This window comes from Phyllobates terribilis, unplaced genomic scaffold, assembly GCF_046119375.1.
Source record: "Phyllobates terribilis strain yellow unplaced genomic scaffold, ASM4611937v1 Scaffold_1__5_contigs__length_1240528914, whole genome shotgun sequence".
Taxonomy (NCBI): Eukaryota; Metazoa; Chordata; class Amphibia; order Anura; family Dendrobatidae; genus Phyllobates; species Phyllobates terribilis.
The window spans coordinates 1,056,560,028-1,056,704,206 of record NW_027362761.1 but is presented as its reverse complement, the minus strand read 5'-3'; the positions used below and the strand labels follow the sequence as shown (position 1 = coordinate 1,056,704,206).

General features: G+C 44.5%; 4 protein-coding genes across 17 annotated transcripts in view; 1 reads left to right on the top strand and 3 right to left on the bottom strand.

Moving 5' to 3' along the window:
• Positions 1 to 16,090, top strand: part of PCM1 (pericentriolar material 1) — a 138,342-nt gene extending 122,252 nt beyond the window's left edge. For 7 of the 12 annotated variants that reach the window (XM_073645381.1, XM_073645380.1, XM_073645386.1 and 4 more), the window contains 8 exons: positions 6,401 to 6,463; positions 9,309 to 9,435; positions 10,695 to 10,852; positions 10,933 to 10,999; positions 12,675 to 12,874; positions 13,249 to 13,341; positions 13,423 to 13,552; positions 15,774 to 16,090. In XM_073645381.1, coding sequence (XP_073501482.1) covers positions 6,401 to 6,463; positions 9,309 to 9,435; positions 10,695 to 10,852; positions 10,933 to 10,999; positions 12,675 to 12,874; positions 13,249 to 13,341; positions 13,423 to 13,552; positions 15,774 to 15,799 — 864 coding nt within the window. In that variant the 3' untranslated portion in view covers positions 15,800 to 16,090. The remainder of the gene's footprint in view (positions 1 to 6,400; positions 6,464 to 9,308; positions 9,436 to 10,694; positions 10,853 to 10,932; positions 11,000 to 12,674; positions 12,875 to 13,248; positions 13,342 to 13,422; positions 13,553 to 15,773) is intronic. The other 5 variants (XM_073645385.1, XM_073645391.1, XM_073645390.1 and 2 more) reach the window with 2 other exon arrangements.
• A 21,808-nt stretch (positions 16,091 to 37,898) lies between these two features.
• On the bottom strand, positions 37,899 to 52,518 carry LOC141172429 (general transcription factor IIE subunit 1-like). Its single transcript, XM_073656644.1, has 4 exons — positions 52,052 to 52,518; positions 50,944 to 51,145; positions 38,666 to 38,898; positions 37,899 to 38,287 (listed from the first exon to the last, which is right to left on the bottom strand). Exons 1-4 carry the CDS (start codon positions 52,497 to 52,499, stop codon positions 37,899 to 37,901), a joined length of 1,272 nt encoding a protein of 423 aa, XP_073512745.1. The 5' UTR covers positions 52,500 to 52,518.
• Positions 52,519 to 63,769: 11,251 nt separating this feature from the next.
• ASAH1 (N-acylsphingosine amidohydrolase 1) lies at positions 63,770 to 101,083 on the bottom strand. Its single transcript, XM_073645379.1, has 14 exons — positions 100,908 to 101,083; positions 99,576 to 99,622; positions 96,329 to 96,419; positions 94,095 to 94,181; positions 92,550 to 92,628; positions 91,830 to 91,904; positions 91,699 to 91,744; positions 90,900 to 91,044; positions 87,450 to 87,504; positions 86,658 to 86,739; positions 75,937 to 76,068; positions 75,738 to 75,861; positions 69,036 to 69,092; positions 63,770 to 67,871 (listed from the first exon to the last, which is right to left on the bottom strand). The coding sequence occupies exons 1-14, from the start codon at positions 101,031 to 101,033 to the stop codon at positions 67,782 to 67,784; spliced, it is 1,236 nt and encodes a 411-aa protein (XP_073501480.1). The 5' UTR covers positions 101,034 to 101,083; the 3' UTR covers positions 63,770 to 67,781.
• Positions 101,084 to 112,146: 11,063 nt separating this feature from the next.
• On the bottom strand, positions 112,147 to 143,806 carry FRG1 (FSHD region gene 1). Of its 3 annotated transcripts, none has more exons than XM_073645375.1 (11): positions 143,661 to 143,806; positions 139,767 to 139,885; positions 138,724 to 138,819; positions 128,050 to 128,117; positions 126,055 to 126,177; positions 120,614 to 120,671; positions 120,399 to 120,513; positions 118,310 to 118,414; positions 116,775 to 116,866; positions 114,253 to 114,363; positions 112,147 to 112,298 (listed from the first exon to the last, which is right to left on the bottom strand). In XM_073645375.1, the coding sequence occupies exons 3-11, from the start codon at positions 138,783 to 138,785 to the stop codon at positions 112,262 to 112,264; spliced, it is 771 nt and encodes a 256-aa protein (XP_073501476.1). In that variant the 5' UTR covers positions 138,786 to 138,819; positions 139,767 to 139,885; positions 143,661 to 143,806; the 3' UTR covers positions 112,147 to 112,261. The 3 variants fall into 3 exon arrangements, with proteins under 3 accessions (XP_073501476.1, XP_073501477.1, XP_073501479.1); XM_073645376.1 differs by lacking the exon at positions 143,661 to 143,806 and adding an exon at positions 143,629 to 143,651; XM_073645378.1 differs by lacking the exon at positions 139,767 to 139,885 and having other exon boundaries at positions 143,661 to 143,784.
• Positions 143,807 to 144,179: the final 373 nt, after the last annotated feature.

The following is a 144,179-nucleotide window of genomic DNA, read 5'->3' as shown; positions in this document are numbered from 1 at the left end:
CCTCTCCTCCTCAGGGCGCTGCTCCTGTGTCCTCCGGATTCGGGACCCCCTCCGGCAGTCCGAGCTCTCGGGCAAGGTCTGCAGGATCTTCTGACCGGAGGCCTCTCTGAGCTCTCCGGTCTATCTCCTTCTCTCCCCCTCTGGATGCATTTACAATGTCGGCTCCCAGATGTGGAGCGCACGCCGCGGCTCCGGAAGTGATGTCGGACGCCGGGCAATGGATGATGATGTTACTTTCGGCAGTTGCGTTCCACTGTGAACCGCATCAAAAAACTATGGGGGAAGAAGAGCGGAATGCCGCCGGTGATCAGAAATATTCACCTGGACACCGGGAAAGGAGCCCTCTAAATAGAGGGAGGCGCTGGTCCAGTCGCCCATAAAAGGAGCCCTGGACAGGAAGACATCTACAGGTAGGACAAAACCATGTCTGTTGAAGCTTCTCGCTCTGCATCTGTAGAGCCCAGCCCCGATCCGGTCCCAGTAAGTATTGCACTGGTAGTCCGTCTCCCAGATGCAGGAAATAGTGATTATAGCTCCCCTCCCCTTCTCCCCTCTCTTGTAGGGGGACAAGGAACCTGCATCTGGAGAAGAAGTTAAACCGTCACGCAGATGTCCCATCTGTACAAAAAAACTATCGTCCTCCCATAGAAAGCCCCTATGCAAGGACTGTACGGAGAAGATTAGCAGGCAGGAACAACCTTCCTTAATGGAGGAGATAAAGGTGATTGTACGCCAGGAGATCAAATCCTCCTTGGCCTCGGTCACTCTCCCTACACCCTCACCTAGTCAGGGTTCTACATCTACTCCCTCAGCAGCCAAAAAGAGGAAGATTAGCCCGCCAGAGGGAGGGGAGGAAGACTCTCAAGAGGAGATATATATCTCGGAAGATCTTCCTGAGGAAGGTGAACTAAGTCCAACCCTTGATAACTCCCAACGAGAGAGATATTATTTTCCATCAGATAGTTTGGAGGAACTCCTCATGGCAGTAAGGAGAACTATGGAGGTCGAGGAAGAAAAAGTGGCCCAAACAGTACAGGATCAGATGTTTGGGGGGCTACGTTCCAGGAAAAAATTGGTGTTCCCTGTACACCAGAGTATTAGGGACTTAGTCTTAGAGGAGTGGGAATCTCCAGAAAAGAAACTAAATACCCCTACAGAGTTAAGGGATAGATTTCCTGTGGACGATGAGACTGCAGTATGCTTGTCTGAAGTCCCAAGAGTGGATATCCAAATTGCACGAGTAGCAAAGAAAACCACACTGCCCTTTGAAGATTCCTCTCAATTAAAAGACCCCTTGGAACGCAAAATGGAGGGACTACTCAGGAAATCCTGGGAGACCTCAGCAACACTATTAAGCACCAACGCAGTCTCTACGGGCGTAGCTCGATCAATGGCTCGTTGGCTAGATCAACTGGAGGGACACCTAGTTTCAGGCACCCCCAGAGAAGACATCGTGGCATCCCTACCACTTCTACAGAAGGCTACGGGGTTTTTAGCAGACGCCTCTGCAGAACCCGTGAGGGTGGCGGCAAGAGCATCTGGGCTATCAAACTCTGTAAGAAGGGCCCTATGGTTGAAATCCTGGAACGGCGACATGGCATCAAAAATGAAATTGTGTTCAATCCCCTTTAAGGGGAAATACATGTTCGGGCCAGCCCTAAATGATCTTCTAGAGAAGGCCTCAGACAATAAGAAGGCCCTCCCAGAACCTAGGAATGTGAGGAAGAGGCCTTTTCGTCCCTCCCAAGAGCAGACCCCTCAATATAGGGGTAAAGGCAAAACAGGACGATGGAGCTACCCAAAAGGTAGAGGAGGCAAAAATATTTTTCTCTCCCAAAACCAAGGTCAGAACAGACCATGACGTCAGGACGGTCGGGGGCCGCATCTTGAATTTTCTCCCTCAGTGGAAAGAAATCTGCTCAGACCCATGGGTCCTGAGGGTTGTCGAGTTCGGAGTAAAAAATAAATTTCTCCTTCTATCCTCCAGAGAGGATAAGGTTAATACCGCTCTCCTCTCAGTCGTCAGGCCACCCTGATATCCGGTCTTACAGACCTATTGTCCTCAGGGGTGATATCCCTGGTTCCTACAAGGGAGATAGGCACAGGACATTATTCCAGGCTCTTCCTAATAAAAAAAAAAACCAAATGTGGCTCACACCGAGTTATAATCAATCTAAGGCCACTGAATCGGTATATCCACTACCAACAATTCAAGATGGAATCCATCAGGTCGACAGTCCTTCTGATATGACAGGACCATGTTATGGCCACAATCGACCTCCAGGATGCATATTACCACATCCCCATACATCCACTTCACAGGAGGTTCCTAAGATTTGCAGTGGCTCAAGGGGATCAAATAGTCCACTATCAATTCAGTGTTCTCCCATTTGGAATTTCATCAGCCCCGTGAATATTTACAAAAGTCATGGCTCAGAACATTTCAATAGTACCATACCTCGACGACCTGTTATTAATCGGGCCCTCAGTACCAGTACTCCGAGAACATCTACAGTTGACCACTCAGATCTTATCGTCTCTGGGCTAGTTAGTGAACCAGGAAAAATCAGAGATGGTTCCCTCCATGACAAAAACATTTCTAGGAGTACCATTGGATTCCCACAGCCAGATGTCATTCCTGCCCAAACAAAAACAGGTCATAATAAAAGCAATAATCAATGTCCTGAGGAGCAGAAGATCAGTATCATTAAGAAACGCCATGTCTGTCCTCGGGTCTATGACTTCCTGTATTCAGATGGTGGCCTGGGCTCAGGCGCACACCCAAACATTACAGACCCACATCCTTACGAATTAGGACGGATCTCCACGGTCTCTGAACAGGAGAATCCCTATACCACCAAGACTAAGGACTTCTCTATTCTGGTATCTGAACGAAAAAAATCTGAACAGAGGAGTACCATGGATCCAGAATCCGCTGGTAACCATAAAGGTGGATGCCAGCGAAAAGAGATGGGGAGCCATGGTCTCCCAAGAGGTATTCCAGGGTATATGGACCAAAGAGGTGAGCCAACGCTCATCGAATTTCAGAGAACTAAAGGCCGTAGAGGAAGTCCTCAGAGTAGCAAAGCCTCTGGTCCAAAAATCTCACATTCAGATATTTTCAGACAATATCACCACGGTAGCCCACCTTCATCATCAAGGGGGCACAAGATATGAAAGCTTAAAAGCAATCTCAGCAAGAATATTCTCCTGGGCCGAAGAACATCTTCTATCCTTGTCGGCTCTTCATATCAAAGGTTCAGTCAATATCCAGGCCGACTTCTTAAGCAGAACAAAGATTCATCCAGGAGAGTGGAGCCTAAACCCAGACGTCTTCCAGATGTTAGTCGAGAGATGGGGCTATCCAGAGGTAGATCTCTTCTCCGGACACCAGAACGCGAAAGTACCTCTATATTTCTCCCTGGATCCAAACGGCCCTTGCCTGGGCGTGGACGAATTCGCTTACAAATGGGAGTTCAAACTAGCATATGCCTTTCCCCCCACTACCTATCCTTTCAAAAACCTTACAGAAGATAAGGACCGAAGGGACCAGAGTAATCCTAGTGGCCCCTCGCTGGCCAAAAAGAAGTTGGTTCGGAACGTTAACCAGTCTGAGTGTGGAGAGCCCTCTAATCCTTCCTCCCATCAAGGATCTCCTCCAGGGACCGATTCACCATCCGGATCCCGAGAGACTACACCTAACTGCCTGGCTTCTGAATTCCTAATATTAAAGACAAGAGGCCTCTCAGAGAAAGTCATCAAAACTTTCCAGAAGAGCAGGAAACCTGTAATGAACACCATTTACCATAAGATCTGGAAAACCTTCTTAAGGTTGTGTGAACCCACTCGCCCAGACCCTCATAGGGCTGATGTGGCTCAGATTCTAGACTTTTTACCAGAAGGCCTGGACAAAGGTCTCAGACCTAGTAGTCTTAAGGTCCAGGTAGCGGAGTTAAGTTCTTACTTCGATCAAAGACTAGCTGAACATCAGTGGGTGAGAAGATTTATGACAGCAGCCACCCGCATCCACCCTGGAGAAACAGACCTGGTTCCCCCCTGGGACCTTAACATTGTTCTGAAAGGGTTAACCCTTCCACCCTTTGAGCCCTTATCAACCATAAGACCGGACAGGCTGACCTGGAAAACGGCTTTCCTGGTGGCAATAACTACAGCCAGAAGAGTGTGTGAACTACAGGCCCTTTCGATCAACGAACCCTACGTGAGAATCCTGGAAGATAGCCTAATTTTCCAACTTGACCCTTCATTTCTACCTAAGGTGGTCTCAAATTCCCACAGATCTCAGGAGATAATCCTTCCATCTTTTTGTGATAACTCAAAAGACAAAAAAGAGATGGAATTCCACACTCTGGACGTTCGGAGAATAGTACTGCACTATCTTCAGGAAACAGAAGGAGGAAGGAAAGACAAGAACCTATTTGTCCATACACAAGGTCCAAACAGAGGAAAGAAAGCAGCAAAATCCACAATAGCCAACTGGATTAAGAGGGCGATTACGGAGGCTTACCAGATCCAGGATCTACCTCCTCCAGCAAAGCTCAAGGTCCATTCTACAAGGGCGATATCTGTCTCCTGGGCTGAAAAAGCCAGCTCATCCATCGAACAGATTTGCAGAGGTGCCACATGGTCCTCAATTCATACTTTCTCCAAAGACTACAGACTAGACCTAATGTCTGTTGGAGATTTAGCCTTCGGAAGGAAGTTGTCCCTCCCTAGTACATCTTTGGTATACCTCCTGTGTGCTGTCGTGGGGGGTTATTAGAGAAAATAGAATTAGACTTGCCGGTAATTCGGTTTCTAATAACCCAGTACGGGTAATCCCCCCCCCCCTCGCTTATTGTTTCTATGACAGCTTGATCAGTAGAAATAAAAATTAATTTGAAGCATCTGTACTCTTGTGGTCCTTTGTAATAACACTGGAGGGAGGATGTGGGAGGGGCTATTTAAACCTCTTCCTATTTCCTGTCCCTATTAGGGTGGAGTTACATCCTCCTGTGTGCTGTCGTGGTGGGTTATTAGAAACCAAATTACCGGTAAGTCTAATTCTATTTTTTGCATGCAGACAATCGGTCTGTGTAAAATGTTCATCTGAGCTACACCATTAATAATCTTTATAATAATCTTTTTATTTATATAGCGCCAACATATTCCGCAGCGCTTTACAATTAAGACAATTTACAGACATTATCGTCACTGTCCACATAGGGAATATAGATTGTGAGCCCCAATTAGTATGTCTCTGGAGTGTAGGAGGAAACCGGAGAACCCGGTGGAAACCCGCACAAACTCAGCGAGAACATACAAACTCCTTGCAGATGTTGTCCTTGGTGGGATTTGAACCCAGGACCCCAGCGCTGCAGTGCTAACCACTGAGCCACCGTGCTGCCCATTGACTTGGATTGCACCTTGTGCTGTTCGTATACTATAACTTTTGCATACAGACAGCACACAAACGTTTAATACATTCGTCTGACTGAGCCCTTATAATGGGGTCCGAAGTGCTCCATTTTTTTTTTCTTTTGCTTTTCTGACCGAAACCTTTGGCTGCAGCGTAAATGTGACACCAGCCTTAGATATAATACTGCTTGCTCAGGTAGTTTTTTTTTTGCATATGAGTAAAACAGACCATTTGTTATCTGTGCTAATCATATATATATAGATTTTTTTTTTTTCATGATCATTTTTGGTATCCATTTATTCTTGTATGTAAAGAAAACAATTACAACCTTCGTCCACCCATTAACCAATAAAAAAAAGACAAAAATGGATTTTGCAGCACAAATCAAGATCCGACGAAATAATTAAAGTAATTGAACGATTGCAGATTCAAGTTCTCTAGGGGAAGGGGGGTCTAAAAAATAAAGTGAAAGAAAAAAACTTTTTAAAATATGGAAAAAAAAATTCAGGTTGCCTCTCTCCATTCCCTTCTTTCATTAGTGTCAGTGCATCTGTAAATGTCCCATCTATCAAAATATAAATAGTTAACCTGATCAGTAAAATGCTAAAAGGAGAAAATAAAAATTTGTCACAGCGACACCACAAAAAGTGCCATAAGAAGTGATGAAATCGTCATATTTACCCCAAAATAGTATCAATGTGAACAGGAGTTCGCCATGCAAAAAAAAAACCCGCTATGGCTATGTCAATAGAAGAAGATTATAAAAAAGCTCTACCTCTTGGAAAAGGGGAGGAAAATACTAACTTGCAAAGACAAAAAAAAAAAAGTCTGGTCATGGAGAGGTTAATGGGCCGTATACTGAAGAAGAGGAAATGATGGGAAAACATTCACATAAATTAGAAAGCAGCATAATAATTTACCCACCTCACCACGCAGTGCCCATTAGTGTTCAGTACCCAATTTCATCTGCATATTCTCTCCTAGGCTAAGAAAATGTTTGTGGGTGAAGAAAGTCCAGAAACTGGAGCGATTGATGATGAAGATAAGGTATGTGTATGAGTTATTAACCCCTCTCATACATAGTGGATGTAGGTGGGGGAGAATCCCAAACCTCTAGATTTGTCTGTCTGTACACCTATTTCTGTGGTTGACTTATTGCACACACTGAGGACTCTTAATTTCAGCCATGAGGGACTTCACATTTTTTGAGATTGCTGAATGTTTCAATTACCATTTATTATTCAGTGTACATATGAAACAAATCTGTGATAATTCCATGCTCCCCATGCTTACCAGGGTGATGTCTGTCCTATGGCCAGTACTCATCAGGACAGTACCCTCAATGCTGCAGCTTTCTAGGCTTAACACTCCCAGCATCTATTTCTAGGCCTTCTGGAAAATAGGCATAAATATTTTTATAAAGTGTTCATTTATTTAATATATGAAGCTAAAAGTGTGCCAGAAATATGAAGGAGCGTTCAGAGGATAGCCTGATGGCAGCTGTCCATGTGTCTAAATAGGGAGTATATAAACTGCTCAAAAAAATAAAGGGAACACTTAAACAACAGAATATAACTCCAAGTAAATCAAACTGTCCACTTAGGAAGCAACACCGATTGACAATCAATTTCACATGCTGTTGTGCAAATGGAATAGACAATAGATGGAAATTATTGGCAATTATCAAGACACCCTCAATAAAGGAGTGGTTCTGCAGGTGGAGACCACAGACCACATCTCAGTACCAATGCTTTCTGGCTGATGTTTTGGTCACTTTTGAATGTTGGTTGTGCTTTCACACTCGTAGCATGAGACTGACTCTACAACCCACAGAAGTTGCTCAGGTAGTGCAGCTCATCCAGGATGGCACATCAATGCGAGCTGTGGCAAGAAGGTTTGCGGTGTCTGTCAGCATAGTGTCCAGAGGCTGGAGGTGCTACCAGGAGACAGGCCAGTACACCAGGAGACGTGGAGGGGGCCTTAGGAGGGCAACAACCCAGCAGCAGGACTGCTACCTCCGCCTTTGTGCAAGGAGAAACAGGAGGAGCACTGACAGAGTCCTGCAAAATGACCTCCAGCTGGCCACAAATGTGCATGTGTCTGCACAAACTGTTAGAAACCGACTCCATGAGGGTGGTATGAGGGCCAGACGTCCACAGATGGGGGTTGTGCTCACAGCCCAACACCGTGCAGGATGCTTGGCATTTGCCACAGAACACCAGGATTGGCAAAGTCACCACTGGTGCCCTGTGCTCTTCACAGATGAAAGCAGGTTCACACTCAGCACATGTGACAGACATGACAGAGTCTGGAGACGCCGTGTAGAGTGATCTGCTGCTGCAACATCCTTCAGCATGACCGGTTTGGCAGTGGGTCAGTAACGGTGTGGGGTGGCATTTCTTTGGAGGGCCGTACAGCCCTCCATGTGCTCGCCAGAGGTAGCCTGACTGCCATTAGGTACCGAGATGAGATCCTCAGACCCCTTGTGAGACCATATGCTGGTGCGGTTGGCCCTGGGTTCCTCCTAATGCAGGACAATGCCAGACCTCATGTGGCTGGAGCGTGTCAGCAGTTCCTGCAAGATGAAGGCAATGAAGCTATGGACTGGCCCGCCCGTTCCCCAGACCTGAATCCGATTGAGCACTTCTGGGACATCATGTCTCGCTCCATCCACCAACGTCACATTGCACCACAGACTGTCCAGGAGTTGGCGGATGCTTTGGTCCTGGTCTGGGAGGAGATCGCACAGGAGACCATCCGCAACCTCATCAGGAGCATGCCCAGGCATTGTAGGGAGGTCATACAGGCACGTGGAGGCCACACACAATACTGAGCCTCATTTTGACTTGTTTTAAGGACATTACATCAAAGTTGGATCAGCCTGTAGTGTGTTTTTCCACTTTAATTGTGGGGGTGACTCCAAATCCAGGCCTCCATTGGTTAATAAATTTGATTTCCATTGATGATTTTTGTGTGATTTTGTTGTCAGCACATTCAACTTTGTACAGAACAAAGTATTCAATGAGAAGATTTCATTCATTCAGATCTAGGATGTGTTATTTGAATGTTCCCTTTATTTTTTTGAGCAGTGTATGTATTAGAGAAGGGGTCCCTGCTCCGTGGCTGTAAGTGCGCTTCTCCGGCTCATGCATTACATGGATGGGCCCTCATTTTAGCCATCTCTGTGCAGTGCTTAAATTTTTTTTTTTTTCTGGTTTTGGAAAACCTCTATTTACAGGCTGCCGTTTGAATAGAAAAAAAACAAAACTTTGCTTTACCCACTCTCCTCGGGTCCAGCACGTAGTCTCCGCTGCTGCTCCTGCTGTCTATTATTGTCTGCAGTGCTGACATCACAACAATAGTGTTGCAGGCTCTGCCGGTGTTAATGTCACAAGTCGCTTAGGGTGCTTTCACATTGCATTCTGTGTCCCCATCGGGGCATACGTCCTAAAATTCCCCGCAAAACGGGGTCTGGACGTATGCTGTGACGGGGGCCATAGACTGCAATGGTGCACTTTTTCAGGAGTGTACACCCATAGGAGGCGGACACTCAGATCCAGCAGCCTATGTCTGAGTGTCCGCCTCCTATGGGTGTACACTCCCGAAAAAAGTGCACCATTAAAGTCTATGGCCCCCGTCACAGCATATGTCCAGAGCCCATTTTGCGGGGAATTTTAGGACGTTTGCCCTCAACGGGGACACAGGATGCAATGTGAAAGCACCCTAACTGGAGTCTACTCAAACTGGAAAACACCTTTAACTTATGTTATCAAAGACTGTCAGCTGCCACTAGTGATATCCGCTCATCAGGGTACCTGTCACACCACATAGGGTCATCCTGTACTACCTAGTACTCAAGTTGTTGCTCTGTATAAATGTCTTTTCTTTTTAGGACAAAGATGAAACCGAGACCTTGGCAAAAACACAGTCAAAAAATATTGATGTATCTGAAGCTCTCAGTGGAAGATCTGACATTTCAGACGATGAAGATGGAAATGAAAACTTACCCGTATCCATCAGTATGTATTTTATTTATTTTACCTTTATTCACTTAATGATCACTAAGGTTTTGTGTACACTTATTGTAAGGAATTGGGGAATTTTGCCCAAAGACAATGATATATTATCTAAAGTTAGCGTATGTATTGGGTGTTATAGAAGAAGACTAACATATTTAAATGAAGCTTACAATTGTAATTGGTTTTAAGATGTTTTAATAAAACCGAGTGCCTTGAATGCATCTCTTGTGCTTGCTGTTATCTGCGGTTGTAGTGCAGTACTACTCCAGTAGGTGGCATCTTTTAGGGACATAAACTGTTAGATATCAGAATCCAAATGTATTTTTTTCTGCAGCCATGGGTTACTTTTAATACAACGGATCCTGTTGACTTCTGATGGATTTTTCTGGTTTCTGTTTAATATTTACTCAACATAATTGTGCTGGGGGCAATAGAAACCTGACAGATCATGCCACTAGTGTGAACAGGTTTTCACAGACCAATGGTAAAGATGCTGATTTACTATGGTTGTAGTGTTTCTATTTTTGTAAATGTTGGCTTTTAGCGCTATACTGAAAGCAGTAAGGAATAGCTGGAAAACTGGAGTCACTAGGCATTGTTCATCTATGGGCTGAGAGTAAAGGGGTACACCAGCTGTAAATGTATATTCTCTATATTTATTCTCTGTAAGTAATAAATGTTACATAGATTGGGGTCCAATCATTGGAAACTCTACAGATCAGTAGAAAAGGGAAAATTGCATGACCAAGGAGGAGTTGATTCGACCGCCCAGCAAGCGCTGTCTCCATACAAGCTCAGACTAGCTTGGTAATTGGCTTTCTATGCGATGGCTTCATTGTGGGCTGAAAGAGAATTAAATTAACAGTATTAATATTTTAAAAGTAAAAGTAGGTCAACTTTAATGTTAAAAAAAAGGCTTCCACCTAATTTGATATTAATTCTGATGCATATGTGTTTAAAACAGTACTTTGTGCACATTAATATTGCTAGTGAGGTTTGCAGAAGTTTGCAAGAAGTTGACAATACTTAAGTGCATATAATTGGGGCCAAAAATCATATTTTCTGTTGGGTTTCATTAAAAATGTTGCACTATTTTCCTTCTGTAGCCTTTATGTTGCACTCTTGCTGACTGTAAAATGAGTTAATTGTGAGTCAGTGAGCTTTTTAGTATCAAGTACATGCATTAAAAGAAAAAAAAAATAGTCTTTAAAGTCGGACAACCCCTTTAAATCATTGTACTTATTGTGTTTATGCATTAGGCTTATCCAAAGCCGAAACACAGGCTTTAACAAATTATGGCAGCGGTGAAGATGAAAATGAAGAGGAGGAGAATTATGAGTTTGATGCCGGACCTGTAGATGTAAAGACCTCACTAGAAGCCAGCACTGACAATGCAGAGGAACGTGAAGCCGAGCCAGTGAGTTTTCTGTAGATGTTGGTCACAGTTTTCTGATCATTACAGAAGAATGTTCAATGACTTGTTCTATTTAATTACAGGTTTTAAACAACAGTCCAAAGGAAACGGCAAAAAGTGAAAATCCTGAGCTGCCGAGACCGGAAACAGGTAACTTATCTCCAAATTGTAAGCAGCTTGTTTTATGATATTCTATGTACTAATGAACCATATTTGGATATTTGCAATGAAGAAAATTTGTAACTTGAGAAAGTTTGAATTCTGTTCGGTGCATTAACGTTTGTTTTCACGAATGGCACAAATATCAAACGTATCAATAGGTGTTAATTAACCGATAGAGGCCAAAAGATTGCCCTTCTGACCTCTCTTGGGCCGGTGTACTTTGATCTGCAGTACATCATTCAAAAGATCCAGCACAAAAAAATGCTACACTTTTTCTCATTACATTTGAGCCTCTTTGTGATGACTACCACTGGTAAGGTATGTGCACACCTCGTCGTTTTCAGGCAGATTCCGCTCTTAAAACAAATGGAAAAAGCTCTGAGAAAACCGTCAAAAGAATGAACATATGCATTTTTATGTAAAAACTGCTTGCTGTGCAAATGTTCAGTCTTTTGAGCATCTTTTAACTACTTGAGGTTTCGAAAGACGCCAAGTAATACAAAGGAGCGAGCTGACCGTTCTTTAGGCATCTTACTCCCCGCAGACGCTTTATACTCTACTATAAACGTCAATGGGAAAGCTCCAAACACAACTGGGAGTCTTTTTGAGCGTTTTGACAGTGTTTCTCCTTCGTTTTATTAATTGTTGAATGGAATAATAAAAAAAAAAAGCCAGGAAAACGCATTAAAAATTGCTGAAAACCGGCTTTAAAAAAACAAAAACCACAGGTGGTTGAAATCATCAAAAAGGCACTCAGAAAATGACCCCCCTCTAAAAAAAAAAAAAAAAAAAAAAAGCTAAAGCTACATTCAAGCGATTAAAGTACTCTTGTTCTGTGGATTCTCCTGCCTGAAAAAGAATGAATGTTCCCATATACTTATACTGTGGCATCCATCAGAGGTGTACATCAGAAGCCCCTGCCGTGTTTCTAGATGCGATGGCTTCAGCAGTTCATATCCTGTTACCTGGGAGGAAAAGAAGCCGTGCATCATTCCTACACCATTAATTGCCTGGTTTAAGTAGTGTGTTAACGTTATTGTGTGGGTTGTCATGATTATGGCAGTGTTTTTTTTTTTGTTTTTTTTTATCTAATTGCTTTTCTGAAACGCTGTTGTATAAAAAGTTGCTGAAGAGATAATCTAAATTCGTTAAGCAGTCCCGAAGTGGGAGACTTCTTAGTAGCTGTACTCTAGTTACCTTCACAACTGACCTGTTATGGAAAATATCCTGAGTATGGGGAAAAAAGTCTTAAATCCAGGTTCACATCATGTTTTCCCACACGTTCATGACTTCGTCAGGTGCTTACATTGGAAGATGCAAAAACTGTCATTTGAAGCAGAAGCATTTGCAGAGCCATTCACTATAATGAGGCAGATGGGGTCACCTTGTGCTTCATCTGGCCTCTGGTCTGGGAGTATCTGTTTTTTTAGGCAAGGGGGGCAGACAATGCTCAAAAACACTGACGCTCTCAGAACGGAGGCCAGATGAAGCACAAAGTAACTGTGTCATTATAGGGAATGATTCCATGGGGGTTCTGTCCAGATCCCATTTTTTGGGACTTTAGATAGAAGCCCCTGACGGAATCTCAAACTTGGGGGTCAAGCGTGATGTGAACTGTCTTGAAAAAGTATGTATCCGCTTATGTCCTGTGATCTTGACTTAGCAGGAGACCAGACCTCAGAGGAAGACCAGAAGGGTTCACCAGCAAACACCACAGCAGACAGTGTAGCCCCACTGCTGCTAAGTAAAGAGGCCGATACATTGTCATCTGTAGATGTTGACACCAAGTCATCGCTGGCATCCGCAGAAAGCTCAGGACCTGGCAGCCCAGCAACTGATTCCCCCGTGATAGTTAATGAATACGTAAGTAGTTCGTTTATGGTTTTTATCTCAAATAAATGAAAAGAAAATCGTACAAGGCGTCTCCGAACGTCAGACCTGCAGTGGGGCGAATACTTTCCCACTGATCCCTGAACTTTTTTACAACTGGACTCATGGCTACCTGCATAAATTTTGGGAGATCGGTTACAGTACGGACTGGTAGCTTTGTGACCAAGTGCAGACTGTAGAGATGAAATGTCAGTGATGATTAATATAACACCATACATCATCGTAAGCACAAAGCATAGCAGTGCATCCAGTTTGTGATAGTCAGTTTCGCTTTAAATGAATGAATCTCTGCTCCGTGCCGAATTAATTACTTTTATTTAGAAGGTTTTTTTTGTTTTTTTCCATAGCAGGAAACTGGTTCTGGCAATCTAAGTCAGAAATCTGATGAAGATGACTTTGTGAAAGTTGAGGATTTGCCTCTTAAACTAACCTTACCCAAGGTACTTGTGTGTTAAGTTACAAAATTAATAAGATGGAATGACTTTACTGTTCCACTTACAATTTTTATTTCTTGTTTCCAGAGCGAGCTAATGGCTGAGATGGAGAAGGATGAACTGAAAAACAATTTATGTGATGAGATACTGAGTTTGAATGGGCAAGGAAATGGTGCCGAGGAGTTGGCAGGAGATGCATGGTCACTGAAAGAGCCAGGTGAGTTCTTTGCTGTCTCCTGTACAGGTATCACCATGCACTTCGCACTGTATCTTCTCACTGGATCACACACCCTTTTACTGGTTTTAAAATAAGCATATTTGGTATCGCCATGTCAGTAAAAGTTTCATTTGATAACAAGTTTTTGGCCTCCTTCTCCCTAATAAAACCTTAATAAAAAGCCAGTCAAAATGTATGTATCCTAAAATACTATTAATAAAATCATCGGTTTGCCACTCAACAAATAACCCCCTACACAGCTGCATCAACGGAAAAATTAGTTAACTGTCTTGGAAAATGCCAACACAAACCAAATTGTGTTTTTTGTTTATACAAATTTCTGATTTTTTTTTTACCATTTTTTTTTTAAATAATGTAATAATTCCCCAAAAAACAATTGCTGACTGTGTATTAAGTGTCAAAATAAATGGTGTCATTCAAAACTACAACCTGTCCCACAATATAACAGCCCACATATGGTTATGTTGACAAAAAAAGCAACTCTTGGGGGAGGGGGAAGGCAAATGCAAAAATTGGCCACCAACAATTGGAAAACCACAATATCACTATAAAGAGGTTTTACAGAAGTTTTCCAGATTTTTGTTATCTGCAATCTGCCTGAGAAAGTTTGTTGTATGGTAGCCCCACCAGCCAGAGGAGAACCACTGATGAGCTGGGCTGGTTCAGGGTAGTGCATTATATTGTATGCTAGCCCAACCAGCCAGAGGAGAACCACTGATGAGCTGGGCTGGTTCAGGGTAGTGCATTATATTGTATGCTAGCCCCACCAGCCAGAGGAGAACCACTGATGAGCTGGGCTGGTTCAGGGTAGTGCATTATATTGTATGCTAGCCCCACCAGCCAGAGGAGAACCACTGATGAGCTGGGCTGGTTCAGGGTAGTGCATTATATTGTATGCTAGCCCAACCAGCCAGAGGAGAACCACTGATGAGCTGGGCTGGTTCAGGGTAGTGCATTATATTGTATGCTAGCCCAACCAGCCAGAGGAGAACCACTGATGAGCTGGGCTGGTTCAGGGTAGTGCATTATATTGTATGCTAGCCCAACCAGCCAGAGAAGAACCACTGATGAGCTGGGCTGGTTCAGGGTAGTGCATTATATTGTATGCTAGCCCCACCAGCCAGAAGAGAACCACTGATGAGCTGGGCTGGTTCTGGGTAGTGCATTATATTGTATGCTAACCCCACCAGCCAGAAGAGAACCACTGATGAGCTGGGCTGGTTCAGGGTAGTGCATTATATTGTATGCTAGCCCCACCAGCCAGAGGAGAACCACTGATGAGCTGGACTGGTTCAGGGTAGTGCATTATATTGTATGCTAGCCCCACCAGCCAGAAGAGAACCACTGATGAGCTGGGCTGGTTCAGGGTAGTGCATTATATTGTATGCTAGCCCAACCAGCCAGAGGAGAACCACTGATGAGCTGGGCTGGTTCAGGGTAGTGCATTATATTGTATGCTAGCCCCACCAGCCAGAAGAGAACCACTGATGAGCTGGGCTGGTTCTGGGTAGTGCATTATATTGTATGCTAACCCCACCAGCCAGAGGAGAACCACTGATGAGCTGGGCTGGTTCAGGGTAGTGCATTATATTGTATGCTAGCCCCACCAGCCAGAGGAGAACCACTGATGAGCTGGGCTGGTTCAGGGTAGTGCATTATATTGTATGCTAGCCCCACCAGCCAGAAGAGAACCACTGATGAGCTGGGCTGGTTCTGAGTAGTGCATTATATTGTATGCTAGCCCCACCAGCCAGAAGAGAACCACTGATGAGCTGGGCTGGTTCTGGGTAGTGCATTATATTGTATGCTAGCCCCACCAGCCAGAGGAGAACCACTGATGAGCTGGGCTGGTTCTGGGTAGTGCATTATATTGTATGCTAACCCCACCAGCCAGAGGAGAACCACTGATGAGCTGGGCTGGTTCAGGGTAGTGCATTATATTGTATGCTAGCCCCACCAGCCAGAGGAGAACCACTGATGGGCTGGGCTGGTTCAGGGTAGTGCATTATATTGTATGCTAGCCCCACCAGCCAGAGGAGAACCACTGATGAGCTGGGCTGGTTCAGGGTAGTGCATTATATTGTATGCTAGCCCCACCAGCCAGAGGAGAACCACTGATGAGCTGGGCTGGTTCAGGGTAGTGCACCGCTGGCACTCAACAGGTTTACATTTTCATGTATTTTTTGCTTTATTCTTGCAGAAAGTTTTGGATCCCATCCTGCCTGAAATCCGCTGATCGTCAATCAATCCAGACCTGAAGCAAATGAAAAATCTGGACTATACCTTCCAAGTTTGAAAGTTTAAATAAAAAAATAGGTGATGTCTTAGGACGCAGCCATTTGGGATCAGTTGAGTTAAGGATAAACCTGTCAGTTCTGGTTATGTAAGGAATCCTTTGTGGATCTTAAAGTCCGAGCACTGTTCATTTTCCATGTCCTAATCTATTTCTTTGGTTTTCTTTTTGTAAATTTGGAATTGTTACAATGAAGTTCTAAATAAAGTTTTGGTTTATCTGTACTCGTGTTTTACTCTCTGTAAAGTTAATGTGTCTGAAGCCTTAGTGGCTGAAAATTACACCCGTGGGTCATGCATGATCTCCTAACAGATGAGCAGTTCCTGCCTATCCTTTGTAAAATTGCACATATTGCTTGATCATATATTTTTGAGAATATAAGTCGATCACTTTCACCTATGAAATGCTCTGCTCACCAATCTACGTGTTTATGAAGGAACTACTTTTTTTTTTAAGGTGGGGTTAGGACTTGAATTGTCAGTGGTGCTAAAATAACCAGCAGAAATTCTGCAGCTAAGTATATTTTAAAGGGGAGCTGTCATGTGAAATGAGCTCTATTGACCTTCAGATATTGGGTTAATATGCAGATTGATAGGATTTTGAAGCCATGCAACTGCTGCGCTGAGAGCCCTGCTGCCAGGAGGAAATTAACTTTATTCTTCCCAGCAGCTTCAGGCTTTCAGTCATAGAGGTGCGGCCCGGGACGGCTTCATTCACTTGTCAGTACATACTGAGCAATGTCTGTAACCAGGCCCGACTCTGATAGCCGTTTCTGTGCGGATGCACTGCTGAGCTGGCGGTCAGTCCGTGCCAGGGTGTGCTTAATGCCACCGCTCACTATGCACTGAGCCATGACTGAAACTGCACCGGCCGCACCTCTGACTGTAAGACGGAGGCTGCCGGGAGGAATAAAGTTAATTTCCTCCTGGCAGCTGGGCCTTCAGTGTGGCGGTTCTGCAGCTGGTTGCACAGCTGCAGAACGCTATTAACCTGAAGATTAACCCCATATCTGCAGGTTAAGTGTTTTTTCACATTACAGGTTCCCTTTAACTGACCCTATTCCTTCACAGCATAAAAAAAATCCACATACAGCATGCTGATGTATATTCAGATGTGCATAGCAGTAACTATCAGAGAATGGCCACAGAAGCTATGTATGACAGCACTCATATTTCCTTGAGGAATCCAAAGGTATGACCGTTTCGCCTGGCCCCCCATCCCACCACCATATTTTCTCTAATAACCCCCCACGACAGCACACAGGAGGATGTAACCCCACCGTAATAGGGACAGAAAATACGAAGAGGTTTAAATAGCCCCTCCCACATCCTCCCTCCAGTGTTATTTCCTGTCCCTATCAGGGATGAAGAGCTCATCCCCGGTGTGCTGGGCCGGCTACAGGCACTGGGGGAAAGCTACTAGCCGGGCAGCGGAGGATCGAGCGGTCTTTACCTCTCCTCCTCAGGGCGCTGCTCTCGTCTCCTCCAGATTCGGGAGCCCCTCCTGCAGTCCGCGCTTTCAGGCAAAGTCTGCAGGATCTTCTGAGCTCTCCGGTCCATCTCCTCCTCCTCTCCCCCTCTGGCGCGGGCGATGCCGGCTCCCGGATGTGGAGCTCACGCCGCGGCGCCGGAAGTGACCGCCCGGCGGTGGATGGTGACGTCACTTCTGGCAGTTGCGTTTCACTGTGAACCGCATCACAAAACTATGGGGGAAGAAGAGCGGAATGCCACCGGTGATCAGAAATCTTCACCTGGACACCGGGGGAGGAGCCCTCTAAACAGAGGGAGGTGCTTGTCCGGTCGCCCATAAAAGGAGCCCTGGACAGGAAGACATCTACAGGTAGGACAAAACCATGTCTGTTGAAGCTTCTCGCTCTGTATCTGTAGAGCCCAGCGCCGGTCCGGTGCCAGTAAGTACGGCATTGGTAGTCCATCTCCCAGATGCAGGAAATAGTGATTTTAGCTCCCCTCCTCCCCTTCTCCCCTCTCTTGTAGGGGGACAAGGAACCTGCATCTGGAGAAGAAGTTAAACCGTCACGCCGATGTCCCATCTGTACAAAAAAACTATCGTCCTCCCATAGAAAGCCCCTATGCAAGGACTGTACGGAGAAGATTAGCAGGCAGGAACAACCTTCCTTAATGGAGGAGATAAAGGTGATTGTACGCCAGGAGATCAAATCCTCCTTGGCCTCGGTCACTCTCCCTACGCCCTCACCTAGTCAGGGTTCTACATCTACTCCATCAGCAGCCAAAAAGAGGAAGATTAGCCCGCCAGAGGGAGGGGAGGAAGACTCTCAAGAGGAGATATATATCTCGGAAGATCTTCCTGAGGAAGGTGAACTAAGTCCAACCCTTGATAACTCCCAACGAGAGAGATATTATTTTCCATCAGATAGTTTGGAGGAACTCCTCATGGCAGTAAGGAGAACTATGGAGGTCAAGGAAGAAAAAGTGCCCCAAACAGTACAGGATCAGATGTTTGGGGGGCTACGTTCCAGGAAAAAATTGGTGTTCCCTATACACCAGAGTATTAGGGACTTAGTCTTAGAGGAGTGGGAATCTCCAGAAAAGAAATTAAATACCCCTACAGAGTTAAGGGATAGATTTTCTGTGGAGGATGAGACGGCAGAATGCTGGTCTGAAGTCCCAAGAGTGGATATCCAAATTGCACGAGTAGCAAAGAAAACCACACTGCCCTTTGAAGATTCCTCTCAATTAAAAGACCCCTTGGAACGCAAAATGGAGGGGACTACTCAGGAAATCCTGGGAGACCTCGGCAACACTATTAAACACCAACGCAGTCTCTACAGGTGTAGCTCGATCAATGGCTCGTTGACTAGATCAAGTGGAGGAACACCTAGTTTCAGGCACCCCCCAGAGAAGACATCTTGGCATCCCTACCACTTCTACAGAATGCTACGGGGTTTTTAGCAGACGCCTCTGCAGAATCCGTGAGAGTGGCGGCAAGAGCATCTGGGCTATCAAACTCTGTAAGAAGGGGCCCTATGGTTGAAATCCTGGAAAAAAATGAAGTTGTGTTCCATCCCCTTTAAGGGGAAGTACATGTTCAGGCCAGCTGTAGATGATCTTCTAGAGAAGGCCTCAGACAAGAAGGCCCTCCCGGAACCTAGGAATGTGAGGAAGAGGCCTTTTCGTCCCTCCTAAGAGCAGACCCCTCAATATAGGGGTAGAATCATAGAATCATAGAATGGTAGAGTTGGAAGGGACCTCCTGGGTCATCTGGTCCAACCCCCTGCTCAAAGCAGGATTCACTAGATCATCTCAGACAGATGTCTGTCCAGCCTCTGTTTGAAGACGTCCATTGAAGGGGAACTCACCACCTCTCGTGGCAGCCTGTTCCACTGATTAATCACCCTAACTGTCAAAAAGTTTTTTCTAATATCTAATCTGTGTCTCCTCCCATTTAGTTTCATCCCATTGCTTCTAGTCTTTCCTTGTGCAAATGAGAATAAAGATGATCCTTCTACAATGTGACAGCCCTTGACATATTTGTAGACAGCTATTAAGTCTCCTCTCAGTCTTCTTTTTTGCAAGCTAAACATTCCCAAATCCTGCAACCGTTTCTCATAGGACATGGTTTGCAGACCAGTCACCATTCTGGTCGCTCTTCTCTGAACTTGCTCCAGTTTGTCTATGTCTTTTTTAAAATGTGGTGCCCAAAACTGTACACAGTATTCCAGATGAGGTCTGACCAAAGAGGAGTAAAGACCGATAATGACTTCACGTGATCTAGACTGTATGCTTCTGTTAATACATCCCAGAATTGTATTTGCCTTTTTTGCTGCTGCATCACACTGTTGACTCATGTTCAGTCTATGATCTATTAGTATACCTAAGTCTTTTTCACATGTACTGTTGCTTAGCTCTATTCCTCCCATTCTGTATATGTTTTTTTCATTTTTATTGCCCAGATGTAGTACTTTGCATTTTTCCCTGTTAAAAACCATTCTGTTGGTTGCTGCCCACTGCTCCAGTTTATTTAGGTCTTTTTGAATCCTCTCTCTCTCTTCTCTAGTATTAGCTATCCCTCCTAGCTTTTTGTCATCAGCAAATTTAATCAGTTTACCCTCAATTCCTTCATCTAAATCATTGATAAAGATGTTGAACAATACAGGTCCCAGGACGGAGCCCTGTGGTACCCCACTTGAGACATTCATCCAGCTGGATGTGAAGCCATTTACAACCACCCTTTGAGTCCGATCACTAAGCCAGTTATGAATCCACCTAACAGTTGCCTGGTCCATTGCATACTTGGTCATTTTTTCAATAAGGATGGTGTGAGATACTTTGTCAAATGCTTTGCTGAAGTCAAGATATACTATATCTACAGCATTTCCCTGATCCACCCAGTCAGTGATTCTGTCATAGAAGGAAATTAAGTTAGTCTGACATGACTTGTTAGTTACAAACCCATGCTGACTCTGGTTAATCACTTCATTCTTATCCATGTACTTACATACATGTTGTTTAATAATTTGTTCAAAGATCTTTCCTGGTATAGAAGTCAGACTCACCGGCCTATAGTTCCCTGGGTCCACCTTCTTCCCCTTTTTGAAGATAGGAACAACATTTGCTCTTCTCCAGTCTTCTGGGACTTCTCCTGTTCTCCAAGAATTTTCAAAGATTATGGAGAGTGGTTCTAAAATTTCTTCTACGATCTCCTTCAGTACTCTGGGGTGTAATTCATCTGGACCTGGAGACTTGAACTCATTTATGTTAGCTAAATATTCCCTCACAATCTTTCTGTTTACAGATAACTTGGATTCCTCTATTCCTTTAAAAGGACAGTGAAGATCAGTTGATGTTACATTTTCTTTCTGAGAGAAAACAGATGCAAAATAGGAATTAAAAAGTTCGGCCTTCTCAACATCCTCTCTTACCATTTCTCCATTTTCATCCTGTAAAAATCCTATAGCATCTTTGACTTTTCTTTTACTTTTGACATACCCCCAAAATCCTTTTTTATTGCTTTTGACATCTCTTGCAAGCCTTAATTCATTGTCAGCTTTAGCTAACCTGATACGTGCCCTGCAGGATCTGCAGACTGCATTATAATCTTCTTTAGATATGCCTCCCTCTTTCCATTTAATAAACATTTCTTTCTTTCTTTTTAGCATGTGTTTAAGTTCTGTGTTCATCCATCCTGGTTTCCTTAAATGCTTCCCATTCTTCCTACTTTTCGGGATTGTTAACGATTGTGCTTTGAGAATCTCATTTTTAAAAATTTCCCATCCTTCCTGGACATTTTTGTCCTTAAGGACATCCAGCCATTGGATCCCTCCTATTCTCTTTCTGAGTCTCTTAAAATCTGCCTTTCTAAAATCTAACCTTGAAGTTTGAGTCTTCACATGTCTTCCTCCTCTAGTTATCCAAAATTCTATAATAGCATGATCGCTGCCTCCTAGGGTCCCAGCCACCTTTACCTCCTCAACCATTTCCTCCCTGTTTATAAGGATTAGATCCAAAGTAGCAGATCCCCTTGTTTTCTCCCCTACCTTTTGGAAGATAAAGTTGTCAGCAAGAGAGGATAAGAATTTGCTTGACCTGTTAGTTTTACTTGAGAGAGATTCCCAACAAATGTCTGGATAGTTGAAATCTCCCATGACCACTACGTCATATTTTTTGGAGAACTTGGTCATTTGATACATAGAGTTCATCCATATCTTCAGCTTGCCCAGGTGGCCTGTAGTAAATGCCTACAATGGTGTCCTTTCCGTTGTTCTCTCCTTGTATTCTTACCCAAACAGTTTCCACAGAATTCCCAGTCTCTGAAGCTTCAATCTCTGTGCAGATATACACTTTTCTAACATACAATGCAACACCTCCTCCTCGTTTATCAAGTCTGTTTCTTGCAAATAAGTTGTATCCTTTTAGCCTTTTATTCCAATCATGTGTATCGTCCCACCAAGTTTCAGTGATTCCAATGACATCATATTCCTTTTCCTGCATTAGTAGTTCCAATTCTCCTTGTTTGTTGCCCATGCTTTGTGCATTTGTATAAAAACATTTTAGTTTGTGATTGGTTTCTCTTCCTCCCATATTTTTATTATTTAAATTGTTTTGTCTTTGTTCTTCCTTTCCACTTCCAGTAGCAGAGATCTCAATAGTATTTGTCAGCTGTATGGCTTTTTCTGGCCTTTTGCTTCCCTTCCCACATTGTTCTAGTTTAAAGCTTTTCTGATGAGTGTAGCAAGGCGACTTCCAAATACATGTTTTCCAGTCTTCGCAAGGTGCACCCCATCTCTAGCAAGTAGTCCATCGTATAGGTAATTCATTCCGTGATCCAGAAATCCAAATCCTTGTTGACGGCACCATCGACGTAGCCAGTTGTTCACCTGTAGAATCTTATTCCACCTCATTGTTCCATGGCCATCCACTGGGAGGATGGATGAGAAGACCACCTGCGCTCCCAATTCTTTCACTTTCTTGCCTAAGTCTTCAAAGTCACTGCAGATGGTTTCCAGGTCCTTTCTTGCGGTGTCATTTGTCCCCACATGTATTAGCAGGAATGGGTAGTGATCTGTAGGTCTGAAGAGTCTTGATATCCTGTCAGACACATCTTTAATTTTTGCTCCTGGAAGACAGCACATTTCTCTTGAGGTTATGTCTGGTCTGCAGATAGCGGCCTCTGTTCCTCTTAACAGGGAATCCCCCATGACCACCACTCTCCGTTTTTTCTTCACAACATTCTTCTTTCTCCATCCAGGAGGATTCTGAGGGCTTACAAGGTTATTCATTGCTGGCAAAGTCTTATTTTGCTGTATTTCTTCATGGTTCTCCTGCGTGAGAGCCTGGTACTGGTTCCTGAGCAGTATGGGTGCTGACTGCCTCTCGATCCTCCTGCTTCTGTGGGTCACATGCTTTCATTCCTCTGTTTCGTCAGGTGCAGTTCGAATTTCTTCTCTTTCTGAATCATGAAGAGATAATTCTGCTCTGTCTAAGAACTCTTCACCTTCCTTAATGATTTTCAAGGTAGTTAACCTCTCTTCTAGATTTCGCAACTTTTCCTCCAACAGGGACACAAGCTTGCATTTCTGGCATGTGAAGTTTGGCTTTTCCACTGGCAAGTCTGTGAACATGTAGCAGGATATGCAGCTCACCAAATGGCTCCTGGACTCTTCCATGTTCTTATTGTTAATGTTCTGAAAACGGTGAAAAAGCTTAAAAAAAAAAGCTTCAAAATGCCGGCGCGCGGTTTACCGATGTCCTCTTTTCAGCTCCAACAGCCAAAATCCAGTGTTCTTTGAGCTCGCGGAGACTCTTCACTTACCCCAAAATGCAGTGGGAATATGCTAATTATCTCCTCAGGACTCCTCCCCTGGTTTACCGATGTCCTCTTTTCAGCTCCAACAGCCAAAATCCAGTGTTCTTTGAGCTCGCGGAGACTCTTCACTTACCCCAAAATGTAGTGGGAATATGCAAATTATCTCCTCAGGACTCCTCCCCTGGTTTACCGATGTCCTCTTTTCAGCTCCAACAGCCAAAATCCAGTGTTCTTTGAGCTCGCGGAGACTCTTCACTTACCCCAAAATGCAGTGGGAATATGCTAATTATCTCCTCAGGACTCCTCCCCTGGTTTACCGATGTCCTCTTTTCAGCTCCAACAGCCAAAATCCAGTGTTCTTTGAGCTCGCGGAGACTCTTCACTTACCCCAAAATGTAGTGGGAATATGCAAATTATCTCCTCAGGACTCCTCCCCTGGTTTACCGATGTCCTCTTTTCAGCTCCAACAGCCAAAATCCAGTGTTCTTTGAGCTCGCGGAGACTCTTCACTTACCCCAAAATGCAGTGGGAATATGCTAATTATCTCCTCAGGACTCCTCCCCTGGTTTACCGATGTCCTCTTTTCAGCTCCAACAGCCAAAATCCAGTGTTCTTTGAGCTCGCGGAGACTCTTCACTTACCCCAAAATGCAGTGGGAATATGCAAATTATCTCCTCAGGACTCCTCCCCTGGTTTACCGATGTCCTCTTTTCAGCTCCAACAGCCAAAATCCAGTGTTCTTTGAGCTCGCGGAGACTCTTCACTTACCCCAAAATGCAGTGGGAATATGCAAATTATCTCCTCAGGACTCCTCCCCTGGTTTACCGATGTCCTCTTTTCAGCTCCAACAGCCAAAATCCAGTGTTCTTTGAGCTCGCGGAGACTCTTCACTTACCCCAAAATGCAGTGGGAATATGCAAATTATCTCCTCAGGACTCCTCCCCTGGTTTACCGATGTCCTCTTTTCAGCTCCAACAGCCAAAATCCAGTGTTCTTTGAGCTCGCGGAGACTCTTCACTTACCCCAAAATGCAGTGGGAATATGCAAATTATCTCCTCAGGACTCCTCCCCTGGTTTACCGATGTCCTCTTTTCAGCTCCAACAGCCAAAATCCAGTGTTCTTTGAGCTCGCGGAGACTCTTCACTTACCCCAAAATGCAGTGGGAATATGCTAATTATCTCCTCAGGACTCCTCCCCTGGTTTACCGATGTCCTCTTTTCAGCTCCAACAGCCAAAATCCAGTGTTCTTTGAGCTCGCGGAGACTCTTCACTTACCCCAAAATGCAGTGGGAATATGCAAATTATCTCCTCAGGACTCCTCCCCTGGTTTACCGATGTCCTCTTTTCAGCTCCAACAGCCAAAATCCAGTGTTCTTTGAGCTCGCGGAGACTCTTCACTTACCCCAAAATGCAGTGGGAATATGCAAATTATCTCCTCAGGACTCCTCCCCTGGTTTCCCCTGGGTAAAGGCAAAACAGGACGATGGAGCTACCCAAAAGGTAGAGGAGGCAAAAATCTTTTTCTCTCCCAAAACCAACGTCCGAACAGACCATGACGTCAGGACGGTCGGGGGCTGCATCTCGAATTTTCTCCCTCAGTGGAAAGAAATCTGCTCAGACCCATGGGTCCTGAGGGTTGTCGAGTTCGGAGTAAAAATAAATTTCTCCTCCTATCCTCCAGAGAGGATAAGGTTAACACCGCTCTCCTCTCAGTCGTCAGGCCACCCTGATATCCGGTCTTACAGACCTATTGTCCTCAGGGGTGATATCCCTGGTTCCTACAAGAGAGAGATGCACAGGACATTATTCCAGGCTCTTCCTAATAAAAAAAAAAATGTCTCACACCGAGTTATAATCAATGTGAGGCCACTGAATCAGTATATCCACTACGATTCAAGATGGAATCCATCAGGTCAACGGTCCCTCTGATATGACAGGACCATGTCATAGCCACAATCGACCTCCAGGATGCATATTACCACATCCCCATACATCCACTTCACAGGAGGTTCCTAAGATTCGCAGTGGCTCAAGGGGATCAAATAGTCCACTATCAATTCAATGTTCTACCATTTGGAATTTCATCAGCCCCGCGAATATTTACAAAAGTCATGGCAGAAGTCATGGCTTATATCAGGGGTCTGAACATTTCAATAGTACTATACCTCGACGACCTGTTATTAATCGAGCCCTTAGTACCAGTACTCCGAGAACATCTACAGTTGACCACTCAGATACTATCGTCTCTGGGCTGGTTAGTGAACCAGGAAAAATCAGAGATGGTTCCCTCCATGACAAAAACATTTCTAGGAGTACTATTGGATTCCCACAGCGAGATGTCATTCCTGCCAAAACAAAAACAGGTCACGATAAAAGCAAAAATCAATGTCCTGAGGAACAGAAGATCAGTATCATTAAGAAACGCCATGTCGGTCCTCGGGTCTATGACTTCCTGTATTCAGATGGTGGCCTGGGCTCAGGCGCACACATGAACATTACAGACCCACATCCTTACGAATTGGGACGGATCTCCATGGTCTCTGAACAGAAGAATCCCTATACCACCACGAGTAAGGACTTCTCTATTCTGGTGGCTGAACGGAAAAAATCTGAGCAGAGGAGTACCATGGATGCAGAATCCGCTGGTAACCATAAAGGTGGATGTCAGCGAAAAGAGATGGGGAGCCATGGTCTCCCAAGAGGTATTCCAGGGTATATGGACCAAAGAGGTGAGCCAATGCTCATCGAATTTCAGAGAACTAAAGGCTGTAGAGAGAGTCCTCAGAGGAGCAGCTTAGCCTCTGGTCCAGAAATCTCACATTCAGATGTTTTCAGACAATATCACCACGGTAGCCCACCTCCGTCATCAAGGGGGCACAAGATACGAAAGCTTAAAAAGCAATCTCAGCAAGAATATTCTCCTGGGCCGAAGAACATCTTCTATCCTTGTCGTCTCTTCATATCAAAGGTTCAGTCAATATCCAGGCCGACTTCTTAAGCAGAACAAAGATTCATCCAGGAGAGTGGAGCCTAAACCCAGACGTCTTCCAGATGTTAGTCGAGAGATGGGGCTATCCAGAGGTAGATCTCTTCGCCGGACACCAGAACGCGAAAGTACCTCAATATTTCTCCCTGGATCCAAACGGCCCTTACCTGGGCGTGGACGCATTTGCTTACAAATGGGAGTTCAAACTAGCATATGCCTTTCCCCCACTACCTATCCTTTCAAAAACCTTACAGAAGATAAGGACCGAAGGGACCAGAGTAATCCTAGTGGCCCCTCGCTGGCCAAAAAGAAGTTGGTTCGGAACGTTAACCAGTCTGAGTGTGGAGAGCCCTCTAATCCTTCCTCCCATCAAGGATCTCCTTCTCCAGGGACCGATTCACCATCCGGATCCCGAGAGTACACCTAACTGCCTGGCTTCTGAATTCCTGATATTAAAGACAAGAGGCCTCTCAGAGAAAGTCATCAAAACTCTCCAGAAGAGCAGGAAACCTGTAACGAACACCATTTGCCATAAGATCTGGAAAACCTTCTTAAGGTGGTGTGCACCCACTCGCCCAGACCCTCATAGGGCTGATGTGGCTCAGATTCTAGACTTTTTACAAGAAGGCCTGGACAAAGGTCTCAGACCTAGTAGTCTTAAGGTCCAGGTAGCGGAGTTAAGTTCTTACTTCGATGAAAGACTAGCTGAACATCAGTGGGTGAGAAGATTTATGACAGCAGCCACCCGCATCCATCCTAGAGTAACAGACCTGGTTCCCCCCTGGGACCTTAACATTGTTCTGAAAGGGTTAACTCTTCCACCCTTTCAGCCCTTATCAACCATAAGACCGGACAGGCTGACCTGGAAAACGGCTTTCCTGGTGGCAATAACTACAGCCAGAAGAGTGTGTGAACTACTGGCCCTTTCGTTCAATGAACCCTATCTGAGAATCCTGGAAGATAGTCTAATTTTCCAACTTGACCATTCATTTCTACCTAAGGTGGTCTCAAATTTCCACAGATCTCAGGAGACAATCCTTCCATCTTTTTGTGATAACTCAAAAGACAAAAAAGAGATGGAATTCCACACTCTGGACGTTCGGAGAATAGTACTGCACTATCTTCAGGAAACAGAAGGAGGAAGGAAAGACAAGAACCTATTTGTCCATACACAAGGTCCAGACAGAGGAAAGAAAGCAGCAAAATCCACAATAGCCAACTGGATTAAGAGGGCGATTACGGAGGCTTATCAGATCCAGGATCTACCTCCTCCAGCAAAGCTCAAGGCCCATTCTACAAGGGCGATATCTGTCTCCTGGGCTGAAAAAGCCAGCGCATCCATTGAACAGATTTGCAGAGCTGCCACATGGTCCTCAATTCATACTTTCTCCAAAGACTACAGACTAGACCTAATGTCTGTTGGAGATTTAGCCTTCGGAAGGAAGTTCCTTCAGGCTATTTTCCCTCCCTAGTATATCTTTGGTATACCTCCTGTGTGCTGTCGTGGGGGGTTATTAGAGAAAATCGAATTAGTCTTACCGGTAATTCGGTTTCTAATAACCCACCACGATAGCACGGGTAATTCTCTCCCCCTCGCTTATTCTTTCTATGACCGCTTGATCAGTAGAAATAAAAATTAATTTGAAGCATCTATACTCTTGTGGTCCTTTGTAATAACACTGGAGGGAGGATGTGGGAGGGGCTATTTAAACCTCTTCCTATTTCCTGTCCCTATTAGGGTGGAGTTACATCCTCCTGTGTGCTGTCGTGGTGGGTTATTAGAAACCAAATTACCGGTAAGTCTAATTCTATTCTCATTGATTCCTTTTCAGGGCTGTGGAGTCGGTAAGCCAAACCTCCGACTCCTCAATTTCCATGACCACGACTCCGACTCCCTTATACATGGCTCATGTTTAAGTGATAAATTTACTGTAGCACAGATTCATCTCAGCTAAAAGTCTAGACCCTTAGATCAGGACTAGGACAGACATTTATAGGACATTTCAAAACATTTTCCAAATTCTTATGAAAAAATATTCCCCACAAACTGCATTGAATTACTGTACCCAATTTATTATATATTTTAGAAGTTGTAGTCGGTCCATTTTATACCGACTCCACCAAAATGGACCACGACTCCGACTCCACAGCCCTGATTCCTTTATATCCTTCCTAACACGCCTATTTTTTGTCTTATGAATCAGATTTTCCAGTATGTCCCTCTGGACAGCATACCTGGAGGTAGTCCTTCCTTGACCTATGATGGGACAGGATCACAGAGAGGTTAAAAGGCCCCTCTACCCTCCAGTGTTTATCCTGTCCCTACAGGGGATACTCGCATAAGAGGTGCTCCTAGCTTGAAGATATCCTGTTTAGCTTAATTGTACGGACTCATGAGCATTGAGGGGTCTCTGCCTTCCCTTCCCTTCCAAGCAGTCCGAGGCAGACACATCTTTGAGTAGAGGTCGCACAGCCATCAGTCGATGCATCAGAGTACAAACTCTGGGTGATATGGGTTCTCTGCCTTCCCTTCCCCCTGTGAAGCGGTCTGGGACGGACACCTCTCTGGGTAGAGGTCCTTCAGCCAACAGCCAGCTAGTGCACCTTCAACAGCAATGCAGTATTCCTGGTTGTGACACTGCTTCCCTCCATTCGGGGACTCTCGGCATTACCAGCTCCCCTTATTCTTCTATTTGTATCTGGAGGTTATGAGGAAGGAAGGGGTGAAGCTACTGGATGGTGTGGAGGCAGCATAGGTCAGTGCACTCTGTAAATTTTGTCATGAAGGGCTAGGCCTCTGGGGTGATACTAGCCACATCCCTTTATGCCGAAGCTGGGCCTCGGGCCACATGTGCAGAGGTTTGGCATCAGGAACGGAAGCTAGGCCTTGGACTTCTTGGCTAAAGTTAGGCCTCATGTCTGGGCTGCGTCTCATGGTTTGAATTAAATTTGCCGTATGTCATTGCCGCACAGGGTCTCATGATTGGGCTTCAGAGTTTAACTGATTCTGAGGCCTCCTGTTTGTCCTCATTTTGGGGTTGAATAACACTCAGATGTTTCCACTGTTGTCCTGCCAGACCAGTATCAGTCTTAAGGGTAAGTGCACACACATTGTGTTTTTTCTGCACATAACTTTTCTCTGGCAAGAGATTAGCTGCGTCAAAAACGCAGGTTCAGCTGCGTTTTTTGCTGCGTATTTGCAGCGTTTTTTTCACTGTCCTTCTGTCTCTATTTAGTAATGCTCATAAAGTTCTGTGAAAAAAGACTCCCATTCTATTTTGCCATGAAAACGCTGCAAATACGCAGCAAAATACGCAGGTGCATTTTTGCTGCGTATTTGAAGTGTTTTTTTATCCCCCCCATTACTTCCTATGGGTGAAAAACGCTGAAAGAAGAGACATGTCACTACTTTCAGCCTTTTTCTAATCACTGAAAATACGCAGCAAACAAAAAGCAACATGTGGGAACAGTGAATTCTGGTTTCTCATACACTTTGCTTGGTACTGCCAGACGCAGCTGAAAATTTACATAAAAATCTGCTGCAAATACGCAGCAAAACACAATGTGTGTGCACATACCCCAACTACTCCATCCGTAGGATGACCGTGTAAATACAGGGCATTATCTCTATGAAGACTGCTCTCCAGCTGTGCCTGCGGGGGGTGCTAGTCTGACAATTGAGATGTACCACTCAAAGTGAAGGTTTATCCTGAATTTACAGATGGATTACTCGCTCTTAAATGTAAGTCTGAGTCTGGTCTCATGACTCCCACCTTCAAGTGCGGCCCTAGCCTGCTCCTCCGGGCCTGTTCCCCGTATTGCCTCTGGGCTTGTACCTCATATTGCCTCTAGGCTCGTTCCTCGGATTGCCTCTGTGCCCCTCCTGGTCTGGTGCCTTGTGCATCATGCCTCTGGGCTGACACTTCACACCTTGTGTCTCTAGCCTTGACTCTGGACCCATATCCAGCTTACTTTGCCTCATTCTTTTGGAACTTTGCTTGGAAAAATGAGCAACTGTTCTCGCATTGGCCTAGTATTTCTTCTATTTCAGAACAGAAGTCTCAATTCAGCTAATGTCCATGCTCTGTCTAGTCAGAAGTATTCAGACTTGGCCCTTACTAAAGTCAGGACCCTCTTTCATAGTAATGGTTGAAGGGAGACATATGTCTATAGAGTTCACGACAATGGGAGTTTAAAAAAATAATAAATTAAATTCCATGAGGTAAATGCAAATTTTCTGATTGGGGGGGGGGGGGATCCTTTCTCATTCTTCCCTTGATCGACATCTTGTCAACTGATTCGAGTACCATAATCTGTAAGAAAGGCATCCAGGCCCTCATTGTGCTTTTTGTCATGAATCAACAGTACAGCATCATGTGGCAGAGAGTCCCATACGCTCACTACTCTTACAGTGGAGAACATAGTCTCAAGGCTCTTTCACTGCCCTCAAGGTAGATGCTCACCCTCTGTGATTGGAAGAAACCTTCTTTCCTCTAGATATAAAGGATGGTCCCTGTCACCGTTGCAGCCCTGGTGTTTTCAATTATATTTTTACATCTCGTGCTGTCCCCTTATTTATTTGCACATGGTAGCGGGATCGCCTTTTAGGCCTTTATTTTCTCCAGGCTGAATGAGCCCAAGTTTGATAGCTTCTCCTGGCTGCCAAAAAAATATTTTTTTGACATAGTAGGTCTACACTAGAGACTTGTATAGAGGTTCTTCCTATCAGCCCCTGAGTTTTACCAAGATCCTGTATTAGGAGCCATCCATGGATATAACCAATTAGTTCATGATTTTCTTTATATATATATATATATATATATATATATATATATATATAATATATAATCTCCAGACTCCCTGTGCCATTAACATTGGCACCATAGGAGTGATGATCCACGCTTCCCTGTCAGGTGGCCTGCTGATGAACCCAGTGTTGGTAATGGCAGGATATGATACCTACCAGACTACATATTTCCTAAGTTTCCATAGCATCCAGCCCCTTACTTAAGGCCTAGAGATTTAAGGATTCAGAATAGACATTCGTGGGCTTCTGGGTGTGTAAGGTATAAGCATCCCACTGCTCTGCCCATTTATCCATATACAGTAGTGTTCAAAATAATAGCAGTCCAAAATGACCAGATTAATCACTGTTTTTGGTATAAATTATATTACCACAAGTCCGAATTTACTGCAACAACTGGTAAATCGTTTAAGAAAACCAACAGACTCAGTATTCATGATCTGCCTGTTTTTGAGTCTGAATATTTGAATAATTATTTGAAAGGGGGTTTGAAATAATTCAGGCGCCTGTGTGGAGCTAATCTCTTAGCAAGAAGTCCCTGCAAAGTCCCACTGTTTAAAAAAAAAAAAAAAAAAAAAAAAAAAGGCATGTATTGAAGCGAATACAATTTGCCAAAGAACACATCAACTGGTCTAAAGTGAAATGGAGAAACGTTTTGTGGACTGAGGAAAGTAAAATTGTTCTTTTTGGGTCCAAGGGCAGCAGACAGTTCGTCAGACGACCCCCAAGCTCTGCACTCAAGCCACAGTACACTCTGAAGACAGTGAAGCCTGGTGGTGCAAGCATCATATGGGCATGTTTCTCTTACTATGGTGCCGGACCTATTTACCGCATACCAGGGATCATGGACCAGTTTGCATATATTAAAATTCTTGGAGAGGTCATGTTGCCTTATGCTGAAGAGGATATGCCCTTGAAATGGGTGTTTCAACAAGACAACAGCCCTAAACACACCAGTAAATGAGCAAAATCTTGGTTCCAGTCCAAAAATAGAGGTTATGGAGTGGCCAGCCTAATCCAGCCCAGTCCTTAATCCGATAGAACACTTTTGGGGTGACATCAAAAATGTTGTTTCTGAGGAAAAGCCAACAAATGACAAAAGATTGTGGGATGTAGTCAAAGCATCCTGGGCTGGATTAACAGTTGACTGGTGCCAGAAGTTGGACGACTCTATGCAACATAGATGTGAAGCAGTTCTAAAAAAACTGTGGGTACACAACTAAATATTAGGTTAGTGATTCACAGGAATGCTAAATCCTCAAAAAAATGCATATTGTGAGTTTGTAAAGACAAATGCAGACACTGCTATTTTTTAGAACACCCCAATGCTCATTTTTTATTTTCTGTAAAGTAGTTAAAAATTATATACATTCCTCTTCATGTTTTGAATTAGAAAACAGTGTGCAATGTTCCCAATGCATGGAAATAATAACTAGTATAAAGATTTTGTGCTTAACTCATGTTTTTAACACACTATTATTTTGAACAGTATTGTACTAAAGGTGATTGGTTTGATCTTTCGGCAAGCCAGGGCATCTGTCCTGCAGGACTGCTTCTGCTGTAGTAAGATGGTCTGTAACCAAGGATTGGTCTGAGTCCCGAGGACCGGTGAATAAACTGTCCTGTGTTTATTAAGCACATGCGAGTTTATTATTGGTCTGCAACAGTCCTCATTGGGTTTGTGGCGGTGGCTATCCTCATACTTTAGCTGTGCAATAAGAGGCGTTTGAGATCTAGTCTGTGCCTGCGGTGTTTATAGTACAATTCATCTTACAGTCACTCCAGTTTATTGGTGTTGGGGTACAACAGGGGAGCGTCTCACTCTGACTTTCTGCTATATAACTTATCACATTTATACTGAATATTTGGCATTCTAGACATTTATCTGACTCACTACGGTGATTTGTATTTGCAGATTTCTATAGTTATCTATATTTTCTTCTGATCTTACAGATCGGTTACTATATCTAGCCTGGTTCTTGCCCAGCCATTTATAGCTTATGTAGCCAACCGGGTACTATTCCTGGTGTGCTGTCCGGAGGGACGTACTAGAAAAGGGAAATTAGACCTACCAGTAATTCAATTTTCAGAAGTCCCTCAGTACAGCACCCTTATTTCCCCTCGCTTATGTTTATCTTTAGGCTTGCACAAGATCGATCCTCCTGCAGATCAATCATTCATCAAGTCGCCATGGCTCGAAATCAAGCTGAGGGCGATTAGTGTTTATCTTGCGTATGAGTTTATAGTGGCTCGTATAGACCATTTGCATCCATCCTTTTGTGGTACTTTGGAAAACACTGGAGGGTGGAGGTGAAGGGGCCTTCTGGTGTGCTGTCCTGAAGGACTACCTGGAAATCGAATTACCGGTAGGTCTAATTCCCCTTTTTGTTGCATCTGAAGAAATCCATAAGTCTATGTGCCCACGTTGCAGAAATGAAGCAGAAAATTTCTGCTTCATTTCCGCATGTCCTCACCCGGAAAAACGCATGCGGAATTCCGCACGCGTTTATTGTGCGTTTATCGCGCGCTTATCGCGCGTTTTCCACATGCGGAATTGCCTTGCGTTTTTAATGCATTGCTCAAGGCAATTCCGCATGCGGAAACGCAAAATTAATGGACATGCTGTGGAATTTTGAACGCAGCATAAACGCTGCGGAAAAATCCGCAGCATGGGCATAGAACTTGCGGATTCTCATTGGGGACAATGGGATGCGGATTACCAAGCGTTTTACAAGCGTTTCCGCTGCGGAAAATCCGCAGCAAAAACGCTTGTAATCCGCAACGTGGGCACGCAGCCTAAGACAATAAAATTGGCTTGTTAGGAGGTGTATAAAGGTAGCAATAAATACATTGTCTCGGTTTTTGGGTCCTGGGGAAGCTGCCAGGTTACCTTCAATGTGGCCAGATTTTGCTCTTATTTACTTTCTGCTGCCCCCCATTAGGTAGCCTGCTTTTTATTTATATATCTATCTATCATGAGCAACAAAGCCTATTAGTGTCCCGTTGCCCTCATCAGGGAAGCGTAATACTTAAGGAGATACCTGGGCATCCAACAAGAAAATGGTCCTGTTAGGGTGTTTTTCTCATCTCCACGTCATTTTTTTTCCATACCTCGATCGCCACTTCGTGCCACATTATATGCCCTTGGCCTTAGGTAGCAACCACCCACATTCAAGACTAATGTACAAGGTGGTTACGACTAGTGGCTTTTCCCAATACTGAAGAGCTTAATTGGCCATGAAAAAGTAGGTAGGTCAAATATATGGCAACCCAAAATAGAAGAAAACAATCCTCAAATACAAAAATGAAAATCTTTATTGAATTTGTACAGAACAATACCTTAACAATAAAACACATTTGAGGATTATGAACCATGAAAGAACAGTACACTGGATGAACAATAACATATAGATTCAGTCTGGCTAAAAATTCAAAGTCATGTCTGAATGATTATATACACAATCATAGTTAATGAGCCATAAAATAAAGGCTTACAAATTTATCAAGTAACATAATGCAAGGATTCCTATAAACCAGGTATTCATGTGCCACCTAGTGGTTAAAAAAAGCCTTTATTAAATCAAAGATAATAAATCACAAACGCACATGCGGTATAAGGGAATCAGTGCAAAATAATTCAGGACATCATTCATGGTGGTTGGAACTATACGGCTGCCTATGTGAGCACGAAGGGGTCAGTGGAGCACACCAGATTAAGATTAAAGTGCTATGCAATATTAGTGTGCATGTCAATTAGCAGATCAATCACCTATGACTGAATGGGAATCAAATAATAGCTAAATAGAACAGATGCAATAGACTGACAAATCCTACTTATTGCCTGTCAGTCACTACCTTGCTCCTCCAGGACCCAATAGAAAGTATAACAGACCCAAGCATGCAGACCCGTTTCGCATCAAGCTTCTTGTGTTCGGACCGACTACGTCCGAGGAAAAAGATCAGACATGCACGGCTCAATAGAATGTTTTGGCAGATCACACTTGGACCGAAAATACGGTCATGTGCACGAGCCCTTATATTCATAGATGAGTATCCTGACTGGTTGTAGTTTCCAAAATGGGTTCACATCTCTGAGGTTCCTCCTGCAGGTGCTCAGCAAAAGCGACATGGAGCCCAAAATCAATTCGGCAAAATACGAGCTTCAAATGGCAGTCCTTGTGTTCTGAGCCCAGCAGTGTGCCCAAACAGAACTTTACATCTATGTATATGGCGGGAGAATTCTCTTGAATATAGGGGTGTGTATCTTTTGTGGCACAAGCTGGGCACTAATATGGCATATCTTTGGAAATTTCACCTTGCACAATTATGTTATCAAAATGACCAATACACCTCGATAAATGCCAACTGTAGTTTCCAAAATTAGGTACCTTCTCGGACACCAGTGGAAACTCAGGGTGCCAACCTCTGTGTCTTAAGTGCGGAATATTTAGACCTATGGCCCTAAAGGGATATTGTATGTGTTGGCCTTTGCTCCCGTTACTGCATAGGGAGTATTCTCATCATCTACATATATTTTGTGTGTTTGTTCCATAAGGTGTTTTTAACAGTATTTTCAATAAAAGTAATTTTAATATCTTTCTTTGTTTAAGCCTCTGATACCGCAAATCCTCTACAGTTTTTTTTTCTGTGATACTTCTAACATCGTAAGAAAATGAGACCACCATTGAACGATACGGACGTAAAGTAGATATAGGGTCCATAAATGTTGTGACAATCTGGTTTGAGGACATAAAAATTCAAAGTTTGAAAATTATTAATTTTACAAAAGGTTCTGCATATTTCAGATATTTTCAGAAATAAACCCAAATCTATTGACCTAAATTTACCACTAACATTAAGTCCAATGTGTCACAAACAAAAATCCAAGAATTACGGTGGCTCAGTGGTTAGCACTGTTGCTTAGCAGATCTGGGGTCCTGGGTTCAAATCCCACCAAGGACAACATCTGCAAGGAGTTTGTATGCTCTCCCGTGTTTCCGTGGGTTTCCTCCCACACTCCAACAGACACACTGATAGAGAATTTAGATTGTGAGCCCCAGCGCCGACCACATATGTAATGCGCTGTGGAATGATGGCACTATATAAGTACGAATGATAAACAAGGATCAGAAGGAGCATCCCAAAGGTATTACATAATAACGTGACAGGTCAGATTTTAAAAATGGGGTTTAGTCACAACTAGCCAAGGAGGGAAGATTTTCCGCATCCTTCAAATGCCACTTTTTGTCATGTCTAAGCAGGGCTTGCATTGAAAAGCTATGGCAAGTTAGTTGCATGCGACTTACAACTAAGTAAAAAACAGTCGCAGTAGCGATGTCAATGTGTCACATGTCACAGTGTAGTCCTAGCCTTATTTATAGTCACAGGCCACCTACTGCAGTGCTGCCCAAGGCGTTTAACTAAAGTTTAACCCTAAATGTATGTAAATGAACAATTTTTTATTTCTAGAACGCCATCATATTCTGCAGCAGTTTACAATTCAGAAGGTGCAAATATGCTAGTATCACTTATGAACTCCAGCCCTGATTCATCAAAACCGGCGTTCACGCCAGTCATGATGAGGGGGCGTGGTGGAGGCAGAGGCGCCTGATGCATTAAGTAAGATTTCTCGTGTAAAGTATGCTACTCATGAATAAGACAAGTGGGCGTTGTTCTGTCCTGCCCAAACTCCTCCCACTTTGATGAATTGGGGCCTTTATGTTTCTTGTAGCATAACTGGGTTAGGCTGTGTGCCCACTGCGCTTTTTAAGCATTTCCGCAGCGGCAATTCCGCTGCAGAAACGCTTAAAAAACGCTTGGTAGAAGGTCTGCCATGTTCCCCAATGATAATCCACATGTGCTGTGCACATGCTGCGGAAATTTCCGCTGCGGATTATCATTGCGTAAAAAAAACGCAGCACTACCAATTATTTTGCGGAAGTGCTGCGTTTTCGCCGCCATTGAGTTGCATTGGAACTCATGGAATCCGCATCACTGGATATGTACATGCGGAAGGAATCCACGCGTTTCAATGTGCGGATGGTACCCGGGTCTGGAGAAGAGGAGACTCTCCTCCGGACCCGGGTACCATAGAATCTGTAAAAGAAAGAATAAAATAAAAAACAAATATTATATTTACCTTCTGATGGCCCCCAGTGTCCTTGTCTTCGCTTGCCGGCAGATCGCGGTGGACTGAAGGACCTGCGCTGACGTCATTTAGTCATGTGACGGCAGGTCCTTCAGTGTACCGGGAGCCGTCGGCAAGCCAGGACGGATGGAATAATGACTCCGGGGGCCATCGGAAGGCAAGTATAGATTTATTTTTTACCATCCTATACAGTCACAGTATATAAATCCATGCTGTTTGCATGGATTTATATAGTGTGACCAAGTTGTCAAGCACTTTCCAAGTGATGCTAAAATCGCTTGGAAAAGCGCTTGTCAACCCGCATGCGGAAATGCAAGTGAAGAACGCTTCACATCTGCATCTCCCTGGCAGGAAAACGCATGTACAATCCGCATACGTTTTTTTCTGCCAGGGAGATGCTGAAACGCTCAGGAAAAAATCCTGAGCATTTCTGCATCGTGGGCACATAGCCTTAGTCTGCTTTCAAAATATGTGGGCAACCTTTGATTCTAGAAAATCAAAGATGTACAGATACATTCAGGCTCCTGAAACCTGCAATAATGCAATATTTTTGGACTGATCATGTCACTAGAAATGTTTGCAAAATAGGGAGCACATCTTGTCCTTAAAAACATCAAACTGGAAAGCTGGTATTGAACATAAGCAAAACTAAGACTTTATGCTGCAAGAGTTTATTTACTCATCATCACTGCACAATACCCAACTATCCGTCGTATGTGCAACAAAACATAACAAAAGCAGGATCATGCTTTAAAAAACAAACAAATAAAAAACAATTATTTCTGGTTCATTTTAGTACAGAAGATAAATCACTCAAACGCGGACTGGAACATTTGTTGTCCTATTTTGATGTACACTTCTCTCTCCTCCTCAGTCATGAACGACACAAGACTAGGGTTCTGACTGACCTCACTATACACATGGGACTGGCCACCAACCATGACCACCGGGTCATCAGCTTCAGCCTCTTCATCCTGCTCTACGCTGCTCATGGGTTTCGCCCCTTCTGGCTTTGCGCGTTTTTTCTCTTCATCGGACTCGCTGGTGTCGCTTTCTGAATCACTTTTGGTTATTTGAGTGACACTTGGGCCAGATCCAGATTTCATTTCGTGGATTAGGAGAGTCCTTAGCACTTCATTGTCAGCACCATCGTCCTTTTTATTGGCATTTTCGTCCACATTTTCTTGTTCTTCAGGTACTTTGGGAACAGATGAAAGAATTGTGTGTAAGTTAAAGAAAAGAAAGAGACCGCGTTTGTGCAGAGAAAACGAACCCAACCTCTGATTTTATATTGTTACACTACCAAGACAATAAAGTCGTCTTTCTAATGGGCCGACATGGAGATTAGAGACACGGACCTGAGGTTGGATTGTTTGATCCGGCACACGCATTGCATAAGTGATAGATGCACCAAACGTCCTAAATTTAATGTGACATCCAGAAACAAGGTCAAGTAGTGTTTGTTTTACTGCCCTTCAGAAAAACAGTACTAAGGCTACAGTGTTCCAAGCACCAATCCCAGTGACCATCACAGCATTTACATAGAGGGTGACTTGGCACCTCACTCAATACTCACAGAGATCAGTCTTTATTTCTTCTGGAAGCACCTCAGGCACAGACACCGTGCTTTCCTTCATCCACACCGGCTGCTCCTTCCCTTTCTTCTCTTTCACCTTTTTAAGCTCAGGCTCGTGGACATTAATGGTCACACTTTGGACATACATATTGTCCATAGATGAAGTTTTGTTCGCCCATCGCCCCTGGTTCCCTTGCATATCAACAGCCATCATGTCAAAGCTCTGTTCACAGCTGAAGTAAATAGGCTGGAGTTATGAGGGACCGCCGCCAGAATTTATATACTTCACATTCCTAAATATTCCAATAGTCAACTCTCAAGCGTTTACCACCTAACCCCTTACTGACCAGCCTATTGTGGGAGTTCACAAACAAGCACATTTTTTTTTCCTTTTCATCAATGCCTTCCGATAACTTTATATTTTTACATTAAAGAAGCACAGCCATCAAATTTTTTCTCCTTAATACATTGCAATCCTCATATTATATAGCACTGTGTACTTACAATTGCTCATTTTACCTTTCTACCCAGTAAATTCTTATTCATTAGGTCTATGACATCACGTGATTAAAAACTGACTAGCTGAATCCTTCTAAGCTCTATGTAGAAACAGGAGGTCAATTTTCTCTCTATGAGTTATCACTGCAGAAGTCGCTGACAGGGGGAGGAGGAGGGAGCGGCTGGGTCAGGAATTGAACAGGGGAATGATAAATGCAGGAACAAGAGACTTCCTGTTTCTACATAGAGCAGAGAAGAATTAGCTGGGTAGAAAGGCAAAATGAGCAACTGTATGTACTGTGTGACTGGCGTCTTATGCAAGCTTCATCTGTGTGCATTTGTAATACTACAGGGTGGGCCATTTATATGGATACACCTAAATTAAATGGGAATGGTTGGTGATATCAACTTCCTGTTCGTGGCACATTAGTGTATGGGAGGGGGAAAACTTTTCCAGATGGGTGGTGACCATGGCAACCATTTTGAAGTCGGCCATTTTGGATCCAACTGTATTTTTTTCAATGGGAAGAGGGTCATGTGACACATCAAACTTATTGAGAATTTCATAAGAAAAGCAGTTATGCGCTTGGTTTTAACGTAACTTTACTCTTTCATGAGTTTTTACAAGTTTATGACCACTTATAAAATGTGATCAAAGTGCTGCCCATTGTGTTGGATTGTCAATGCAACCCTCTTCTCCCACTCTTGACACACTGATAGCAACACCGCTGAAAAAATGCTAGCACAGGCTTCCAGTATCCGTTGTTTCAGATGCTGCACATCTCGTATCTTCACAGCATAGACAATTGCCTTCAGATGACCCCAAAGATAAAAGTCTAAGGGGGTCAGATCGGGAAACCTTGGTGGTTATTTAACTGGCCCACGACGACCAATCCACTTTCCAGGAAACTGTTCATGTAGGAATGCTCGGACCTGACACCCATAATGTGGTAGTGCACCATCTTGTTGGTAAAACTCAATGAACGTGCCATCTTCAGTGCATAAAGAGGGCAACACATCATCATGTAGCAATTTCAGATATCCAGTGGCATTGAGGTTTCCATTGATGAAGAATGGCCCCACTATCTTTGTACCCCATATACCACATCATACCATCAAGATACGAGATGTGCAGCATCTGAAACAGCGGATACTGGAAGCCTGTGCTAGCATTTCTTCTGCGGTGTGGCTATCAGTGTGTCAAGAGTGGGAGAAGAGGGTTGCATTGACAATCCAACACAATGGGCAGCACTTTGAACACATTTTATAAGTGGTCATAAACTTGTAAAAAACTCATGAAAGAATAAAGTTACGTTGAAGCCAAGCACACCATTGTTTTTCTTATGAAATTCTCAATAAGTTTGATGTGTCACATGACCCTCTTCCCATTGAAAAAAATAAAGTTGGATCCAAAATGGCCGCCATGGTCACCACCCATCTGGAAAAGTTTTCCCCCTCCCATATACTAATGTGCCACAAACAGGAAGTTGATATCACCAACCATTCCCATTTAATTTAGGTGTATCCATATAAATGGCCCACCCTGTACACAGCCACTCACATATCTGCCAATTCATGGAGGGGGTGGCTGTCGCATCAGTATTCTGCACCTGTGCTCCCCCCGCCTTTATCATGGAGGTCTGCTGCATCCTGCTTGTGCTTTGGTAATCTGACCTTGTGTTGGTAAAGCCGGTTTCTTTTCTGTGATGTTTTATACTCATACTAACCATAGTCAAATTTAATAAACACACAGACAGAGTAAAGTCCTTTATTTGAAATAAACACTTCCTCCCTCAATGTATCTTCTGGATGCCAGGCTGAATGGTCACATCATGCCACCATTCAGTAAGGCATCTAGATGTAGCAGATGTGAACTTGTCGCGGGACAAATGGATTATCACCGGATAGGTAAGGAATAAGGCGTTTTATTATTTTGCATTTTACAATAAGAAATTGGTAAAAGGGCAGAGAGGGAGGGATAGGGAGGGGGGAAGGGGAGCTTTGTTTTTTTTTGTTTTTTTTCAAATAAAGGACTTCACTCTGTCTGTTTATTAAATTTGACTATGGGGTTAGTAATAGGGGCATCTTATAGACGTCTCTCCATTACTAACGCCTGAGCTTGAAGTCAGCTGCCAATACAAGGCTGACATCAACCCCAAAAACTTTTGCCCCACTTGCCACTGCACCAGGGCAAGTGGGAAGAGCAGAGGCTAAGCACCAGAATTGGTGCATCTGATGGATGTGCCATTTCTGGGGCGGCTGAGGGATGATGTTCTTAGTTTGGGAGGGGGCCAGTATCCATGGCCCCTTCATAGCCTATTGATATCAGCCTGCAACTGTCTGCCTAGACTTTGCTGGTTATTAAAAATATGGGGGACCCCACATCATTTTTTTTGTGGAGTCCACCCTTATTAATAACCAGTAAAGGCTAAGTACACAGCTGTGAGCTGATATTAATAGCCTGGAAGATCCATGTTTATTACCCCCTTCTCACACTATAAACATAAGCCCCCAGCTGTCGGCTTTCCCTTAGCTGTTTAATAAAAATTATGGTGACAAGGCCATTTTTTTCATCAATTTATTACTTAAATATATGTACACTAAGCTACACATGCAAACCACTGATTCTATATCTCACTCACATATTTCTATCTATCCATCTATCTACCTACCTGTCTGTCTATATATGTATTGAAGAATATTTACATAGAAAACTATCTTTAAATGACCGAGAATTACTCTATGTAAAAGCTAATGCTAAAATCGCATTATCATACAGATGTCATACTGCTTTTTAATAATCACGTTCCACTTGCATGACACTTGTCCGACTTTTCAGGAACAACCTCACTGAGTATATACAATTATCATAGAATGTTACGTAAGACTGCTTGTTTTTCTTGCGGGATAAGTTGTGTTTTTTAATGCCACCAGTTATGTAGTGTTTCTGTTTAGGGTATGTGGCACCCCAGGGGTCTGGTTTCCACAGTAACGGCAATGTTATGTCTGAGAGCAGGTGGGAGGTCTCTTGGTCAGGGATCCTGTGCATGCCACACCTCCTGCCCAGTCCTGGGAGGGGAAGAACTTCCCCTATATAAACCTAGGGCTGAGGCAGGGTTAGTGAGTAGAGAAGAAGTAGAGACAGAGAAGAGAAGCAGATATAGGAAAGAACATCAGGAGCTCTGTGGGAGCAGTGCTACAAGGAGTCAGGGGCTGGCAGCTGCAGAGCTCGCCCTGACTGAGAAGTTATCACCGGACCCGGAGTCCGAGGCTGTGGGGACTAACTCCTATCCAGCAGCAGAAACCGACCGGCAGGGGATTGCAGGTCCTCTGGCCCAGAAACCCGAAGGCACGGTCACACGCGTGGGACCAGCACTGCCGTCGTGGAGCGGAAGCTACTAGAAGGCCCCGAGTCACCGGCCATACGGGTGAGCACCACACGGTACACTCAGGGACGTGGGCTACTTATACCCGCTTCTAGCAAGGTAGCCAGAAGAGTATCGTTAGTTTGGGAGGCCTACAACTCCGCCTGGCCAGGGGAGATCCCATCTGCTCAAGGACTGACCAGGCCCCAATCGCTAGCCAGTACTCCGGGAGGGTCTATCGTTGTCACCAGTAAAGACCCTGAACTACACCGTACCGTCTGAGTGGTTCCTGCTACCCCCATCATCCACGTCGGCTGCCCTGAGGCCATACCCCTCCCGTTGGGGGGTTATACTATCACGCTGCACAATCCTACCACCGGCCTCAGCGGTCTGCCCTGCAGCAGCAGCTCCTTAGCTGTACTCAACGGGTGGCGTAGTCGTCCAACATCTACCGCTAATACAGCGCCACTTATTCTGACTCCCTGGGCACGGACCGGGTCACCGCCACGAGACTACAACCCTCAACAGATCCGGCTCCGGGTAAGCTCCCGCGTGCGCAACGCTGCGCGACACAGGCCCAGTGGGTGCGTCAACTTTTGGCGTAGTCAGCAGGATTTCGTGCCCGCAACCACCGGGTACTGCGTGCCTGAAAAAGACTGTTCAAACTTACCTGTGGTGAAGATTCCCGCCATCCGACGCCATCTTCCGCTTCCTTCCCGCCATCGGTGGAGTTTTCCTGCCATCCGGCGCCATCTTCTGCCTTCTTCCCGCCATCCGTGGAGTTTTCCCGCCGTTGGACGCCATCTTGAAGACGCCGCGCGGGAAGAAGAGGGGCGTGGACTCCGAAAGCGTGCGAGAACTGAAGCCCCGCCTCACGTCCGGACGTTGCGTAAGGTCCTGGAAGGAGCCCAGCAGACGCCGACATCACAGGAGCGCGACGGAAGGTCCTCAACCCTGACGATCCACTGCGGAGCCGCGGCCTACGGAAGAGGATCATCGCAAGGTAGGCCACGGTCCACTAGGGGGGAGAAGGATGTCGGATACGGAGGAGAGCTTCACCGCTTCAATCCCCGCCAGCGCCACCGCTGTTGCGGTCATGCCTTTCACCATGCCCTATATCCCGGGGGCAGCCTGGCTACCCCAGTACTCAGGGGAGTCACATACCCTGCATGACTTTAGAGAAAAGCTGGATAGCCTCTTCCAGGTGTACCCCCTCACAGAGGAGCAAAAAGTGAGCATCCTGGTGGCCCAATTAACCGGAGCAGCCCAAAGGGAGGTAAAGTCCTGGCCACCTGGGGGGAGGACTGTCGCAGGGATACTAACCCGGCTGAGGGACACCTTTGATACCCGCACCTCAGCCGAGATCAAGCTTAGATTCTACGGGTGCAAACAGCGGGCACATGAGAGTATAAGGGACTATGCCCTGAACCTACAAGAGGCCCTGAGAGCCATTAAGCAGACCGACCCTGACGGCGTGGGAGACGAGGACAGGCTGTTGACTGAACAATTTATAGAGGGATGATATTGCAATGCCCACCGAACCCAGTTGCGGGCAATGGCCTTACAGGACCCTCATCTGGGATTTGCACAGTTCAAGGACAGAGCCATCCGGGTGCTTCGAGAACCGGCACCAGGTGGCGTTGTGACCCCCAGACGCCCCACTACCACTTAACACCAGGAGGCGGCGCCCTTGTCGGCAGGGCCTGTGGGAGCTGATGCGCAGGCTTTGAACAATGACCCGGCTCCAGACCTGCACCATCAGGTCCAAGAGCTAGCTAAAAGCGTTGCTGCGCTAACCCGAACTGTGCAGTCTTTACAGGTTTCCACTCCAAGGAAGATCCAGCTGGCATCCGGACCGGAGGACATCCCGTGGCGTCGACCAAGGAGGACCCCACCGGCCAGAGGAAGACCCAGCGACCGATACAACGAGGACGGACGACCCATCTGCCGCCGCTGCAATCAACCCGGACATATGGCAAGGTACTGTCCTTTAAACGGGCACAACCTGGGGTAGAGGGCCAACCCCCAGGAAAAAGATCACCAGGCCCATCGAACTGGCGCGACAAATATGTGGGAGGACGTCCAGTCTTACCCGTGGTACTGGATGGCATTCCTATGAGTGCCCTACTGGACACCGGGTCACAGGTCACCACCATCCCGTACGTGCTCTTCAAGCAGTACTGGAATGACTCGGATATCACCCGCTACCCTGACGACGACTTGAGTATCATCGCCAGCAATGGTCAGCCCGTGCCACAGATTGGATTTAAAGAGGTGACCATTAAAATCGGTAGAGTCGAACTGGCAGCACAGGGACTGATCATTGTAGACATTGACAAACACGAGAGTCACCCAAAGATAACTCTAGGAACTAATGTAATTGAAAATTGTCTTGCAGAGGTGATTTTCCTTTTACAGCAGGTTGCCAAGAACGCCAGCTCCGGCCAGCAGCGAGTGCTCCAGAAAGAGATCCGGGCACTGATGCGACGGCAACAGCTAGAACTCTCCGGTGGTGAGATTGGTAGCGTGCGAATGTGTGACCCTTTCCCTATTGCCATGCCCCGAAAAGTGAAATGATGATTTGGTGCCGGGCAGCTATTGGTCTAAGAGGTAGAGATTACCAGGCAATGGTAGAACCAGTTTACTCAGACAGTAGGCCCACCATTTTGACAGCACGGGGGGTGGTCAATGTACGCCATGGGAGGGTGCCCGTTCGCATAATAAATATCGGGAAGAGGGAAGTGTACCTGCCCCGGTATGCCACGCTAGCCAAATTGTATACCATCAATCAAGATTCCATACAGTCCGTAGAACCCTTGCCTCCATCTTCCCCGGAGGAAGGTAACGGCTCTCAGAAAACAATGGAGGACTGGTGTCAGCAACTACATTTGGGTACTGACTCCACTCCCTCACACCAGAAACAGGGAGTCTATCGGGTGGTGCAAGAGTACGAGAGAGTGTTTAGTAAACACCCGTTAGACTTCGGGCGAGTCAAGGGGGTAGAACACCACATCCCCACAGGAGACCATCCTCCCATAAAAGAGAGGTATCGACCCGTACCCCCTGCACACTACCAACACGCCAAGGGGATGCTTAGAGACATGAAGGAGGCTGGGGTGATCAGGGATAGCTGTAGCCCCTGGGCAGCTCCACTAGTCTTAGTCAAAAAGAAAGACAACACCATGAGGATGTGTGTAGATTACCGGAAAATCAACCGTATCACACACAAGGATGCGTACCCCTTACCAAGGATAGAGGAGTCTTTGGCTGCTTTAAGATCTGCTAACTTCTTCTCTACCTTGGATCTCACTAGCGGGTACTGGCAGGTTCCTGTAGCAGAGGCGGACCGGGAGAAGACCGCATTCACCACCCCGATGGGACTTAGCGAGTTTACCTGCATGCCGTTCGGACTCTGCAATGCACCAGGAACCTTCCAACGATTAATGGAGTGTTGTCTGGGCCACAGAAACTTTGAGACGGTCCTGTTGTACCTGGACGATGTCATCGTATATTCCAAGACATATGAGGACCACCTGAAACACCTGGCGGAAGTGTTCGAAGCTCTGGCAAGCTACGGCCCAAAGGTGAAACCCTCCAAGTGTCACCTCCTGAAACCAAAGGTGCAGTACCTGGGACACGTGGTGAGCGCTGATGGAGTGGCTCCCGACCCTGATAAGATCACCGCAATTAAGGAATGGCCAAGTCCCTCCAGTGTAAAGGAAGTGCGGCAGTTCCTCGGGTTGGTAGGCTATTACCGCAGATTCATCCCCGGTTTCACCAAAAAGGCAGCTCCTATGCAGGACCTCCTGATAGGTTAGTCCGGAAGGCCAAGAACCAGAAGCCACCCTTCAGCTGGGAGAAGTTAGAAGAAGAGTCCTTCCGCCAGCTGAAGATGGCCCTCACGGGGGATGAAATCCTGGCGTACCCTGATTACAGCCAGCCCTTTATCCTCTACACCGACGCAAGTAACATCGGGCTAGGAGCCGTGCTGTCCCAGATCCAGCAGGGGAAAGAACGAGTAATCGCTTACGCCAGCCGAAAACTGCGACCCACCGAAAGAAACCCTGAGAATTATAGCTCATTTAAGCTAGAGTTCCTGGCAGTGGTGTGGGCAGTCACCGAACGCTTTAAGCACTACCTCGCTTCTTCCCGGTTCACCGTGTACACGGATAACAACCCGTTGACACACCTGGACACTGCAAGACTCGGTGCCCTAGAGCAGAGATGGATGGCCCGTCTGTCCAACTACGAGTTCACAATCAAATACCGGGCAGGACGCTCCAATACCAACGCGGACGCCCTGTCCAGGATGCCAAACCTACCGGACGTAGGAGAAGATCCAGAGGGACTGGAAGAAGTCGAACTCCCCGCGTTCCACCGTCATGGGACTATCCAGTATTCCCATCGGGTAAGGAGTAAGCAAGCTGCTACTTTTAACCCCTTGCCTCACTACAACTGGGAGGAAACGCAAGACAGTGACCCTGCCGTCCGGCTGGTGAAGGAGATGCTGACTCGGCCAGAGGTTCGCCTTGACCCAGACGCTCCGGAGGAAGCCAAGCAACTGTGGGCTGAGAAGAGTCGACTGTTCCTTTACAAGCGGAAGTTGTGCCGCAGAATGGTTAACTCCCGGACGCATGAACTAATCTGGCAAGTAGTGGTGCCACGGAGAGACGCAGCCATGGTGATGGAAGCATACCACGACGGGGCTGGACACTTCGGATGGAAGAAGCTGGAGTTCCTGCTGCGTGGGCGGTTCCACTGGGTAGGCATGAGGGGAACCATCGAGAGGTGGTGCAGAGACTGTGGCCCGTGCAACCTAAGAAGGAAGGACCGTGCCAGCCAGAAGACTCCCCTGCAGTCCATCGTCACCCGGCAGCCGTTGGAACTGGTAGCCTTGGATCATGTAAAACTGACCCCAAGCAGAAGTGGCTACGTCTACGCGTTAACCATTGTGGATCATTACTCCCGGTTCTTGGTTGTCGTCCCCGTTAAGGACTTAACGGCTCAAACAGCAGCTAGAGCCTTCCAGCAGCACTTCTGCCGTCCACACGGGTACCCGGACCAAGTGCTGACGGACCAGGGACCTGCCTTTGAAGCGGAGGTGTTCCGGGAATTCTGCAATCTGTATGGCTGCCGGAAGATAAGGACGACACCCTATCATCCGCAAACTAATGGACTCTGTGAGAAAATGAACCAGGTGGTAATGGATCTCCTGAAAACGTTGCCCCTGGAAGAACGCAGTCTGTGGCCTGAGAAGCTGCCCGATCTAGTGGACCTATACAACCACATCCCGGTAGGTTCCACCAACTGTACCCCGGCTTACCTAATGAGGGCGAGACCTGGTAAGTTACCTGTTGACCTGGAAATGGGAGTCCTGACACCCGAGGACACTTCACCAGAAGCAGACTGGGACACAGAGAGGCAGCAGCAGTACCGGAAAGTACAGGAGAGCGTGGAGCGAAGTCTCTGTCAGGCTAGGGAAAGACAAGAGAAAACTTACAACCAGTATGCTCCCGCTGTTCCCCTGGTACCCGGAGAGCAGGTCTTGAAGAGGAAAAGACGGCTCCACAAGTTGGACGACCAGTGGGAGAAGGACCCGTACACCGTACTGCCCTCAAGCCACGAGAACCCGAAAGTCTGTACCATCAGTAAAGACGGAGGGGAGACCATAGCCATTGTATCCCGGGATCACCTGAAGAAGTGTCCTGAACAGCTACGGAACCCTGAAGAGGAACAAGAATACCATCGACCCGTAGAGGAAAGGGAAGATATGGTTAGTACTGTGCTCGGAGACTTCCCTCGGTCCTGAACTCAAGTCAATGGTGCAGTTGTGGTACCCGTCCTCACGTTCCTCCAACCAGCATCCCAAGGGCCTACGGAGCAACAGGTAGAGCTGGAAGAGCAGCCGGTCCAGGAGGCAGAAGACTCCACACAAGCAGAACAGGAGGATCAACCCTCTGCTTATAGTGAGCCTGCCGTACCCCTAGTGAGTCAAAGAGCCGGTAGACAGCTGCCCAGTTTACCCTTGACAGCTCCTACACCCTGTAGTTCAGGGCTAGACAGTCAGTTCCGTAGGTCCACTAGGGCCACTAGAGGCCAGTTACCCGCACGTTGGAGGATTTGAAGTGTATAAATTGTTTTATTTGTGGTTACCTGTTTTTCTTGTTGCTTGTGTATAATTATGTGTTTCTAGTTATTTATAGGAGTCCTTGGTGGATTTACCGGGAATCCTTTGTGTATAGTTGGAGCGTAACCCAGGACGGACTAAAGACTGTTAAGGACTCGGGGCAGGACAGACCCCTACCTGGTTACGTCTCCCTGTTTTGGTGAAATGGACACCTTGCTTTTCTTCAAAGACTGCACCCGGTTGCGGACACGCCGTAACCATCTTTATGTGTTTTTCTTATTGTATTATTATTGTTTATACCTTGTTATGTTTTTCTAAAAATATGTTTAGTCCCGGAGTACTAAATTTCACTAGGGGGGAATGTGGCACCCCAGGGGTCTGGTTTCCACAGTAACGGCAATGTTATGTCTGAGAGCAGGTGGGAGGTCTCTTGGTCAGGGATCCTGTGCATGCCACACCTCCTGCCCAGTCCTGGGAGGGGAAGAACTTCCCCTATATAAACCTAGGGCTGAGGCAGGGTTAGTGAGTAGAGAAGAAGTAGAGACAGAGAAGAGAAGCAGATATAGGAAAGAACATCAGGAGCTCTGTGGGAGCAGTGCTACAAGGAGTCAGGGGCTGGCAGCTGCAGAGCTCGCCCTGACTGAGAAGTTATCACCGGACCCGGAGTCCGAGGCTGTGGGGACTAACTCCTATCCAGCAGCAGAAACCGACCAGCAGGGGATTGCAGGTCCTCTGGCCCAGAAACCCGAAGGCACGGTCACACGCGTGGGACCAGCACTGCCGTCGTGGAGCGGAAGCTACTAGAAGGCCCCGAGTCACCGGCCATACGGGTGAGCACCACACGGTACACTCAGGGACGTGGGCTACTTATACCCGCTTCTAGCAAGGTAGCCAGAAGAGTATCGTTAGTTTGGGAGGCCTACAACTCCGCCTGGCCAGGGGAGATCCCATCTGCTCAAGGACTGACCAGGCCCCAATCGCTAGCCAGTACTCCAGGAGGGTCTATCGTTGTCACCAGTAAAGACCCTGAACTACACCGTACCATCTCTGAGTGGTTCCTGCTACCCCCATCATCCACGTCGGCTGCCCTGAGGCCATGCCCCTCCCGTTGGGGGTTATACTATCACGCTGCACAATCCTACCACCGGCCTCAGCGGTCTGCCCTGCAGCAGCAGCTCCTTAGCTGTACTCAACGGGTGGCGTAGTCGTCCAACATCTACCGCTAATACAGCGCCACTTAGTCTGACTCCCTGGGCACGGACCGGGTCACCGCCACGAGACTACAACCCTCAACAGATCCGGCTCCGGGTAAGCTCCTGCGTGCGCAACGCTGCGCGACACAGGCCCAGGGGTGCGTCAGGTACATTTTATTATTTTATTTTGCTATGGATTTGGTGTTTTTTTTTCTTTTACTGTGTTCACCATGCAGAATAATAACTTTAATCACTGGGTCAATATAACTATTCTGATACCAAATTCATAGGTGTTTTAACTTTTACTTTTGTAGACAGTGGCCCAAGTTTATTAAGTTATTTCAGCTAATCATACAGAAACTTTAGGCAGTGGAAGCAATAAGTAAACAGCACTATGGCAGGCGCTATGATCCACATTGGCTCTAGGTGCCAGGACTCTGCAGATGTACATATTATGGCTAGCCTAAGGCAGGCGCTACTGAACACCTTGGCCAGGACACGTCAAGTGTTCGCTGCTACATTGCAGCTCAATATAAGTGAATGGAGGTTGAATTGCAACTCCAAGGACACTGCGACCATGACCAGCAAGGCACAAAAAAATCTGATGCAGTTGGACTTTTTGCAATGTCCTTCTCGCAGGACCCTTTGGGGTCACAATATGACCTTACTTGTATTGCGCTGCGATGTAGCAGCGAAACATGGCAAACTTTGGTTGTGTGATGTATGAAAGCCAAAATTGCCATGTAGCCTCAGCTTTATAGGGCATTATGTATGAAATCATGATGTACTAGTAGGATAGGACTCAAGGCTGATGTTATAAAGCAGGATTGCTGGGAACACTATGGCTTTTATTATAGGGTAACTACACATCACAGTTTTAGGCTTTCATTATAGTTACATAAAATCATATGGACACTGTTACTGGAAAACTAACGTCAGTACATTACAGCTGATGCCATTATATTTTCAGTAAATGTTGATAGAATAGTATTGTAGCTAACAGTGTTATAAATGTATTACAGGTAACTTTGCAGGGGTCACTATGGCAGGGGTGATGGCTAGTAAAATTTGCTGCAGTTGACATCGGGCACTTACCTGTTTGCAAGCTCTGGGATATACGTTGGCTGCGGCTCCAGCAACTCACACGGGAGCACAATGTCTTCTGTCTCTCGGAGAAGCAGAAAGATTGGTTCAATCTGCTCATTGAATTTCGCAAGTAACGTCCTGGCATCTCTTTTCGGCACTGATGAAAAGTCTTCTTCTACTTCAGCATTGCAGTAAGTGCAACGAAAGAGCTCTGCAGGAGAAACAGGAGACATTACCTGCAAGTACCTTTAACTACTTGGATGCCCCCGTCATTTGCTGACTGCAGCATGTAAGTGGTGGGGGAGAACAGTTAAGATGACATCCTATTTTTCGGTTAGAGGAAGTTTCGCCCCCATCAGTTTGCCCCCAGGTACATTTCGCCCCCGGACCAGGGCGAACTGGGCGCGATATGTGCGGGGGCGAAACATCCAATTCCCCTGTTTGTCAGTACATTATATAGAAAAGTGAATGGTGTCATTGAAAACTGCAGCTAGTCCCACACACAAAATGTCCTCACATGCTTAGGTCAATGGGAAAAAAAAAGTTATGGCTCTGGAAAAAGGGAAGGAAAAAACAAAAGTGCGAAAACAAAAAGATTGGCTTCAATGTTAAATGGGCAAATTAAGACATCAGCTAATACACATTATCCAAATTGCTCTCCTATATGGACAAACTGTTGATTAATGTTGGCACTATAAGGCAGGTTTCACACATCTGTGTTTCGTGGTCTGAACACAATGCACAGTCTGGCTATGGGTGTATGGATCCAAACTTTGCAGCGTGATCGATGTCTATGAGGCTGCCACGTTTGTGTCGGGAGAGCTGCAGCTAGACTGTATTTTTTGTTCTGGACTTAGGCTGTGTTCACATGTATAAAATAAAACGCAGCAAAAACGTTGTGATTCTTCCACGATAGAAAAAAAAAAAAAAAAAAAAAAAAGCACCGCAACAGCATTATGTGATCACAGCTCAATGATCTAGTTAATATGGAAATACAACTTGCTGTTTCTGGCTGGTCATTGGGCATCATGGCAGACAGCGTTTCGGATGTGTGCAGCTACATGTGGTATCACCCTTATAAGAAAAAAAAAAAAAGAGTAAGAAATAAAATAAATACCTGTAAATGGATCAAACAGCTGGTTCACCTCCAGGTCAGAGTAGGTGCTGTGACACCCAGGACACTTAAAGGAAGCCCTTATGGTGGATTCTCTCTCATCTGACTCAATCTTGCGGCGAACATGATCCAGTTTATATTTGACCACATCTACCAGCACTTTGTAATTGATGTAATAATAGTTGTGTTTGGTGCTCTTCCCATCGGAGCCAGTTTCTACACGCATGCGACACTTGATGAATTTATCAGCCTTTAAGGTGTTGAGGATTGCTCGGAGCTGCTTCTTCTCAAACTTGAGGAGCAGAGCAATGTCATCCTCTTTCACGCAAGGATATCTGATGAGAACATCGAGGGTCAGCGAATGTTCCAACCCATAAAATCCACGGACCATGTACTTGGCCAGTCGTTTCAGTGCTGCAGGGACCTCGGTCATGGTGTCTTGGTCTCCCATTGTGAATGGACAAACCTCAACCTCCTATAGCAAGAAAATAGAAGACTCAGGATTATACGCTGGGATCATGAAGAATGGCCGTGAGGTAGAGGTTTCTCTATGCATCATTAATTAATTACCATGGGAAATGGCATCAGGCAGGATGTACTTGGTGACTTTTCTGATTTCACCTGTGAGCAATGGAACATTAGCCGGCCTGCTGTGTATCACCTTCATGATGAATTCTCTGGTGGTTCTTCTGCCAAAAGCTAGCAGCAAACACCTGAAAGGGACTCTGGAGTGTACACGGCATTTATGATTACAGGCCTTTGCATCATTCACTAAAGTCTGTTATGTCAGATCTAAAGTTCGGGGGTGTAGGCGGATTAGATTACTGCTGTGAAGCAAGAGTCATGAAGGAACAATGGTGATAAAAAAAACTGCATGGAGCATCCCGCAACTGGAGGTACACAAAGGTACAGTGTCATTGCTCCTCCTGAATATTGCCACGTGTTCACATGTGGCTCATGTCTTGGGATTTTTTTATAATTTGTATCCATGTACAATATGAAGATTTTGAAAATATTCAATAGCAGCACAGATAGACTTTAGGTGCAAAAAGCCCCCCAGGCATATACCAAACCTCAAAACATCAAAAAAACGGAGGCAGCACTCAATTGGAAAGTGAAAACTCTTTGCTTGAGAAAGGTCCTCAACCGAAACGTTGCCACAGCCACATGGGCTATTAAACCATCATCTTTTTTTCACTTTCCAATTGAGTGCTGCCTCCATTTTTTGCATGTACAGCATGAGAGATATTGAGGTTTTACAAATCCCCATTCAGATGCTGTAGACAAAAATGATGGGTATTGGAGCTTTATGGCTTTTCAGTTCTAGGTCACATACACACTATCAGTATTTGGTCAGTATTTTATCTCCGTATTTGTAAGCCACAACTAGGAGAAAAACAATCAGAGGAAAAGTATAAAAGAAACACGTCACCACTTCTGTATTTTTTACCCACTACTGGTTTTGGCTTACAAATACTGAACGTGTGAATGTGGCCTAAGGCTGGGACTATACTCAAACTTTGGCAATGACACATTTTGCAAGTGAGCGCAGTCACATTTTGACCCTCAAGGTGAAGCGGCAAGCAAATTGCAGAGCATAGGAACCAGTAGGATTTTTTGCGACTGGCTTGTTGGAATACCTGGTTGCTCATTATGTGATCCCTTTCACTTACATTATGCTGCGATGTAGCGCAATGCAGCAAACTTTGCCCGGGTGACCTGTGTCATGGCTAAAGTAGTCCTGGAGCCATACACTTAGACTGCGTGCCCACTATGCGTTTTTCAAGCGTTTTTGCTGCGGAATTTCCGCAGCGAAAACGCTTAAAAACCACTTGGTAATATGTGCCCCATGGTCCCCAATTATAATCCGCATGTGCTGTGCACATGCTGCGGAAATTTCCTATGCGGATTATCATTGCGGAAAAATACACAGCATGTCCATTAATTTTGCGGATACGCAGCGTAATTGCCGCCATTGACTTGCATTGAAATATTTGATATCTGCATCACTACATCTGCACACGCGGATATGAAGCGATTCAATGTGCGGATGGTACCCAGGCCTGGAGAAGAGGAGACTCTCATCCAGACCTGGGTACCATGGTACCTGTAAAAAAAAGAATTTAAAATAAAAAATAAAGATTATACTTACCTTCCGATGGCCCCCTGTCTCCTCAGCGATGCGTGCGGTGTGTTGGGCGGCCCGCGATGGTGTGAGGACCTGACATGCCGTCATTGAGTCATGTGACAGGTCATGCAACCACTGATGTCGGCGGTCGCGTGACCTGTCACATGACTCATTGACGTCATCGCAGGTCCTTCACACCACCGTGAGACACCGGGGAGACCGGACGGAGCGAAGAAGGAGACCGGGGGCTATCGGAAGGTAAGTATAATCTTTTTTTATTTTTCACCATTCTTATTCTTTTTTTTCTTAACTATTACTTGGTCACACTATATAAATCCATGCCGGTTGCATGGATTTATATTGTGTGACCAAGTTTTCAAGCACTTTTCCAAGTAATGCTAAAATCGCTTGGAAAAGCGCTTGATAACCCGCATGCAGAAATGCATGCAAAAACGCTTGACAAACGCTTCTACCTGGCGGGAAAAATGCATGTAAAATCCGCATGCGTTTTTCCTGCCAGGGAGAAGCGGAAAAAATATGCAGCATTTCTGCATCGTGGGCACATAGCCTTAGGCCTCATTCACACGTCCATATTTAAACACATACGTGAAAAAAAAATGGTACCGATGTCATCAGTATTTTCATGGACAAAGAAATAAAATTACAAAACTTTTCCTATACTTTGCAATGTTAATCTCGGACAGCACAATGATGTAATCTGTGTGCTGCACGTGTTTTACATGGACCCACAGACTTGTATTGGCCCTTTTCATCTGTGCTGCCGGACAGAAAAAATGGTCCTGAGATTATAATGGGTACGTGCTCTATTAATGAAAAAGCGGATAAAACAAGTATCTGCAGCAGGGACATCTGAATGAGGCCTTAGGCTGGTTTCATGCATCCGGATATTTCCAGTACCGGAAAAAACGGTACTGGAGATATCCGTGTCCCGTGTGTCCGTGTGTTGCATCAGGATCACACGGACGGGCGCCTGGAAATCAGCGCTACAGTTAGCACTGTTCCCAAGTGCCGGGTGCTGAACGCTGCCCTCATGGTTCCTGCCGGCGCTGTGATCAGCACCAGCAGGGACAATGATGAGGGTAGTGCTAGTCTGCTCCCGGTTTCCCCACCTGTAAAAATAAGAATAAAATAATAAAATCCATGTACTCACCTCTCCAAAGTGTCCCCCGCTGTAATTCATGCGACCGATGAAGCCGGGGAGAATGAGCGGCTCCGGAGCTGCAGCTCAGGAGGGGTGTCCTGTCACTCACTGAGCGCAGCTCCAGAGCCGCTCATTCTCCCCGTGAGTGCATGGATTTTATTTTTATTTTTACAGGTGGGGACACCGGGAGCAGACTACCACTACCCTCATCATTGTCCCTGCTGGTGTTGATCACAGTGCCGACAGGGAACCATGATGAGGGCAGCGTTAAGCACCCGGAATTGGGAACAGCACCATTCCCAGGCGCTGGTACGTGTCACACGGATGACACACCAATATCATCCGTGTGGTACGTATTGCGGACAGTGTATCCGCAAAAAAACTGACTTGTCTTGTTTGGAGCATACGGACACACGGTCCATGAAAACACACTGAGATGTGCACAGACCCATTGATTTTAATGGGTCTGCGTGTGTCAGTATCTCCGGTACGTGTGGAAACTGTCACCACTCGTACCAGAGATACTGACGTGTGAAAGAGACCTTAGTGTGTATAACGTTATCCACTGACTTGACAGTGTCCGCTGCCATTTAGATCTTTACTTCTGATGTGTGTAATGTTCTATAGCAGCTGCTTATAAAATCAGGCATTAGCGGCCTTTAGCACTACAGCTGTTCTGTCCCCATATGTCCTCACGGTCCGGTGCAGACCTTCTATGGAAATTGTCAAACTGTTATAGTCATGATAATAAATGTAAAAACAAGCAAGTTTGCAATTTACTTCTTATGGCTCATTGTAACTGGCCGGGCCTACAAAATATCTATTGTGGCCAATCTCCTAGGTAAGGAGCACAGCACTTATAAACCCTTAACTGTAGAGCTTGTAAGTCCTGATCCAATGGTGCAGAGGCAAATCTACTTCCTATAGCAACATTGTAGAGTGCACAGCTATAGATCAGTGGTGCCACCGTGACGCTGGTCCAAGTTTTCAATCAGTCACAATTGCACAGCCTTAGCGCTCATTCAGACATCTGTGCATATCAATCCGAGCACGGAGCGTAATACACGGATGGCAGTAGCTCTCCTTATCTGAGCGTGACATCCTCATATTTCCATTATCCATCCATATATCCATTCTCCGGTTGGGAGAGCAGCGGCCAGCCTGTGCTCGGACCGATTTGCACGGTTATATGAGCCCATACGGGCCGGCAAGAAATTGTGAGGCATGGGAGAGGTGCACTCCTGAAGATCAATTTTAAGAATAACCCTGTAAGGTGAGATATAGGAATCTGTGTATGGATTAGTGGTACAACAGCAGGGTAGCTTCAGTTTCATCTTACGTAAAATCAAAAAGTCTAAAAAAAATTTTGCAATATTTTTGCACAAAAATCTATTATTTTTGGGGAATTTTATGCTGACCTTGCCACTTTTGAACCACGGATAGGAATGTGAGCAGGGTTAACCAGAAAAATCCACATCTACATCACATTTATGAATGCTTTAAAAAGATGTAGTTAAGTCACAATTCTCAGTGAAATACAGGGATAGCATAAAAACTAGCAAAACATCTGCACAGGCATGTTAGGTCTGAGGACTAATTGATAAAATATTGTGCCAATACTAAAATTTGGCGCAAATAACATCAACACAGTATCTAGAAAAACTGACTTAAAACAATTCCCCTTGTGATAAATCTCACCTCCTATGTTGCTGATCTTTCTGCTGCCAAATGTCACTTACCTTACTGCTTTTTTTTTTTTTTAATCAACTTGTTCCAGTCTCTCCAGCTTGGCTCAGTGGTTAATGAAACCTCCCTGCACCTTCAGCTGTGATCATTCAGACATCAGACAATGTTCCCATCTGAAAATGTTCTCTGTTCTCCACTGTGGTTTTTATGCAGGTATCTGCACAACACAGCAATTTGCCCTGATTATTGCATTTTTGTGGTGTTTTAAAGCTGTATTTTCCCCTTTTTATGCATTTGGGTGCAGATTTGACACATTTTTTAGGTAAGGACTATGCTCTGGTCTTACCTGATTTGCTAACCCGACTAGTTCATGTAAATAGTTGGCATCCGTTTCGCCGCTATGGAGAGGAATACAGGGAGTCAGTCATGTCCGTAAAGTTGAACATTTATCTAAACTTAGGCTAGGCTCAAACTTGTTTTAAAGCCCATTTTTTAGTGCAGGAATGCTGAGACTCTGCACTTAAAAACGCCACTGTATTTATTTACATGCATTTTCCTGTAAGGAAAAAACACAGTTCAACAGCTCACATTGGGCATGAGTTTCTAATGGAATCACATCAAGTTTTCTTGAATTGTTAAAAGCAGCAGATTTCCTGCAGAAAATAAAATCTCTGGCGAAACCACAGCATTTACATTGCCTTAGGGTGAAGCAACAGAGCGGCACTACCGTGGTTTGGTGATTGTTTAATTAGAGGTCACTTAAACTGTGCGGCAATTTCAATCGTCTGTGCAGTATAATGGGAGAAACAATTGTTCTCTTTTAAATTCAAGTGATTGCTGATAAAGTGGTTAATTTCCACTTAGAACTTTAGGCCACGTAGAGGTTGACCACGGCCGTGACTTGGATGCTGTGTCTGGCCTTACGTGGGCAGCACAATGGCTCAGTGGTTGGCACTGTAGTTTTGCAGCGCTGGGGTCATCATCTGTAAGCCGTTTGTATGTTCTCCCTGAATTTGTATGGTTTTTCCAGGTACTCTGGTTCACTCTCACACTCAAAATACATACTGATAGGAAATTTAGATTGTGAGCCACAATGGGGACAGGGATGATAAAGTGCTGTGGAATATGATGGTGCTATGTAAAATAAACAAACTATGTAAGCAGTGACGGCAGACCACGCGGCTGCTATGGGGCCCGCGAGCTGCGGGGGGGGTCCGGTGCTGTCATCGCACGTTCCTGGATGTCAATACAGTTGAAAGTAATGAGAGAGGGAGCGTCAGCCGATGCTTCCTCCTCCAGCATTCTCCCTTGGCGTCTGACGTCTCAATGCAGAGGGCGCGATGACATTACTACATGGACCCACTGCGCAGAGATGTGCGGTCGCTGCAGAGACCGGAGCAGCAGGGGAATGAGGAGGAGAGGGGAGTATTGTATTTTTTTTTATTTTTTTAAATCAGTCAGTACATTGTGGTGGCCATAATACTGTATGGAGGACTATGGGAAGTGCATTATACTATTTGGAGGACTATTGGGAGTGCATTATACTATATAGAGAAATATGGGGGGCTTTATATTATTTGGAGGACTATGAGGAGTGCCTTATACTGTATGGAGGACTATGGGGGTGCATTATACTATTTGGAGAACTATGGGGAGTGCATTATACTATATGGGGGTCTATGGGGAGAGCATTGTACACTGCTCAAAAAAATAAAGGGAACACTTAAACAACACAATGTAACTCCAAGTCAATAACACTTCTGTGAAATCTACCTGTCCAGTTATGAAGCAACATTGATTGTGAATCATTTTCTCCTGCTGTTGTGCAGATGGAACAGACAACTGGTAGAAATGATAGGCAATTAGCAAGATACCCCCTATAAAGGAGTGGTTCTGCAGGTGGTGACCACAGACCATTTCTCTGTTCTCATCCTTTTTTTGGCTGTTGTTTTGGTCACTTTTTCATTTTGCCATTGCTCGCACCCCTAGAGGTACAGTAGTATGAGGTGGTGTCTACAGTACAACCCACAGAAGTAGCTCAGGTAGTGCAGTTCATCCAGGATGGCACATCAATACGAGCTGTGGCAAGAAGGGTAGCTGTGTCTGTCAACAGTGTCCAGACCATGGAGCAGATACCAGGAGATGTGGAGGGAGCCATAGGAGGGCAACAACCCAGCAGCAGAAGCGTTACCTCCTCCTCCGTTACCTCCTCCTTTGTGCAAGGAGGAACAGGAGGCGTACAGCCAGAGCCCTGCAAAATGACCTCCAGCAGGCCACAAATGTGCATGTGTCTGCACGAACGGTTAGAAACCAACTCCATGAGGGTGGTATGAGGGCCCGACATCCACAGTTGGGAGTTGTGCTCACAGCCCAACACCGTGCAGGACGCTTGGCATTTGCCACAGAACACCAGGATTGGCAAAGTCGACACTGGCGCCCTGTGCTCTTCACAGATGAAAGCAGGTTCACACTGAGCACATGTGACAGATGTTACAGAGTCTGGAGATGCCGTGGAGAGCGATCTGCTGCCTGCAACATCCTTCAGCATGACCGGTTTGGCAATGGGTCAGTAATGGTGTGGGGTGGCATCTCTTTGGAGGGCCGCACAGCCCTCCATGTGCTCGCCAGAGTGCTGTGCTCAGCCCCCTTGTGAGACCATATGCTGGCGCGGTTGGCCCTGGGTTCCTCCTAATGCCAGACCTCATGTGGCTGGAGTGCGGCAGCAGTTCCTGCAAGATGAAGGCATTGAAGCTATGGACTGGCCTGCCAGTTCCCCAGACCTGAATCCGATTGATCACATCTGGGACATCATGTCTCGCTCCATCCACCAACGTCAAGTTGCACCACAGACTGTCCAGGAGTTGGCGGATACTTTAGTCCAGGTCTGGGATGAGATCCCACAGGAGACCATCGGCAACCTCATCAGGAGCATGCCCAGGCATTGTAGGGAGGTCATACAGGCACGTGGAGGCCACACACAATACTGAGCCTCATTTTGACTTGTTTTAAGGACATTACATCAAAGTTCAATCAGCCTGTAGTGTGTTTTTCCACTTTAATTTTGGGGGTGACTCCAAATCCAGGCCTCCATTGGTTAATAAATTTGATTTCCATTGATGATTTTTGTGTGATTTTGTTGTCAGCTCATTCAACTTTGTACAGAACAAAGTATTCAATGAGAATATTTCATTCGTTCAGCTCTAGGATGTGTTATTTGAGTGTTCCCTTTGTTTTTTTGAGCAGTGTATTATTTGGAGGCCTATGGGGAGTGCATTATACTATACGGAGGCCTATGGGGTGCAATATACCATATGGAGGGCAATGTGGGCCATTATAATATTTGGAGGGCTAGGTGTGGGCCATTATAATATTTGGAGGGCTATGTGGGAGCCTTTATCCTTTATGGAGGACTATGTGGTGGTCACTACACTGTATGCAGACAATTATATAGTGTGAAGGTTTGTGTGGAGGGCTAGTGGGGCCATTATACTGTATGGAGGGCTGTTTGGGGGTAACATTTGGGGGAGAGTGCTGTGTTAGGGTCATCATACCTTGCAAGGTGAGTTGAAGTGGGGTACAGTAGGGTCATCTTACTGTGCATGTGGAGGCAACTATGGAGGAATTCACCATGGGGGTATCATACTGTGTTTGTGTGTCACTTTTGTTGGCATCATACTGTATAGGTGCAATAAAAGGGGCAATCTAGAGGCTAACCGGAAGGAGGAAAATTACTTTGTAAGAACTGCAAAGTTGTGAGATAATGCTCTTCTGTGACCCTGCTGAATGTTACCATTTTTTTTTTTTGCTGGGAGGGGGGGGGGGGGGGTTATTAGACATTCTATGTACGCCCCAGACTGTAAGGGTATGGTCACATGTTGCAAACTATTCATCTGAAACCACCCTGTTAGGACAAATGGAACCAATTTTCAGCTGCAGGAATTTCTGCAATCGGTACATTCACAGGTGTATTTTCAGCCCATATGCAGTAGGGACCACACACATACAGTCATGGCCAAAAGTATTGAGAATGAGACAAATAGTAATTTTCCAAAGTTTACTGCTTCATTTTTTGTAATGTCAATTTGCATATACTCCTGAATGTCAAAGAGTGATCAGCTTAACAGCAATTACTGTACTTGCAAAGTCAATATTTGCCCAGAAAATGAACTTTAACCCCCAAAACACATTTCAACATCGTTGCAGTCCTGCCTTAAAAGGAGCAGCTAACATCGTTTTAGTGATTGATCCATTAACACAGGTGTGGGTGTTGATGAGGACAGGGCTGGCGATCAATCAGTCATGATTAAGTAAGAATGACATCACTGGACACTTTAAAAGGAGGCTGGTTCTTGGTATCATTGTTTCTCTTCAGTTAACCATGGTTATCTCTAAAGAAACACGTGCAGCCATCATTGCACTGCACAAAAATGGCCTAATAGGGAAGAGTATCGCAGCTACAAAGATTGCACCTCAGTCAACAATCTATCGCATCATCAAGAACTTCAAGGAGAGAGCTTCCATTGTTGTCAAAAAGGCTCCAGGGCGCCCAAGAAAGACCAGCAAACGCCATGACCGTATCTTAAAACTGTTTCAGCTGCGGGATTGGACTACCAGCAGTGCCGAGCTTGCTCAGGAATGGCAGAAGGCTGGTGTGAGTGCTTCTGCATGCACTGTGAGGCGGAGACTCTTTGAGCAAGGGCTGGTTTCAAGGAGGGCAGCAAAGAAGCCACTTCTCTCCAGAAAAAACATCAGGGATCGACTGATATTCTGCAAAAGGTACAGGGAGTGGACTGCTGAGGACTGGGGCAAAGTCATTTTCTCTGATGAATCCCCTTTTCGATTGTTTGGGACATCTGGAAAACAGCTTATTCGGAGAAGAAGAGGTGAGCGCTACCACCAGTCTTGTCTCATGCCAACTGTAAAGCATCCTGAAACCATTCATGTGTGGGGTTGCTTCTCAGCCAAGGGAATCGGCTCACTCACAGTCTTGCCTTAAATACACAGCCATGAATAAAGAATGGTACCAGAATGTCCTCCAAGAGCAACTTCTCCCAACCGTCCAAGAGCAGTTTGGCGCCCAACAATGCCTTTTCCAGCATGATGGAGCACCTTGCCATAAAGCAAAGGTGATAACTAAATGGCTCATGGAACAAAACATAGAGATTTTGGGTCCATGGCCTGGAAACTCCCCAGATCTTAATCCCATTGAGAACTTGTGGTCAATCATCAAGAGACGGGTGGACAAACAAAAACCAACAAATTCTGGCAAAATGCAAGCATTGATTATGCAAGAATGGACTGCTATCAGTCAGGATTTGGTCCAAAAGTTGATTGAGAGCATGCCAGGGAGAATTACAGAGGTCTTGAAGAAGAAGGGGCAACACTGCAAATATTGACTTGCTGCATTAACTCATTCTAACTGTCAATATAACCTATTGGTACTAATAATATGATTGCAATTATATTTCTGTATGTGATATAAACATCAGACAAACACTAAGAAAAACCAGAGGCCAGCAGATCATGTGAAAATATCATTTTGGTGTCATTCTCAAAACTTTTGGCCATGACTGTATGAACCCATTGTAACCTATGTGCTAAAACTTCAGCAGAGCCTCAGCTCTCATGACAACGGATCGGCACCCAACAATCATGTCACGGGCACAACGATGGGAGCGTGGAGGGACGCGACCCCCTGACTGTGCATGTTAAATTCTGCTGTCAGGCACACGCTGATTGGTTGAAGGATCTGGCTGTCCCTCCTCCACCAAAGTATTCACCACTATCCCGAGGATGCAGATAGCGGTGACAGCAGGCGGCGGCCAAGGTGGAGCCTGTGGGCCACTGTTTCAGACCCACGGGTCGGACTGGAACAGCCAGAGGGCTGGATGTGGCCCGCAGGCTGCAGTTTGCAGAGCTATGCTTTAAAGGGATATAGGGGCCGATTCATCAAAGTGTTTACACCAGAATTCTGTAGTAAAACATATCTGAAACATTGCAACATTTTTGCACACTTTAGTGTTTGGCAAAAATTGCATAATTTTTGGCTTTTTCACACCTAAGTGGGTAGAGCATTGGTGAGACTGGGCATGGCGGTGGCGGACGCAGAATTCATCAAAGCTTATGCAATTACGTAAAGGGGTTTTCCCCACGAACAAAAGCTAATTTTAATCAACAGATATGAATAGTAATAAGTTCCACAATTGAATGTATTTAAATAAAATGTTCCTGTGCCGAGATAATCTTATAAATGTGCGCCTGCTGTGTAATTTCTACTGCTCTCCTGTAGTTTTTTAAATCCTTCCCACAGTTCCAGAGATATGGGCCTTTTATTTGGCACAAAATATTATGATTTTAACTAGGGGGCATGGCTCAGTGTAAAGTTGCAGAGAATCCAACTGAAACGCCCCCCAGAGAACCGAGCACCACACCCCCCCCCCCAGAGGAGACCATAGGGAGGATTTAAAGAAAAGAAACTGCAAACTAGGGAGCAACGGGAACAGAAAGGGCAAAAATTGGCAACTTTCGACCTTACGACACGTCCTCTTTAAGATGTTTTCTGTGCTTTTGACATCTCTAGGATACATTGTCTATCAATATCAGAATGGTGGAGATTTGACCAGAGGCACTTCTGTGATCTTCCAGAGGCATTATGAATGGATTCCTATCTGCCTTAGGATAGGCCATAAATGACATTTCTAGCTTACTAAGCTTATAATAATAATAAAAGATACAACACCAGGAGTTTAGATTTTAATATTTATTTTTTAGTTTGTTTACAAGCAAAACGAAATCGTGGAAATAAAGTTACTATGTACAATAGCTCTCCACAATATTACAGTAAATGGTGCAGAAGAGAAAAAAAAAAAAAGTCCCCAAACTTCAGACTGGTGCTATCCCCAAACTTCTGTCATGGACAGCTGCCCGAGTCACTGCAGTACCTAGGAAATCATCAGCCATCATCTATCAACGTTACATGCAACTTTGGCTCAATTTTTGCTCTAGATGTAGCATGATGGGATTTACCTGTCAATAATGTGGTGTCATGTTTTTTTTTAAACTACAGGAGTAACATGTGAATGCAACTTCAACATTTTATGGAAATTAGAGAACAAATAAAAATAACACATTGCATGATGTTTTCAGCTTTGTGGGCAGAGTTGAGCAATTCCAAAATGTTTGACTGATTTATCAATTACGACTTAAAAAAAAAAAAAATAAATAAATTGTGCCATTTTGCAAAACGTGTGACTTTTGGTGACAAAAAGTCACAAAAATAGTTCAAGACAGAAAAAAAAAAAAAAAAAAGACCAATTTTGAACTTGCACCAAATTAGGCCACTTTGTAACATTAGTTGCCATTTTTGCCACCAAATTCTTCAAAGAAAAGGAAATGGACTTAAACACCCCCGAAAATGATGAATCTGGGCGGGACAAATAACATTGGCACAGCTTGAGTTTCTGCAGCTGCTTCTACGGAAAAATCAATTATAGGCGTTACATGAGAATTACCTGCCACGTCTTTCCACTGGGGAAAGTAGATAAAACTGTGTCCATGGCACGCTGGGTCATGCCCACGGTGGAGTGGAGTAAAATTAACTCAAGTGATTGGGAGATGTGCGCATCTTAATCAGTTTAATGCATCTTTCAATTGACAACGGCCACCGCACTCAGCCACGCCCCCTCCTGTCTAGACTCCACCCATTTCTAACAGGCAACTAATCAAATCAAAGAATTCTGGCGAGAACGTTGCTGATCGCGACATTTGTTTCCATTTTGCAAACATAATTCTTTACAGCAAACAAAAAAGCCGACATGTGTGAACATAGCCCGAAACGTAAGAGACACACCACTTTATATAAATTACACAGAAGGAACTTCAAAGCCCTACTACCCTTGGCGATTATTGCCTGCTACACATACAGAAGTATATCCTTATCATGAAATCTATATCCAGGGCAGCAAAAGTTGGCAAATAGCTAAAGTTAGGACACAGTTACCATAGAAATATGGCAAAACCTTCCCACTATAAGGAATACATCCAATGGATGCCTTTGCATGACGTGAACGAAACCTCTTAAATCAGCAGGGGAAGGAAAGGCCCCAAAGATCAGATTCTGGGACTACTAGAAATTGGGCTTTTGCCTGCACCCAGATTTACATGTTAGGTTATACAGTGGGTATGGAAAGTATTCAGACCCCTTTAAATTTTTCACTCTTTGTTTCATTGCGGCCATTTGGTAAATTCTAAAAAGTTCATTTTTTTTCTCATTAAAGTACACTCTGCACCCCATCTTGACTGAAAAAACAAAGATGTAGAAATTTTTGCAAATTAAAAAAGACAAACTAAAATATCACATGGTCATAAGTATTCAGACCCTTTGCTCAGACACTCATATTTAAGTCACATGCTGGCCATTTCCTTGTGATCCTCCTTGAGATGGTTCTACTCCTTTGTTGGAGTCCAGCTGTGTTTAATTAAACTGATAGAACTTGATTTGGAAAGGCACACACCTGTCTAGACCTCACAACGCATGTCAGACCAAATGAGAATCATGAGCTCAAAAGGAACTGCCCAAGGAGCTCAGAGACAGAATTGTGGCAAGGCACAGATCTGGCCAAGGTTATAAAAGAATTTCTGCATTACTCAAGGTTCCTAAGAGCACAGTGGCCTCCATAATCCTTAAATGAAAGAAGTTTGGGACCACCAGATGTCTTCCTAGACCTGGCCGTCTAGCCAAACGTGGTAGAAGAGCCTTGGTGAGAGAGGTAAAGAAGAACCCCAAGATCACTGTGGCTGTGGGAGAAAGTTCCACAAAGTCAACTATCACTGCAGCCCTCCACCAGTCGGGCCTTTATGGCAGAGTAGCCTGACGGAAGCCTCTCCTCAGTGCAAGACATATGAAAGCTCGCATACAGTTTGCTCAAAAACACATGAAGGACTCCCAGACTATGAGAAATAAGATTCTCTGGTCTGATGAGACGAAGATAGAACTTTTTGGTGATAATTCTAAGCCGTATATGTGGAGAAAACCAGGCCCTGCTCATCACCTGCCCAATACAATCCCAACAGTGAAACATGGTGGTGGCAGCATCATGCTATGGGGGTGTTTTTCAGCGGCAGGGACAGGATGACTGGTTGCAATTGAAGGAAACATGAATGCGGCCAAGTACAGAGATATCCTGGATGAAAAACTCTTCCAGAGTGCTCTGGTTCTCAGACTTGGCCGAAGGTTCACCTTCCAACAAGACAATGACCCTAAGCACACAGCTAAAATAACAAAGGAGTGGCTTCAGAACAACTCTGTGACCATTCTTGATTTGCCCAGCCAGAGCCCTCACCTAAACCCAATTGAGCATCTCTAGAGAGACCTGAAAATGGCTGTCCACCAACATTCACCATCCAACCTGATGGAACTGGAGAGGATCTGCAAGGAAGAATGGCAGAGGATCCCCAAATCCAGGTGTGAAAAACTTGTTGCATCATTCCCAAGAGGACTCACGGCTGTACTAGCTCAAAAGGGTGCTTCTACTCAATACTGAGCAAAGGGTCTGAATACTCATGACCATGTGATATTTCAGTTTTTCTTTAATAAATTTGCAAAAACTTCTACATTTGTTTTTGCTCAGTCAAGATGGGGTGCAGAGTGTACTTTAATGAGGAAAAAAAATAACTTTAGAATTTACCAAATGGCTGCAATGAAACAAAGTGAAAAATTTAAAGGGGTCTGAATAGTTTCTGTACCCACTGTAGGTGGGACACAATGGACTTGCGTCTTCTTTCGACCTTAAAACTATGAAACAATGAATATCAGCCCATTTCTAGTGTCCTACATGCATAGAGAACACGGGACATGGCAGACATAATATTGGAGGGTTACAATAGAAAGTGATCATTGGGGTATATACTGGCTATAGCGGCTGTCTTTAGGTCTCCTTGGTACAGCCACAAAAAGCAGTCAGAAGCAAAGCTCCGATGACAGCTTTGTAAAAGGTGGGGTCTCAATGCCTAGACCCCCAACCAAAGAACCTCTGATATGTCGGAATAACAGAAGAAGCTTTCTATACCATATGTTAGTTAGTTTGAGCTTACCTAATTCTTCACAAGGCTGAAATCTCATATTTCCATTTAGGCCAAATCTACACAGTGGGGCAGAGTCAGAGGACCAAGTCCTGGCACTTTGAGAATGTCCATCAAACTGGAGTAATATCTATCAAGATTTCTATTGGCAATATTACAATATCCAGGTATTTGCCTTATGCCAGATCTGTGCATCAGACATTAACAGATTGGGTCTTTTCCCCCAGAGATCGTACATGTCAGATGACATTTTAGGACTCTTACTCCAGTGTGATACATTAATCTATCTACCTATTGTATGACTGTGGGACTGAGATGACAAAGATGGGAGACCTTCAAGAGTCAAAACCGCATTAAAAGAGCAACATCACTACAATGTTCTCTCTGAGAAAAAAGGTAGAAAGTGAAGAAGATCATCTATGCTCCAAATGCCAGAGCTTCATTATAAAGATTTCATTGATACAATAAATCAGGAGGTCATATGCAAATATGTACAGCTGATTTTTATAAAAGCCCCCTCACCCCCAAGTGCCTTTGGTTCAGTAGAGAATTACAATAGCAGCAGTTTACAATCATGTATTACTTTGTCCTGGTTAGATGACAATGGTGCCTTTCTTCTTTACCCCTATATACGGCACAAGGGGCGGAAGTGTCCGGTTCCTTCTCATTAGTTCTCCTCACCAAGGCATACAGGGATCGGGGCAGTCCCGGAGGTAGGCTTCAAACTTGCTCTCAGATACGGACATCATTGTGGTATATGTAGTTAGCTGTAGGGAATACACACAAAGCAGGCAGCATAAGGAAATGGAGAGTGGACAAAATCTAAACAAGTCTGTGCAACATGGAGATGCAGTATACTCTACAGCATTCTGTGAGCACTTCTGTAAATAAAGCTATATTTAGGTAAAAAAAAAAAATATATATTTCAGCATTCACCAGAAAGTTGTTAGACTTATCCTTTTGTCTGTTCAATGGTGTCCACAATAGTATCATCACTAGTGTAAGGGATGCAAAGCAAAGACAGAAGGACCTTGGCATCAGGGCAGACAGGCGAGAGCATTGTATTTCTCATCTTTTTTTTTTTTTTTTGCAACTGATTATTCGATTTCCCCCATCTGCCCTAATGCCTGTGTCCTTCTGTCTTTGCATGGCATCCCTTACACCATTCATGAGGATGCTTGTTAGAAGTAGTAACTATTGTGGACAGCGATGACCTGTATATGGTCTGACAGCAGGAGCAGATTAATAAATATTCAGCAAGTTTTATAGTTTTACTGATAATACAGAGATTTATCTGCTTGGGCAGATAGCAAGTAAGTGGCTGATCAATAACCTGAATACACTAAGGAAATTATGCAAAAATAATCAAAAAAATTCAACCCTAAATCTTCACAAACACAACCGTATCTGCATGTAGTTCACTGTATGCAATGCACAGAGATGATCGGGGAGAGTATGTACATATAGTGCCATGGTTTTCCAGTTTCCTATTAGGGAAGGTTGTATTAAAAGGCATTTGGAGAAAACCCCATACAGAGTGATGCCATTTGATAAACTTTGCTGATAGAAGCTGTGAGAATCCACACGGGATAAAACAGGCAAATAAACAGAGGAGGAGAGCCCATCAACCACATGGAGAGTTTCATCATCATTTGTTCCCCCTCCCCTCATACATTACAGTAGACAGCACATTCTCTCTTCCCACAAGGACAAGTGCTGCCGACAAGCTATTTTTTGTCTGCACTAAAGATGCCATCGACGACATTTGAACTTTTTTCATTTGATGTTTTAATGCTGGAGATGTTTACAGGACAATGATCGGGAACAAACATTCGTGCAAACGATTGCTCTGCCGATCACTGCTACGTGTAAAAGGCCCTTAAAGCGTTTAAGGAGAGAACATTAAAAATAAATAAATAAATAATGCTCACCTTGTTAAGAACAGGCTTTGTTGACAGCATGTCATAGATTGTGGCAAATGAAATGTTCTGTAAGAGACAATTATATGGGGCTTAATAACATGGGAATCAAGCACATAATAGTCCAGCAACATCCACAAAACAAATAATCACGCCTGGTTATGTACAATTTTTATTTCAGATATTGGATTAAAAAAAATAATTGTAAAATATTCTACAATTTGTGTCCACAGCTCCCATGCATCTCTATTGTTACATTAAATAGAAAACCTGTGTAGCCTGATACCAGTCATGTGTCATCCTCCTTGGCCCCCTACTGCCTACAGGTTAACAAAGAGAGGGACACCCTGAACTGAAGGATCAGACTACACCATGTGTCTGTTTGTAGTCTGCAACCATGGAGAATATACAGTTTTATGAAAAAAAAAAAAAAAACAAGAAGGTGAGTTTGGGTGATCAGACTGTTTCACACTGCACTCTGATGGGGTGCAGCAACATGCAGAATACACAGCAGCTGTAACATCCAATCATACAGCAGGTGAAATAAGTATTGAACACGTCGCCAATTTTCTAAGGAAACATAATTGTAAAGGTGCTATTGACATGAAGTTTTCACCATACGTAGCCAACAACCCATTCAATCCACACAGGCAAAGAAATCAAACCACAGATGTCCATTAATTAAGTCATGTGTAATAATGAAAAAAATGACACCGGGAAAGAGTATTGAACATGCTTACTGAAAACAGGGGAGGAGTCCTGAGGAGATAATTTGCATATTCCCACTGCATTTTGGGATAAGTGAAGAGTCTCAAAGAACACTGGATTTTGGCCGTTGGAGCTGAAAGGAGGACATCTGTAAACCGCGCGCCTACTGGAGCGCGGATTTTGGAGCATTTTTCACTGTTTTCATAACACATTAACAATAAGAACATGGAAGAGTCCAGGAGCCATTTGGTGAGCTGCATATCCTGCTACATGTTCACAGACTTGCCAGTGGAAAAGCCAAACTTCACATGCCAGAAATGCAAGCTTGTGTCCCTGTTGGAGGAAAAGTTGCGAAATCTAGAAGAGAGGTTAACTACCTTGAAAATCATTAAGGAAGGTGAAGAGTTCTTAGACAGAGCAGAATTATCTGTTCATGATTCAGAAAGAGAAGAAATTCGAACTGCACCTGACGAAACAGAGGAATGGAAGCATGTGACCCACAGAAGCAGGAGGATCGAGAGGCAGTCAGCACCCATACTGCTCAGGAACCAGTACCAGGCTCTCACGCAGGAGAACCATGAAGAAATACAGCAAGATAAGACTTTGCCCACAATGAATAACCTTGTAAGCCCTCAGAATCCTCCTGGATGGAGAAAGAAAAATGTTGTGAAGAAAAAACAGAGAGTGGTGGTCATGGGGGATTCCCTGTTGAGAGGAACAGAGGCCACTATCTGCAGGCCAGACACAGCACATTTCTCTTCAGGTTGTCTTCCAGGTGCAAAAATTAAAGATGTGTCTGACAGGATATCAAGACTCTTCAGACCTACAGATCACTACCCATTCCCGCTAATACAAGTGGGGACAAATGACACCGCAAGAAAGGACCTGGAAACCATCTGCAGGTGACTTTGAAAACTTAGGCAAGAAAGTGAAAGAATTGGGAGCGAAGGTGGTCTTCTCATCCATCCTCCCAGTGGATGGCCATGGAACAATGAGGTGGAATAAGATTCTACAGGTGAACAACTGGCTACGTCGATGGTGCCGTCAACAAGGATTTGGATTTCTGGATCACGGAATGAATTACCTATATGATGGTCTACTTGCTAGAGATGGGGTGCACCTTACGAAGACTGGAAAAACATGTATTTGGAAGTCGCCTTGCTACACTCATCAGAAGAGCTTTAAACTAGAACAATGTGGGAAGGGAAGCAAAAGGCCAGAAAAAGCCATACAGCTGACAAATACTATTGAGATCTCTGCTACTGGAAGTGGAAAAGAAGAACAAAGACAAAACAATTTAAATAATAAAAATATGGGAGGAAGAGAAACCAATCACAAACTAAAATGTTTTTATACAAATGCACAAAGCATGGGCAACAAACAAGGAGAATTGGAACTACTAACACAGGAAAAGAAATATGATGTCATTGGAATCACTGAAACTTGGTGGGACGATACACATGATTGGAATACAAGGCTAGAAGGATACAACTTATTTGCAAGAAACAGACTTGATAAACGAGGAGGAGGTGTCGCATTGTATGTTAGAAAAGCGTATATCTGCACAGAGATTGAAGCTTCAGAGACTGGGAGTTCTGTGGAAACTGTTTGGGTAAGAATACAAGGAGAGAACAACGGAAAGGACACCATTGTAGGCATTTACTACAGGCCACCTGGGCAAGCTGAAGATATGGATGAACTCTTTATGTATCAAATGACCAAGTTCTCCAAAAAATATGACGTAGTGGTCATGGGAGATTTCAACTATCCAGACATTTGTTGGGAATCTCTCTCAAGTAAAACTAACAGGTCAAGCAAATTCTTATCCTCCAAAAGGTATGGGAGAAAACAAGGGGATCTGCTATTTTGGATCTAATCCTTATAAACAAGGAGGAAATGGTTGAGGAGGTAAGAGTAGGTGGGACCCTAGGAGGCAGCGATCATGCTATTATAGAATTTTGGATAACTAGAGGAGGAAGACATGTGAAGACTCAAACTTCAAGGTTAGATTTCAGAAAGGCAGATTTTAAGCGACTCAGAAAGAGAATAAGAGGGATCCAATGGCTGGATGTCCTTAAGGACAAAAATGTCCAGGAAGGATGAGAAATTTTTAAAAATGAGATTCTCAAAGCACAATCGTTAACAATCCCGAAAAGTAGGAAGAATGGGAAGCATTTAAGGAAACCAGGATGGATGAACACAGAACTTAAACACATGCTAAAAAGAAAGAAAGAAATGTTGATTAAATGGAAAGAGGGAGGCATATCTAAAGAAGATTATAATGCAGTCTGCAGAACCTGTAGGGCACGTATCAGGTTAGCTAAAGCTGACAATGAATTAAGGCTTGCAAGAGATGTCAAAAGCAATAAAAAAGGATTTTGGGGGGTATGTCAAAAGTAAAAGAAAAGTCAAAGATGCTATAGGATTTTTACAGGATGAAAATGGTGAAATGGTAAGAAAGGATGTTGAGAAGGCCGAACTTTTTAATTCCTATTTTGCATCAGTTTTCTCTCAGAAAGAAAATGTAACATCAACTGATCTTCACTGTCCTATTAAAGGAATAGAATAATCCAGGTTATCTGTAAACAGAAAGACTGAGGGAATATTTAGCTAACATAAATGAGTTCAAGTCTCCAGGTCCAGATGAATTACACCCCAGAGTACTGAAGGAGATCGTAGAAGAAGTTTTAGAACCACTCTCCATAATCTTTGAAAATTCTTGGAGAACAGGAGAAGTCCCAGAAGACTGGAGAAGAGCAAATGTTGTTCCTATCTTCAAAAAGGGGAAGAAGGTGGACCCAGGGAACTATAGGCCGGTGAGTCTGACTTCTATACCAGGAAAGATCTTTGAACAAATTATTAAACAACATGTATGTAAGTACCTGGATAAGAATGAAGTGATTAACCAGAGTCAGCATGGGTTTGTAACTAACAAGTCATGTCAGACTAACTTAATTTCCTTCTATGACAGAATCACTGACTGGGTGGATCAGGGAAATGCTGTAGATATAGTATATCTTGATTTGACAAAGTATCTCACACCATTCTTATTGAAAAAATGACCAAGTATGGAATGGACAAGGCAACTGTTAGGTGGATTCATAACTGGCTTAGTGATCGGACTCAAAGGGTGGTTGTAAATGGCTTCACATCCAGTTGGATGAATGTCTCAAGTGGGGTACCACAGGGCTCTGTCCTGGGACCTGAATTGTTCAACATCTTTATCAATGATTTAGATGAAGGAATTGAGGGTAAAATTTGCTGATGACACAAAGCTAGGAGGGATAGCTAACACTAGAGAAGAGAGAGAGAGGCTTCAAAAAGACCTAAATAAACTGGAGCAGTGGGCAGCAACTAACAGAATGGTTTTTAACAGGGAAAAATGCAAAGTACTACATCTGGGCAATAAAAATGAAAAAAAGCATACACAGAATGGGAGGAATAGAGCTAAGCAACAGCACATGTGAAAAAGACTTGGGTATACTAATAGATCATAGACTGAACATGAGTCAACAGTGTGATGCAGCAGCAAAAAAGCCAAATACAATTCTGGGATGTATTAACAGAAGCATACAGTCTAGATCACGTGAAGTCATTATCGCACTTTATTCCAGATGAGGTCTGACCAAAGAGGAGTACTGTGTCCAGTTTTGGGCACCACATTTTAAAAAAGACATTGACAAACTGGAGCAAGTTCAGAGAAGAGCGACCAGAATGGTGACCGGTCTGCAAACCATGTCCTATGAGGAACGGTTACAGGATTTGGGAATGTTTAGCTTGCAAAAAAGAAGACTGAGAGGAGACTTAATAGCGGTCTACAAATATGTCAAGGGCTGTCACATTGTAGAAGGATCATCTTTATTCTCATTTGCACAAGGAAAGACTAGAAGCAATGGGATGAAACTAAATGGGAGGAGACACAGATTAGATATTAGAAAAAAAACTTTGACAGTTAGGGTGATCAATGAGTGGAACAGGCGGCCACGAGAGGTGCTGAGTTCTCCTTCAATGGACGTCTTCAAACAGAGGCTGGACAGATATCTGTCTGAGATGATTTAGTGAATCCTGCTTTGAGCAGAGGGTTGGACCAGATGACCCAGGAGGTCCCTTCCAACTCTAACATTCTATGATTCTATGAAATATAATTAATACTTTGTACAGTACACAAGCCTTTGTTGGGGGATGACAGCTTCAAGACGCCTCCTGTATGGAGAAACTAGTTGCATGCATTGCTCAGGTGTGATTTTGGCCCATTCTTCCACATATACCCTCTTCACATACTGAAGGTTCTTATGAATGCTGAACTTTAGTTACTTCCAAACATTTTCTATTGAATTTACAGGTGCATCTCAATAAATTAGAATAGCATCAAAAAGTTACTTTACTTCAGTTTTTCAATACAAAAAGTGAAACTCATTATATCGAGTAATTACAAACAGAGTGATCTATTTCAAGTGTTTATTTCTGTTAATGTTGATTATTATGGCTTACAGCCAATGAAAACACAAAAGTCATTTTGAGATTTTTATTAAGAATGTCTCTGTGCATTTGTCCATTTAATATGAAGATTGCCAGTGCCGTATGCTGAAAAACAGCCCCACACCATGATGTTCCCACCTATAAACTTCACTGTTGGTGTGTTGCTTTTGAGGTGATATGCGGTGCCTTTTGGCCTCCAAACATGTATTACGGCATCCAAAGAGTTTAATTTTGGTCTCATCCCACTAGACTATGTTCTCCCATGCTTGTCTAAATGTTGTTGAGCAAATTTTAAACTCTCTTGAACATGCTTTTTCTTTAGCAATGGAGTCTTGCATGGTAAGCGTGCATGCAGGCTATGGAGGTTGAGTGCATTACTTATAGTTTTCTTTGAAACAATTATACCTTATTGTGCTTATTTCTTTCTGTAGCTCTCCACAGGTGGTCCCTGGCTCTTGGACAACTCTTTTGATCATTCTTTTCACTCCTTTGTCTGAAATCTGGTGGAGAACATCTGGTCGGAATCTGTTTACGGTGAAATGTTGTTCTTTCCACTTCCGGATTATAGCCCCAAACAGTGCTCTCTGGAACTTTCAGTAGTTTAGAAATTTCTTCTGTAACTAATGGTATCAGTATGTTTTGCAACAAGAAGGTTGCGAAGGTCTTCAGACAGCTCACTGGTTTTACTCATCATGAGAGGTTTCTTGTGTAGGACCTTGGTAATTATACACCTTTTTATAGGTCATCAGTTGAACCACCTAATATTTTTCACTAAGTGGCAGGAATGCTTTCTAATTACTGATAGATTTCAGCTGGTGTCATGAATTTCCATGGCTTTTAGCACCTCTTTCTTCATGTCTTCAATAATTTTTCTGTGTCATTTCTCATTATTACACAAGTTAATTTATGGATATCTATGGTTTGATTTCTTTGCCTTTGTGGATTGGATGGGTTGTTACCGGAATCTGATGAGAATTTCATGTCAATAGCACCTTTAGAAATAGATCTCCTTATAAAATTGGTGACGTGTTCAAAAAGTATTTAACCCGCGGTATACTTTGAATACAAAGGTAAAGGGGTTCTGTTTTTATGTACAATGCAATCCTCTGCTTACACAGGCTTAAGTGGTCAGTGTCAGTGCAGACGTGACAGTATCCTTCTGGCATCTTATGCCCGTGACCTCACCTACCCTTCCACAAGGCAACTGAGAATGTACATGGCAGCAGATGTGCAGTTATTCAGAGCACAGCACAATTCAGAGACATGAGGGGAGATTATCTTCTAGATTTTTTATTGTGGGTAAGGACATAAATTACATTTTTTTTTTTTGCAAAAAAAGTAGGGAGATGCAAAGCCAAGAGAGATGACTGTCATTGGTGGTATGTGTTATCTGTAGCTCCAGCAGCTATGTAAAGAGGTAAGGCAAATTCTTCAGCAGCAAAATGGTACAATATTTTATTGATGACTTAACGCTTAATTTTGGAATTTTTTAAGCTTGTGATTAAATGAACCCAAACACAAAATTACCTTTTGGGTAGTCCTGTTCATGCATTTCATGGCTGGTGCCCTCCTGTTATCAATAGGCAAAGGGGGCTTCCAATGGTCGTAGTTTGTTTCAAGGACATACCATTGGCCTTTCTGAATATTTAGCCTAAAATACGGAGACACCAGGTCAGTATTTCTACAGTACAGTTAGCATGAGGTTTTTCGCTGGCTTCATACTTACTCCCAAATATCTAGGCAGGACTGTCTGGAGCGGGTGATCACACAGGCTTCCCCGGATTTGTTGCCCCCCAGTATAAAGTAAGCAGGAGCAAGCAATACTGTTTTTGAAAGAAGGTTTTTCGCTTGATCATAACTATATGGTGCGAGACAAATGGGAAACATGAAGGAAAGCAAAATACTCAAACTTTGGATCACATCACAATCGCAGCGCCCCGCCTTTTGGTGAATGTCATCATAGTGGCTGTGCTCATCATCTAGTCTTGTCTTTAGTTTCTTTGATAAAACACGACACACGTCGTGTAGTAATTATCTATTAATTTCCAATTGAAAAGTTTTTTTTTTTTTTTTACGTACTGTAAAAAATCTACTTTTCATGTTCATTGGGGGTGAACAGGGTGGCGATAGCTCCTACTACTAGTAGGTGGACACCAAGGAGTTAGAGGGTGTCCAGGACTTTGTTTATTTACTCTGTGCCTAAAAGTAAAAGGCAGGTGGTTTCTAACTACCTGCGTGTTGTCCCCGGCACCAGTTCAGAGAGAACACGGACCCTCCTGCCGGGGATTCAGGTGCTCCACAACAACAGAGCAGCACTTCATCTTCCGGTATGCTCTGTTGACAGGCCGCGACTGCCGATTGACAGCAGGCTTCCAGCACTTTGGTATTTTTTTTAAATAATAAATAGAATGCCTAAGAAGCAGCAATCCCTCAGGTTACTACCCGAGCAGCTGACACTTCCAGTGCCCTTCTGTCTACACTAGCGTCTGCTGACGCAAAGATTCTGCAGAGAGGTGACTTGAAGACCTAGCAGTGGACTTACTGAGCAGAACAGACGACTGTAAGTGTATGATCCAAGAAGTTACTACCTCTCAGGTGGAGTGAGCCATGCCCTAGCTCAGCACGGTCTTCCGGAATAGGATAACGAATGCAGCGATCAGTAGTAGCCCTAAAGGCAGCTCGATCTCTGCAGAAGACTACCGAGATGGCAACCGGATGTTTGAATTGAGGAGTGGGAGACTGGTAAAGCTACACAGCTCTGACTACATCAGGATGTGCATGAAGCTCTCAGAGATGAGATGTGAAACACATAATATCAAGCTTGCTGTCCTTCCTTACGTTGGAAGGAAGAAAACATGCTAGGGAGAAAGGAAGGTGCCAGAACAAAACTAACCCTGTCCGGGAGAAGAGGAGTGAGAGGTGAGAACCACCGGTCGGAAATTTTCCTGATGGAAGAGAACTCAAAAGAAAAACCCCACCTTGCTGGATAGACGTCTCTGATCGGCGCATAAGGACCAGTCTGGTTCACCAGTGACCTCAGGGGTCTCAGTTAGCTGGACTGACTCAACTTAAACGAGGCCAGAGTACTCCCTAGTCCATGTGTGCAAACTGACCTACAAAGTGACATCTGAATAGCTCTGTGTCAGCAGGTCAGCTGTAGTCTGTTTAAGAGGGGTACAACTTTTTTCTTACTAAGAATACATGTTATCAGTTTCCAGGTGACAGCAAATAACCTATAGTTTGTGTCCCCCAAAGATGTCACCCTATCGGTATATGTACATAATCTTACAATGCACAGCAAAGGATGTCAAATACCACATCTTTGCGTTGATATTACGGTTATTGTTAAAACACATAATGAGGAATATATATTGCTTCGTGTAGACACTATGTATACCATAAATGTCAAACTCTAGCCCGTGGGCCAAATCTAGCCCACAGGGCAGGTGCTTTTGAACCCGCGACACCAGAACCATCACCCCTATGTGGGGCCATTATTCTGTATGGAGGACTATGTGAGGCCCATTATACTGTATACTGGTTGGCCCACGACTTTGTCCAAGTCTTTCATTTTGGCCCTCTGTGTGTTGGAGTTTGACATCCCTGATCTATACGATCATCATACTAAAAGGAATAAGTTGGATCTTATAGTATCAAGCCAAGAATGTATACTGTATGTATGTATATATATATATCACACATTCAAACACTTTAGGCAGGTGTGGGAAAAATGCTTCAAGGTCAGAATGATTTCAAAATGCAACTGTTAATAGCTTAATTTTATCAATTAAAATGCAAAGTAAATGCACAAAAGAGAAAATCAAAGTAATATTTTTTTTATGACCACCCTTTTGCCTTCAATGCAGAATGAAAGCATCAATCCTTCTAGATACCCTTCCACAAAAAGTCAGGGATTTTTTAGTATTATAGTCAGATGTAGGAGTAACCAATGATAGACAGGTGATAATGAACATAATTTTCACTTGTATTTTCAGCATTTTCCCCACACCTGCCGAGAACTTTTGCACAGAACTGTGTATAATTTTTATATATAATTTGAGTAAAAGCAAACTTGGTGGCATTCTCCAACACACTTTTAGTGCGAAAGCTCATCCGAGCCCCATGCTCCCACAATGACCAATCCAAGTGACATTAAGTTTGTCAAGTTCATCATAGAACTTATCCTTTGCTCAGTAATCCCACAGAAAAGCTAATTAAACTCGGAGACTTTAATGCCAGAGTGGGAACAGACTATCAAAATTGGGAAGGAGTCATTAGGAGACACGGCATTGGCAAGTGTAATAGCAATGGCCTTCTGCTTCTCAAGATGTGGGCCACACATGACATTGTCATCACCAACACTCTATTCAATCTACCTACTCGCAAGACATCGTGGATGCACCCACGCTCCAGGCACTGGCATCTCATTGACTAAGTCATTTCCAGGAAGAGGGATAGGATGTACTTTAGAGTAACGTGAGCCATGTGTGGTGCTGACTGTTGGACCGACCACTGCCTCAGTGTCCAAGTGCAGGCTTTGCATTCTGCCACTGAGGAGACCCCAAGGGTAGAAGACTTCAAAGAGGCTGAATGCCTCCATGCTGCAAAGCAGAAGCGTTGCAGAGGAATTTGCCATTGACCTTTACGGCAGACTGTCAAACACACCACAGTCAGACGAGACCAGCATTGAAGAAAAGTGGACGATTCTTAAAGATGCCATTTACAATACTGCCCTGGAGCATCTCGGACCAGCAGCCCAAAGTAACCAAGATTGGTTTGATGAAATGACTAAAGAAATAAAGGCACTCCTAGAAGAAAAGCATCAGCAGTACAAAGTACATCAAAACAACCCCATGTTGGCAGCCAGGAAGGATGCCTTTCCCAGCATAAAAAGAAAGATATGCGAGATGCAGGACAGTTGGTTCAGCAAGAAGGCTGACGAAATCCAGGGCTATGCACACAGCCATAACCTCAAGCGCTTCTATGATGGACCCCAATCTTCCAACTCCTCATCTCTCCTCAACGCGGATGGAACCAAGCTGCTGACAGAAAAGAAACAGATGCTGGAAAGGTGGGCTGAGCACTTCAACAGTGTCCTTAATCGCCCTGCCGATATCAACGACAAGGCCATTGTTCGCCTGCCCAAGGTACAGAACAACAAGGATGTCGATGCTCTTCACAGGAAGATGTCAGGAAGGCAGTAAAACAGCTCTCCTGTGACAAAGAGCCAGGAAAGCCTTAGTTACTTACCGGTAAAGGGATTTTTCGGAGCCCATGACAGCACCACGTGAGAGAGAGGATCCGCCCATCAAGGACAGGAAACCTACAGGTTAAAAAGGGCGGCCCTCTCTTCCCGCCTCAGTTTAGTTAACAGAGCATGAGAGTACCGCCAAGGTTAGTTATAACAAAACATAATCACATTAAGTACATTACTTTTCATCAATTTCCTGCAAGGGTGCACAAAAAGAAATCAACTCTACGGGAGTGCACAACACCAGTGAAGGGAGGGAATATAAAGGTGCTGTCATGGGCTCCGAAAAATCCCGTTACCAGTAAGTAACTAAGGCTTTATTCGGTCTCCCATGACAGCACCACGTGAGAGAATTACAGAGCCGAAGGAAATTAGGGAGGGACCACAGCTTGAAGCACCCTTCTCCCGAAAGCGAGATCTGCAGAGCCACCCAGATCCAATCTATAGTGCCTATAGAAAGTAGAGGGAGAAGACCAAGTGGCAGCCTTACAAATTTCCTCAATGGAAAACCCTGTCTTCTCCGCCCAGGAGGTTGATACCGCTCTGGTAGAATGCGCCCTCAATCCCTCCGGTATCTCTTTATCCCCTGAGGAGTATGCGAGGGAAATGGCCTCCCTGATCCATCTAGCGATTGTAGCCTTTGAGGCCTTACAACCCTTTCTAGCCCCCTGATAGCATATAAATAGGGACTTATCCTTTCTAAATCCACGTGATACTTCTAAGTACTTTAGTACGCACCTCCTAACGTCTAAAGTGTGAAGCCTCTCCTCCTTTTGATTTTTGGGCGGGAAGCAAAAAGTCGGGAGAACTCTCTCCTGGGTTCTATGGAATCGAGTGGCCACTTTAGGAAGAAAGGATTATATTAAAACCTGATCCAGCCTATCGTCCAGAATTTGCGTAAATGGAGGGCATATTGAAAGGGCCTGTAGGTCACTGACTCTCCTGGCTGAAGTTAGGGCTACTAACAGGACAGTCTTTAGAAAAATAATTTTGGGGGAGACTAAATCTAGTGGCTCAAAAGGAGGACTGGTCAAGGCATCTAAGACAAAATTCAAATCCCAGGGAGACATCTTTACTTTGTTATGGGTCTACACCTAAAGGAAGCTTTTATAAAACAGGCTATCCAATAGTTATCTGCAATATTGGAAGAAAATAAAGCTCCCAACGCCGACACCTGTACTTTCAAGGTACTGGTAGTGAGACCTAATTCTAAGACCCGCTGCAGAAATTCCAGAATTTTCCCAATAGGGGCCCCTCCTCCACCTTAACTTCTGCAAAGGACAGAAACTTCCTCCAGGTCCTGGCATAAATACGGGTGGTAACAGGTTTTCTGCTAGCCAAGAGAGTATTCACTACATTTGCGGGGAATCCTTTGTTGGTCAATAACACCCTCTCAAATTCCACGCCGTCAAATGTAGACTCGGGGCTGGAGGATGGGAAAGTGGCCCCTGAGTGAGGAGGTCCGGAATCTCCGGAAGAACCCAGGGATCTGATATGACATCTTCCGGAGACAAGGGAACCACGGTCTTCTGGCCCGGTCTGCCCTGATCTTTCTTATCACTGCTGGGAGCAGGGTCATGGGAGGGAAGGCATATGCCAGAGGAAATCTCCAGGGAACCATGAAGGCGTCCACTGCCAGGGGTCCTTCTCTGGGGTCTAAGGAACAAAAATGTTTCACTTTCCAATTGGCCCTTGTTGCGAATAAGTCCACAGTCGGAAGGCCCCACATGTTTCTACGATTCTGGAGAATATTTGCGTATTTAGGGACCACTCTCCCTCTTTTACAGAAGTACGGCTGAGGAAATCCGCTGTGATGTTTTCCTTCCCTTTTAGATGAGTAGCCGAAAGAGAGGGACAATGATCTTCGGCTTTCAGCAAAAGTGTGTTCGCTACCCTCATCAAGTTTCTTGAGCGGGTTCCCCCTTGGTGGTTTATGTAAGCTACCGTGACTTGACTGTCCGAGAGTATACAGACATGCTGGCCCTGTAAATATATAAGGAACTCGTTGAACGCATGCTGCACCGCCAGAAGCTTCTTAACATTTGATGACAACTGTCGCTCACTGCTAGACCAGGTTCCCTGCACTAATTTCCCTTCAAAGTGAGCTCCCCAACCTGTAGCACTTGCATCAGTGGACAAGACTGCAGTTGGACTACATTCCCAGGGAACCCCATTAGCAAGATTGTCTTGTCGTAACCACCAACGAAGGGACCGTATGGCACGAGGACCTAGCGTAAACTCACGGTCTAGATGCCCCTCTAAAGCTGCGTTATTGTACAACACATCCCACTGAAAAGCTCTTGAATGTAATTGTGACCAACGAACCGCGGGAAAAGTGAAGGTGAAGGTTCCCAATAGTGACATGGCCTTACGGAGTGACATAGAAGGTTTACGTATACACTGTGCTACCAACCCCCGGACTCTATCAATTTTTTCTTCTGGAAGACAACATAGCCGTTTCCTAGAATCTAATATGACCCCCAGATATTGATGTACCTTGAGTGGAGATAGTCTAGACTTTTCTAAATTTAGAAACCACCCCAAGCTCTTTAAGACCGACATGGCCTCCCGCAGGTGGGTCTCGCACTGAACAAACGAGTTCCCCACTATCAGGAGATCATCCAGGTAAGGGATAATTAGAATGTCCCTTTCTCTTACATGGGCCATAACTTCCGCCATTACTTTAGTAAAAACTCGCGGGGCTATAGCTAAACCAAAGGGGAGTGCAGTGTATTGAAAGTGTTTAACCACCCCGTCAATTTCAATGGCCAGCCTCAAGTATTTCTGATAGTCACTATGAATTGGGATATGGTAATACGCATCTTTGAGATCGAGCACTACCATATAGCTGTGGGGAAAAAGTAACTTTATTACGGATTTTAAAGACTCCATTTTAAAGGTATGTATTTTAAGGAAATTATTCAGGGATTTCAGATTTATGATTGTCTTGAAACTTCCATCCGGTTTCGGAATCAAGAAGAGCAGGGAGTAGAAACAGAGACCCTTTTCCGCCTCCGGAACCTCAATCAGGACGTGCTTTCTTATTAGGGCTTGTATTTCCAAAACAAGGGCAGCCTGGCGTTCTGGGGAAGAACTGGAGGGAACAACCATGAATCTTTTGTGAGGCAATGCTTTAAATTGAAATTTAAGACCATACTTAATCAGGCTTAAAATCCAATTACTATGAGAAATCTGGGACAAAAAAAAAATGACAATCTCCCTCCCACCTGGGCTGATTGTGTATCCCCTGGCTTCTGCTCAATTTTTGGAGACGGACCAAAGAGTAGACCTCTACCTTTTCGACCCCTTTCGTCAGACTTGTCTTGCTCCCTGAAATATCTTTTCCGGAAAAATTTCCTCTTCCGGAACGATCTCTTAAAGGAGGGTAGAGGTAGTGATTGAAACCCCTTCTTAGGGTCCCCAGCTTTCTCCAATAAGTCATCCATGGTCTGACCAAAGAGGTATTCTCCTTCGCACGGGATTGTGCACGGTCTGGATTTAGTCTGTAAATCCCTTGGCCAGCATTTAATCCACAAGGCTCGCCGAGCCGCATTTCACAGTGCTGCTGATTTTGCTGCCAACCTCACCGAGTCCACAGATGCATCAGCAAGAAAAGCTGCCGCCCCCTGAACCAGTGGAAGGGAAGAAATAATGTCTTTCCTAGAAGTCCCATTCTTCAACTGACTGTCTAGCTGTTCACGCCAAACCATCAGGGCTCTGGATGTACAGGTGGCTGCTATTGTTGGCCTCAGTGCGCCCGCAGCTGTCTCCCATGCCCCTTTCAAGAAAGTATCAGCCCGTCTGTCTTGGGGGTCTCTCAATGCACCCATATCATCGAACGGGAGGGAAGTTCTTCTCGCTGCTTTGGCAACAGCAACATCCAGTTTGGGTGCTTTTAACCAGGAGGAACACATAGCATCCTCAAACGGATATTTCCTTTTAAAGGATGGAGGAACATTACCCTTCTTGTCAGGCTTTCTCCACTCCTTATCAATGAGGTCTTTCACCTTTGAATTTACCGGAAAGCACCTTCTTTTCTTTAGTCCCAGACCACCAAACATAACATCCTCAGCTGATTTCTCTGCCCTAGTGTCCACTATCCCCATTGTAGATCGGACAGCTTTTACTAGGGCATCGACCTCCTTCAGGGGAAAGCACTGTCTATCTGGTTCACTGTCAGAGGAAGAGAAGGCGGAAGAGGAAGCGACCGATAGTTCAGAGTCTGAACCCGGCTGGGTTTCTTGAGGAATATGCCCAGACTCTGAACCCTACAAGGCTTTGCCCATTTCTTCCCTTATTAAAGTTCTTAGGCCTAGGGAAAAATCTGGGGTTTCCTCTGACATCTTGCTAATACAAAGCTGGCATAACTTCTTGGTATATGAATCAGGGAGTGGACAACTACATAAGGCACATTCTCTGTGTTTGGATTTTGAGGAACATTTCTTGCTCTAAAAGAAAGTCATAGATAGAAAGAAGGAGGAAACATTAGTAGAACTTTCACGAAGATTCCACTCACCCCACAGAGCCTTCGGTACCGTAGAAGCAGAGGAATCCAACATGCATGGCGAGGAATCACGCCGCACCGGACCGTCCTTCCTGCTCTTAGTGGCAGCTCTTCTAGCTGTACGACCAGACCCTAGCCGGGAATGACGCTGCGCCACTAGTTGTGAGGGCTCCCCAGAGGGCTGCTCCTGCAGCAGATGTTGTTGCCTAGGTGACAGCTCTTGTGAATCTTCTATAACTTACAGTGTAAGAATGGGCTGGGAAGCACCTCTGTATGTTACCAGACCCTTTATATACTGGCCAGGAGGGAGTTACCTGCTCCTTGGTCTTCCTCCCCAGGTGGCCAGGTGGGTTCATCGCCCCAGGTGGGCTCCTCGCCGCCAGGTCCTTTAATCACCCAGCGTTCAGCTGCTCGCGCGCAAAATTGAAATCCCAGGGCTCCGGCCCCTTCCGGTGACGTCACGGGGACTTCCTGCCCGGTGCACCGGAAGTCACGTCACTAGGTCGCGCCTGTCACGTGCCCTGCCGGCGCGACCTGGATCTCCTGCGATTTGTAGCGGGAGGAGGAAGCCCGCTAGCGGCCCCACACCTGGCGGACATCTACCTCCCCGTGAGGCGATGTCGCGCCCGCCGCAACGCTCACGGAGGCGCCCCACTGAGCCCTACCGTGGCGTCTCCAGAGGACCGGGACGGACCGGCTCCAACCACCTGCTGTGGCCCTCTCTGGGACAGGAGTCCAACTTCTGCAGGTAAACCTGCGAGGTCTCCCATCATGGACAGGAAACCTAAACTGAGGCGGGAAGAGAGGGCCGCCCTTTTTAACCTGTAGGTTTCCTGTCCTTGACGGGCGGATCCTCTCTCTCACATGGTGCTGTCATGGGAGACCGAATAAACTATGCTATATATGCAGAGTTATACAAAGCAGGAGGTCCTGTCCTAATACAAACCATTCCAGTCCATGTTCCTTTTTCCACAGGTTCCGCAGCAGCTGGATGATGCCAGCATAATCCACATCTACAAGACAAAAAGGCAACCGCCAATCTTGCGACAGCCGTTGAGGCATCTCCCTTCCGTCCACTGATGGGAAGATGCTGGCTCGGCTCTTGCTCAACTGTCTCCTCTACCACCTTGAGCAAGGTCTACTACCCGAAAGCCGATGCAGCTTCCGTGCTGAACGTAGGATGACAGATATGGTCTTTGCGGTGCATCAACTCCAGAAGAAGTGCCAGGAGCAACGTAGCGACCTTTTCATAACCTTTGTCGACTTGCTCAAGGCTTTAAACACAGTCAGAGACAGCCTGTGGAAAATCATGGCAAAGTTTGGCTGCCCGAGCAAGTCAATTAAAATCATCAGGCAGCTCCATGAGGATATGATGGTGAAGGTCCTAAATGATGGAGGTGAATTGGAGGCCTTCCCAAATTACAAACGGCTGTGTACTCGCCTCGACCCTGTTCAGTATGCTATTTTCTGCCATGTCGAGAGATGTCTCTAGCAAGACAGAATCCATGTCAGGTACAGGACTGACTGCAAAATTTTCAACCCCAGACGACTGAAGGTTGTTACAAAAGGTGCATGAGACTTTCATCCGTGACTTCTTGTTTGCCGATGACTGCACACTCAACGCCAGCACAGAGCAGCAGATGCAGTGCGATATGGATAGTTTTTCACAAGCTTGCGACAACTTCGGTTTCGTCATCAATACTAAAAAGACCGAAGTTATGTATCAACCTGCTTCAGGAAATCCATACCAGCAGCCACGCAATACGGTGAAGGAGAACAACCTCAAAGCAGTTGACAACTTCACCTACGTGGGCAGCACTCTCTCCCGCGTAGTGCCCATAGACGCTGAGGTCAACAACAGAATTGCCAAAGCCGCCGGCATGCGCAAGAACGTCTGGGAATGAAGGGGACTCAGCCTTACCACATGGTGGTCCTTACGACACTTCTCTATGCCAGAAAGACCTGGACTGTCTACAGTGGGCATGCCAAACAGTTCAATCACCTTCACCTGAGCTGTCTCCGCAGACTTCTCCACATCAGGTGGCAAGACAATGTCCCCGCCACGGCAATCCTGGAACAAGCTGGGTTCTGCAGCATTTATACTCTCCTGCTGAAAGCCAAAGCCAGGTGGGTTGGACATGTGGTCAGAATGCCAGACGGCAAATTGCCTAAACAACTGCTGTACGGAGAACTGTCAGGGAAAGTGAGCAGTCTGTGGGCAGAATAAATGTTATAAGGACTGCCTTAAAGCATCTCTCAAAAACCTTGGAGTGAACATCAACAAATGGGAGAAGCTTGCCCTGGACCGTTCAGCTTGGCGAGGCAGGATCACCTCAGGAGCATGTGCAGCTGAAGATAGGAGAATCTCTGAGGCAAAAAGAAAGCGATATGTGCGCAAGGCACAAGAGGCATCTACTGTCCCGATCACATCTAGTTACTTATGTCACGTATGTGGGCGAGCCTTCAGGGCCAGGATTGACCTCAATCACCTCCGGACCCACAGCCACCGATCCCTGAAGTCATGGTCACCTTCGACTACGAAGGACGAGCAGCAGTGCTAATTGATAAAAATGAACTACTGACACTCCCATTTCTGGAAGCATTATTACTTTGCAGCATTTTCCCACACCTGCTGAGAACTTTTGCTAGGTACTGTGTATAATTTTCATATATAATTTGAGTAAAAGCATACCTGGTGGCATTCTCCAACACATTTCTAGTGAGAAAGCTCATCCAAGCCCCTTGTCTTATTCCTAAGATCCATTCAAGAACACCTGCATAGGCACAAAATAAAAACACAACCGTGAGTGAGAAGTTTTTAATACAATTGCAAAACTGATTTGGAAGATGTACGTCATTATAGCTGTACTCAATACGGCAACAATACAACACAGAAGTGGTCCTTTACAAGTACGGAATGAACCATTACAGCACATAAGTGTGTGCCTAACTGAGTGCAAAGATGTCATGGCCACAAGAGCTTCAAATGTCAAGATAAGAGGCAGGAGAGCTGTAATGTAAGTGGAGGAGGAATAGCACAAGTAAGCCACCATTAGGAAGGTGCAGGGAACAGAAGCACAATGCAGTAGACACTGGTTAAAAGGGTGGTCCGTCACCTAAAATGTATTTTCTAAATATACATCCTTAAACCCTAACCATTTTAGCAATTTGCTTAGTTATACAATGCCCTCTAGGCTTCTCCCTATCTAACTAATCCCTAAATGTGGTTTTTTTTTTTTTTTTTTATATACAATTTGTGTGAAATTTGGTTAGAGAGGAGTCTCAAACGTGACATCACTGGAGGCTGGGGCTGCACTCACTGTCCGCAACCCCTCCAGGAACAGGACATCAGGGGGCAGCACTGCAGTTATGTGATAGTTTCTTGCATTGCTGCACCCTCCGAAGATCCTGGGAGATGGACGCTGTGTGACATGCGAGCGCAGCGCCAGCACTCTGCCACGTGTAGGTGCTAAAAGTAACTTACCAATATAGCCGCCATCAAGACTAAAGCGCTCGTTCATGGTGAGAGTCAGTACCCCCTGCACAGAATACAGTGATGTTAGTGAGACAATAATTGGCACCAGTGACATATCTGAGAAAGGATGCCATGTAAAATGCTTATCAGTTTTTGCAGTTCTAGAAATGTTAAGAGAAAAAAAATAAAAACAACCTGACATGGGTTTCAATATTGTACCTTAATGCAAAATGTTGTTTCTGTCTTGTTACACTAATCTCTTCACATAGCAGCCATTTTCCCCTTCTCTCCCCCCCCCCCCCCTCACTTCTTCCAAAAGTGGTAATTAGTTTAGCTATTACGAGGGCTTGGTTTTTGAAGGACAAGTTGCAGTTTTGAATTACACTATTCACGTTAAATGTAGTGGTGTACAGAAACGATGGAGAAAATTCCAAGTGCGATGATAATGACCTGGTACCATGATTCTCCAAGTCAGTATTATTATAGCGATACCAAAACTTAAAGGGATTGTCTGGCTATAGGCTACAAGTCTGCAGTTACTCTATGTGACTGCAGACCTGTGAATCCTCACATCGTGCGCACTGGATTGTCCGAAGCCAAGACCGGGCGGTCACGAGGCTGAAAGTATGTGATTTGAATACATGCGGTCACGTGAAGACTAGATGTGCACAGCCTCAAACAAGCAAGTGTACTAAGCGAGGCCAGGCAGAGTCTAGTCGAAATGTGGCCGGAAGTATGCAAATCGCATACTTTAGGTCACATGACCACCCACTCATGGCACCAGAGAATCCTCACAGAGCGTCACTGCAGACTTGTACACTAAAGCTAGACAACCTTTTTAAATATTTTCTTTTATACATATACAGTATTTTTGTGGTAAAAAACAAAAAACAAAACAAACACACACGGTTTTGGTTTAGGTCTGGGAACTAGGAAAAGGGCTGGTATTTTTATTTTCACTATTTTTAAATAAACATTTTTAATTTTTTATTTAATTTATTAGTTCCCCCGAGAAGAGCTGAATATGCAATCATTTGATCCAGTCTTCTATAGGAAACTACTTTCATGCCGAACCTGTGTGCAGGACACAAAGATAGCAGACATGAGGGTCTTCAAGAAGCTGCCGGCTGTCATGACAACCATTAGCACCCCATGATAGTTGACAAGAAAGAAAAAAAAAAAAAAAAAAAAAAGAGTGGGAAAAAAGATGCCTGAACGCCCACCACCCTGATTGTGTGCCTTAAAAGCTGTTGTCAGTGACTAACAAAGACCTTTAAAAAGGGGGTTTAAACAGCAGCAATCAGAGCTCGCTCTAGATGCTGCTGTTACCAGCAGATACCGGATATATAACACAGCCAGCATCTGCCAGGTATGGAGCAGGCTCAGCTCTTGGGCCCGCTCCATACACCCGCACCAGACATGTATGGTGGATGTCGGTAAAGGTTTAAAGTGACAATCTGATCCTATGGAGAAAATGTTCTGGCAGCAGTCTTCTCCCCTCTACCCTTATAAAACACTTACATGTTCAGCTGCGCCAGGTGTGCATGTGTATGCTGGGTCAGGAGATCTGATCATCTTTCAGTTACCTGATGTACAGTACAGACCAAAAGTTTGGACACACCTTCTCATTTAAAGATTTTTCTGTATTTTCATTACTATGAAAATTGTACATTCACACTGAAGGCATCAAAACTATGAATTAACACATGTGGAATTATATAATTAACAAAAAAGTGTGAAACAACTGAAAATATGTCTTATATTCTAGGTTCTTCAAAGTAGCCACCTTTTGCTTTGATGACTGCTTTGCACATTCTTGGCATTCTCTTGATGTGCTTCAAGAGGTAGTCACCGGAAATGGTCTTCCAACAATCTTGAAGGAGTTCCCAGAGATGTTTAGCACTTGTTGGCCCTTTTGCCTTCACTCTGCGGTCCAGCTCACCCCAAACCATCTCGATTGGGTTCAGGTCTGGTGACTGGAGGCCAGGTCATCTGGTGTAGCACCCCATCACTCTCCTTCTTGGTCAAATAGCCCTTACACAGCCTGGAGGTGTGTTTGGGGTCATTGTCCTGTTGAAAAATAAATGATGGTCCAACTAAACGCAAACCGGATGGAATAGCATGCCGCTGCAAGATGCTGTGGTAGCCATGCTGGTTCAGTATGCCTTCAATTTTGAATAAATCCCCAACAGTGTCACCAGCAAAGCACCCCCACACCATCACACCTCCTCCTCTATGCTTCACGGTGGGAACCAGGCATGTAGAGTCCATCCGTTCACCTTTTCTGCGTCGCACAAAGACACGGTGGTTGGAACCAAAGATCTCAAATTTGGACTCATCAGACCAAAGCACAGATTTACACTGGTCTAATGTCCATTCCTTGTGTTCTTTAGCCCAAACAAGTCTCTTCTGCGTGTTGCCTGTCCTTAGCAGTGGTTTCCTAGCAGCTATTTTACCATGAAGGCCTGCTGCACAAAGTCTCCTCTTAACAGTTGCTGTAGAGATGTGTCTGCTGCTAGAACTCTGTGTGGCATTGACCTGGTCTCTAATCTGAGCTGCTGTTAACATGCGATTTCTGAGGCTGGTGACTCAGATAAACTTATCCTCAGAAGCAGAGGTGACTCTTGGTCTTCCTTTCCTGGGGCGGTCCTCATGTGAGACAGTTTCTTTGTAGCGCTTGATGGTTTTTGCAACTGCACTTGGGTACACTTTCAAAGTTTGCCCAATTTTTCGGAATGACTGACCTTCATTTCTTAAAGTAATGATGGCCACTCGTTTTTCTTTACTTAGAATTTGTATTATGGCAAGAAAAAAGCAGCCAACAGTCTATTCAGTAGGACTATCAGCTGTGTATCCACCAGACTTCTGCACAACACGACTGATGGTCCCAACCCCATTTATAAGGCAAGAAATCCCACTTATTAAACCTGACAGGGCACACCTGTGAAGTGAAAACCATTTCCGGTGACTACCTCTTGAAGCTCATCAAGAGAATGCCAAGAGTGTGCAAAGCAGTCATCAAAGCAAAAGGTGGCTACTTTGAAGAACCTAGAATATAAGACATATTTTCAGTTGTTTCACACTTTCTTGTTAAGTATATAATTCCACATGTGTTAATTCATAGTTTGATGCCTTCAGTGTGAATGTACAATTTTCAGTCATGAAAATACAGAAAAATCTTTAAATGAGAAGGTGTGTCCAAACTTTTGGTCTGTACTGTATATGGTCTCTGATTCGGATATAGCATCCTACACTGTATCCTACAGCCCTGATTAGGGCAAACAGTAGCGAGGACAGTCACCCACCCTCCATATAAAGACCAGCCGCGAGGAAGGTCACCCAACCTCCATATAAAGACCAGCCATGAGGACAGTCACCCAGCCTCCATATACACCAGTCTGCCTCTGCTAGATCACTGTAAGAAAAATACATGGAAATTTAACTGTATAAGTTACTTACCGGTTTCATTCCAGTTAACATTCCCACATATCCAGCAAAGCTCGTGGACAAGAAAACAGTTTTGTTATTTCGTTGGAAATTCACATTGACAGCTAAAGGTCTGAGCAGTTCAGTGACCATCCACGAATTATTCTTCACATCCCACCTGAGTAGAAATGATTTTTTTTTTTTGCTTTAAAGGCTTTTTCTGTATGGTTCAAAATTATTTTATATATTGGACTTTTGCTGACTCGGCAATACTGACTAGGTTTGTTGTTTTTATAAATTTTTTAAAAATGGGGAAAGTGGAAGGAAAATTCAAATTTCTGTTCAATTCATTTTCCAGTCACAATAGGGGATCTGAACTTCTGTTTCTTTCTCTGCTTGTTCTAAAATCTGCAATATCGCAGTATTGTTTATAGTTAATAAGATGGTGTCCTATGAAGTCCAGCCTGCGGCAACCCACAGGCGGAACGCTATGGTGACGTGAGACGTTGGGGTGCGATAAACTCCTGAGCCAGCTTCATTCATTGGCCCCCCGACATAGAACTTTCTACGTAGAAAGGGTCAACAGTTATATGGTACGCTACAGATGAGAGCTGAACATATGGATTGTTTGGAAATGGATCAAAAATAAATAAATCCGAAGTGTGTCTCTTCTAAATGGGCCAGCTATTGGAGTCAATGTACTGATATAAAGATAAATTGTACTCTATGTGAGTGATTGCAATCTATACACAGTGATGTGGAATATATTGGTCAAAATAGAAAATAATGAAAAAGTGATTTTTTCACATTACCAAAAAATAAGAGAACTCACCCAAGGAATAATCCGAAATCCAGATTTCTGGCATGGAATAACTTTCCTGCATATTAAATAGACAAATGTTAAAACAAAACTGTCAAAAATCCGTCACCTGAGCTGTAAAAGATGCGAGAAGTGCAAGTTACCGGACGTATCCTCTGCCACCACCGATGTGCACACCGTGAACACTTCATAGAAGATGTTGAATAACATAACTTCTCCTATCATGGAAAATAAAAAATGTAAATCAAGCCGAATCCTTAGGAAGACTAACAGTTAATTATAATAAAACATAAAAATGAATGAGAAAATATAAAAAGAAGGAAAATTTAACCGAGAGTCTACAAGACTTTCAGCTCCAAAGGTAGGAAGAACTTTGCTTGGCGTTTACATTTTTTTTTTGCTTTACAGTGTTTGCAGAAAAATAAGAGGCGATATAAACATCGCATCTACCCCAAATAGCAGCAGTAAATACATCTCAGGGCGCAAAAAGTGACCCCTCAAACAGCCCCATATCCCGAAAAAATGAAAACGTTATTAGTCTCAAAAAAAGTTTCTTGCCATGTTTGGTTTCAGCGTACTCATACTGACCTGGGGTATCATTTACCAGCAGTTTTACCATGCAGTGAAAAAAAAAAAAAAAAAAAAAAGTTAAGGCTCTTGGTAGAAATAAAACCGAAAAACGGAAAATGGACCGGGGGTGAGTGGTTAATGGACATGGACCAGCAAATCTCTTGTGCTATACAATACAATAGTATATATGAAAACTGACGGCCCCCTATGAAGCCCAGTACAGATCAGCTGAAGGATTTTTTTATACATATTTCCTGTCTGTCTATTGGGCTTATATTGCAGCTCACAGATACCTAGTGGAAGTCCAGACGCATCAGCAATTCCTTTAATTTCTTCATCAAAAGGTGGTGGAAGATTTCCAAGAAGAGCTGGCTGCAAAACAAACATGTCACACATTAGATCTTCTATATTCTGATAGTCACGCATTCTGTCAGGAAGCCTGTCCGTATATCTAGTAAGAACTTTCCATAAAACACTAAGTTATGTTGACTATCAGCAAATTGTGCCCGTCTTCTGTTAATCTTAGGGACCAGAGGTTTATTGCAGACCGGGTTCACACAAGTATAATATGGACTGATTTTTGAACAATATTACATCCACACATCACAGACCGGGGTCTCTGTCCCGCTTGGCCCTTGTTCACATTTACATCATTTAACATATGGTAAGGTTTTAATACTAGAGGTTAGGACTGTCCCAAATAGGGTCACCTTGACGCGGTGGGATGGCTATTACTTTTTTTTTTATCAAAATTATGTTAACTAAGCACCGAATATTATTTTCATGGACTACTGTTCTTTATTTACTGCGGGGAATTTGTTCATTTTTGCTTAAATCTTAGGTTTCGCCAGCGACATACGGACGATACTTTTGAGATCTAACAAGACTCTTGATCGGGATTTGCGGGCAGATGAATACGTCTGTGTAATGTAGAACGGACCCAAGAGAAAATGACAGGAGCCGAAATCTTAGCTGCCTACTATATGGGTTAAAAAACAGCAGAAAAAAAGGCAGCCATAGTTACCAACAAAGGTCAGAAAACTCATGCACTTACAGGATCAGCAGACTACCATGATATATGCGGAGGCAACACAGGTGTAAAATACCGATGAAACCACCACTCAGGACTGCCATTCATGGAAGGGGCAGTCGCCTAGTATTAGAATTGCACACGGGTAAGGCTTTTGTAGGGCGCCAGTCACACAGGTATGTGCAGTGCACCGTATACTGCTGATCTGTATGGGCCTGATCTTTTTTGCACCCATAGGCTTGAATGAGTGAGACTCATCCAAAATATAGAGCAAACTTAATTTTTTTTACGCAGACTCAGTCCATGTGATGAAAGACGTCATCTGAACGACAAATTGAATTGGTCAGTTTTTCCCCACATTCAGCACTTGGACTGAATATATGGTTGTGTGAACATAGCCTTAGACTATATGATGTTCTGCCTGCAGCCCATGTGACTTCTATCTTTGTGCTTAGATTTCACCTCGTTACTGAGAAGTATAATAAATCTTCCTCCTTCTCTATATGACAAAGCATGAATCAAGGCTCCGATGACAGTTATTGATGGGAAGCCGGACAAGCCATGATTTATTTTTTGCTCTCAAAATATCAGCAGAACCGGCAGAGCCATTACACATCACCTGGGTCTGTTGGGCGCTGCCACTTTATATCATGTGCTGGATCGGACTGATAGAAGTGGAAGCCACAATGCTGATGTGAACAGAGACGAACCATGATACCTTTCCAAGTCCCTAGACCTGACCACTAGTCATTTACGCTGCTTCCCGCACACATCAATCAGACCTCAGTACTGTAAATCGGCAACTTACCAATTTAGTATCTACCAAATCGATAAGTTTCTCACTATGGAAGAAAAATTTCACCAGGTCCTTAATTTGCTGAATCATTGCGGTTAGCTGTGGAGAAGAAAAAATAAAAAATTAGTAATTAAAGTAATCTATTAAACACTACTGCCTTACTACGAATGCTAAAATAAGAGAAATACAAAAATAAAGGGGTTATACAGGACTGGGAAAGCAAGGCGGCTTTCTTCCACTAACTCCACCGCACCTGTATGTAGACTCCAGCTCCATCGGGAGTGAATGGCGCTGAGCAGCAATATCAGCCACAACTTGGGAACAAATGGTTTCTCCAAGAAAGAAGCAAAGTTTATCTAATAATGGATAGCCCCATTAAACAAACAAGTCCTAAAACTATATTCTAAGCCTAGGAAAACCATACAGAGTTTGGATACAGGTTTGATCTCATGCCTGCGGCTCTATACTGTGAAGTACTAGGCACGCTGGCACAAAAATACTATTCTCTTGTAGAAGCTGAGCTACTCTAGAAAACTCAGCCGTATGCCCAGACCATGATTTTTTTTTTTTTTAACAAGAACCTGAAAGAATACTGGGGTTTTAAGTTGACAAAGGGAACCATCTGCATGGACCTTGTACTTGTAGAGTCATCCTGCTCTTTTTTTGCTGGGAGACCCAGTTTTAGGTCAATTAGGATTACCATCATTTTAAATATTTGCCAAATGCCAGAATAATGAGACTGAGAATGCTTTAAGGCATTTTTAATACTTACTGCAAAGTCAGAAGTTTACATACATTAAGATTACTATGCCTTTAAACAATTCTGGACAGCCCATATGATGATGTTATGTGTTTCGAAGCTTCTGACAGGTTTTTTGGCAACATCTGAGTTAATTAGAGACACACCTGTGGATGTATTTTAATGCACACCTGAAGCACACTGCTTCTTTGTGTAGCATCATGGGGAAGTCTAAAGAAATCAGCCAAGATATCAGGAAGAGAATTGTGGACTTGCACAAGTCTGGCTCATCATTGGGTACAATTTCAAGATATCTGAAGGTGCCTCGTGCATCTGTACAAACAATTATACACAAGTACAAACAAGATGGGATTGTCCAACCATCATACCGCTCAGGAAGGAGACGGGTTCTGTGTCCCAGAGATAACGTGCTTTGGTCCGACATGTGCATATCAATCCAAGGATAAAAGCAAAAGACCTTATGAAGATAATGGCAGAAGCTTGTAAGATTGTGTCAATATCCACAGTGAAACAAGTACTGTTTCAACATGGGCAGAAAGACCACTCTGCCAGGAAGAAGCCATTATTCCAAAAGAAACATAAGAAAGCCAGATGAATGTCTGCCAATGCACACAGGACCATTAGAGAAATGTCCTATGGTCTGATGAAACTAAAATTGAACATTTTGGGCATAATGACCATCGTTACGTTTGGAGGAAAAAGGGAGAAGATTGGAAGCCTAAGAACACCATCCCAACTGTGAAACACAGGGGTGGCAGCATCATGTTGTAGGGTTTTTTTTTGCTGCAGGAGAGACTGGTGCACTTCACAAAACGGATGGCATCATGAGAAAGAAGATTATATGGCAACATCTCAAGACATCAGCCAAGAAGTTAAAGCTTTGGCGGAAATGGGTCTTCCAAATGGACAATGACCCGAAGCACACTGCCAAAATGGTAACAAAGTGGCTTAAGGATAACAAAGTCAAAGATTGGAGTGGCCATCACAAAGCCCTGATCTCAATCATATTGAAAATTTATGGGCAAAACTGAAAAGGCAGGTGTGAGCAAGGCGACCTACAAACCTGGATCAGTTACACCAGTTTTGTCAGGAGGAATGGGCCCAAATTCCAACCAACAATTGTGAGAAGCTTGTGGAAGAATATCCCAAACGTTTGACCCAAGTCATTCAGCTTAAGGGCAATGGTACCAAAAACTAATGGAATGTATGTAAACTTTTGATTTTACAGTAAGCAATGTTAATGTCTTAAAACATTCTCTCTCTCTCTCTAATTCTTCTGGCATTTGGCAAATATTAAAAATTATGGTAATCCCAATTGACCTAAAATGGGAAAGGTTTATTCCGATTTCATGTCAGATATTGAGAACCACATGCATGTGTGTCTTTTTATATATTGTATGTAAAATTCTGAGAAGTAGTCATATATTCCAATAAAAAAAATCTGTTGACATCTCCATAAACAACAATGCAGACTCTCCACACTCACCGGCTGTTTCTTATCAGTTATTATCTTCTGCCATCTTTCCTTTGGTGCTTGGTCCAGATTTACTATGTACCATGGTACATTTCCTTGGTATCTGTAAGAGCAGCAACAGTTATGATGAATAAATATTTTTCATTATTTATTTTTTTTAACTGGTGACATTTGTCCCATTCTCTCAATAGAAGATGTGTCAGAGAGCAGGTCCCCATCTCCTATGGGCAGTAACCGCGGCCATACTATTTGCCACTGTCTGTTCTGAAATCATGTACAGTTACAGATAACTTGTACTATTTTATTGGGACAATGTCTAATAATACAGAAAAAAACATTTCCAAAGTTGAACAATATATTGTCAGTAGATGGGCATTACCAGGCTAGCCTATGTATCCATGCATCCACACTTAAGTGTTGGACCATTCATTATACCACCTTATGTGCTCTGAGAACCACAGTGTTTAATTGTACCACTGCTAATTAATGTTTTTATGGCATATCCTTGTGTGTGGTGTGGCTGTTCCCAAAGAAGGACAAAAATGGTACGCCCTAATGGTTTAAAAGCAAAAATCTGGTCATAGATACCGCTATGTAATCTGAACGGAGCATAATATAGTGACAGAAACACTGATTCCAGTGAATTATCACTTACTGAGCTGCTTGCTGTCATTCTGATAAAATCACTGTTTTCTCTGCTGCAGATCTAGCAGTGCTCTAAATGCTGAGCTCTGTATTACTCCAACCACACCACTGATTGGCAGTTCTCTGCCTCTGCACAGTGTCCACAGAAAGCTGCCAATCAGTGCTAGGGTTCCACAGAGCAGGAGGACTAGGAGGCACAAGACAACTAGTCCTCTAGTGATAATCTCCTGCTGAAAAAAAAAACACTGATTTTATTGAAACCGCAGAAGCAGTCCAGTAAGTGACACATCGCTGTAATCAAGGTCCCTGCCCCTACATCATGCTGCTGTCAGATTGCATTGCAAAATCCTGCTGACATATTCAATTGCACCATATAGATGCTGCTCTCAATCATTGACAACGGCAGTTGAGTGGGCTGACTGAAGCTGAGCACATCCACTACCGCCAATTGGCCCCTTCCCCAATGTGATCTTTAGGTGCTGATGGATTACCATCTTAACCCCTCCACAATCTTAGACATATCCATACTTCCTGGCTGGGAAGTGCTTCCTGACCTTGGACGTATGGATACGTCCTGGTGAAAATGTTGCACGGCGATCAGGGCTGTGGAGTCGGTGTAAAATGGACCGACTCCAACTCCTAAAATCTATAATAAATTGGGTACAGTAGTTCAATGCAGTGTGTGGGGAATATTTTTTCATAAGAATTTGGGAAAGTTATGAAATGTCTTATAAATGTCTGTCCTACTCCTGATCTAAGGGTCTAGACTTTTAGCTGAGATGTATCTGTGCTACAGTAAATTTATTACTTAAACATGAGCCATGTATGAGGGAGTCGGTGTCATGGAAATTGAGGAGTCGGAGGTTTGGCTTACTGACTCCACAGCCCTGCCAACGATCGCATTAAGGTGCCTGCTGATTCTGACAGCAGGGCACCTGTGCCCTAAGCCACAGCAGCGTCACCAGCCCCAGCACTGATTGGAGCGATCGGACAAAGGCATCTGGTCGCAGCAATCAGTGAGCAGAGACGCGGTCTGAACTCATTGACCGCTCTGCTCCGCCTCATTCCAGCTCTGGGTGTCAGATCCTGGCTGATCAGACATTGATGACCTATCCTTAAGATAGGTCATCAGTGAAAAAGTAGTGGACAACCTCTTTAAGATGCTTCAAAGAGCTAATAAAGCCCAGCAGTGCCCCTATAACAGTGTCAGATTTTTTTAAAGGAAACTGACATTAAGGCTCTGTGCCCACGATGTAGAAATGCTGCATATTTTTTACGCTTCTCCCTGACAGGAAAAACACATGCAGATTTTACATGCGGTTTTCCCGCCAGGTAGAAGTGTTTGTGAGGCGTCTTTGCAGCGTCTTGGCATACATTTCCGCATGCTGGTTATCAAGCACTTCTCCAAGAGATTTTAGCATCACTTAGAAAAGTGCTTGACAACTTGTTCACACTATATAAATCTATGCAACCGGCATGGATTTATATAGTGTGACCAAGTTAGTTATAAAAAAAAAAAAAAAAAAAAAAAAGAATGGTAAAAAATAAAGATTATACTTACCTTCCGATGTCCTCCCGGTGTTTTCTCTGCTGCGTCCGGTGTCTTGGGCAGCTTGCGGTGTTGTGAAGGACCTGCGGTGACGTCATTGAGTCATGTGACAGGTCACATGACTCAATGACGTCATGGCAGGCCCTTCACAACACCGCGACCCATACAACAGACCAGACGGAGGGGAGAAAACACCGGGAGGATATTGGAAGGTAAGTATAATCTTTATGTTAAATTCTTTTTTTTTTTTTTACAGTTTCTATGGTACCCAGGTGTGGATGAGAGTCTCCTCTTCTCCAGACCTGGGTACCATCCGCACATTGAATCGCTTAATATCCGCATGTGCAGATGCAGTGATGCGGATGTCACGCGGTCCAATGCAAGTCAATGGCGGTGATTACGCTGCGTGTCCGCAAAATTAATGGACATGCTGCGTATTTTTCCGCAATGATAATCCGCAGCGGAAATTTCCGCAGCATGTGCACAGCACATGCGGATTATCATTGGGGACCATGGGGCAAGTATTACCAAGAGTTTTTTAACAGTTTTCAATGCGGAAATTCCGCGGCAAAAATGCTTGAAAAACGCATAGTGGGCACACAGCCTTAAGGGATTTTCCTGGTATAAGCTTTTTTTATGCCTATGGGCTTCACGTAGGTAAAAATGTATAAACTGAGCTGACCATAGCCCTCTCCTGAGTCCATTGCCGCCTCTCCACCGCTGCTCCAACCTTTACTGACAGGCCGCAGCAGCGATGTCACAACAAACGTGACCACCGCCGCCAACTAGTAGTCTCCATGATGATGCAGAGGTACTCCGTATTAGTAACATACAGTGCAGATGAGATTTTTGATGGCAGGTCGCACCCACTGGACTTGTTTGATTGTAATAAGTCCTAGATATGTCTGGCACCTGCTTATTACCTTCCATAGGGGTAACAGCAGAACGTGGGAAGTCAGAGCCAGTGAACAATCGGACAGGTGACAACTATCTCATAAATTATATGTAAATCTACTAAAAGCATAGGATTAACGTTTACTTCCTACAAAGGGTAGCGGTGCTTACGTTGGTCCACTGGGGGGGTACGTTCCACTTCTGCAATCTTCTGTGTACTGAAACAAGACATTTCCAGCAATGAGGTCATTATGTCTTACTTATCCATGTGACAATATAAATTATTTATTGGATATTTAATACTAAATTTAATAGCAAACAACGTGCAGAAATCAGCTGTGACTGTAGTGTGTGGACGACCAGAGATACATTTTGATTAATTCTTTGAGCCGACCTGCCAAGATGAAGCCATTTAATTTCACTACCTAAGCCAATGATAGAGAATTATCATCTCTGGACTCACTATCACTCCCCCGCAGGAAGCCCACCAGCGCTCCATGCTCTGTATAGTGATGAGGCATGTAGCACTAAAGAAGAGGCATTAACATGCCGAACATGGACAGGTGAATGGGAGTTCAGACATAATCAGGTGTCTCTTCTGCTACATTCCCTGTAATCCCCCCAGAACGTATGGGGCAGTGCTGGCTTTGTAAATCTGACAGCGGCATGTGAATGGTGCGATGGCGTGGCACAGTAGTTATGGTGCCCATCATCTCATCCCAAGATGCAAATCTACTGACGCCCCATCGCCACTATCTATACCTGGGCTCTCAGGAGATCAGTAATTGTACTATATACTGCAGTACTTCGGTATAGTTTTATAAAGAAGAATCAAATGGTCGCAGGTTCAATTCCACTAACTGGACTAATAAAAGTAAAAATGTACTTTATTTTAAAAAATATTACTAAATATTAAAAATAAAAAAAAAACAAGTTTAAATGACTGACCTAAATGTAATTATTATTATAATATACATATATATATATATACATATATATATATATATATATATATATATATATATATATATATATATATATATATATACACACATATACATTTGGCATCATTGTGTACAATTTATTAAAATGTAACTGAACAATTTACCAACATGTAAAATTATCTTTATTGTGTCTTTCACCCTACTTGGCATTTTACTTTAACCAAACTTTGTAGTTGTTCCCAAGGAATATTAGGTTTGCTTTTCCGCCTGCAGATTCCCAAGGACAAAAAGTTGTGAAGCTGCAGCCAGTGACCATGTAGAGCAGTTGTGTAAGATGCTACTGGAGTAATCGTCATTGTCATGTGGAGCCCCAGGGGGGGATACAACCCGCGAGCACACAGGACCTCTGTACTGACACCGACAGCCCGGCGTACGGCGCCGTATACACCGATATCTGCGGCTCCCGAGCTAATCATCGCCGCACTGTGCACCACCCGGAAGCGGCTCTCTATCTCAGCACAACAACCCGGTGCAGACATTGCAGCCGGGTCCCACTCACCGGGGGCACGTCCTGGGCCAGGCAGGCGACACATAGTGTGAGCAGCAGGCAAGACACCAGCGAGGAGCCCGGCATCACCCCCGACATCCCGAGAGCAACTACCCAGCTCTCTAACCTCACAGTCATATGACCACGAGCGAGCGGTACCAATTACCATTAAAGGGGAGGGTCAGTGTGTGTCACATGGTGCAATCATTACTCTGTGTAGGGTGTGGGAGGAGTCATAGTCCTGCACCTCCCCCCACTGTGAGCCGGCACCACTGCTATATATATAGGCGGAGAGATTGAAGAGGAGGAAGCAACGGGACAAATATCTGCAGGGAACTATAGAATACTGGGTTATACAGAGTGCCCCCCTACACAAAGACAGGCACCAGAGAGAGCCCCCCTACACAAAGACAGGCACCAGAGAGTGCCCCCCTACAGAGACAGGCACCAGAGAGTGCCCCCTACACAAAGACAGGCACCAGAGAGACCCCCCTACACAGAGACAGGCACCAGAGAGTGCCCCCCTACAGAGACAGGCACCAGAGAGTGCCCCCCTACACAGAGACAGGCACCAGAGAGGGCCCCCCTACACAAAGACAGGCACCAGAGAGTGCCCCCCTACACAGAGACAGGCACCAGAGAGTGCCCCCCTACACAGAGACAGGCACCAGAGAGTGCCCCCCTACACAAAGACAGGCACCAGAGAGTGCCCCCCTACACAAAGACAGGCACCAGAGAGTGCCCCCCTACACAGAGACAGGCACCAGAGAGACCCCCCTACACAAAGACAGGCACCAGAGAGTGCCCCCCTACACAGAGACAGGCACCAGAGAGAGCCCCCCTACACAAAGACAGGCACCAGAGAGAGCCCCCCTACAGAGACAGGCACCAGAGAGTGCCCCCTACACAAAGACAGGCACCAGAGAGTGCCCCCCTACACAGAGACAGGCACCAGAGAGTGCCCCCCTACACAGAGACAGGCACCAGAGAGTGCCCCCCTACACAGAGACAGGCACCAGAGAGTGCCCCCCTACACAGAGACAGGCACCAGAGAGTGCCCCCCTACACAGAGACAGGCACCAGAGAGTGCCCCCCTACACAAAGACAGGCACCAGAGAGTGCCCCCCCCCCTACACAGAGACAGGCACCAGAGAGAGCCCCCCTACACAAAGACAGGCACCAGAGAGTGCCCCCCTACAGAGACAGGCACCAGAGAGTGCCCCCCTACAGAGACAGGCACCAGAGAGTGCCCCCCTACACAGAGACAGGCACCAGAGAGTGCCCCCCTACACAAAGACAGGCACCAGAGAGTGCCCCCCTACACAGAGACAGGCACCAGAGAGTGCCCCCCTACACAGAGACAGGCACCAGAGAGTGCCCCCCTACACAGAGACAGGCACCAGAGAGTGCCCCCCTACACAAAGACAGGCACCAGAGAGAGCCCCCCTACACAAAGACAGGCACCAGAGAGAGCCCCCCTACACAAAGACAGGCACCAGAGAGTGCCCCCCTACACAAAGACAGGCACCAGAGAGTGCCCCCCTACACAGAGACAGGCACCAGAGAGTGCCCCCCTACACAGAGACAGGCACCAGAGAGTGCCCCCCTACACAAAGACAGGCACCAGAGAGTGCCCCCCTACACAGAGACAGGCACCAGAGAGTGCCCCCCTACACAGAGACAGGCACCAGAGAGTGCCCCCCTACACAGAGACAGGCACCAGAGAGTGCCCCCCTACACAGAGACAGGCACCAGAGAGAGCCCCCCTACACAAAGACAGGCACCAGAGAGTGCCCCCCTACAGAGAGACAGGCACCAGAGAGAGCCCCCCTACACAAAGACAGGCACCAGAGAGTGCCCCCCTACACAGAGACAGGCACCAGAGAGTGCCCCCCTACACAGAGACAGGCACCAGAGAGAGCCCCCCTACACAGAGACAGGCACCACAGAGTGCCCCCCTACACAGAGACAGGCACCAGAGAGTGCCCCCCTACACAGAGACAGGCACCAGAGAGTGCCCCCCTACACAGAGACAGGCACCAGAGAGTGCCCCCCTACACAAAGACAGGCACCAGAGAGTGCCCCCCTACACAGAGACAGGCACCAGAGAGTGCCCCCCTACACAGAGACAGGCACCAGAGAGTGCCCCCCTACACAAAGACAGGCACCAGAGAGTGCCCCCCTACACAAAGACAGGCACCAGAGAGTGCCCCCCTACACAGAGACAGGCACCAGAGAGTGCCCCCCTACAGAGACAGGCACCAGAGAGTGCCCCCCTACACAAAGACAGGCGCCAGGGAGTGCCCCCCCCCCTACACAAAGACAGGCACCAGAGAGTGCCCCCCCCTACACAGAGACAGGCACCAGAGAGTGCCCCCCTACACAGATACAGGCACCAGAGAGTGCCCCCCTACACAGAGACAGGCACCAGAGAGTGCCCCCCTACACAGAGACAGGCACCAGAGAGACCCCCCTACACAAAGACAGGCACCAGAGAGTGCCCCCCTACACAGAGACAGGCACCAGAGAGTGCCCCCCTACACAGATACAGGCACCAGAGAGTGCCCCCCTACACAGAGACGGTCACCAGAGTGCCCCCCTACACAGAGACAGGCACCAGAGAGTGCCCCCCTACACAGAGACAGGCACCAGAGAGTGCCCCCCTACACAGAGACAGGCACCAGAGAGTGCCCCCCTACACAGAGACAGGCACCAGAGAGTGCCCCCCTACACAAAGACAGGCACCAGAGAGTGCCCCCCTACACAGAGACAGGCACCAGAGAGTGCCCCCCTACACAAAGACAGGCACCAGAGAGTGCCCCCCTACACAGAGACAGGCACCAGAGAGTGCCCCCCTACACAGAGACAGGCACCAGAGAGTGCCCCCCTACACAGAGACAGGCACCAGAGAGTGCCCCCCTACACAAAGACAGGCACCAGAGAGTGCCCCCCCCTACACAGAGACAGGCACCAGAGAGAGCCCCCCTACACAAAGACAGGCACCAGAGAGTGCCCCCCTACAGAGACAGGCACCAGAGAGTGCCCCCCTACAGAGACAGGCACCAGAGAGTGCCCCCCTACACAGAGACAGGCACCAGAGAGTGCCCCCCTACACAAAGACAGGCACCAGAGAGTGCCCCCCTACACAGAGACAGGCACCAGAGAGTGCCCCCCTACACAGAGACAGGCACCAGAGAGTGCCCCCCTACACAGAGACAGGCACCAGAGAGTGCCCCCCTACACAAAGACAGGCACCAGAGAGAGCCCCCCTACACAAAGACAGGCACCAGAGAGAGCCCCCCTACACAAAGACAGGCACCAGAGAGTGCCCCCCTACACAAAGACAGGCACCAGAGAGTGCCCCCCTACACAGAGACAGGCACCAGAGAGTGCCCCCCTACACAGAGACAGGCACCAGAGAGTGCCCCCCTACACAAAGACAGGCACCAGAGAGTGCCCCCCTACACAGAGACAGGCACCAGAGAGTGCCCCCCTACACAGAGACAGGCACCAGAGAGTGCCCCCCTACACAGAGACAGGCACCAGAGAGTGCCCCCCTACACAGAGACAGGCACCAGAGAGTGCCCCCCTACACAAAGACAGGCACCAGAGAGAGCCCCCCTACACAAAGACAGGCACCAGAGAGTGCCCCCCTACAGAGAGACAGGCACCAGAGAGAGCCCCCCTACACAAAGACAGGCACCAGAGAGTGCCCCCCTACACAGAGACAGGCACCAGAGAGTGCCCCCCTACACAGAGACAGGCACCAGAGAGAGCCCCCCTACACAGAGACAGGCACCACAGAGTGCCCCCCTACACAGAGACAGGCACCAGAGAGTGCCCCCCTACACAGAGACAGGCACCAGAGAGTGCCCCCCTACACAGAGACAGGCACCAGAGAGTGCCCCCCTACACAAAGACAGGCACCAGAGAGTGCCCCCCTACACAGAGACAGGCACCAGAGAGTGCCCCCCTACACAGAGACAGGCACCAGAGAGTGCCCCCCTACACAAAGACAGGCACCAGAGAGTGCCCCCCTACACAAAGACAGGCACCAGAGAGTGCCCCCCTACACAGAGACAGGCACCAGAGAGTGCCCCCCTACAGAGACAGGCACCAGAGAGTGCCCCCCTACACAAAGACAGGCGCCAGGGAGTGCCCCCCCCCCTACACAAAGACAGGCACCAGAGAGTGCCCCCCCCTACACAGAGACAGGCACCAGAGAGTGCCCCCCTACACAGATACAGGCACCAGAGAGTGCCCCCCTACACAGAGACAGGCACCAGAGAGTGCCCCCCTACACAGAGACAGGCACCAGAGAGACCCCCCTACACAAAGACAGGCACCAGAGAGTGCCCCCCTACACAGAGACAGGCACCAGAGAGTGCCCCCCTACACAGATACAGGCACCAGAGAGTGCCCCCCTACACAGAGACGGTCACCAGAGTGCCCCCCTACACAGAGACAGGCACCAGAGAGTGCCCCCCTACACAGAGACAGGCACCAGAGAGTGCCCCCCTACACAGAGACAGGCACCAGAGAGTGCCCCCCTACACAAAGACAGGCACCAGAGAGTGCCCCCCTACACAGAGACAGGCACCAGAGAGTGCCCCCCTACACAAAGACAGGCACCAGAGAGTGCCCCCCTACACAAAGACAGGCACCAGAGAGTGCCCCCCTACACAAAGACAGGCACCAGAGAGTGCCCCCCTACACAGAGACAGGCACCAGAGAGAGCCCCCCTACACAAAGACAGGCACCAGAGAGTGCCCCCCTACACAGAGACAGGCACCAGAGAGTGCCCCCCTACACAAAGACAGGCACCAGAGAGTGCCCCCCTACACAGAGACAGGCACCAGAGAGTGCCCCCCTACACAAAGACAGGCACCAGAGAGAGCCCCCCTACACAGAGACAGGCACCAGAGTGCCCCCTACACAGAGACAGGCACCAGAGTGCCACCATACAGAGACAGTCACCAGAGTGCCCCCCCCTACACAGAGACAGTTACCAGAGTGCCCCCATACAGAGACAGTCACCAGAGTGCCCCCATACAGAGACAGTCACCAGAGTGCCCCCCCCCCTACAGAGACAGGCACCAGAGTGCCCCCCCTACACAGAGACAGGCACCAGAGTGCCCCCCCTACACAGAGACAGGCGCCAGAGTGCCCCCCTACACAGAGACAGGCACCAGAGTGCCCCCCCTACACAGAGACAGGCGCCAGAGTGCCCCCCTACACAGAGACAGGCACCGGAGAGTGCCCCCCTACACAGAGACAGGCACCAGAGTGCCCCCCTACACAGAGACAGGCACCAGAGTGCCCCCATACAGAGACAGTCACCAGAGTGCCCCCCCTACACAGAGACAGTTACCAGAGTGCCCCCATACAGAGACAGTCACCAGAGTGCCCCCCCCCTACAGAGACAGGCACCAGAGTGCCCCCCCTACACAGAGACAGGCACCAGAGTGCCCCCCCTACACAGAGACAGGCACCTGAGTGCCCCCCCTACACAGAGACAGGCGCCAGAGTGCCCCCCTACACAGAGACAGGCACCGGAGAGTGCCCCCCTACACAGAGACAGGCACCAGAGTGCCCCCCTACACAGAGACAGGCACCAGAGTGCCCCCATACAGAGACAGTCACCAGAGTGCCCCCCCTACACAGAGACAGTTACCAGAGTGCCCCCATACAGAGACAGTCACCAGAGTGCCCCCATACAGAGACAGTCACCAGAGTGCCCCCCCCTACAGAGACAGGCACCAGAGTGCCCCCCCTACACAGAGACAGGCACCAGAGTGCCCCCCCTACACAGAGACAGGCACCTGAGTGCCCCCCCTACACAGAGACAGGCGCCAGAGTGCCCCCCTACACAGAGACAGGCATCAGAGAGTGGCACCATACACAGAGACAGGCACAAAAGTGCCCCCATACACAGGTGCCAGAGTGCCCCCATACACAGAGATAGGCAACAGAGTGCCCCCATACACAGTGACAGTCACCTAGAGACTGCACAGAGACACCCAGACATCCTCTTGTTAGTCCTCTGCCCTCGGATCCCCAGAGCTCTCTATATGATCTACGTCTATCACAGGCGGTTATGATATAGGCACACGGCTCACGGGAACCCTTCCCTGACAGGGGCAACATTTGGGCAGCTCTCCCATCCCTGCACTTTTCAATATCATATTTGGAGGAGGGGAGGGATCATTGCCCTCAGGCAGCAGCCAGAAGCCCCCTGATTACTACTATACAGTTTTTGGGACAGTAACAAAGACTCATCTGCTCGGGGTCCTAAAACTCTTCAGTCCAACCCTACTGGTCGACAAACATTTAGGGTCTGTGACACTTCCTATCTTGTTCATGCCTCATTATGCTTCAGAGGAGAAATCATTAGCTTCCAGGCGTAAAGGTCATGCCTGATGACACCAGGACTACTGACCTCTATCATATGTGACGGTTCTTGTTTTGGGGAACTTCTGCTTTTAGTTTGGTTGTTGGAGGCTCATAGCCATGTGACTCGCCTCATGATCTGCTATAAACGGTGACACAACTGATTGTTACTTCATATCGAGCCCAATATCTCAGTGGCCCTGTGATTGAGCTACAGTAATGGATGCAGTGATGGTGAAACCTCTCACAAGTCAAGTTACTTTATTTTAAATGGCAGCTGGAGGAGGTTTCACAGGGAACCATCAATCAGCGTAGGACAGGGGCAAAGTGCGGCACATGCCTATAGTAACCATATTTTAGCTTTTATTGTTCTAAGCCCCTTAGTGCAATACTTGGCTGCCCTTATTAACACTTGCACTTTTCTTTCATCCACCTTTTGTGTCCCCCCTATTTCCTCATAGATTGTGAGCAGGACCCTCTCTCCTCCTGCTATCTGTTGATTTATATGATTGTTGTTATTCTGTAATGTCTTTTATTGTCTGTACAATTCCCCTCTAAAATGTAAAGTGCTGCGGAATATGTGGGCGCTATAGAAATAAAAATTATTATTTTCTTTGCACTACTATCTTATTGTGTTACTAAACTGACCTGAACAGCCCCTATAGAATACCATTGGTCCGTGTGCAATGTTAACATGAACAGCACATGTACCTATAATATGCTAGTCTGAACGATCCCTGCAACAGTTGGGGAGGAGGATAAAGCTCTGGTCATGCTCCTGGCGGCCATATACGACAGAGCAATGTCAGCCACAATTCAGTTGACCTACAGTGGGGAAAATATGTATTTGATACACTGCCAATTTTGCAAGTTTTCCCACCTACAAAGAATGGAGAAGTCTGTAATTTTTATCGTAGGTACACTTCACCTGTGACAGACAGAATCTAGAAATAAAAACCAGAAAATCACATTGTATGATTTTCACATATTTCATGCAATAAAATGCAATTTAATTAAGTACAGTTGAAACCAGAAGTTTCCATACACTATATAAGAAGACACATATGCATGTTTTTCTCAATATCGGACATGAAATCAGAATAAACCTTTCCCGTTTTAGGTCAATTAGGATTACCATAATTTTCAATATTTGCCAAATCTATAATATACTTACCTTGTAATGTCTTCACTTCCTGTTCCGTCCAGATGTGTCTGGATCCCAGAATTCCAAGCGGCGGAAGTGATGGGTGTCTCAATATGGAAACCGCTGGTGGTATCAGCCTCTTGCGCGGTACCACCAGCGGAACACCGTCGTGAACACACCCCCGCCGTGATCAGTCGAATGATTCACTGACCGCCGCCATCTTTGTACAGGAGAAGTGCATGCGCAGTTTTAATGTGACCGCCGCTATCTGCCTGCACAAAGATGGCGGCGGTCTGATTTACTGCACGGGGAAACAGCTCAAACGAGAGAACACATGAGGAAAGAAGACAGCATTGGGGTGGAGAGAGAGAGTAGACAAGGGGGAGAGCACATGGGGTACTCAGGTCAAAGAAGAGATCACATGAGAGGAGAAGACAGCAGATGGGGGAGAGAGAGAGCACAGGGGGGAGACAGCTCAAACGGGACAGCACATGAAGGGAGAACACAGCACAGGAAGGAGAGAGACCGAAGACAAAGGGGATAGCACATGGGGTAGACAAGTCAAAGAAGAGAGCACAAACAGGAGAAGTCAGCACAAGGGAAAAGAGAGAGTGGATAGGTGGGTGAGCACAATGGGGGGAGAGATTCTCAACGCTGCAAAGCCTGCCCCCATAGTGACATTACTGCCCTCCCGATGCGATAGCATAGGGCCTCCATCTAGTTCCAGAATAATGAGAGAGAATGTTTTAAGCCATTTTTATTACTTACTGCAAAGTCAAAAGTTTACATACATTTCATTAGTATTTGGTCCCATTGCCCTTAAACTGAATGACTTGGGTCAAACGTTTGGGATATCCTTCCACAAGCTTCTCACAATAGTTGGTCGGAATTTGGGCCCATTTCTCCTGACAAAACTGGTGCAACTGATCCATGTTTGTAGGTTGCCTTGCTCCCACCTGCCTTTTCTGCTTTGCCCATAAATTTTCAATAGGATTGAGATCAGGGCTTTGTGATGGCCACTCCAAAATATTGACTTTGTTATCCTTAAGCCACTTTGTTAACATTTTGGCAGTATGCTTCGTGTCATTGTCCATTTGGAAGACCCATTTCCGCCCAAGCTTTAACTTCCTGGCTGATGTCTTGAGATGTTGCTTCAGTATTGCCACATAATCTTCTTTTGTCATGATGCCATCTATTTTGTGAAGTGCACCAGTCCCTCCTGCAGCAAAACAACCCCACAACATGATGCTGCCACCCCCCGTGTTTCACAGGTGGTATGGTGTTCTCTGGCTTCCAAGCTTCTCCCTTTTTCCTCCAAACGTAACGATGGTCATTATGCCCAAAAAGTTCAATTTTAGTTTCATCAGACCACAGGACATGTCTCCAAAAATTAAGGTCTTTGTTCCGGTGTGCATTTGCAAACATTAATCTGTTTTTTTTTTATGTTTCTTTTGGAGTAATGTCTTCTTCCTGGCAGAGTGGCCTTTCAGTCCATGTTGATACAGTACTCGTTTCACTCTGGATATTGACACAATCTTACCAGCTTCTGCCATCATCTTCACAAGGTCTTTTGCTTTTGTCCTTGGGTTGATATGCACATGTCGGACCAAAGCAAGTTCATCTCTGGGACACAGAACCGGTCTCCTTCCTGAGCGGTATGATGGCTGGACATTCCCATCTTGTTTGTACTTGCGTATAATTGTTTGTACAGATGCACGAGGCACCTTCAGGTATCTTGAAATTGTATCCAAGGATGAGCCAGACTTGTGCAAGTCCACAATTCTCTTCCTGATATCTTGGCTGATTTCTTTAGACGTTCCCATGATGCTACACAAAGAAGCAGTGTGTTTCAGGTGTGCATTAAAATACATCCACAGGTCTGTCTCTAATTAACTCAGATGTTGCCCAAAAAAATATCAGAAGCTTCCAAACACATGACATCATATGGGCAGTCCAGAATTGTTTAAAGCCATAGTAATCAAAGAGTGTGTAAACTTTTGACTTTGCAGTAAGTAATAAAAATGCCTTAAAACATTTTCTCTCTCTCATTATTCTGGCATTTGGCAAATATTAAAAATGATGGTAATCCTAATTGACCTAAAACGGGAAAGGTTTATTCTGATTTCATGTCAGATATTGAGAAAAAACATGAATATGTGTCTTTTTATATAGTGTATGTAAACTTCTGATTTCAACTGTATTTGATCACCTACCAACCAGCAAGAATTCTGGCTCTTACAAACCTGTTAGTTTTTATTTAAGAAGCCCTCCTACTCTGCACTCATTACCTGTATTAATTGCACCTGTTTGAACTCGTTACCTGTATAAAAGACACCTGTCCACACACTCAATCTCCAACTTCTCCACCATGGCCAAGACCAAAAATCAGTCTGACGACACCAGGAACAAAATTTAGACCTGCACAAGGCTGGGATGGACTACAGGACAATAGGCAAAATGGAAGAAACACAAGAAGACTGTCAATCTTCCTCTGTCTGGGGCTCCATGCAAGGTCTCGCCTCGTGGGCTAAGGATGATTCTGAGAAAGATCAGGAATCAGCCCAGAACTACACGGGACGACCTGGTCAAAGACCTGAAGAGAGCTGAGACCACAGTCTCAAACATTACCGTTAGTAACACACTACGCTATCATTAAAATCCGGCAGGCACGCAAGGTCCCCCTGCTAATGCCAGCACATGTCCAGTCCAGTTTGAAATTCGCCAATGACTATCTGGATGATCCAGAGGAGGCATGGGAGAAGGTCATGTGGTCAGATGAGACCAAAATGTAACTTTTTGGTATCAACTCCACTCGCCGTGTTTAGAGGAAGAAGAAGGATGAGTACAACCCCAAGAACACCGTCCCAACCATGAAGCATGGTGGGGGAAACATCTTACTTTGTGGGGTGCCTTTCAGCAAAGGGGACAGGACGACTACACCGTATTGAAGGGAGGACAGATGGGGTCATATATCGCAAGATTTTAACGGTGAGAACACTTTCAATAATGAAACGTTTCATGGAACACATTAGAATGACTTCTTAAAGGGGTATTCCCATATGGGACATTTATGGCATATAGACAGGTCATTTAATAAATGTCCAATAGATGTGAACCCATAGCTGGCACCTGCACCTGGATTGGAGAGGTGGCCGCAGATTCATGGCTTTCTTTGTTCATTTTAATGGGCGCTCCAAAAATTGGACTGTCTATTGTAATCCTAATTATTAGGTTACAGCAACATGGCACGACACTTGGCCGTTTGCGTGCTCGACCACCGCTCCATCCCAACTCCTCCTCATTGTAGCTGTACAGTGAGAAGAAAAAGGGGTGATTCTAGTAATCACGGGGGGGATCCCAGCGTGAATAGATGATGAGTCAAAGGTTGGAAAACCCCTTCAAAAAATGCTTTACATTTGTAATTGCAATTCAAGGTGAGAAATTCAACTCTTTCTTTTTAACCCCTTGCTACATTTTCACATGCCGGTACATATGATATACATATATGCAATGGAAACACAACATTACTGGATGCCATCTTTTAATAGTCAAGTTGCCTCTGCTGCTCTTATACGGGAAGGTGGAAGAGGAAGGATCGGCTGCTCCCCATGAACCAGTGCTGGCTGACATCGGCCGGTCAGTCCGCTTACTAGTGAATATACATCCAGTGGTAAGGTGTCTGTCCTGTGCCATAACTTACCACAAACATTATCTGGATTATTTTTTTTTAATAAAATCTTTAATGTACCATACAGTCACAATCAAAAACAATACGGAAAAAAAGAAAAAATGATTTTCTCCATCCCCGGAATAACAGGACAAACACTTGTCATCACTTGCAGTATCTATCTGCTTTTAATTTTGATCTCCTGTAACAGAAAAAAAAATGCATAAGGGGCTGAAAAATACACAAGTATTATAGATTTGGACTTGGTACTACGAATGTGTTATTCTTATACAGACTTTGGGGTCATTACACCCCTGTGGTACCATTCTATCCATAAACACCGCCTGCCACTGCTGGACGCGCTGACATTATGGACGCAACATCAACAGCAGAACGGATCTCTTAGGCCCCATTCAGCTTATGCCAAATGTGTGTCCTTTTGGCATCTGATGGGCCGACATACCCTTTTTACTACTATATATAAGTGTAGTTTGTTTTTCTATATAGTGGTGCTCTGGAGTGACGAAGTATGCATGCTTCACCTAAGCTCCATTAATGGTCTATGCTGGAAATAGCGAACTTTGTGCTCATCTTTCTCCCACAGTCAATGAATGGATCGACTTTAAAGTATGCGTCCCTCCACTCCATTCTTGTGATTATGGAGCCCTGCTCGCATCATTGAACCCCCAGCTATCAGTAAGTTATCTCCAATTCTTTGGAAAGGGAATAACCATTTCCGAGTAACTAAATTAGGACTTGGTAAAAATTAGACATGCATATAATAGATCCACTATGGAGTGTGAGCCCACCATCATTAACGTAATCTGTAGAATCGGTCACCAATATGAGTTTGGTAGGGTCTGACATCCGGCACCACCATTGATTAGCTGAAAACTGCATGGATCAGATATAAGATGTATAAGGTGGAACATGGATGGGCCAGATATGAGACGTATGGAGTGGAACATGAATGGGCCAGATATGAGATGTATGGGGTGGAACACGGATGGGCCAGATATGAGATGTATGGGGTGGATCATGCAGGGCTGTGAAGTCGGTAAGCCAAACCTTTGACTCCGACTCCTCAATTTCCATGACACCGACTCCAACTCCGACTCCCTCATACATGGCTCATGTTTAAGTGATAAATTTACGTAGGACACATTTTTCTCAGCTAAAAGTCTAGACCCTTAGATCAGGAATAGGACAGACATATATAGAACATTTCATAACTTTACCAAATTCTTATGAAAAAATATTCCCCACACACTGCATTGAACTACTGTACCCAATTTATTATATATTTAAGGAGTCGGTCCATTTTATACCGCCTCCACCAAAATGGGCACCGATTGACTCCACAGCCCTGGGATCATGGATGGGCCAGATATGAGATGTATGGGGTGGATAATAGATGGGCCAGATATGAGATGTATGGGGTGGATCATGGATGGGAAAGATATGAGATGTATGGAGTGGATCATGGATGGGAAAGATATGAGATGTATGGGGTGGATCATGGATGGGAAAGATATGAGATGTATGGGGTGGATCATGGATGGGAAAGATATGAGATGTATGGGGTGGATCATTGATGGGCCAGATGTGAGATGTATGGGGTGGATCATTGATGGGCCAGATACGAGATGTATGGGGTGGATCATTGATGGGCCAGATATGAGATGTATGGGGTGGATCATTGATGGGCCAGATATGAGATGTATGGGGTGGATCATGGGTGGGAAAGATATGAGATGTATGGGGTGGATCATGGATGGGCCAGATATGAGATGTATGGGGTGGATCATGGATGGGAAAGATATGAGATGTATGGGGTGGATCATGGATGGGAAAGATATGAGAGGTATGGGGTGGATCATGGATGGTTCAGATATGAAATGTATGGGGTGGAACACGGATGGGCCTGATATGAAATGTATGGGGTGGAACACGGATAGGCCTGATATGACATGTAAAGGGTGGAGCCCCACCGATCTCATACTAATGACCATTCCTAATGATCGGTCATCAATTGTTAGGTCCTAGATTACCCATTTAGAGAAAAAAAAATCAGACAAAGCATCCACTATAGATAAAATATATCTAGTTGAATATCCTTTCTATTTTCACAGTAGCTAGCAATAGATATTATTTACCTGTCCAGCAGTGCCTCATGGAAAGACCCGTCCTTTCTGGCCTTTTTCAGATCTTTGTGGGCTTCCTTGCTGATTTTAACTTTATGGTCTTGAAAACTTTGAAATTTTTTGCTGCAAAATAATATAATAGGACATAAAATGAATCTGCATAATTTACAAATACTATTCCAATCCACAGTAACCGGTTAGGGAGATAAGCCCGATTCATCAAGACTGGCATTTTGTATGGCAGTCTCAGTGGACAGGACAGTTGGAGAAAGGAGCGCCCAATTCATTTAGAGAAAAAAAGCAAAGCCACACTAAGAAGAATTAAAATTTCTCTAAGATTCAAGAAGAAACAGCAAAAAAGGGCAGCAATGTTTACCTGCCCAGATCTTCAGAACTAAATGCACTACCAGGGTGCAGCAAACACACATCAAGATGGCGGCTACACAGGTGCAAAATACTGATGAGACAACCACTCACAACCTACCATTTCATGGAGGAAGTAACTGCTTAGTATTTGAATTGCACACAAAAAGGCTTGTATAGGGGCAGCCCGACTAATCTAATAGTATGGGCGTAACTAATAGGCTGTAAGCCGGATACTGTGCACTACCCTAGTGTGAACAGCACCCTATACAAGCCTTTGTGTGTGCAGGGGTCCCCCTGTGGCCGACCCCCGAGGCGAGAGGGCTGCCTGTGGCCGACCCCCGAGGCGAGAGGGCTGCCTGTGGCCGACCCCCGAGGCGAGAGGGCTGCCTGTGGCCGACACCCGAGGGGAGAGGGCTGCCTGTGGCCGACACCCGAGGGCTGCCTGTGGCCGACACCCGAGGGCTGCCTGTGGCCGACACCCGAGGGGAGAGGGCTGCCTGTGGCCGACACCCGAGGGAGGGGGTCACTGTGACCAATACTCGACGGAGGAGGTCACTGTGACCAATACTCGACGGAGGGGGTCACTGTGGCCAATACTTGAGAGGAAGGGGGATGGTAGTCACTGTGGCCGACACCCGAGGAGAGGGGGGGTCACTGCTGTGGCTGACACCCGAGGGGAGAAGGGGGGGGGGGGGGTCACTGAAGTTGACACTTGAGGGGAGGGGGGGGGAGAAGGGAGTCACTGATGGAGACTGCTGAGAGCAGAAGGGTCACCGTGGCCAACACCCAAGGGGAGTGGGGGGCACTGTGGAGAGCAGACACCACTTTTACATTACAGAGTTTAAAATACAGAAATATTGAAGATTGTTTGGGGTTAACTCTAAAAGTCTTTACTATAAGACTAAGTATTTGTGCCAATAACAGTCGCCTGATGCTCACAAATCTGATTTATATCTTGTCTACACCATAATAGCACAGATACACGCCATCAAATATGCAAGGAAATGATGCAGAAGCATAATCTTTATATTACGGCTTCCCTGAGGATAGATTCAGCTATAATCCTCCAGGTAATGACCATAAATAAGCAGCACACAATGTGTGACATTACTGACAAGGTAATGTACTCTGGAGGTTATCTCGTAGCACAAGCTACCATTTGTTCAAGGCATCTGAAGGGGCTTTTACAGCACTTGACACGAGTGTTTCTCCAAGGACAGAAGTAGTATAACTCACACAGGAGGAGAACTGCTCCTCGGTACCATCTTCTTACCTATATAGAACTTTTTTTCAGAGTTTTCTCAAAGAGGTAATTATCAGAATCAAACCCATTATCAGCAGCGATGTGATGATTACCTTGCATCAGCTACATGATACTCAGCAACTCAATGCAGCAGCTGTAGAACAGTCCACAGACAGATCACAGACCGCCATAAACAGCACTGGCTTTTGGCTCATGACACCTCCCATCACTGGGTGATCGTTAATCGCCAACAATGTCTGGATCAATTCTGCAATTACTATAACATTATATTAAGATTTTCCTAAAAGAAAAGTTCTGTAACTTTTTATTATACTCTGTTCCAACCATTTGTTGTGAATAGATGAAAACATTCTTGCCTATTCCAGGGGCTGAGATCCTGTCCCTAGTCCTGCTCCATCTTAGTGGTGTAATACAATGCTGTGTGAGCTAAAGGGCACTCGTCATCACATATACAGCTGACATAGCTTTATACAGGATGGTAACAGGTAAGGATGTTTCTTTTTGAAGTGTCCCTTACAGCAAGAAGTTATAAAGGTATGCACAGCTAAAGAGGTAGTCCTCGTCTCCTTAGGATTCCTACAATTCTGGTCTGACTGACAGACAGGGACAAATTATTTCAGAAGAATCAGGTACGTGAACAGTGAGCAAGTAATGACGAGGCCAGTACAGCTCCATTCACTCTGCAAGATGGCGCAGGATCCCTGTCAAGCTAATAGATGCGTGAGGCTGCATGAATCCTGGGGGAAGCCGGGCTGCCCACCACTCCGCACAGGTAGCGGGCACTACTTTTCAGCCTGCAGAAGCAAACAAGAATGTTCTCATTCATTCACAGCACATGGAGTGGAATGAGAATATGAAGCATACAATGTCTGACATTTGTAGGGCCCGGTGTCCGATTACTCACACATAATTCAGCTCACACTGCTTAACATTGCCCCGATCTTCATCTGCTAAATCGTCTTCTCTCTTTAATTCTCTTTCTGTAGAACATCGAATCTGCAATAAAAGCAGAAAATGCTGAGGAATAATACACACTCAGGACCTGTGCCATCTGCATCTGATTTATAGCTTTATTTCTCACATATAAAGGCTTAGCTTAGGTCAGGGGCACACAGCTATTTTTGGTCCAAGGGCCACAATGTCTGAATATATCACTTCCAAGTGTTGCAATAAAATGTAATCCCTTCCCTCTGTGGCCAATTTTTATTTTCTCGTTTTTTTGCCCCTTCTTTCAAAAGTCATAAACTTTTTCCCACAACATAGCCATACGAGGGCTTACTTTTGCAGGACAAAATGTAGTTTTGAATGACATAATTCATTTTTCCTTACAACGGACTGAAAAATATTCCAAGTGTAGTATAAAAAAAAAAAAAAAAAAAAAAAAAAAAAAAATTGTTGAAATTGTATGTGCTCTTTCTGAGGTAGAAATGACTTGTCAATGTGATTCTCCAGGTCCGTACGATTACAGCGAAGTAACACAAAGCTCTGCTCTCTTCCTGCACTTGTAATCACACTAGGTGCCAGCAGAGAGATCCCCGTATAACCTGGGTAGAGATATCAGTCTTTCCATAGCACACACACGTGCATGGCTTATAAGACTCCTCACTCTGACATGCCAGGCTTGGCTGGTTACTCGTCACAAGGAGAAACCTTATCCCTTAAACCTTAGTCCAGAGCCTCCCACCTAGCCAAATCAGATCTCACACTTTACACTGATGAGGGGCAATACCCCAAAACACCATATCTGCAAACTGACATTCTGATTTGGCTTTTATCCCAATTCATGTTGCAAAGCTCGTTAAACAATCGATACTGACTTTTAGAATTGCTACTTCCAATAGGTGGAGCTAGAGTTCTAATCCTCTTCCTCTCTGAAGAGACAATGTGCATATTTAATTTTCGAGAGGAGCATTCATGGCTTATAAGTCTCCTCACTCTGAAATGCCAGGCTTGATTGTCACTCTCCAGAAGGAAAAACATCACCCCTTAAAACCCATAGCACACAGAGTAAGCTTGTTCTGACATTCTCCGGGGTCATTTTCTTTTGTTTATTCTGCACAACGCCTGCTGCTTATGATTGGGCAACATCATGGAGAAAAAAAAAAGTAAAAAATAAAAAAGTAAACTCCGCTATAGTGGGAATTTGCAATGAAGTTGACTAGTTAATATCTCTGTAACACAGAAAAAAAAACAAAAAACATAATGATGTGTTATTCAGATCTGCAGCCGCTATTCCATGATGTCGACAGTTTAACATGCTAAAACTGGTGAAATGTCCTCTTTTAAGTCCCCATTAGTCACAAGTTTCTCTACAACAGAAAAAAAAAGTTGCATGCTGGAATAAAGTCTAAAATTTGATTCAAAGTTTTATATAGTTAACCCATGAGCACATTTATATACCACAATTCCTAAAATACATGCAGTTTAGAAACTAAGTACCTTTATCATCTCCCCTTCACCTGCCGTCTTACTGTGTGCTACCAAGTCGCCTTCTTCATTGCAGCCGACAAAACAGCTGTTCGATGCCAGTAAGGCCATTTTCCCCTGAAAGTAATCAGATAACCCTGTGTAAGTTGAATCCAGCTGTATTTGCAGCACAATAGAGTCATAGCCAAAAGTGTTGGCACCCTTGAAATTGTGCCAGAAAATGAAGCATTTCTCCTAGAAAATTGTGGCAATTACAATGTTTTTTTATACACGTTTTCTTTCGTTTGTGAGTATTGGAACAACAACAAAAAAAACTGAGAAAAAAACGGCAAATTGGACATAATGTCACACAAAACCCCAAAAATGGGACGAACAAAATTGTTGGCACCTTTCCAAAATTGTTGGCAAACAACTTTGTTTCAATCATGGGATGCTCGTTCAAACTCACATGTGGCAAGTAACAGTTGTGGGCAATATGAAAATCACACCTGAAACCAGATAAAAAGGGGCTCAATCTTTGCATTGTGTGTCTGTTTGTGCCACACTAAGCATGGAGAACAGAAAGAGGAGAAGAGAACTGTCTGAGGACTTGAAAACCAAAATTGTTCCAACACTTTCGGCCATGACTGTACATGATTTAAGAAAGGTCTAGTATGAAATGCTGAAAAAGTAAAAACTGTTCTGAATGCTGCTTTGGTAGTGGTAATATACATGGTGTATAAATATTTAACAAGTGGACTTTTTGCACATACATGTTAGTGTGTAACATCCACTAATGCATAATATTTCTTTTTTTATCTAAACAGGTTCAAAATTCTGTGCTTTCTTTCTTCCTCTCCACCTCTGAGGAGCCTGAGCACATGTGGCCTTGTTTCCTAATAAAGTAATTTAATTTACCAAATGATGCATGATAAAAAACAGTTACATTTATTTTGCAGAACAGGATGATACCAAATTTATATAGTCTTTGTATGTTTCAGTAGTTCAGACTTAGATGCGATACCAAATATTTTTTGTTTTTCTTTAACTAATGGGAATAAGGGCAATTTTTTTCTTTTTGAAATATTTAAAATTGTTATAAAAATGTAACTAATTTTTATTAACTTCGGACCACCTATAAACAATAAATGTCCTGGTTGTCCACTTTCTACTCTGCAGTGATGTTCTAATATGTCACTGCGTAGTAGAGCAGACATCGTCCAGCAGAGGGAGCAAAGACCAGGCAGACACAGCCAGACTCTTCATATAGAAGGCAGCTCTGCATTGTTACTGTCTCTGATTTCCCGATCACTGAATACACGGCTCTTAACAAGCAATCCTAAGGGACCTAGTCAGCGTTCCAATGCTGCCAGGTGTCTGCATTTTCCCTGTAACTGGGGCTAATATACTCAGTTACAGGTGAAATCACGTAAAAAGTGGTATTTAAATTATGTCAATGTTGAAATGCCCCCCAAAGCTACTTTATCACCTTAAGGGGGATACAATATGAATAAATGAAAAATAAATAAACAAATAAAAACAAAATTAACAGAAAAAGCAAGAAAAAAAAAAACATGTTTGATATATAAAAATAATTGTTACGTAAAGAGGAACAAATTTTAAAATGTCAGTGGTCCTTTGTGGTCATATAAAAAGAAACAAAAATATGTGAACAACATACATGTATTTCCTGATGTCAGCAAAAAAAAAATTAAAATGACAAAAATTTGACCCTGCATATCATCAAAAAAAAGATGCAATAGTTCTTTGAATATTCAAACGAGAAAATTTCTTACAGCTCTTTAAGTCGTATGTACAAAAAAACATGTGAATGTACCTTTTCAAGAACAGAACTGGTTAAACTGTTTTTTCCCCCCCGTTTTTATGTTCCTTTCTTTTTTGTGCTGATATAATACACTACCACACTTCTGTATTCCTTTTAGTGATTTCCTGTAATATGTGTACTAACAGGGAAGATACTGGGGTCTTTATTAGGGTTTGCATCAGAAAACAAGTGCAGATCACGGTAAACACATAGGAGATGAATCAGCACAGAGCTTTGAACCTAAAAACTACATGACTTTAGAGATTACAATCACTGCAGAGATAAATCAGAAATTACATCTTGAAACACGGGCTCCCACTGCTCTCTGGCGCCAATCGCATCTGAGCGACCCATGACCAGGCCATCGGAGTTTATTCCCAAGTATTTCCCATATCCAGACTTCAGCGCAATCCTTCAAAAGAATCAGATGTTATCAGTAAATGCATGAAATGCGCCTCAATAACATTTTGTATACATGGCAATACAATCCCATCATTATAAATGGTTATTACCTCGAGTCTGATAGCTTAATGGCTGTGAACTGCTCCGGGGGAGCCGGACCTTCGTCTTCTGGAAGGGAAGAGATTAACATTTGTTAAGTTCAAAAATAATGACTGTATAATGCAGAAGTGATAACAGGAAAGAAATGTATGCAATTCATCAAATCCCCGACGGACTCCCTGACAGCCCATCGCCAGATACCGGCTGCTTTACAGTTAGCAGTTCTCTAAGATATGAACATATAAAATATCCTTCTATACTATAATGTTACAAATGTATCTGGAAAGCCCATAAGCTGTCGGGGGTATGTGTACAGACTGGAGACTTCCTATGCTGTGATATGCAAACTAGATAGCAACATCAGACACAAGGAACAGCGGCGGAGACCCAGCGCTGGACCTGGGGAGGGGGAGTAAAGTTGTTTTTTTTTTATTTACAAGAAAACTGCGCCTGAGGATAAATATATTTCTAAAAACAGAAAACCCCTTTACCCCAAAGTTTGCTTTAATCTTCATGACCGGGACAAATTTTACAATTCTGACCACTGTCACTTTATGAGGTAATAACTCTGGAACGCTTCAACGGATCCCACTGATTCTGAGACTATTTCATGACATATTGTACTTCTTGATGCTGGTAAAATTTCTTCAATATGACTGTTTATTTGTGAACAAAAAATGGAAATGTAGAGAAAATTTTGCAATTTTCAAACTTTAATTTTTATGCCCTTAAAGGGAACCTGTCACGTCCTAGCTGCCCTCTACACTGCCCCCATAGCGTTGTTAGTGATGCAATGTGCATCACTAACAAGCTGCTTTCATGAAAACTGGTGCAGCTATAATGATTTTATAACCTTTAATATACTTAGATCCTACCTGTGTTTTCAGTTATAGGGGCGTGCTTGTCATATTCAGTCATTGGCGGGCGCAGCATTCACTCACTGTTGGCGCCGCCCATGTATTTGAATAATGCTTCCGGCAAGCACTGATATTGTCGGGCGCAAGCGCAATTGTACATGTCTGACCGCCTGCGCAGTGAAGCTGTGTGATTACCTGCTTCACTGCGCTGCACATACACGGGGAACATAGCGCGTCACAGCGCTTAAGCATTGAAGCTTTGTAGTTCGCAGCTGCACTGCGCAATGACGCTCTATTCCCCGCGCATGCGCAGTGAGGCTGTGTGATCACCAGCTTCACTGCGCATGCGCTATGAGGCGCTGTGTTCCCGGCGCATGCGCAGTGAAGCTGGTAATCACACAGCCTCACTGCGCAGGTGGCCGGACATACAGTGCCTACAAGTAGTATTCAACCCCCTGCAGATTTAGCTGGTTTGATAAGATGCAAATAAGTTAGAGCCTTCAAACTGCAAACGAGAGTAGGTTTTATGAACAGAAGCATAAATCTTACAAACCAAAAAGTTATGTTGCTCAGTTGAATTTTATTAAATTTTAAACATAAAAGTGTGGGTCAATTATTATACAACCCCTATGTTTAATATCTTGTGGAATAACCCTTGTTTGCAATTACAGCTAATAATCGTCTTTTATAAGACCTGATCAGGCCGGCACAGGTCTGTGGAGTTATCTTGGCCCACTCCTCCATGCAGATCTTCTCCAAGTTATCTAGGTTCTTTGGGTGTCTCATGTGGACTTTATTCTTGAGCTCCTTCCACAAGTTTTCAATTGGGTTAAGGTCAGGAGACTGACTAGGCCACTCCAACACCTTGACTTTTTCCCTATTGAACCAGGCCTTGGTTTTCTTGGCTGTGTGCTTTGGGTCGTTGTCTTGTTGGAAGATGAAATTACGACCCATCTTAAGATCCTTGATGGAGGAGCGGAGGTTCTTGGCCAAAATCTCCAGGTAGGCCGTGCTATCCATCTTCCCATGGATGCGGACCAGATGGCCAGGCCCCTTGGCAGAGAAACAGCCCCACAGCATGATGCTGCCACCACCATGCTTGACTGTAGGGATGGTATTCTTGGGGTCGTATGCAGTGCCATCCAGTGTCCAAACGTCATGTGTGTGGTTGGCACCAAAGATCTCGATCTTGGGTCTCATCAGACCATAGAACCTTGAACCAGTCTGTCTCAGAGTCCTCCAAGTGATCATGAGCAAACTGTAGACGAGCCTTGACATGAAGCTTTGAAAGTAAAGGTACCTTACGGGCTCGTCTGGAACGGAGACCATTGCGGTGGAGTACGTTACTTATGGTATTGACTGAAACCAATGTCCCCACTGCCATGAGATCTTCCCGGAGCTCCTTCCTTGTTGTCCTTGGGTTAGCCTTGACTCTTCGGACAAGCCTGGCCTCGGCACGGGAGGACACTTTCAAAGGCTGTCCTGGCCGTGGAAGGCTAACAGTAGTTCCATAAGCCTTCCACTTACGGATGATGCGCCCAACAGTGGAGACAGGTAGGACCAAACAGAATTCTTGTGGTTTGAGGGGTTGAATAATAAATGACACTCTGAATGAACTTTTTACGTTTTAAAAAGAAAAAAAATTTGCTGCAGTGCATTTCCCACTTCCAGGCTGATCTACAGTACAAATGTCACAATGCCAAGTTAATTCCGCATGTGTCAACCAGCTAAATCTGCAGGGGGTTGAATACTACTTGCAGGCACTGTATACAAGTGTTAACTAGTGTGACAGTTTTATGGGGCAGGTCGTTGTGGACACGGTGACACCAAAAGTGTCTTTTTTTTTTATTAATTTGTTTTTACATAAAATTACAAATTTATCAGTTCAATATTTTTTATTTTATTTTTAAAATATTTTTAAATTTTTATTTTATTTTTTTATACTTTTTCACTTAGTCCCACTATGGGACTTTCACTTTTAGCAGTCTGATTGCAGTTATAAAGCATAGCAATGCAGGAGCTTTGCTATGCTTTGTAACTATCAATTCTGCACAAGTTAGTTAGATCATGCACTGCACATGATCTAACTAACTTGCTAGTGCCTGGTGACCCGATGTCATGACGACATCGGATCACCATGGCAACAATCAGGCCCCTGCGATGACGTCGCGGGTTCGCCAAGCAGAGGGGGATCCCTCCCTCTGCACTCCTGCTAAATGCTGCGATCGCAGGATTTAGGGGGTTAAAGTGCCTGGAGCGGTACGGGCATCGCTCCTGGCATTGAGTGCCGGGTGTCAGCTGTCAGAATCAGCTGACCCTGGGCGGCGATCGAGCGTGCATAGCCCCTGTGCACACAAATACGCCTGGACGTACTCGGTACGTCCAAGGTCGGGAAGCACTTCCCAACCAGGATGTACTGAGTACATCTAAGGTCGGGAAGGGGTTAAGCTCGGTTTGTGGCAGTACAGTGGGTATGTAAAGTATTCAGACCCCTTTAAATTTTTCATTGCAGCCACTTGCTAAATTCTTTTTTTTCTCATTAAAGTACACTCTGCACCCCATCTGGACTGAAAAAAAAAACAGAAATGTAGAAATTTTTGCAAATTTATTAAAAAAGAAAAAATGAAATATCACAGTCATAAGTATTCAGACCCTTTGCTCAGACACTCCTATTTAAGTCACATGCTGTCCATTTCCTTGTCATCCTCCTTGAGATGGTTCTACTCCTTCATTGGAGTCCAGCTGTGTTTAATTAAACTGATATGACTTGATTTGGAAAGGCACACACCTGTCTATATAAGACCTCACAGCTCACAGTGCATGTCAGACCAAATGAGAATCATGAGCTCAAAGGAACTGCCCAAGGAGCTCAGAGACAGAATTGTGGCAAGGCACAGATCTGGCCAAGGTTATAAAAGAATTTCTGCAGTACTCAAGGTTCCTAAGAGCACAGTGGCCTCCATAATCCTTAAATGGAAGAAGTTTGGGACCACCAGAAGTCTTCCTAGACCTGGCTGTCCAGCCAAACTGAGCACTCGTGGGAGAAGAGCCTTGGTGAGAGAGGTAAAGAACAACCCCAAGATCACTGTGGTTGAGCTTCAGAGATGCAGTAGGGAGATGGGAGAAAGTTCCACAAAGTCAACAATCACTGCAGCCCTCCATCAGTCGGGCCTTTATGGCAAAGTGGCCCGACGGAAGCCTCTCCTCAGTGCAAGACATATGAAAGCCCGCACAGAGTTTGCTCAAAAACACATGAAGGACTCCCAGAGTATGAGAAATAAGATTCTCTGGTCTGATGAGACGAAGATAGAACATTTTGGTGATAATTCTAAGCGGTATGTATGGAGAAAACCAGGCACTGCTCATCACCTGCCCAATACAATCCCAACAGTGAAACATGATGGTGGAAGCATCATGCTATGGGGGTGTTTTTCAGCTGCAGGGACAGGACGACTGGTTGAAATTGAAGGAAACATGAATGCGGCCAAGTACATAGATATCCTGGATGAAAACCTCTTCCAGAGTGCTCTGGTTCTCAGACTTGGTCAAAGGTTCACCTTCCAACAAGACAATGACCTCAAGCACACAGCTAAAATAACAAAGGAGTGGCTTCAGAACAACTCTGTGACTATTCTTGATGGGCCCAGCCAGAGCCCTGACCTAAACCCAACTGAGCATCTCTGGAGAGACCTGAAAATGGCTGTCCACCAACGTTCACCATCCAACCTGACGGAACTGGAGAGGATCTGCAAGGAAGAATGGCAGAGGATCCCCAAATCCAGGTGTAAAAAACTTGTTGCATCATTCCCAAGAAGACTCATGGCTACACTAGCTCAAAAGGGTGCTTCTACTCAATACTGAGCAAAGGGTCTGAATACTTATTACCATGTGATATTTCAGTTTTTTTGTTTTAATGTATTTGCAAAAATTTCTATATTTCTGTTTTTTTTCAGTCAAGATGGGGTGCAGAGTGTACTTTAATGAGAAAAAAAATGAACTTTTTAGAATTTACCAAATGGCTGCAATGAAACAAAGAGTGAAAAATTTAAAGGGGTCTGAATACTTTCCGTACCCACTGTACTACTATGGTGGACAGGGTGGCATTCATTGGACCCCTGACTGCCATAACAACCCCAAGGTTTTCTGCCTTCATGTTGTTGGGGGATGGTAAATGAGATGACCCCTTTTTACCATTGTGTATAGCCATACAGACAGCAGCAGGCAGGCTGAGTTTACAAGAGCAAGAGACATTATTTGCTTAAAGGGGTTGTCTACTACTCAGACAACCCCTACTCAATCCCTAATGTTTCCCCCCAGTAAAATAACATATACTCACCTCCGCTGATTGGCAGCGACAATGTCACGCGCCAGTGCCAACACCGCTGGAATGGCGCCAGCATCGCAGGTGAAGAGGTGTTATTATTGTACTGGGGGGAAACCTAGGGATTGAGAAGGGGTTATCAGAGTAGTGGACAACCCTTGTACATTGTTTTGTACATAACAGAGACCACAAGCTCAGTCAGTACTGCCCCTAGGCATTGTGAGAGACATCCTGTGGTGAAGTGGTGCAATACCAAAGTGCTCCAAACACTCACCTTTGTGGGGGGCTCCAATGGTAAAAAGCCCAGTGTCCAGAGCATGGATGTAAGCACCTTTGTCCATTTCTATAGCTACTGTCCCTGAAATGTCACCCAAGGACTTGACCGCCCACCAATTTCCTAAAATAAGCAGAATGTAAAATATCACAGCACAAAAATAAAAACAACAACCAATAAGCATAATAATCTTTTTTATAACCCCTTCTTACCTCCCATCAGTCATAACTTAATTTTTTTCCTGTTGACAGAGCCACGTTTCTTTGTGGGACTAGATGTAGTTTTGAATGACACTGCTCATTTTACCATGCCCCGTTTTCTACAATGGGTACATTACAAGTGCTATTAAATGTAAAAAAACAAAAACAACTTCCACCAATGTTTATTTCTATTTTGTATTATGTCTTCATTGTGTAGTAAAAATGACCTGGCAACAATATTCAGATGGATCATCAAATGTATACTATTATTATTTTTTATTTAAGTGGTGAAAAAAAAATTTGAGAAATTAAAAAAAAAAAATCTGTGTGTGTTTTTTTGTATGGCAAGTGTTTTTATTGCTATCATTTTGGGGTACTTATGTTTTTATAGCTTTTTTGGGGATAGTGTGCAAAAAAACGCCAACAATTCTTTTGATTTCTGTTTATAACTTTCTATTTTGAAAGACCAGATAGATTATTTTTAACATTTGAAAAGAGGGAAGAAACTACATTTTTTTTCAAACTTATTTTCAGTCCCCATAGGAAACCTGAACCAGTGGTCATTTAATCGCTAGTACTACATATTGCACTTCCACTGTATTACTGTAGAAGGCTTCAATCATGGTCTTCTATGAAGCTCGTGGCTTGGCTGCACAGGAGTACCAAGATGGTAGGCAAGCCTTTCGCAAGCCATTGGCACCGTGTAGTTGCCTCATGAGGCAAGACCATGGACGCCTGAAGTGGCACACCACCCAGTATTGTGTACCTTAAATGCTGCTGTTAAAAGATTGACAGCGACATTTAATTGGCTAACAGCAGTGATCGGAGCTAGCTCTGGCTGCTGATGTTACAAGCAGATGTCAACGTTACTACACAGCCAGCATCAGTCAGGTATGGTGCGGGCTCAGCGCCTGAGCCTCCTTCATACACCCACACCCAACATGCATAAAGAGTAAAGAATTTAATTACGGGATTGTGCTGCTCATTACTCCTATCTTCAGTATGGAAGGGGTGTAGTACAATCACATTACATCCAATAGCACTAGCTCCCATCCTAAAAAGGGACGCAGTTCCCTCTATCTTCAAGAACTTAATAAGCTGGCCACTGCATGGATGGCAGATGGACTGTGGTCCTACTGGGATGCAGAATAAACTAATGTAATCTCATACTTAAAAATATAATTATTTTGACAAATCCTGCAAAATATTGATTGTATAACTACAGGTTCACCTTCCAAGTTTGTCATGTAGACTCACATATTTTAACACTCATGTCAAAGGCCAAATTACAATGGAGTAAGCTCTCCCTAGACTGTTTTTTTCCCATGATTATTTGATGCTTCCTATTATGATATATTACATCTGACCATATACTGTAGACATACAAGTCAGTTTTTGCAAACTTCCACAGTGCCAAACTATGCAGGTCAATTGGTAATTATCCAGAGCGTCATATACATCGACAGCGCTATTCCTGATGATGACTGGACAGCCACTTTCTGACTTTGCAGTACATAGAAACACAGAGTTGTTCAATTTGTACAACTTTCTGGTCATAATACATGTTGCTGCTACGTTAAAGGTGAGATAAGGTGAACTGAAGGGCAGGGCGAGTCGGCTACATTATATGATGCCATCAATATCATCCATGGACTGTTTGGCAGCCTCCATCCATTACAGCAGATGAGGTGGAGGAGAGAGGGGGATGTTACCTCGTCCCTTATACTAAGATTTTCCTGATACTTTCATGATATGGATGAGAATTACATTCAGTAACGGGCATCACTTCACTTACCGACAATGTCCGGGGCGTCTTCTTTACATTCGTCTCTTTTCCTTTTATTACCTTTATTCTTTTTCTTGCTGAAAAGAAATGATTACTTCATTATCCCTGAGTAATGCTGTAGGGCAGGGTGATATGGCCGTTACTGCTGTATAAGATGTCCACACTATCCAGCATGTATTCACGTGGGGAAAGCTGGACGTGTGGATATAGTAAGGTCAGTGACAATAATATCAGAAAGCCCTGGTCACCGGCATGTCTAGGTGGTAAGAGACGGCTGAAGTGCTCTTCTCCACAGCGATAGCAGTCTGGTTACTTTAAAAAACTGACACATGTTAAAGGGAACCTGTCACTTGGGCTGTGGCCACTAAACCACCAGCTGGTTGTTATACCGCTCAGAGTTACCTAGTCTGTATAAAATGGACTGACTCTGAAAATATATAATAAATTGGGTACAGCAGTACAATACAGGATGTGCTGTAAATGTTTCCATAAGAATTTGTGAAAGTTATGAAATGTCCTATAAATGTCTGTTCTGTTCCTGATCTAAGGATCTGGGCTTTTAGTTCAGATGAATCTGTGCTGCACTTTATGTACACGCTCAGTAGTGACCAGGGCTGTGGAGTCAGAGTCAGGGAAAATGAGGAGTCGGTGGTTTGGCTTACTGACTCCACAGCCTTGCAATGCAAACAAGCCCTTGTCAAAACTGACAGTATGTAGGAAAGAACTTATAAATTACCAGAGAGGGGCACCTGGCTGTACATCGGCACGCCTGTGAGGTTTACGGTGCTCAGCTCAGATCAATTAGAAGGTTTTTTTTGTTACCATCAAGTATCAAAACAGATGGAAAAGCTATACCCGAGATGCATAACATTAGGTCAGGTTCCCACTAATACACTGTAGATGCAGAAATAACCTAATATATAAGTGCCTGGTGTACTGATAACATTGCAGGGTTTAAAGGGATATTCCCATCTCCAATTTGTAGTAGGTGTAATGATAATAATATTGGCAAATATCCATGGCTACGGCCACTCATATAGTGACAGTTATTAGCCATGGATACCTAAGCCACTGCAATGCCCTGCACATGGAGTAAGTGACAGCTAATCAGAAGAACTATACTACATTTCTAACTGGAGGTATTTGCCATTATTATTATCATCATTACACCTATTACATACAGTGCCTACAAGTAGTATTCAACCCCCTGCAGATTTAGCTGGTTGACACATGCGGAATTAACTTGGCATTGTGACATTTGTACTGTAGATCAGCCTGGAAGTGGGAAATGCACTGCAGCAAATTTTTTTTTTTTTTTTAAACGTTAAAAGTTAATTCAGAGTGTCATTTATTATTCAACCCCTCAAACCACAAGAATTCTGTTTGGTCCCCCTAAAGTATTAAGAAGTAGTTCAGGCACCAAGAATAATGAGCTTCACATGTGTGGATTTAAGATCTCTTTTGCCAGCCTTTTCTGACTATTTAAGACCCTCCCCAAACTTGTGAACAGCACTCAGACATGGTCAACATGGGAAAGACAAAGGAGCATTCCAAGGCCATCAGAGACAAGATCGTGGAGGGTCACAAGGCTGGCAAGGGGTACAAAACCCTTTCCAAGGAGTTGGGCCTACCTGTCTCCACTGTTGGGAGCATCATCCGTAAGTGGAAGGCTTATGGAACTACTGTTAGCCTTCCACGGCCAGGACAGCCTTTGAAAGTGTCCTCCCGTGCCGAGGCCAGGCTTGTCCGAAGAGTCAAGGCTAACCCAAGGACAACAAGGAAGGAGCTCCGGGAAGATCTCATGGCAGTGGGGACATTGGTTTCAGTCAATACCATAAGTAACGTACTCCACCGCAATGGTCTCCGTTCCAGACGAGCCCGTAAGGTACCTTTACTTTCAAAGCGTCATGTCAAGGTTCGTCTACAGTTTGCTCATGATCACTTGGAGGACTCTGAGACAGACTGGTTCAAGGTTCTATGGTCTGATGAGACCAAGATCGAGATCTTTGGTGCCAACCACACACGTGACGTTTGGAGACTGGATGGCACTGCATACGACCCCAAGAATACCATCCCTACAGTCAAGCATGGTGGTGGCAGCATCATGCTGTGGGGCTGTTTCTCTGCCAAGGGGCCTGGCCATCATGTCCACATCCATGGGAAGATGGATAGCACGGCCTACCTGGAGATTTTGGCCAAGAACCTCCGCTCCTCCATCAAGGATCTTAAGATGAAATTACGACCCATCTTCCAACAAGACAACGACCCAAAGCACACAGCCAAGAAAACCAAGGCCTGGTTCAAGAGGGAAAAAGTCAAGGTGTTGGAGTGGCCTAGTCAGTCTCCTGACCTTAACCCAATTGAAAACTTGTGGAAGGAGCTCAAGAATAAAGTCCACATGAGACACCCAAAGAACCTAGATAACTTGGAGAAGATCTGCATGTGCCGGCCTGATCAGGTCTTATAAAAGACGATTATTAGCAGTAATTGCAAACAAGGGTTATTCCACAAAATATTAAACATAGGGGTTGTATAATAATTGACCCACACTTTTATGTTTAAAATTTAATAAAATTCAACTGAGCAACATAACTTTTTGGTTTGTAAGATTTATGCTTCTGTTCATAAAACCTACTCTCGTTTGCAGTTTGAAGGCTCTAACTTATTTGCATCTTATCAAACCAGCTAAAACTGCAGGGGGTTGAATACTACTTGTAGGCACTGTATAGGGATAGGATCTTGGAGATGGAAATACCCCTTTAAAGTCTCCTTCCTGCTGTGCCATCGGTGGTGTCCCACCATCCAGGGCTGTGGAGTCGGAGTCAGAGCCCATTTTGGTGGAGTCGGTATAAAATGGACCAACTCCGACTCCTAAAATATATAATAAATTGGGTACAGTAGTTCAATGCAGTTTGTGGGGAATATTTTTCCATAATAATTTGGAAAAGTTATGAAATGTCCTATAAAGGTCTGTCCTATTCCTGATCTAAGGGTCTAGACTTTTAGCTGAGATGTATCTGTGCTACAGTAAATTTATCACTTAAACATGAGCCATGTATGAGGGAGTCGGAGTCGTAGGTTTGGCTTACCGACTCCACAGCCCTGCCACCATCCATACTGTAAGGAATGAGAAAACCTAGTCAGACAATTATGATCATGAGTGGTCCATGTACACTTAAAACTCAATATTTTTGTTTTTAAAAGGGAACCTGTCACTAGATTCATGGAGTCTGAACCACAGGCAACATGAATCAGAGCCTGGCTGCGCGATTGCAACCAGATATGTTGTAGTGCGATGTTTCAGAGAAAACAGTTTGCAGAACCAGCTGGGGACTATAGGGAGAGACCTGACTAGTCCAGCGAGGCCCTGGCTAGCTTTTTCTCACCTCGCTCGAGTTGATAGGTCTCTCCACATGTACACAGATAACATATTTAAGTGCAATTTTGCAACTGTGGTTCATGACTCCATGACAGGTTCCCTTTGAAAAGAATCTGTCACCAGGTTATCTCCCCCCTCAAACTATTTATATGCACATGAAGCTTTTACAAAAGACTAGTCCAGCAATACCTTTTCCTACACAGTTTGTTCCTCAGTTACCAAAAAATCAATGTTTGAATCAATATCCCAATCCAGCTTTCGGCGTGTGGAAGCTCTTCCAAGCTCAAAAAACCGCATATACAAGGTATAATGAAAAGGACAAAAGTCTGATTAGTTTTTAAAGCAGGAAATTATTTACTTCTAGTAAGCATTCCAACAAGATAGTATAAGTACAAGAAAATATACTTCATGGCTAATTGCATAGATACAAGGCAAATACTTGCTGTACAGAATAGCATTCAGAGCTGGTATCAGCAACAGGGCTGTGGAGTTGGTAAGCCAAACCTCCGACTCCTCAATTTCCCTGACTTCCGACTCCACAGCCCTGGTCACTACTGAGCGTGTACATAAAGTGCAGCACAGATTCATCTCCATTAAAAGCCGAGCTCCTTAGATCAGGAACAGAACAGACATTTATAGGACATTTCAAAACTTTCCCAAATTCTTATGGAAACATTTACAGCACATCCTGCATTGTACTATTGGAAAAGGTGCATCCAGCACAAAATCCGGGAATGTTCAACTTCAATTTAAAAACAAAGTTCTGTTGAAAAAATATCTTAAAAATTCATGATGTTAAAAAAAGCGCTATATCAGAGGCATGTACAGTGAAGCTCTTTGATCTAGGAGTTCTTATTCTTAGTATTGCATAGTTCTCCCGAGCTAGACATTGTTTAAATAATGTGAAGCGACCGATTCTCAAAAAAAAATAAAAATTATTATTATTTAGTATACAGTTGATACCAGAAGTTTACATACACTATATAAAAAGACACATATGCATGTTTTTCTCAACATCTGAAATGAAATCAGAATAAACCTTTCCCATTTTAGGTGAATTAGGATTATCATAATTTTTAATGAGAGATCCTAATTTTTAATGAGAGAGAGAGAGAGAAAGAAAGAGAGAGACTGCAAAGTCAAAAGTTTTAATGCACACCTGAAACACACTGCTTCTTTGTGTAGCATCATGGGAAAGTCTAAAGAAATCAGCCAACATATCAGGAAGAGAAATGTGGACTTGCACAAGTTTGGCTCATCCTTGGGTACAATGTCAAGATAACTGAAGGTGCCTCGTTCATCTGTACAAACAATTATACGCAAGTACAAACAAGATTGGTATGGTAGCTGGACATTCCCCTCAGGAAGGAGACCAGATCTGTATCCCAGAGATGAACGTGCTTTGGTCCGACATTTGCATATCAACCCAAGGACAAAAGCAAAAGACTTTGTGAAGATGATGGCGGAAGCTGGTAAGATAGTGTCAATATCCACAGTAAAACGAGTACTGTATCAACATGGGCTGAAAGGCCACTCTGCCAGGAAGAAGCCATTACTACATAAGAAACATAAAAAACAGATTAATGTGTGCAAATGAACACCGGAACAAAGACCTTAATTTTTGGAGACATGTCCTGGGGTCTGATGAAACTAAAATTTAACTTTTTGGGCATAATAACTATCGTTACGTTTGGAGGAAAAAGGTTAGTAGCTTGGAAACCTAAAAACACCATCCCAACTGTGAAACACAGGGGTGGCAGCATCATGTTGTGGGGTTGTTTTGCTGCAGGAGGGACTGGTGCACTTCACAAAATAGATGGCATCATGAGAAAAGAAGATTATGTGGCAATACTGAAGTAACATCTCAAGACATCAGCCAGGAAGTTAAAGCTTGGGTGGAAATGGGTCTTCCAAATGGACAATGACCCAAAGCATACTGCCAAAATGATAACAAAGTGGCTTAAGGATAAAAAAGTCCATGTCCACCTACAAACCGGGATCAGTTACACCAGTTTTGTCAGGAGGAATGGGCCCAACCAAGTATTGTGAGAAGCTTGTGGAAGGATATCCGAAATGTTTGACCCAAGTCATTCAGTTTGAGGGCAATGGTACCAAATACTAATGAAATGTATGTAAACTTTTGACTTTGCAGTAAGTAATAAAAATGGCTTAAAACATTCTCTCTCTCTCATTATTCTGGCATTTGGCAAATATTATAAAATATGGTAATCCTAATTGACTTAAAACGGGAAAGATTTATTCTGATTTCATGTCAGATATTGACAAAAACGTTCATATGTGTCTTTTTATATAGTGTATGTAAACTTCTGGTTTCAACTGTATATACATTAAATGTGTTTTAATGTTCATTCCATTACGAATTTGACGATTTAATTTGAGAATCCGTGAAGCTTCTCTAAATCTTAGACTCCATTATCTGTCCCCTCCCCTCTTAGGTGGAGAGATTTTTTTCAACCGCATTAACTCTTAAGTGACTGACCTCGCCATTATGCTGATAGAGAAAATGCTATGATGCACCTAAAAGACTGAATGTCGTTTCATTTTGGGCATCATATCAGTGATGCGTCTCCTTAACCGCTTCCCGACCGCCCACTGTAGATAAACGTCCGCGCTGCCTGGGCTCTGTGCAGCGCGGACGTTTAAAAATGGTGGGTGGTCCCGCAGCGCCCAGGACCCCCAGGGTCCTGCAAGCGCTGCAGGAGCGGTGCAGAACGATAGCTCTGACAGGGAACATCATCGGGACCTGATTGGATCAGGTCCCAGTGATGTTAACCCTTTTCTGTCTTCTATATGCCGCGATCTATAGTGATCGCGGCATATAGAAGACAGCAGGAGGAGAGGGGGTCGTCCACTTACCTCTCCGACGACCCGATACCTTCCAGGACCTTGGGTTGCTATGGCAGCTGGAGGTCACATGACGGCCTCCAGCTCTGCCATATATGGTGTCCGGCCTGGCTCAGCCTGCAGCTGAAGCCAGGCAGGAGACTCTGACTGTGAAACAGTCAATGAAGATCTCATGTAATGTAATATATGTCTATTACATTACATGAGATCAGGGATCAGAAAAATAAAAATTAATGTCCCATACAGGGACTAAGTAAAAATGTAAAAAAAAGTTTAAAAAAATGTTTTGAAACTGTTAAAAAAAAATACAAAATAAATTAAAATAAATAAATAAAATATTAAACCGATAAATCCGTATATTTATGCAAAAATAAAAAAAGTACACATATTTGGTATTGCCGCGTCCGAAACAACCCGAGCTATAAAACTGTCACACTAATTAACTCCTTCTGTGCACACCGTAATAAAAATAAATAAAAAAAGGAGCAGAAAACTATGCTTTTTCCTCATATCGCCAAACAAAAAGTGGAAAAAAATGCGATCAAAAAGCAAAATGGAAATAAAAATGGTACCGCTGAAAAAGTCATCTTGTTCCGCAAAAAAAAGCCGCCATACAGCTCCATCAGCCGAAAAATAAAAAAGTTATAGCGCTCAGAATAAAGCAATGCAAAAAAAATATTTTTTCTATAAAATTGTTTTATTGTGTAAAAGCGCCAAAACATAAAAAAAATATACAGTAAGTGTAGTATCACTGTAAACGTACTGACCCGAAGGATAACGCTGCCTGATCACTTTTACCACACGCAGAACGGCATAAAAAAAAAACCTCAAAAAACAATTCCTGAATTGTTGGTTTTTGTTAATTTTACCTCCCAAAAAACGGAATAGAAAGCGATCAAAAAATGTCCCGTACCCAAAAATGGTACCAATAAAAATGTCAACTCGTCCCGCAAAAAACAAGCCGTCACATGACTCTGTCGGCCGAAATATGGAAAAATTATAGCTCTCAAAATATGGCGATGCAAAAACTAGATTTCGCACAAAAAAAGCGTCTCTTAGTGTGTGACAGCTGTCAGTCATAAAAACCCGATATAAATCTGGTATCTCTGTAATCGCACCGACCCGAAGAATAAAGTAATCTAATCAGTTATATCACACTAGGAACGGCGTAAAAAAATAAATAAAACAAATTCTTCACCTGCTACTGATTTGTTTATTATGTCTCCCAAAGATCACAGTAAGGCTCTGCTCACATTTATCCTGCGCTCTGCGCTGAGCACTTACGCCAGAGTTTCCGTGTAAATCTCTGAAATATGTGATTCAGCCGGAACCCATGACGGAAGATTCCCTGTAATGAGGCAGATATAGGCCACTGTGGATGCCGTCTGTCCTGTGATCCCACGGTGTCATTTGTTTTAGGCGTGCATAAAAGTGCGGTTGGCCACAGTTTTGTGCACTTCTGAAAAAAAGGACACCACTAAACAGAGGCCAGACGGAGTCCAGAGTAACTCTGCTGCCTCATTACAGTGAATGGATCCCGCAGGGGTTTCATCTGAATTGAATTACATCACTTGGAAATTTAGATGGAAACCCCGATGTAAGTGCTCAGCCTAGAGCGCCGGATAAATGTTACGTAAAATGTTCCCAATAAAAGCCTCAACTCAGTCCTCCAAAAAAGCTAGTCCCCACTCAGGTCCGTCATCTGTTAAAAATATAAGGGACTTCCAAGTTACTGGTAGCAGAAAGGCTCTGGAAAAGCAAAATGGCCCTTGCCCCCCAAAAGAAATTCAGAAAATTTTGTGCTCCCAAACCCAAATGCCTATTCTACAATAATTTGTTCTCCAATTGTCAAATAGCGCTCCGTCCCCCCCAGATCTCGCAGTATGGCTGAGCGGTACGATACAGCCACATATAGGGTATTGCCACTTTTAGAAGAAATTGTGTGGCACATTTCGGCACCATTTTTACCCATTGCCCTGTGTGAAAATGTAAAATCTGAGGGTAAAACATTTTTTTGTGGTAAAAATATAATTATGCTTTTTTCACTGCCCAATGGTATAAATTTAAAAATTAAAAAATACTCATTACTTCCCTAGATTAATTCCTTGAGAGGTGTAGTTTACAAAATGGGGTCACTTGTGGGGGTTTCTGCTGTTTCGGCATGTCAGCGACTCTTCAAATGTGACATGGTGTCTGCTGCCTATCCCAGCCAACATAGCGCTCCTTTCTCTTCCGAACCCTGCCGTACACCAAAGCAGTGGTTTTCCCCCACATATGGAGTATCAGCGTACTCAGGAGAAATTGTACAACAAATTTCATGGTGCAATTTATCCTATTACCCTTATGATCATGCAAAATTAAGGGGAAAAATGTGAAAATTTTATTTTTACAGCTGATTATTATAAACTTCTGTGAAGCACCTTGGGGTTCAAGGTGCTCACCACACATCTAGATAAGTTCCCTAAGGGGTCTAGTTTCCAAAATGGTGTCACTTGTGGGGGGTTTCCACTGTTTAGGCACATCAGGGGCTCCCCAAATGCAACATGGCGTCCGCTAATTATTCAAACAAATTTTACATTCAAAAAGTCAAATGGCGCTCCTTCCCTTCCAAACCCTGCCGGGCGCCCAAACAGTGGTTTTCCCTCACATATGGGGTATCAGCGCTCTCAAGAGAAATTGACAAAAAATTTTGGAGTCCATTTTTTCCTGTTACCCCTGTGAAAATAAAAAAAATTGGGTCTAAAGTAACATTTTTGTGAAAAAAGTTAAATGTTAATTTTTTTCTTCCACATTCCAAAAATTCCTGTGAAGCACCTGAAGGGTTAATAAAGTTCTTGAATGTGGTTTTGAGCACCTTGAGGGGTGCAGTTTTTAGAATGGTGTCACTTTTGGGTATTTTCTGTCATAAAGACCCCTCAAAGTGACTTCAAATATGATGTGGTCCCTAAAAAAATGTTTTTGTAAATTTTGTTGGAAAAATGAGAAATCGCTGGTCAACTTTTAACCCTTATAGCTCCCTAACAAAAAAAAATTTTGGTTCCAAAATTGTGCTGATGTAAAGTAGACATGTGGGAAATGTTATTTATTAACTATTTTGTGTGACATATCTCTCTGATTTAAGGGCATGAAAATTCAAAGTTTGAAAATTGCAAAATTTTCTAAATTTTTGCCAAATTTCCGATTTTTTCACAAATAAACGCAAGTGATATCGAAGAAATTTTACCACTATCATGAAGTACAATATGTCACGAAAAAACAATCTCAGAATCTGGGGAATAAGTTGAAGCGTTCCAGAGTAATTACTTCATAAAGTGACAGTGGTCAGAATTGAAAAAATTGGCCTGGTCACGAAGGCAAAAACAGGCTCTGGTGCGAAGTGGTTAATGTCCTAGCAGTACATCCTACGTACTGTAAACTGCATTTTTCACAAGTAATAATGTATACTACGTAGGTACTGCTGCAGTTAATAAAAATTAATAATAATATATTCCTTTCAATCTGCAGCAGAAATAATTTTTTTTGTATTGTACATATACGGACATAATCCCCAATTTTTTTTAAGGCATTTATATGATCCATGAGTAGAAAGCCAATTTTTTGTAGTTGCACCTGTTCCCATATTTGTGTGATCATATTTGCGTTTGTTCCCATTTTTACATTATTTAAACAATGTCTAACGCGGGAGAACTATGCAATACTAAGAATAAGAGCTCGTTGTTTGAAACGCGTCAGTGTACATGCCTCTGATATAGCGTTTTTTTTAACATCATGAATTTCTAAGATATTTTTTCAATAAATGTTGTTTTTAAATTGAAGTTGAATATTCCCGGATTTTGTGCTGGACGAACCTTTTCCCGTTTCTACTCTCCTTACTGCTGACACGAGCCTCAAGTCCGCGCACTACCGGATGAATTTTCACTGACAGTGGGTGAGCTGGATAAAAACGTTTTCCTTTCTTATCTTGCATTGTACTACTGTACCCAAAGTATTATATATTTTACGAGTTGGTGTCGGACCATTTTATACTGACTCCACCAAAATGGACACCAACTCCACAGTCCTGACTGACCAGTAAGTCCTTGGAGACAATCCACAGCAAATTCGTGGAGTACGCTGCATCAGCTGTAGATACAACCAGCTTTTCATAGAGACATCATGCATAGGCAATGGTCATGCAAACATGCACCTGTAGCAATGTTTTAGGGGTGGCCCCTTCTTCAAGCCCCGCTTTTTTTTTTAGTATATGGTCTATGTGATTTTTGGGAGCCATTTGCCCACATTTTTCCACAGCTTGTTTAGCTCTTCCCAAGACTCTTGTCACTCCGGATAGCTCATACTAATGTATTTGGTTCCTAATGCAGTCTGTCTATGAAATGACAGTTTTATTTTGTTATATCCTGATAAAAAAATATACAGACTTAACTTCCAGAGCTTCTTACCTTTTATCCTTCATTCCCTTCAGCACCAGCTTGGTGGACTTTACATGGGAATATTCAGCCATGGTGACAAAATTGATGGCAGAAATTAGATCACAACTGGTGGAGAAAACAACAGCTATTCAATAAATCTACACATAATGGTATCTGGCAAATGAGGCACAAATACACAGGCTCTAGATGAGCTCCAACACACAGACACACACACACTATATTCTATCTATACAGTGTTACAGTGAATGTGGAATTACACCAGACAAAACAGAACAGAGGTAAAGATTGCCTGAGATCATCCGATAATCTGATACCCATCATCCCCCTCTTATACAACGATTTGTGTGGTCTATGGACTCTCTGCAATAATCCTGGCAGTAGTGTGCACCCTGTTCACACAGTGACCTGTAAATCAACCGTCCACAAACATTAGATGGAAATCATCCAAATCTGCCGTTTTGCGTAGGGCTGTGGAGTCGGAGTCGTGGAGTCAGAGTCGTGGAGTCAGTCTCCATTTTGGTGGAGTCTGAGTCGGTATAAAATGGACCGACTCCTTAAATATATAATAAATTGGGTACAGTAGTTCAATGCAGTTTGTGGGGAATATTTTTTCATAAGAATTTGGGAAAGTTATGAAATGTCTTATAAATGTCTGTCCTATTCCTGATCTAAGGGCCTAGACTTTTAGCTGAGATGAATCTGTGCTACAGTAAATTTATCACTTAAACATGAGCCATGTATGAGGGAGTCGGAGTGGTGGAGTAGGAGTCATGGAAATTGAGGAGTTGGAGGTTTGGCTTACTGACTCCACAGCCCTGGTTTTGGGGACTGAGAGATAATTTAGTGTGTACGGGGACAACCTTATAGCTTCTTTCAGGGGAAGATGGTTGGGGGCATGTCCGATACTTTGTACTCCAGAAAGATAAGCAGCTTCCAGATATGTCTGTCACTGTCTACTCAACTCGTCTCAATGAAAGCTTAAGAAGGGTTAATTGAGACTGTTTTTTTGGGCTATGTGGCTAAGGAGCTACTGGCAGGTGAATGATAACTACCTTCCTTTTCTGCCCTGTGACGATCTGTTCCAGTTCAGAGTGATCTCGGACCACTCTTCCCAGCGATTCTCCTGTTTCCCGTGATGTCACATCAACAGAGCAGCTTCTTCTCTTCCGCTCTGGCGTAAATAGTACAGAAAATAAGAAACTTTAATATATTACCAATGAATCCTGCTTTTTTCCCCGCTTATGAGCCACCCTTCCCCCTGCCTCTTGAACCTGTCATTCATGACCCATTTACTCAGGCCGATGTCCGGTCAGTAAAAAGCGACTGATCAGCTATGTTCAACTCATTCAGCATTCAGAACCGACAAGCAATGATCGGAGCAGAAAGTTTAGTAATATTCTTTTCCCATACATATCATCTTATTGATAGAGAGTTTGCAGCAGCTAGTCTCTACCCAATAGATCAGACAGCTGCATATTAGATATAGAGCACACAGAGGAGAAAACTGGTGAAGAAGGCAGGATACACATCATATAACGGCCAGCAATACAGATATTCCTCCAATTTGTTCTAAAAAGTTCCTAGAAAGAACAGATCCCAGTTTAGAAGAGGCTCGGCTTTGTAATGTGTATGATCATGTTAGGAGGAGGTTGCGTGGAGAAGTGGGGGGTCACAAAAGGCCCCCACCCCAATTCCAAAACCAGCACTGTGGTCAGATAATAACATAATGCACCACCTCTCATATGGTAATCATACATCTCTATACTGCTGCGGTGCACATACACAGCGGTGCACATAAACAGCGCACAGCGGTGCACATACACAGCGGTGCACATACACAGCGCACAGCGGTGCACATACACAGCGGTGCACATACACAGCGCACAGCGGTACACAGCGCAGCACATACACAGTGGTGCACATACACAGCGGTGCACATGCACAGCGGGGCACATGCACAGCGCACAGCGGTGCATATACACAGCGCACAGCAGTGCACATGCACAGCGGTGCGCATACACAGCGCACAGCGGTGCACATACACAGCTCACAGCGGTGCACATACACAGCTCACAGCGGTGCACATACACAGCTCACAGCGGTGCACATACACAGCTCACAGCGGTGCACATACACAGCTCACAGCGGTGCACATACACAGCTCACAGCGGTGCACATACACAGCTCACAGCGGTGCACATACACAGCTCACAGCGGTGCACATACACAGCTCACAGCGGTGCACATACACAGCTCACAGCGGTGCACATACACAGCTCACAGCGGTGCACATACACAGCGCACAGCCGTGCACATACACAGCGCACAGCCGTGCACATACACAGCGCACAGCCGTGCACATACACAGCGGTGCACATATTCACAGCGCACAGCGGTGCACATACACAGCGGTAAAAAACTCATAGAAGAACAAAGCAATCAGAATGACCCAAGAGAATATTTATCAATATAAAAGACAACTTTTATTATATAAGATAGAATTAAAAATGCAATACACATATTTGACAGAAGTGGTGCAGATACATACACTATAAAAAATCCATCATGGTGTAGGACCGACAAGGCATCTTTCCTATAGATACTAGTCTGTAAGAAATTATCTCGATCCCTAGTAAGAGTCACATCTACACTCAGGACAATACCACGACATTTCAAGTTATGTCATGATTGTGATAATTCCTTATTAAAGGTTAGAGGCATTGATCTACATAAATATGGAATCAGTGGAGGGAAACTTAGTCAGCGCTTAGCTCAATTAGAGTCACGATGGATTTGGAACTTGGGTACGGTACATCCTAATGGATTGAACGAGAACCTTAGCTTTGTTCCTTTTCTTTGATCTCTCTCTACCTGCAACATACATCTATATTGTTTTTAATTTTGATTTTCTTTTTCACAGCGTGTATCCATCTACGTCTGTTGTTAAATCTTCTTAGGATGGATGTGGCCCAGTTACATCTTTTCTGATGTCTTATATCTCTGATCATGGGTGGAGAAGAAAATTTATTCGATCTGGGAATGATAACTGCCTCATCATGCATTGATTGGCTATATGACCCGTAGATACTGTGATCCCTTTTTGTACTTACTGTATGAAAATCTGCTTATTTTGTATCATCTAGCCATGTGGTTCTTGTAGCACGGGGGGTGTCCCCATCGGATGTCGTACGGTTTCCTTATGGATCTGTCGTTTCCGGTGTGGACGCCTCCCGCCTATGACATTTTGATTTCTATTGATGTGTATGAGCACGTTTCCCCCACATGGGTATTTATATCCCTGTGACGTTTAGTGTATGCCTACGTTATAACATACGTACATGTGGCCTTTAGGTTGTTGAATTTATGAAGTGGTGTTATTTGTCATAAACATGTTTGACAGATTATGTTTTATGCTTTATGTGATAATGTATTGTCATTCAGACTTGAAAATATCACTAAACTGCCTTTAAGCTGATATATTTGTGAAAGACAGACTATATTTTATGCGATAATGTATTATTACTCAGTTTTACAAGCATCACTGAACTGCCTTTAGGCTGGTTAATCTGTGAAATCCCTTTACTTATCATTACCATATTTAACATGTTATGTTACATGTGATAATGCACCATTGCCTGATTCTAATGTATTGCTATACTGACCCCCAGATTTTGTTTTGTGTAATGTGGCAAACGCGATATATAACGTGAAGGGGCGTGCCATTCAGTCAAGTCACGTACCACATTGCTTTGAGCATTTACACGATGTTTGGGGTCGACAGGACCTGTACGCATGACCGTCGCGGGTTGGCGCGGCGTCCCGTGGTCTTCGGCGTCTCTATGCAAGGATCTGCGGCGTCACGTGGGCCCACGTGACTTCCGCGTGATCCGCCACATGACGCCGACGTCATGGGTTGACCCGGCAACCACGATGCTACATGCGTCATTCAGGGTCCTCCCATCATCACCCATTGGCTGGGCTAGCATTTAAAGTCACACACTTCCTGAGTTGGTTTACGCCCCCTGAAGAAGGCAGCGCCGAAACGCGCGTTGGGGGTGGACGCGTGGTCTTTCTGTGAGCCCCCACACCATATCGTCCCGTGTTCAGGTATGAATTATTCAATTGTCCTCATCTCCACCTGCTGTAGTCAGCTGGATACTTAACTTTATGGTGACCATCTAATGCATTTGCTATTATAGATCAGTACTAATTTCCTGGACACTATAATAATATATACATTTGCATTGGGACTGTAATATGGTAATGTGGGTTACGCAATATAAGTGCACATGGCCATAGAGCTATTGTGATTCTCACAGAATGGACCTCGTCGGTCCTACACCATGATGGATTTTTTATAGTGTATGTATCTGCACCATTTCTGTCAAATATGTGTATTGCATTTTTAATTCTATATTATATAATAAAAGTTGTCTTTTATATTGATAAATATTCTCCTGGGTCATTCTGATCGCTTTGTTCTTCTATGAGTTTTTTATGGTTGGCGATTTACCCTTATTAGCATCCTTAGGTGTGAGTCATTTGGTCTCATTTAATATATAATATGCACCAGTTGAGAAATATAGATATACATACACAGCGGGGCAGATGCACATGCACAGCGGGGGACATGCACAGCGGGGGACATGCACAGTACACAGAGGGGCACATGCACAGTGGGGCACATACACAGTGGGGCACATACACAGTGGGGCACATACACAGCGGGGCACATGCACAGCGGGGGACATGCACAGCGCACAGAGGGGCAAATGCATCAATAGTAATCATCATGTGATGGATATGATGCAGTATAATGACCCTGCTACATACCACATACATCATATACAAAACCACTTACACTCTACACACATGACATTCACAGCACATATACATTATACACATTATACATACACATCACAATACACTGTACGGCCACTACTCACTTGTTTCCGGAACTGCTGCTCCTTATCACAATAATACGGCAGCGGCTAGACTGGAGCTGCGCCTGTGAGGGGATGACGTCACCGGAAGGGGCGGGGCCTCATACTCCTCCAGACCTGATACCAGGAAGCAGCGTTGTGCTGAGGCTGCAGGAGATGAGACATATCGGAGCAGGAGAGCCTGAGCGGACTGAGGGGCTGCACCATGGAGCTGTGTGCAGAGGGGGATGAGGACATAGTGTGTGTGGTCTGAGGATGTATTTTGGGGGCAAAGAAACATGGATGAGGTTACTATATGCGGCTGCACAAGAAAATGACATTAATGAAGAGTAACTGCACGTGGATCTGTATCAGGGTGTGTTCACACATTGCGATCTGTTGGGGAAATGTTCTGCAGCAAAGTCCTCACCAGTACACCCTCACTAACTCAGATCTCACTGACCATTTTTCTCTTGTCCTCAGCAGCTTGTAAATAACCTTTACCTGGCTTGGTCCCCCAATGTGTTAGGTCCCAGCGGTCTC

Bases quoted from the DNA above. Each gene is read 5' to 3' on its own strand.
- LOC141172429 (XM_073656644.1), bottom strand. From the start codon at position 52,499: ATGGGAGACCAAGACACCATGACCGAGGTCCCTGCAGCACTGAAACGA. The intron at 38,899-50,943 runs GTAAGTGCCCGA...TATTTACTTCAG, and splicing joins ATCCCAGAGCTTGCAAACAG to CTGTGAACAGAGCTTTGACA. The intron at 38,288-38,665 runs GTGAGTATTGAG...CTGTTCCCAAAG, and splicing joins AGAAATAAAGACTGATCTCT to TACCTGAAGAACAAGAAAAT.
- ASAH1 (XM_073645379.1), bottom strand. From the start codon at position 101,033: ATGACTGTGAGGTTAGAGAGCTGGGTAGTTGCTCTCGGGATGTCGGGG. The intron at 76,069-86,657 runs GTATGCTTTTAC...CGCACCATATAG, and splicing joins GTGTTGGAGAATGCCACCAG to TTATGATCAAGCGAAAAACC. The intron at 69,093-75,737 runs GTAATTTTGTGT...TGTCTCTTACAG, and splicing joins TGAACAGGACTACCCAAAAG to AACATTTCATTTGCCACAAT.
- FRG1 (XM_073645375.1), bottom strand. From the start codon at position 138,785: ATGGCTGAATATTCCCATGTAAAGTCCACCAAGCTGGTGCTGAAGGGA. The intron at 126,178-128,049 runs GTAAGTGAAGTG...TGCTTATTTTAG, and splicing joins AGACGCCCCGGACATTGTCG to GAAATTGGTGGGCGGTCAAG. The intron at 114,364-116,774 runs GTGAGTAATCGG...ATTATTTTGCAG, and splicing joins CAGTGTGAGCTGAATTATGT to CAAAAAATTTCAAAGTTTTC.